Below are 108,244 nucleotides of genomic sequence, written 5' to 3' on the forward strand. Positions count from 1 at the left end.
AGGAAGGCAGAGAGTGAGAGAAAAGAGGGGACCCCCAGAGAATATAAAGAAGGAAAAAGAATATAAGGTGCTGGCAAAGAAACACACAGAAAACTTAACAGACAGGGCTGGGATCTCCAGTTCTATATCACATACATTTTTTTTTTTTTGTTCTTCTTCTTCTGTGTGAAATACTAGTTTATGAGTGAAAAATAAAAGAACCAGAAGAAATGAATAACAAAAGTGCAAAAGGAACTGGCCCTAAAGGGACCCAAACGGGTACAATTAAAAAGTACATATCCCAGGGAAACGGGACCCCGGAAAGGCCCCAGAGCAGAAATGACAAAGGAGAATCAGAATTAAGTATGCAAAGTAGCCCCAAACAATTAATAGATCTGGACAGCAGTAATCAACAAATATCAGAGACAGAAAAAGATCTACAAATCCCAAATAAAAAAGAGATGACAGAAATGTTTAAAGAACTGGAGAGAATAATAAAGCAAGAAATGGTAAATATTCGGAGCGATCTGGGGCAGTTGTTGTTAAGAGTGGAGGAAACGGAGCAGAAAGTTAAAAATCAGACCCAGATCATATCCGAATTAGAAAAGAAGATAATTTATATGGAAAAAATTCAGGAAAAATTGCAGTATAAGGCGGAAATTCAAGAGAATAGAGAAAGAAGGAGAAATATAAGGATAAGAGGGGTACCGGAAAGCCTAAAAGGAGAACTAATGGAAGAGGTGGTTGGCAAATTACTGAACTTTATAACGGGAAACTCTGATATGGAAAGGACTAATATAGAAGGAATCTACAGAAATGGGAAAATCCAGGGGAACCAGGAGAAGGATAGGCCGAGAGACATACTTGTCAAATTTTATGATCTGCAGCAAAGGGAAAGAATTTGGAGGAAAATTAAAGGAAAACCAGTAATAAAATACAGAGAAATGGACATTCAACTATACGCGGACTTGTCATTGGAGACTCTCTGGAGAAGGAGAGCTCTGAGGCCTTTGCTGGAGCAGATGAGAAAACAGAAGGTGCAATATAGATGGGGGATACCGGAGTGTTTAATAGGATGGAAAAACGGAACAACAGCCCATTTGAGGTTCCCGGAGGACTTGAGAAATTTTTGTGATAGACTGGAAATGCAGAGAATTGAAATTAATGAATGGAAAGAAGAACTGGGGGAAATAGATTAAGGAGAGGGGATGGGTGGAGACCGGTGGAGGGGGGGAGGTAGGGCGGGGAGAGGGAGTGGATGGGAGAGAAGTTTTGTTTTTTTGTTTGTTTTTTTTTATTTTATCTCTCTGCCCCTCCTTGTCCCTGATCTGCCTTCTGTTTCCTCCTTCACTCCTCTAGCTTAGCTCCATTTCTTCTCCTTTTTGTTAAGAAGTACAAGTAGAAAGGGGTCAATGGGGAGATCTGGATGGAGGGGAGGCTAGCCATGGGAGGAGTGTAGCCCTAAGGACTAAATCAAAGGTGGATGTTAGTTCCACAAATGATGAATAAGCAAAGTGAAGGCCTAAGGGGAGGCGGGAGGGGGGGGAGAGGGATAGTGGTGAGGTTGGGGGGGAGGGGATGGAGGGGAGGGAGAGGGAAGGGATTGTGGGGAGAGGTGGGGGAGGGGGGGAGGGATAAGGGGAGAGAAAAGGTTAGTGGGATAAATACGCTCTACAGGTATAAGAAAGAGGAAAGTAAGGAGGAAAAGGTGTCAGGAGGAAAAGAGTAAGATGGAAGAAATCCAATATACAACCTACAATGTAAAAGGGCTAAATTGTCCAGGAAAGAGATTTAGGTTATTTAAAGAACTACAACATAGAAAATCCTCAGTGATATTTCTGCAAGAAACACACTTAGAGATAGAGTTGAAGGTTAGATTGAGAACCAGATATTTTCCAACATGGTTTTATGCGGATTCACCAATTAAAAGAGCAAAAGGAGTTGCTATAGGCTTTGCTAAAAATATAAGGTCTGAGGTTGAGGAGAGATTGACAGACCCGGAGGGAAGGTTCCTATTTTTGAGAGGTAAATTACAGGGAATTAAGTGCACAATAGCAAATATATATAGTCCAAATAAGAAGCCAGAGACATTTGTGAGAGAAGTGTTGAAGAGACTGATGGACTTTAAAAAAGGGTGTATGTTAGTGGCGGGTGACTTCAACCTCTGTATAGACCTGAAGATGGATACTACTTCCTGTGTGAGGAGAGAGGAAAGCAAGTCCTTGAGAAGGTTAAAAAAAATGATGCATGAATGTCAACTGGTGGACATCTGGAGAATTAGGAATGTGAAAGAGAGAGATTATACTTTCTTTTCGCAAGTACATGAGACTTATTCTAGACTAGATTACATATTAGTAGAACATCAAATGATAGAATGGGTGGGGGAAGTAAAAATAGGAGAAAGCACCCTGTCGGATCATGCCCCGGTTGAAATGAGGTTAAGATGGGGTAGAGAGGAGAGAGAGGGATATGTGTGGCGGATGAATGAGGCACTCCTCATGGATGAAAAGATTAGTCGAAGAATTGAGAGGGAAATTGAGTGTTTTTTTGAAGAGAATGAGACAGAAGATGTATCGGTAACAACGGTGTGGGAAGCTCATAAAGCTTACATTAGAGGTCTGCTCATTGCAATGGGGGTAAAAAAGAACAAAGAAAGGAAAGAAAAGATAAATAGATTATTAAACAAAATAAATGATCTTGAACAGGTGCATAAAAGGGAAAGATCTAAGGAGATAATGCAGGGGTTAATAAAGAAGAAAGAAGAACTAGAGAATGTAATGGAGGAAGAAAAAAGAAGAGTCTTTAATAAAATAACATGTGAAAGGTATAGATGGGGAGATAGGCCGGGAAAGTATTTAATGAGAACCTTAAGAAAGAAGAAAAATAGAAATTATATTGAGAAAATAAGAAACCCCAAGGGGGAATTTCTACACTCAACCAAGGATATTGACAGAATATTTAAAGAGTATTACAATGAGTTGTATAATATCATACCCCAGGATAAGTTTAGGAAAATGGAAATAGTAAATAGGGGGAAAAGAAAGATATACCTAGAGGAAGCAGGTCTACCGAAATTAAGAGAAATACAATTGAACTCTTTAGAGGAAGAAATAACTTCAGAGGAAATAAAAATAGCTTTAAAAAGCATGGCGGGAGGGAAAAGTCCGGCTCCAGACGGATACACAGTTAAATACTATAAAAAATATATAGAGCTTTTAATACCCAAGATGAAGAGGTATATGAACGCCTTGGGGAATGGGATGGAGATGAGGGGAGAATCGTTACAGGCTAATATAGTATTGATTCAGAAGGAAGATAAAGATCCCTCCCAATGTGCGAGTTATCGACCAATAGCGCTATTGAATGTAGACACTAAAATATTTGCAAAGGTGTTGGCAAATAGACTAAAAGAACTGATGCCGGAGTGGATACATAGAGATCAAGTGGGGTTTGTTCCAGGAAGAGAGGGTAGAGATAACGCTCTGAGATCACTGTTGCTTATACAAGAGGGTAAGAAAGGGAAAACCCCAGTGATACTGATGTCGATAGATGCCGAGAAGGCATTCGACAGAGTAAGTTGGGATTTTATGATGGACACCCTGGAAGCGTTAGGAATGGGAGATAGAATAAGAGGGTGGATTGGAGAGTTATATAGAGGGCCTACCGCCACCATAATGGTAAATGGAGGAAGATCAGAGTATTTTAAGATGTCAAATGGTACAAGACAGGGATGTCCATTGTCTCCACTGTTATATGTGTTATCACTGGAGCCCTTGCTGTCTAGGATTAGGAAGAATATAGACATAAAAGGAATAAAGATAGGAGATAGAGAAAATAAGGTAGCGGCGTATGCGGACGATTTGATGTTCTATGTAGGAAACCCCAGAAGATCACTCCCAAATCTAATGAAAGCATTGAGAGAGTATGGAGAACTGTCGAATCTGAAAATAAACCCGACAAAGACTGAAATTTTAAATATCAACCTTAAAAATGGTGAAAAGGAAAAACTAAAAGAGGAATTCCCTTTCCTTTGGAGAGATAAAGATTTAAAATATTTAGGAATAAAATTATCAGCCTCAACCACGAACTTATATAAAGCCAATTATATAGCACTATTAAATGAGATAAAGGTGGAGCTGAGGAGGGTGGGAAATGGAAATCCATCGTGGATGGCACGCATAAACCTGATAAAGATGATAATTGTCCCTAAAGTATTGTACAAATTTCAAATGATCCCAATTAAACTCCCAGAGACATATTTTAAAGAACTTAGGAAAATGATGATAAAATATATATGGAGAAATAAAAAAAATAGAATAGGTTACGAGATATTGACTAGAAGTAAAGAGAGAGGAGGATTGGGAGTACCAGATTTCAGGAGAAATTATAGAGCGGGGATTATTGCAAGAATTTTTGACTGGATCCATAATCTGGAGAAAAGTTGGGTTAAAATTGAAAAAGCACTGAGTGGAATAAGTTTAAGTAAAAGTATTACCAGCACAATATAGGGATTTAGAGGAGAGCACTAGTAAGTATACTTTGAATGTTTTAAAAGAATGGGATCTACTACACAGACAAAAGGGGTGGGTTTTTAATTCACAATTAATACCACTTAGGAACACAAAATACTTCATCCCGGGTATGGATAGTATAGCAGGGAAATGGATCATAAAACAGGAGGCGCAATTGAGAGATATATTGGTAGGAGAGGAAATTGGGTCATATAAGGATATGGAAGATAGAACGGGAGAAGTTTTTAACAAGATGGATAGATTAAGATATTACCAACTGAAGTACTTTTTTGAGAGTCTCCCAAAGCCCATAAGAACCAGAAAAGATTGGAACCAATTTGAGAGATTATTTGAGTCACGGGGAAATGGTAGACACGGAATGGCAAAAATACACAAGATATTATTGGAGATTGACACTGACACAAAATTAATGCACATTGAGAAATGGGAAAGAGACATAGGAAGAAAAATAGAGGAGGAGGAGAAGAGGAAAATGTTCACATTAATCCATGAAAATATTAGTATGAGGGAAGTAGAAATAAATTATAAGTGTTTGAATAGATGGCACGATACCCCTAATGTAGAGCACAAGATGAATATGGAGATGTCACGGATGTGTTGGAGAGGATGTGGTGAGGTTGGCACGTGGTATCACATGTGGTGGGAGTGTTCAGAAATACAGGTGTTTTGGCGGAGGATAGTTTATTTAATAGGGAAAATTACTAACATCAATATAGGATTGGATCCAGAACTATGCCTCCTCCATATCTCGGAGCTCTCTACGAAAGTATACAAGAGTTCCGGGATATGGCATTACTTGACCGCAGCAAAGAGTCTGATCCCCAGGTTCTGGAAGAAAAGAGAGGTGCCAACTGAGGAGGATTGGATAAGTAGAGTAAATCAGCTATCCGGGACAGAAAGATTGTATTACACGTACGAGGACAACTTGGAGTTGTATAATAAAAAATGGAAAGTCTGGGAAGAATATAAAGTTAAGGTGAAATATAAGAGGAGATAACATTCCTGGAAGTGGAATTAGAATAGGGTTTAGGAATAACAGAAAGACATGGAGTTAATGAGAGAAAAAGGAAAGTGGAGCGTGGGTGGGAGAGAGATGGTGGGGTGGGGTGGGGGGATAGAGGGGACGGGGAGTTTGGGAGGGGGGATGGTAAGAAAAGGAAGTTATATATATGGTTAAATAAAGTATATAAATTACTGTTTTGATAATTATAATAGAAATGTTGAAATGACATGTATAAGACTTGAAAATAAATAAATATTTATTAAAAAAAAAAAAAAAAAGAATCACACCCAGTTCATGCAAACCGCTGCTGGTGTGTATGTTACGTTAACAACACCCCGAAATTGGTTCACAAAATGTGGTGCGATGTGCAGAGTCGGATCAAAGGGGTGTGAATACCTATGTGATCCGATTCTAGTGAGCACCAAAAAAATGGTCTTGCACCTTTTTGGTGCGGATGAGGTGCGATTTGAGACATACAAAATGTACGGCTCAAATTGCACAACAAAGAATTCTCATGTGATTTGCACAGGAATGAGGCGCGTTTCTGATGCGAATCACATGCAATATGCCGCACCACATCAGTGTGATCCCGGGCTTAGGTACAATTCATGTTAAATAGCTCTTGAGGGTTATAAAATCTCCTTCCACATGTCTTGGATCTGTGTTATAAAATGGCTTCTCATTAGCTGGGAATCTGACGTTAGGTCTGTAAACACTAATAGAAAAAAAAAGAATTCCCTCTTGAGAAAATATGCGGCACTGCTGTAAAATATATGTGGCAACACTGAGAAGCATCAACAACCTGGAAAGGAGCTTGGACATTACCCAGTGGGTACTGGAGGGGGCCAGTATAGACGGGGGAGGAGATATGAAGTTACAGGAGCCAGAAGTAGGCAGCTGGGTGACAGTGAAGGAGGGTAGAGGAAGAGCCTTAGAGAGGCCAGACCTGAGTTGGTACATCCCAATAAATATCCCAAGTTATATGAGGTTGGGGATATCAGCTTAGGGGTGGCACGGCTGGAGCGGTCTCCCTCCCCTAGGTGCTAGAGAAATGACTGCACCAGTAAGGAGAAGGGCCAGGATACAGGCAAGCCAAGGCAGATACTGGCGGTAGGGGACCAATTATTATCATTCTTATTATTATTATTATACAGTATTTATATAGCGCCAAAAGCTCAGCGCTGTACATTATAGTGGGGGACAGAATATGAGACAATACATTAACAAGACAATACACGAGGGGTTCGAGGGCCCTGCTAGAAGGACAGATAGGGCAATCTGTCACAAAGACCTTGATCGCCGAACACTATGTTGTTTACCGGGGGGCTTTGGCATATTGCGGATCAGGTGAACAGATTGTTGGGTGGGGATGGGGAGGACCCGGCTGTAATGGTACACATTGGTACAAATAACAAAGTTAGTCATAAAAAATATCCACAAAATATCCTAAAATTTCTTCAGAAATGTAGGCCGAAATGTATTCCGCTACATGTTTTTGGTTAAAAAATCCCAATAAGTGTATATTGATTGCTTTGTGTGAAAGTTATAGCGTCTACAAACTATGGGATAGATAATGGAATTTACACAGCTTTTACTCTCTGACTGCCCATCATATTTCATGAGGTGCTAAAATACCAGGACAGTATAAATACCCCCAAATTACCCCTTTTCGGAAAGTAGACACCCTAAGCTATCTACTGAGAGGCATATTGAGTCCATGGAAGATTTATTTTTTTCCACAAGTTTCGTGAAAATGACATTTTTTTTTTACACAAAGTTGTCATTTAAATTATATATTTCTCGCACAAGCCATGGGTATATGTGGAATTACACCCCAAAATATATTCTGCTACATCTACCGAGTATGGGGGTACCACATGTGTGAGACTTTTTGGGAGCCTAGCCACATACGAAAGCCTGAAATTCAATGACCACTTTGAAAGCCTGAAGATGCATAACTTCCTCATTTCACTTCCTCAATACCTATCACAGTTTCAGGGGCCTGAAATGCCAGGATAGCACCAAATCCCCCCAAATGACCACTTTTTGGAAAGTAGATACCCCAAGGAATTTAAAAAGAGGCATGGTGAGTATTTTGCAGATCTCATTTTTTCTCACAAGGTTTTGAAATATAAAAAAAGAAAAGAAAAAATATGTTTTTGTTTTCTTTCTTCATTTTCCAAAAACTTGTGTAAACAAACGAGATCTGCAAAATACTCACCATGCTTATCAAATTCCTTGGGGTGTCTACTTTCCAAAAAGGGGTCATTTGAGGGGGGGGGGGGGTTTGTGGCTATCCTGGCATTTCAGGGCCTCCGAAACTGTGATCGGTAGTCAGAAAGTGTAATTAGGAAATAAAGCCCTTTAAAAGCCTGAAGGTGCTTATTGGATTTTGGGGTCCTGTACTTGGCTAGACTGCCAAAACGTCTCTCACATGTGGTACCCCCATACACGGGAGAAGAAGCAGAATGTATTTTGGGGAGTAATTCCACATATACCCATGGCATGTGTGAGCAATAAATCATTTAATTGACAATTCTGTGTAAAAAAAAAAAACAATTTTAATTTTCCAAAAACTTGTAAAAAAATAAATTATTCATTTGATTCAACATGCCTCTTAGTAAATAGTTTGGGGTGTCTAATTTTCAAAAAGGGGTCGTTTTGGGGGGTGGGGGCGTTTTATGCCCAGCATTCGGAGTTTATGCCACACATCATTCACTCTTCTAACCACCTGAAGACCAAGCCTTTTCTGACACTTTCTGACACATAAAAAAAATCAGTATTTTTAGTTGGAAATTAATTTAAACTTCCAAACATTATACATTTTTTAAAGCTAACACAATAAAATGGTGGGTGCTGCAATCTTTTATGTCACATAATACTGGCACAGTGATTTTTCAAACGCAATTAAAAAAAACTTTTTTTACTTTTAATGCACAAAAACACAATATATTGGCCAATTATTTGGTAAAATATAAAAGATGATGGTATGCCGAGTAAATAGATACCAAACATGACATGCTTTAAAATAGCGCATGCCCCGTACAATGGCGACAAACTGTTTACGTTTTTAATATCCATAGGCAACGTTTTGAAAACCTTTACAAGCTACCATTTTAGATTTACAGAGATGGTCTAGTGTTATAATTACTGCCCTTGAAATGACGATCACGGCGATACCTCACATGCTTGGTGCAACCGCTTACATACCAGCACAGGGTTAACGCCGGGGGTGGGGGGGGAAGGGTGCTTTTTATTTTTACGTTATTTTTATTTTTTAAATTATTTTTACACTGTCCCTTTCATTTTTTTATTTATCACTTTTAATGCTTTCACAGTGACTGCAAATATCCCCTATAACTTCAATGGGCATTGTCATATGAGTGGTGAAATGCTCGTAGCTTCTGATTTCTTACACTGTAGAGACTGGTCATTGTTGGATGTATATGTTATGTTATTTTTTCTTGTATGCAGCCTGTGGGCTGAATGAAAAAAATAGAATCTGCCAGAAAAAGTGTGTGGTATGCTCACCATTAGAATATAACGCCCTGCATCCACCCACTTCTAATGGTGGGCACACATTAGGTCGCACTTTGCCACAAGCGCCAGTTCCAAGATTGTACAAATGTCTAAATAGTGGCATGTTTGAATAAAAATTGTCCAAGTATAAGTGGTACCCCATATGGAAAAATGATGACACCAAGTCCCAAACTATCCTGCCACTACTCCCCATGTAGTCTGGGCATCCGGGGGGCTCCACATGACTATCTTTTCCCTCATAAATCCGAAACTTATAAGTATAGCCTGTTGTCCTCTCACAGGTCTTCTACATCTTGACCCCATATCTGGCACGCTTGCTGGGGAAAAATTGTTTGAATGCAAGGCGGACAGAAAAATGAATGAGGGACTCATCAACGCAGATGTTTTGCTGGGGAGTATAGATATCTGCAAATTTTTGGTTAAAGTGATTTACGAGGGGCTGAATTTTGTGGAGCCGATCAAATTCAGGGTCACCCCGAGGATGACAGAGTGTATTGTCGTTGAAATGCATAAAACACATTATACTCTCATATCTATGCCTGGCCATGGCAGCAGAGAACACGGCATACAATGAATCGGGTCTGTGGACCAATACAACCACAATTCATTTTTTTAGTAATGCCCATGTTGAGGGTTAGGTCCAAAAAAATTTAAATTCAGAAACTGTAATGGGTTTTCATGCGAATGGTCTGGCAAGGTTGGAATTCGTGTTGGCGGCGATAAATTGTTGTGCATATAAATTACTTTGATCCACAATCAATGCATACAGATATTCTGTGAAAAACAGCTCTATAAAATAAAAGGGAGGAGTTAAATTTGCTGTTTTCACCTGAATTCCGGGTTGGGCAGTGAATGGGGGAACAATGGGAGCTGCAGAATTTGTCGGCTGCCTATCGGGATTGCAAGCACATCCGGAAGGACACTAGGGGCTCTATGGGCCTGTGTGCGAATTCTCGGTGGTTGTGGGACAATACATGTGCTCACCATCTCACCAGCTTGTACTGCACTTATGGGACTCACCACGTCACCAAGTGATACTGCAGTGCTAGTATGTGAAAGACCAGGATGTACTAGGCCGCTGGTACTCGCCAGTTCACCAAAAGGTAGCGTGGCACTAGTACTGGCACTTTGCTGTATCTGAGAGTCATCAAAATTTACCGTCAAGTGCTAGCAGGGATCAGGCATGATTCTGCAAACACTGCGATTTTTTGTGCAATGTATCAAGTGACAGCGACCTACTGACACTGCACTTGCTGGGGGAGAAGGGGGGGTAAGCGTAGAGGCTAAACACAGGTGCTGGCAGGTGACGGGGATGATCCCGCTAATACTTTATTTTTGGGGACACTATACTAATGTGAACGCTGGTATAGTGCTGATCTGATCAAAGATATTGATCCGTTCAGACACTATACTAGTAATGGAGGTTTATTGTGTATGAGCGTGTTCATGGCAATCAAGGGGTTAAATGTGATGACTGGTGTACTGACAGGCAATCTGACACTATCTGGGAGGGGCGTGAAAACCACAGGAGCGCAAATCATGTATATTTATGTGATTTTGCGCATCCATGCCGCTGTGTAGCACCTGTATTGTGCTCTCCTGATCCCAGTACTGTGCCCTCCTGATCAACCCCCCCCGTACTGAGCCCTTCTGCCCCCACCCCCTTCCTGTACTGTGCCCTTTGTGTTGGTTAGTCTTTGATTTGACTGGACTGACTGGATCAGTCACGTGTCGTAGGTGGGTGGTTGTGTGGGTGGGAAGGGAGATGTCCTTCCTGTCAGTTTTACCCAACGGTGGATATTGTGCTGAAGACTGGGCTGGACTGACTGCATCAGTCACGGGTCATAGGTGGGTGGTTGCGTGGGTGGGTAGGGAGATGTTCCTTTAGTCAATTGTACACAATGGTGGATATTGTGCTGAAGACTGCACTGGACTGACTGCATGAGTCACTAGTGGTAGGTGGGTGGTTGCATGGGTCGATAGAGAGATGTCCCTCCAGTCAGTTGTACCCAATGGTGGATATTGTGCTGAAGACTGCACTGGACTGACTGCATCAGTCACTGGTCATAGGTGGATAGGGAGATGTCCCTCCAGCCAGTTGTACCCAATGGTGATATTGTGCTGAAAACTGCACTGGACTGACTGCGTTGGTCACTGGTCGTAGGTGGGTGGTTGCGTGGGTGGGTAGGGAGATGTCCCTCCAGTCAGTTGTACCCAATGGTGGATATTGTGCTGAAGACTGCACTGGACTGACTGCATCAGTCACTGCTCATAGGTGGGTGGTTGTGTGGGTGGGTAGGGAGATGTCCCTCCAGTCAGTTGTACCCAATGGTGGATATTGTGCTGAAGACTGCACTGGACTGACTGCGTCGGTCACTGGTCGTAGGTGGGTGGTTGCGTGGGTGGGTAGGGAGATGTCCCTCCAGTCAGTTGTACCCAATGGTGGATATTGTGCTGAAGACTGCACTGGACTGACTGCATCAGTCATGGGTCGTAGGTGGGTGGTTGCATGGGTAGGTAGGGAGATGTCCCTCCAGTCAGTTGTACCCAATGATGGATATTGATGGTAAACTCTCTTAGTTTGAGCTTCTGCCTTTATGGGACGGCCTTGAGGTATACTTGGGATAATAGAAAAGGAGTCTGATGTCCGCAAGAATGCACTTTTGATGGTAGATTAAGAGGCATTTATTGAGAGTAATGATGAGCCAACGGTTTCATGAGAAAATACTCTCTCTTCTTCAGGGCTGTTGCTGCACTCTATGAAATGGGAGAAATTCCCACGTTAATTATATATTTTCCAGTGACCGCTGTCATTCCAGAGGCTGCCCCTCTGCTTTAATTCTTGAGAACAGGAGTGTAAATTGGGGCAGGCTGGTAGGGGCCCCAGTGCATTACTTTGCCCAGAAGCCAGTGATGCTATTAAGCGGCCCTGGTGCTGTGAAAATGTGAAAACATGCATTCCGCTGATCAGGTGCCATTTATTTCAATGGCACCTGAAAACACGTTTTTCGCAGTGTAAAATGTGCTGCGATTGCGCAAAGAAAATCGCGGGATGCACTAAACTGTTTCCGGAACCTTTTTTGGTCGTCCCGCGATTTTGTTTGTGATTATGCTGCAATTTGAAACACCTAAGTGTGAATGGAGCCTTAATGTTCACATGATTCTTATGTCTCTCCATGGGGCAGATATAGGAATAAATAATAACTAAAGATGATGGGATCTCCAAAAACAGAGCATTTTGTGACCTTCAAAACTTGCCACAATTGTATTTATTTGCTTTCCTTTTTTATTTCAAACTTAAATTTGAGGTAAAACCTAACTTAGTGACATGTAGTTGGCTCTGCACACTGTGTATCATAAACAGGTTTTTTTATATATAAAATCTTTTTTAATACTTTGTTACATCTCAGTGCTGATGATCTCCTGCAGCTTTTTTGCACCTAATTCCTGTCTAGGTGTACAATGACTGCCTGGTATTTCTCAGGGTGGGGGGGGTGGTAATGCAGGAAAGCCATAGGGAGACGGGACAGGGCATTATCTCCCTACAAGTAGCCTAACCAAGAACTTCATGGCAGGATCACCAGGGACCAGTTTACCCTAGGTTCACATTTATTGCGGATTTCAGTGCGTTTTCCAGTTTGCAGAAACGCACTATGGTCCATCTAACATGATTTCTTATGAATGTGGTTCACATTTGTGCATTTTCAGCCAGTGCGTTTTTTGAAAAGGGTCAGAGAACCCCTCGCCTTGTATGGATGAGAACCCTGGGGGCCACCGAATCATAACGCTTACATCATAAAGTCTGGCAATAGAAATGACCGCAACATATAACTGATTTGTCTTTACTACATAATAAATGTATACAGTGTATGAAACAACATCGTATCTTTAATCATTTATTTTTATTTATTATAGGCACTTATATAGCGCCATCAATTTACACAGCACTTTACATATATATTGTACATTCACATCAGTAATATGCTTTTACCGTGAAATCAGCAACAAGCTCAGTCATCACTCATGGCTCAACAATGACGTAAGTAGGACATACCATAAATTATTCCTCGCCATTAACATGAGGGGTGAGGCAAACAACTACCAACCTTTAATACCTTTTTATACCTCTAAACAAGTGAAACAAACAGTCATGGTCCAACTGAAACTCAAATGAGAACACTAAGGACACGGGATGAGGCATAACTAGAACCTTCATGGCCCCGGTGCAAGAAACCATGAAGGGACTCCCTGACCCTTGGCTGGGGCCCTTCCCTCTGAGCCGAGACACTTCTTTCCAAACCCGGGGCCCTTCTCACTGATCCCGGGGCCCTTTACTTCTGTTGCAGGTCCCTTATTTTATGGTTCCGCAACAGGACCCTTTCATATGATCTACAGCGGGCCCCCTTCTTGCTGTCTTGGAGCCCCTCCATGGTAGAAGAACACAAGGGCCTGGTTACAAATGCAACCTTTGTGACCCTTGTAGTTCCGCCACTGGTGTCGATAGTTTTTTATTTCTGGTATTTTATTATTTTTTTTACTCTCTTAGATATCTACTTATTATAGTGTAGCTATATACAGTCAGGTCCATAAATATTGGGACATCGACACAATTCTCACATTTTTGGCTCTATACACCACCACAATGGATTTGAAATGAAATGAACAAGATGTGCTTTAACTGCAGACTGTAATTTGAGGGTATTTACATCCAAATCAGGTGAACGATGTAGGAATTACAACAGTTTCCATATGTGCCTCCCACTTGTTAAGGGACCAAAAGTAATGGGACAATTGGCTTCTCAGCTGTTCCATAGCCAGGTGTGTGTTATTCCTTCATTATCCCAATTACAATGAGCAGAATTGTGTCGATGTCCCAATATTTATGGACCTGACTGTAGTTATTATGGATGTTTAGTACAAAGATACAATATTATAGTTTAAATATATGTCTTCTATATAGCCTCTTAAACATACAGAAGAAATCCTGAACAAGTAACATGCAATAATAATATTGTAAAATAATATAATCTTTAAGGTGACATCTTTATTTAACTTGTCAGGTTTTTTTTTAATTTTGTTAGGAGCCCCATTGGTGAGATATCAGGGGTCTAAACAAACCTCTGATGTTCCACCTTTGAGACAGAGAAAGGAGATTGAGCCTCATCTGCACAGAATGAATGGACAAGAAGAGCTCTTTACAGAACTTTCAGTTCATTCACAAACCGAAGCATAGTAAACAGACTGATTATAACCTATTACAATATTATTAATGATGTCCTACTAAAGAATATTATCCCCGAGAGTATTAGGAATTTTTGAACATTCAGTGGCCACGTCTCCCCACTTTCTATGACCTCCTGAAGGTGCATAAAAACCTAACAAAACCCCCAGGTAGGCCCATCATATCGGGGTGTGGTGGGCTCACAGAAAATGCAAGCACTCTTGTGGACATGCATTTAAGACCACATGTCACCAGTCTACCATCGTATACCAAAGACACTATGGATTTGTTGAAAACAATCGAAGATATGCAAGTCCCTGCTAATACTGTATTAGTGGCCCTAGACGTAGAAGCTTTGTACAGTAGCTTACCACACAGTAAGGACCTGGGTGTGGTCAGTATGTTCTTGCAGGAGAGAAGTAATGATCAGACTAAATTCAATGTTTGTCCTTGAAATGTTTGAATACATACTTAGGAATAACTACTTTACCTTTGATGGTTCCCACTTCTCCAGGTACAAGGCATAGCTATGGGAACATGTTGTGCCCCATCCTACGCCAATCTGTACCTTGCTGTGTAACTATCCAGCTATTAGATTTTACACCTGGGCTTAAAGCAGATCAATAGTCAGAAATCATAAAAATCAAATGCATTGCCTTAGCTATTCCATAAGCTCTAGGGACCCAAAATATTTACAGCCACACAGGGAACCTAGTCACCTTCATGTAATCACCATGAAATGTATCAGGACAGATAATGTTCTAAGAACCTCCTATCATGTTTTTGGATACTCAAAATTTGCTGGGGCCAAAAATTCCATGTTAGAGGGCCCAGTTATATTTTGCGGTGCATCAATTGCACATTAACCTATTGAAAATATTGGGCTGCCAATGCACCCAAAACATGTAAGGAATTGGAAGACACTACCAAGCTTTGCCATGCATGGAGACATTCTGCAACATAGGAGCATTGCCTTAGGCCTCTTTCACATTGGGCAAACGTGGTAACCACACCCCCCCCCCTTCCAAATGTGATCTGGGGTGGATCACTTTTCAGAGGTTTGCAGGCAGTCAGGAGGAGATACAGCCACCTTCTAGCCCATTCAGCCTTGTCCATTTACATAGAAACTCATGTATTTTGCTGCATGAAAATGCAATTTAAGTAGAAATCCAATTCTTTCTTTTGGGGCGGGTTCACATCTACAAGCTGCAGTTTAGTGTGTTTCTAAAAGGGAAACTCTCTGTACCCATTTACACCTATTCATGTGTTACCATGTGTGTTACCATGTGTGTTACCATGTGTGTTGCCATGTGGAAACTCCCGCCATGTTTTTATTAGTGAGCCCTTGTTACATCATTGTTCCCCTCCTTACATCAGTGAGCCCCCCGTAACATCAATGTGCCCCTCCTTACATCAGTGAGCTTCTCATTACATCACTGTACCCCCTCTTATATCAGTGAGCCCCCGTTACATCAGTATGCCCCTCCCTTCACCAGTGAGCCCCCATTACATCACTGTACTCCTCCCTTCGTCAGTGAGCCCTGTTACATCAGTTTGCCCCCCCTTCATCAATGAGCTTCCATTACATCACTGTTCTCCTCCCTTCGTCAGAGAGCCCTCCATTACATCAGTGTGCCCCTCCTTACATCAGTGAAAACCCTGTTACATCAATGGCCCCCTCCCTTCATCATGAGCTCCCTTTACATCAATGTGCCCCTCCCTTCATCAGTGAACCCCCATTACATCAGTGTGCTCCTCTCTTCATCAGTGAGCCCCCATTACATCAGTGTGCCCCTCTCTTCATCAGTGAGCCCCCATTACATCAGTGTGCTCCTCCCTTCACCAGTGAGCCCCCCATTACTTCAGTGTACTCCTCCCTTCACCAGTGAGCCCCCCATTACTTCAGTGTACTCCTCCCTTCATCAGAGAGCCCACCATTACATCAGTGTGCCCCTCCTTACATCAGTGAGAACCCCTTTACCTCAGTGTACCCCTCCCTTCATCAGTGAGCCCCCATTATATCAATGTGTCCCTCCCTTCATCAGTGAGCCCCGTATGCCCACTTAAATCAATGTGCCCCCTTACATTTTAATTAAATTCAAATTACTAACAACAACTTACAGGGCCGTCCACAACTCTGTCCCCAGCTACATCACTAACTTTGTCTCTAAATACCAACCTAATCGTTCTCTTCGATCCTCCTGCTCTTTAGCTCCCTTGTCTCCTCCTCCCATGTGCGCTTTCAGGACTTTTCCCAAGTCTCTCCAATCCTCTAGAACTCCCTATCCCAACCTGTCTAACTATCTCCTGCTCTCTCCACTTTTAGGCAATCCTTGAAAACTCATCTCTTCAGAGAGGCCTATCCTGCACCCCCCCCCCCCCCCCCAACAACTGTACCTTTATTTTCTCCATGAACTTATCCCCCACTATTTTACCCTTTGAATCTCTTGACCCTCCCTCTTAGAATGTAAGCACCAATGAGCAGGGCCCTCTAATTCCTCCTGTATTATATAGTGCTGTAATTGTCCTGTCTGCCCTCATGTTGTGAAGTTCTGTGTTATCTGTTGGCGCCATATAAATCCTGTATAATAATAATACTAATAATAATCAGCAGCAGCAGGGCAGGAGCTGGGAGGTGGAGCAAGTCTGAATGGGGGAAGTTCTGTCCTCCTCTAAAAGCTGGGGGGGGGTAAAAAAGTGATTTCATTGGTTTTTAGAATGATGGTGGTCCCTGGTGGTCCCAGCAATCAGCAACAGTTGTGATTAGGGAGGTTGGGGGGATGGAGTTTTACAGCACTTAGGTTCTGAGCTGGCAATGCAGAAGCTGCCAGCCCCATTCCCCTTAGGGCCCATGTGCCACACACACATTGCAAACATGGAGGATACACCACTGACCCCCTACTCACAATGAGCCATGGATGGCCTAAGTTATTCAGTAGATTGTATTTGAACTATTAAAGACAGATATGTTGATAAGCCACAAAAACACATTTAAACATCTCAAAAATCCTGCAGACGCGGCCAATGTCCAGGCCATTCTGGTAGACAAAGCTGTGACATGTCTGGAGCAGCTTCCCCCATATTTCATTGGGCTCTGACTCTGATGGACTAACTGGCCAATAGATATGTGCAAGAGGCAGGAAGGCATGGAGCTTTGCTAGTCATAAGAGCCCAGAATTCAATCTTATTGGGGCACTTTCAAGGCCAATGCAGGAGAAAAAAACACTATTTTCTTAAACGTTATATTTGTAGACAGTTTTTGATTTAAAGACGAACATTTTCAAACATTCCTTCAGCTCATAGTGTTATCATCAGGCTGGCATGTTAACATATTGCACATCTTCTTTCCTCCTCTCTCTCTTCTCTCTCTCTCTGCTCTCTCTCTCTTCTCTCTCTCTCTCTCTCTCTCTTTGCTCTCTCTCTCTTTGCTCTCTCTCTCTTTGCTCTCTCTCTCTTTGCTCTCTCCCTCTTTGCTCTCTCTCTCTTTCTCTCTCCTGATGAAGTTGGATCTGATGGATGTAGTTGTACATAAATTTCTTCCTTTCTATCCGCTCTTTTCTCGAGTCTCTTGGCTGTTCCAGGCGGAATCTGACGTTCCTCAAGGCGCTGTGTATCACCATCAGGATGTCGGTTGTTTTTCCCAGAGTTTTTATGTTGCTCTCCCGTGTGTAATTCTCAATGGCGATCACTGTCTCCGCCCCCATGAGTCTAAATCGTTTCTCAGTTTCCATGTAATCTCCTGTGGTTTTGAAGGTGAGGACAATGATCGGAAAGATCCCTGAACAAAAGGAACACAGTGAGCATCTCAAAGAAATCTCAGTAACCAAAGGAGTATTTCTAATTAGGCAGGGCAGGGCAGGCCTGTGCCTAGGGGTGGTTGTGTATTACTGGGCCCCCTGTGAAATTGCATGTACATTCGTTATTCGCAAATGGCAGAAAAATGTAATGTTATTAGGCTATTTTCTTTGAAGTTCAAATACTCCTCATCCAAACATCATAGAGAGAATCAGGGAAATACCAGTGCCATTTATAAATGGTGGCCAGTAGACAATGAATGTGTAATGCCCTCCAGGTTATATATGTAGCTTTTGTTAGATAGAGGCTGATTAGCAGCTTGGGGATGAGTCAGCCTGGGGATTGAGGTAGTGAGGTTACCCAGGACAGGCTGGGAGGCTCTGTCAGGTCAGGGTTTCTGGAACCTGAAGAATGGAGGAGGCTCAGATCTGCATACCGAAGGACCTTGGCCAGTCCCTTGGCAGGAGGCTGGGCATGGTGACCAAGGCAACCCTTAAGTATGACAGAGCCTAGGGAGGATGTCAGTGAGTGTCAGGTGGAAGATTGAGTGATGAGATGGAGCCTGGGAGGAGGTCCCAGGAAGGGGACTCACCTATGGACAGGATTCTACAAAAGAGGACCTCCACTGTACCACCATCTCCCAGGGAGGACATCCTGGACAGCAGGGAAGGAGCCAGCCCAGTGTAAGGCCTGAAGGCAACCACCAACCCACCAGGCTGACAGGAAAGAACAGTGTGAGCACTCTTACACCCCAAATCTTTTCCTGAAAATTTTTGCTTGATAAACAGCTGCACAAACATCTTGTGACCATTTTTTCTCCAGGGCATCTGCTTTGAAAATGTATAAAATTCTTGGGGTTCTAAGTATTTTTGTAAGAAAACAAATGTTGAATTTAACATGTTTGAAAAATGTCAAAATTGCCCAGATGGTAGGTGGGTAAATACATTCCCAGCTGCTATACTCCGTGAAGGTACTACCCCCTCCTGACTGCCCCTGCTATGTATGCTGGGCTTTGCTGCAGAGCTAGGACAAGCATTCTTGGTGGGTGTCATCTGGTGGAAGGAAGGGAGACCATTGAACAGCTTTTCTCTGGTCTTGGTTCTGCTGAATGAACACTTAAGTGATGCGTATTACATCACTTCCACTGTCATTTCGCCTGGCTGCTGTGTCTGGGGAAGAAGCTAATGAAGCACAGTCTGTGCTCTATTAGCTTCAGTGCAGGGCAGGGGAGACATCAGAGGTCTAACAAACCCCTGATTTATCAATAACAATAAGTTGTCAATACATCTTTTAGCCCCCTATGTGTTAGCAATAAGGTTAATTGTAAAAAAAAAAAAGTTTAAAAAAGCAAAGTAACATACAAAATATGAAATACCAAAAAAAGGTCCCCCGTCCTGACATACACTGCTCAAAAAAATTAAAGGAACACTTTGAAAACACATAAAATCTCAATGGGGAAAAATCTCCTGCTGGATATCTTTACTGATATGGACGGGGTAATGTGTTAGGAACGTAAGGACGCCCCATCGATTGATGGAAATGAAAATGATTGACCTACAGAGGACTGAATTCAAAGACACCCCAAAAATCAAAGTGAAAAAATTATGCAGCAGGCGAGTCCATTTTGCTGAAATTTCATTGCAGCAACTCAGAATGGTCCTTAGTAATTTGAATGACCCCCATGTGCTTGTATGCATGTCTGACAATGTTGGGGTATCTTATAGAGATGATGAGGCCAGGCATTGCTGTGTACCAGGAGGAACCCAGGACCCACTGCACCAGGAGGAACCCAGGACCCCCTGCATCAGCATAGGGTCTGACAATGGGTCCAAGGATTTCATCCCCATACCTACTAGCAGTCAGGGTGTCATTGTCTAGCCTGTAGAGGACTCTACGTCCCTCCATGGATATGCCTCCCCAGACCATCACTGACCCACCACCAAAACGGTCATGCTGAACCATGTTACAGGCAGCAGAACATTCTCCACGGCTTCTCCAGACCCTTTCACATCTGTCACATGTGCTCAGGGGGAACCTGCTCTCAAAGCACAGCGTGCTAGTGGTGGACCTGCCAATTCTGGGGTTCAATGGCAAATGCCAATCCAGCTCTATGGTACTGAGCAGTGAGCACAGGGCCCACTAGAGGACATCGGGCCCTCAGGCCACCCTCATGAAGTCTGTTTCTGATTGTTTGGTCAGAGACATTCACACCAGTGGCCTGCTGGTGGTCATTTTGAAGGGCTCTGGCAGTGCTCATCCTGTTCCTCCTTGCACAAAGGAGTAGATACCGGTCCTGCTGATGAGTTTAGGACCTTCTAAGGCCCTGTCCAGCTCTCCTAGAGAAACTGCCTATCTCCTGGAATCTCCTCCGTGCTCTTGAGGCTGTGCTGGGGGACACAGCAACCTTCTGGCAATGGCAGGTATTGATGTGCCATCCTGGAGGAGTTGGACTGCCTGTGCAACCTCTGTAGGGTCCAGGTATGGTCTCATGCTACCAGTAGTGACACTGACCCGAGCCAAATGCAAAACTAGTGAAAAACAGTCAGAAACGTTGAGTAAGGAAAAAAGTCAGTGGCCTCCATGTGTAAAACCATTCCTGTTTTGGGAGTCATCTCATTGTTGCCCATCTAGTGCACCTGTTGTTCATTTCATTAACACCAAAGCAGCTGAAACTGATGAACAACCCCCTCTGCTACTTACCTGACCAGATCCATATCCCAGGAGTGTCACTGACTTGATGCTAGACTCTGATTAAAAAGTGTTCCTTTCATTTTTTTGAGCCGTGTACATGCACATAGGAACATAACATGTGTGACAGGGCGTGCCTACATATGAAAACAACTATTGCATTACACATCACTGTGAACAATAGAATGAGAACAATAATTCTGGGGTCATTGTTCATGGTTACCTCTACACTTATATCCCGTACAGCGCCACCTATGGACAATTGTGGGTACTGCAGTTATCAACATTTCACAGCCATGCAGGATTTCAAGGCTTGACATGCTGGTTATATATTTACTCTTCACAACCCCATCCTTTATATTTACCCAACAATCGGGTACTATAATGTGTTTATGTGCACTAAAATTAACTGAAATTTGTTATTTTACTGAAAATGTGCATTTTTAAACATAAAAAATGAAACTACCACCATTTCTTTCTCCAGGGCATCTGCTTTAAGAAAATCCATAATGTTTGAGGAGTTTAATAATCTTCAGGCCTAGATGGAGCTGATAATCATTGAAGATAAATACTGTATATAAATACAAATAAAATAAAGCCAAAAATAATTATAAATAGAAATAAACATTTCCTATGACCATCAGCTCCATCTAGTGACCATAATGTGGTATTTTTCTGATTCACTTTATTATTATAAATGAAAAACATTTGACCTGGAGGGAACAAAGCCTAATAACATTTGTTTTTGCCTCCCCCTATTCACATCAGAAGAATGTACATGCAGTGCCAAGGGATATTTTTTTTTAATATACCCCTCATTGTCAAATTTTATTTGGTGAAAATTTGCTGCGACTCCTTTACTTTGCAGCCTAAGGCGCATATGTCTGTTGCTTCCCCTCTAGAGCGTCACATGCAGTATTTTCTTCCTTTACCACAGCTGTCTGCAGTAATCCCGCCCCTGGTGTCTGACTGACAGGTAACGTGGCCAATCACATGCTGGCCAAAGTGCTGGCAGCAAGGTTAGTAGAATGGATGGCAATTAAAGGGAAAGGGTAATAGAACCGTGTCACCAAAATAAGTATTCACACAGAAAAAAACGTTACCTGTCATTTTTATGCAGTTGTCCAAAAATAATTTCACATCTTGCTGTTCTCCAGCTGATATGTTGTGTCTGGCACTGGAGAGGAGTAGAAGAACACCATGGACATCAATGTAAATGGATAAGAAGACCCTTTCATGCCTATCTACATCACACAATTATTGTATATTTACTTTTAGTGAAATTAAATATTTTGTATGTTTTCTTTTTTAAGTTTTTTTAGTTATTTTTTTGCTTAAGGGACCTATTATATCATGCTCAGTGAAAAGTGAGACACTCCGGGATTATCAACCTTTCATAGAAAGTGGCCTTGTTAGTGCAATCACCGGGACAAGTTAGAGAACCATCGTCTTACAGCGATGAAATAATACTTCCCTGCTACCTGGCTCTCAACCTGGTTCTGGTACCTGCTACCTGATTCTGGTAATACTTCTCAACCTGGTTCTGGTAATACTTCCCTGCTACCTGGTTCTCAAACTATACTAACAAACTGTATGCATTCCCCCCCCGAACCAAAATATTTACTCTCCCACTTCAGCTCTGGAAGATTTTACCCCCTTCATGACCAGTCAATTTTTTTGCAATTCAGCATTGCGCTACTTTAACTAACAATTGCGTGGTCATTGAATGCTGTATCCAAATAGTTTCCACACAGAGATTTTTTTTGGTGGTATTTGATCATCACTGTTTTTTTATTATTATTATTTATATTATATAAACAAAAACATTTTGGAAAAACAATATTTTTTATTTTCTGCTATAAAACATATCCAATAATAATAATAATAATAATAATAATAATAAAAAATATCTTCATAAATATAGGGCAAAATGTATTCTGCCCCATGTCTTTAGTAAAAAAAAAAAACACCAATAAGTGTATATTAATTGGTTTGTGTGAAATTTATAGTGTCCATGAACTATGGAATATACACTGATTTTTACTTATGACGGTGATCAGTGAATTATAGGGGACTGTGATAGTGCAGAGGGCAATCTGACACTAAATGACACTGGGCGGGAACTGACTAACTGCCACTGACATCACCAGTGACACTAATACAGTGATCAGTACTAATACCATACACTGTCACTATACTAATGACACTGGCTGGGAAGGGGATGGAATCTAGGGCAATCAAAGGGTTGACTGTGTGCCTAACATGTGTTAATATGTGTTATTTCTGCTGCTTTTTACAAAATATATTTTTATTTTCTTGTCCCTGCATTGCAGGGAGAAAAAACAGAGATTGATACCTCTGTAAAGAGCCCTGTGTGGTTTGTCAACACAGGACCCTGGGCTGTGATTGGACACAGCCCATGAGCCATTGCTGACAAACTCCCACTGTGTACAACCACAGTGAGAGCAGATGGGTGGGGGTGTCGCTGTGCCTGTATGGGCCGCCCACAAATGGTTAAACCTCCATGGTCACCTCCAGTTCTGAACATATCACCAACAAACATATCATCAGATCAGCCCCTCACCCAGTTCCTGACAACCAAAGTGCTCCAAGGATGGACCGCCCAACACAAGACTCGCTTACCTGTACACAAAGATGGGGACAATGAAGTCTGTGAAATTCGGATCCAATTCTGAATTTTCGACGGCCTCCATCATAGCAATGTAGTTGTTTCTCCATTCAACTTTCTGCCCGATGGGGATGAAGTTTCCTGGAATTGATAAGAGAATGCGTCACGCAGGAAAGTTGGAGATCAAAAATATTTACTCCATTTAAATAGCTCAAATGAAAGTTGCATGTATGGCCAATACGTTTCAGGGGCGGGGCTAAGAGAGAGCTAATGGGGGGGAGGTGTAGATACTTCTCCTAAAAAAAAAGAAATCTGCCTCTTAACCCCTTAATGTCTGAAGGTAAAACAAATCTTAACGTCTGAATGCTGTTTTACAACTTTGACGTGTGTTAGTAACACTGTACATATCATCACAATGACTTATCACTTATATTGTATCCAGATGGATTATAACACTTTTATTTTATTATTGGGCCTTTATTTGGTGGCAATTTTTCAAAGAAAAACTGGAACAAATTAATAATCAAAACCACCAAAACACCTATATTATATTCTACTACTTCTGATGTTTGTGGCGATACCACATATGTATACATTCTCTGATGTTTGTGTCCACAATAGGGCCAAGAAACAACAGTGCGCCTGACAGTGCGCCTTATCCTACTGAAACACACTGACACCCAGAAGAAATATACTGACAGGGAAAAAAACATACTGACTCTAATCTTTAACCTTTCACCAATAATCCCCAACCTGACTTTTCCCCTGACACCCTAACATAGACCAAGCCCTTATCTAGCTATTTTATTATTACTTTTTTTTTAACCCTTTAACACCGACATCACACAAATATGCGTCCTCACAGAACTGTTTTTTTTTCCGTGGAGCAGCATGTTTGTGTACCTGTCTTTGCGCTGGGAGCACAAACACCCCCCTATTTGGTTCTGAGTAAGTGATCAGATCCCACTCAGTTACTAAAATCCGGAATGAGTTCTATTATGAAGTCATGCGGTATTTTAGTAGTGAGACATTCATTCATGTTTCAGCTGACAGCTGAATGGAAAAAGAATTGCCAGCCTTGCCCAGCAATTAAAAAAAAAACCCTGGTTGCCCCCCATATACCAAGCCCTTTGGGTCTGATATGGATTTTGAGGGGAACCCCTACACCAAGATTTTTTAAAAAATGGTGAGGGGGTCCCCCCCAAAATCCATACCAGTCCCTTATCCGAGCATGCAGCCTGGCAGATCAGGAAAGGGGGGGGGGCAAGTGAGCGCCCCCCCCCTGGACCATATCAGGCTACATGCCGTCAACATGGGGGAGTGCTGTGGGACAGGGGGGACTTCCCTCAAAGCACTTTGTCCTCATGTTGATGGGGACAAGGGTCTCATCCCCACAACTGTGGCCGGTGGTTATGGGGGTCTGTGGGTGGGGGCTTATCAGAATCTGCAAGCCCCTTTAACAAGGAGGCCCCCAGATCCAGCCCCCACCATGTGAATGAGTATGGGGTACATGGTACTGCTACTCATTCACAAAACAAAAGTGTAGTGTAAAAAATGGAGACAGTCTTTGACAAGTCCTTTATTAAAAACAAAAATAAAATGATGCCGCCGTCGACCTAAAAAAAATGCTCAGCTCTTGACGCCGGCTCCTCGCTCTCTGACAGCTGCGCTGGGATGACAGTTCCTAAATACTGTAATGATGTCACAAGGGGGCCCCCTTGTAATGTCATCATGCGCTGTGATTGGCCAAAGCATTGTACCTGATCTATGGTCAGGTGCATTGCTTTGACCAATTGCAATGCACTGTTGGGGCGCAGTGCATTGTGGGACACGACGGGCGAATAGCACGCCTAACGTCCTTACCGTTCATGTATTCGCCAAACACACAAACGGCCGATGTTCGAGATGAACTTATATTCAACTCAAACATCAAGCTTAACACTATTGGTTACGGGCGGATAAAACTAGATTTTCCATGTGATTTAGTACTTCAACTTTTGTCAACCATTGGGTCACAGAAGGAGGTTGTGGGTCTCTCCAGCGTACCAAGATACAGGATTTGGTGGCATTAAGGAGGTGTCGTAGAATGCATTTCTTATAGAATTTGATAGGTACAGTCGTAATGTGTAGAAATTAGAAAGCTGGATCCTCTGGGAGGGTATATTCAACAAACTTCAGTGAGATCCTGCGGACTTCCAACCAAAAAGGTTTAAGTTTAGAGCAGGACCTAAATATATGGAGCATGGTCCCCCGATCCTCCTGACATCTCCAGCAGTGATCCATGATGGTTGGGAAATATTTACAAAGCACCACAGGCATGCGGTACCACCTGGTCAAAATTTTTAAGTTGTTTTCCTGAACTTGTGTTCATATAAAAGACTTCAAAGTGAAGCGGATAATACGTTGCAGTTGGTTTGGGGAGAAAGTTCTATTCAACTCTCTCCCCCATTTCTGTAAATGTACAGGTTTGAAACCCGGAGGAGACGAGAGGAGAAAGGCATATATTCAAGAAAGGGTGTGAGGAAGAGGGTCCTCATCATTACAGAACTTTTCAAAAGGAGTCAGTTGCCTATGAAAACAGGTGGATGGAGGGAGAGATTCCAGAAAGTGTTTAAGCTGTGGTGCTCTCCAGAAGTCCAGGCCAAATCACCCCATCGGGAACATCAAGTCTTCCAGAGAGGGCCATGTGGCAGATTGTAGAAAGTGAGGAAGTGCGGAAAGGACCTTCCTGGAGACCTAGAGGGAATGTTGGGTGTCCCAAAATTGGAAAAAGAGGAGAGTAGGTGGATGATAGTTGAGTGTTACTGCAAATTCAGGCACAGACCCTCAACATTATTATCTTTTTTATCCTACCTAAAGACAGTGATAAATAATAATAAAAAAAAACAAAAACGTATGGGCTCTGATACTAACCTAGATGAAGCCCTTATCTAGCTTTTTTATCCTTCTTCTTATTTCTTATATATATATATACAGGTGAAACTCGAAAAATTAGAATCTGGTGCAAAAGTTCATTTATTTTAGTAATGCAACTTAAATGGTGACACTAATATATGAGACTCATTACATGCAAAGTAAGATAGTTCCAGCCGTGATTTGTCATCATTGTGATGATTATGGCTTACAGTTTATGAAAACCCCAAATCCACAATCTCAAAAAATGAGAATATTCCATGCAATCAATAAAACACGGATTGTACATAGAACAATATCGGACCTCTGAAAAGTAGAAGCTGCATATGTACTCAGTACTTGGTTTGGGCCCCTTTTGCAGCAATTACTGCCTCAATGCGGCGTGGCATGGAAGCTATCAGCCAGTAGCACTGCTGAGGTGTTATGGAAGACCAGGATGCTTCAATAGCGGCCTTCAGCTCTTCTGCATTGTTCGGTCTCATGTCTCTCATCTTTCTCTTGGCAATGCCCCATAGATTCTCTATGGGGTTCAGGTCAGGTGAGTTTGCTGGCCAATCAAGCACAGTAATCCCACGGTCTTTGAACCAGGTTTTGGTGCTTTTGGCAGTGTGGGCGGTGCCAAGTCCTGCTGGAAAATGAAGTCAGCATCCCCATAAAGCTCATCTGCGGAAGGAAGCATGAAGTGCTCCAAAATCTCCTGATAGACGACTGCGTTGACCCTGGACTTAATGAAGCACAGTGGACCAACACCAGCAGATGACATGGCTCCCCAAATCAACACAGACTGTGGAAACTTCACATTGGACTTCAAGCATCTTGCAGTGTGTGCCTCTCCATCCTTCCTCCATACTCGGGGTCCTTGTGCCTCTCCATTCTTCCTCCATACTCGGGGTCCTTGTGCCTCTCCATTCTTCCTCCATACTCGGGGTCCTTGTGCCTCTCCATTCTTCCTCCATACTCGGGGTCCTTGGGCCTCTCCATTCTTCCTCCATACTCGGGGTCCTTGGGCCTCTCCATTCTTCCTCCATACTCGGGGTCCTTGGGCCTCTCCATTCTTCCTCCATACTCAGGGTCCTTGGGCCTCTCCATTCTTCCTCCATACTCGGGGACCTTGGGTCTCTCCATTCTTCCTCCATACTCGGGGTCCTTGTGCCTCTCCATTCTTCCTCCATACTCGGGGTCCTTGGGCCTCTCCATTCTTCCTCCATACTCGGGGTCCTTGGGCCTCTCCATTCTTCCTCCATACTCGGGGTCCTTGGGCCTCTCCATTCTTCCTCCATACTTGGGGTCCTTGGTTTCCAAATAAGATGTAAAAGTTGCTCTCATCAGAAAAGAGGACTTTGGACCACTGAGCAACAGACCAGGTCTGTTTTTCTTTAGCCCAGGTAAGACTCTTCTGACGTTTTTTGTTGTTCAGGAGCTGCTTGACAAGAGGAATACGACATTTGAAGCCCATGTCCAGGATACGTCTGTGTGTGGTGGCTCTTGATACACTGACTCCAGCCTCAGTCCACTCCTCATGAAAGTCCCCAACACTTTTGAATGGCCTTTTCCTGACAATCCTCTCCAGGCTGCGGTCATCCCTGTAGCTTGTGCACCTTTTTCTTCCACACTTTTCCCTTCCACATAGCTTTCTATTAATGTGCTTTGATACAGCACTTTAGGAACATCCAGCTTCTTTTGTAATTACCTTTTGAGGCTTTCCCTCCTTATGGAGGGTGTCAGTGATGGTGTCAGGTCAGCAGTCTTTCCCATGATTGTGATTCCTACTGAACCAGACTGAGAGACCATTTAAAGGCTCAGGAACCCTTTGCAGGCGTTATGGCTGAACGAGCTGATTAGAGTGGGACACTTTGAGCCGAGAATATTCCACCTTTTCACAAGATTCTCATTTTCTGAGATTGTGGATTTGGGGTTTTCATGAGCTGTAAGCCATAATCATCACAATGATGACAAATCACGACTTGAACTATCTTGCTTTGCATGTAATGAGTCTCATATATTAGTTTCACCTTTTAAGTTGCAGCACTGAAATAAATGAACTTTTGCACCATATTCTAACATTTTGAGTTTCACCTGTATATATATTTTTTTTAATTTATTATTTATTTTTTTAATCTTTTTTATCCTACATAAAACATATGGGCCCTGACCATTAACCTCTAACAACTAACCTTTACGCTGAAACTAACCTAGAACACGCCCTTATCTAGATATAATATTATTATTATTATTACTTTTTTTTTTTTTTCTTTACATTCCTTTGACACACAGATTTTTTTTTTCTTTCCTCTCTGACACTCACTGTGGCATCCAATGACAGCTCAGTCTCCATGCTGGGAGCTCACTTTTACCACAAACCCCTGTGCACATAGGTGCGGTGCTTCAGAAGAAAGCCCAATTACACAAAGCCATGGATTTGTGTGACTCCAGAGGGAACAAGTTAAACAGGTACGTCCAGAAAAATACATTGGGGTTGCTTTACTAAAGGCAATCATACCTTCCACTCTGCAAATGCAGCAGCTCCAGAGCTTAGTAAATGAGATGAAGATTCCCTTTGCCAAGAATACCCAATCACATGCAGGGAAAAGACAAAAAAATAATTTTTGCTTGCACATGATTGGATGATGGAAGTCAGCAGAGCTTCCCCTCATGTACCAAGCTCTGGAGCAACTGCACTTGCAGAGTGCACAGTCTTTAGTAAATCCCCCCCATAGTTGGGTGAAGAGGGGAGAACTGTTTTCATCTCCAGCAAAAGCTGTTTTACTGGGCAGCCGGGAAGACGCGTGTCTTGGGCGCGGTCCTGGCCGGTGAGTCTTGGATGTGCGCTACTACAAATTACTTTTTGTTGTCACAAGATTGTATTTCTGACATCTGAATGTATATAATTCATGGTCTTTACAAAGGATAAGGGGATGTCAGTCTATGCGGAACACATCATTGGTCCAATAATATAAAACCTATGAACTGATTTGATCTTTTAGAGTTAATCTCACTGCATTGTTTATTGATACATTTCTTAAATTATAGGATAATGAACCAAATTTGCTTTCAGGATGACTCTAGGGATGCAAACTACAGCTGAGATCTGACAGTTGCTGTTCTGTCAGCTGGCTAATGCTTAGGATGCTGCCTCCCAGCTCTGGAGTGCACATAACATGTCTGATACTCATATGCTCCTTCAAACTTATCATAATGGGTTTTTTATGGAGTATGTAGGGCCTAAAGCACTGTGATCTCCAATATGGCCCGATCCCTCTGTTCCAGACTCAGATATCAAGTGTAAGTATACCCTCCTATCCTTTACATCGAGGGTCTTCAAGACCTGGGGGGGGGGGGGGCAGATGCGGCCCTTTACTTGCCTTTATCCAGCCCTTGAAACAATATTTCTCCCACTGACACCAATGATGGAGCACCATTTCTCCCATTGACACTAATGATGGAGCACCATTTCTCCCATTGACACCAATGCTGGAGCACCATTCCTACCACTGACACCAATGATAGGCACCATTTCTCCCACTGACACCAATGATGGAGCACCATTCTTCCCAATGAAACCAATGATAGGGCACCATTTCTCCCACTGACACCAATGATAAGGCAGAACAAAAAGAAAGAACAAAAAAGAACAAAAAAGAAAAAAAAGAAAAAAGAAGCGCACCAACCTTGCGCATTACCTCAGTAACCAAAATTTATTAAATAAAAGAATGGTACTCACAAACAGCGAATAAAAACAGGCATGTCAGTCCTCAAAGGGGCTTTAAAGGCAAGATGCAAATGCGAATCCCATCATGGAGGAAGCCACTCAGTACAGCTGACGCGTTTCGAAGGACAAGCCTTCTTCCTCAGAGCTGACTGGACTGAGAATATGTGTTCCCTTTTATGCCTCCAGACTGAAATAAGGCCCTCCCCAATAGGTTGGGCTGTCCTGGGCAGGGAGGAGGGGCCCGGGTGTCCACAGAATGCAATAAATAATCATCAAGAGTTCATAGAACCATATAGATAATAAACTTCAAAAGTCGGATGAAAATATATCAAATGTATACACATATATGGAATCAATTAATACAAATAAAATCATTCATAAATACAGCTTATAAATGCATAAATAAACAATAAAATAAAGAAATATAAACAAATAAATAAATATAAATAAAATTTCACTAATTCATCCCTTCATTAGAAATATATATATATTTCGCCATAATTATCATCATTGCACTAACGATCAAAAATGCATACAATGAGTATGAGTATAACACCTACACTGATAATAAGAACTATCACTCTAATAATAAGAATCACCATTCTAATAATAAAAATCACCATTTTCAAAAGGGGCCCACTACTAATTATAATCCTAGACCCACTCATCATAAAACGACTCTGTCACATAATAATCATTCTAGGGGTCCAGCTGGGACATCTACAGGGTATCCTATAGGCTCTAATTCCAGAGGGCCCTTGGTGCATAAAAACACATCATTGAGACCCCTGTCTCCTTACAACTATAGGGTTGACCAAAATCTTTCAAGCTCACACCAAGATACCATTGCTACGATTGTTGACATCTCCACTGGCCCCAGTTATTATCCAATTCAAAAAGGACAACTAGATACTGAAGGGCGAGGCAATACACATTCAGACCGTAATCAACTTAATTTTTTAAGGGAGGGGGCTGCGATTCGTCCAACATCCGCAGCCCCATCAGACCAGTTAACTACAATAATCCCAGAAAGGAAAAAGAGGGAAAGTGTACGAGACGAGGAAAGAGAGGAGGAAAGGGACACAAAAAGAGGAAGGAGACAATTATAGAAGCTCCCCTCCCCACTATTAAAATTTATAATTTATCACAATCAACCTTCTCGGATTCTGAACTCGAACTCCTGAAAAAAGGTCTGAATTTTGCCCTTCCCAATCCACCCAATCTGTTTGATCTTTTTATAGATCTGAATAAATTTATTAGAAACCTGACAGTTAAGCGGTTCTTTCTGTTAAAAGAGAACACGCCTAGTGAGAAGGAAAACCATTTACATCTCTCCCCAGATTCCTCCTTAACGGAGATGTCATTGGAAACACCTATGCTAGACATCTTAGAAAATCTATATACAGAGGGTGCATCTATGGACAATACATCCGAGCATCTCAACCTTACTGAAATGGCACTTGGGTCTCAGGGTGAAATCATGCACACCAGCTTCAAACCTAAATCTACTTTTTATCCCCACTGGGTCAAAGGTCATCATTTACCTACTTTTTATGAATCAGTTCTTGCAGAATTCAAGAAAATTTGTAATACTAGTGCATCTACACAGAAACAGTATCTACAACAGGACCCACTTAAAGCCTCCCTCAAAGCCATGAAAGAAAATAAAAATGTAATTATTAGACAAGCTGATAAAGGTGGTGGTCTGGTTATTCAAGACAGAGCCACCTACATCGGCGAGACCTTAAGACTTCTGAATGATCGTCAGACCTATGAGGTCCTCTCCATTGATCCCACTGCCCAGTACCAAGCAAAATTTAAACTATTGCTGGAAATGGCACTGTCAGATGGTGTACTCACTAAAGAGGAATTCCTCTTTTTATACATCAAACATCCTGCCACTCCATTTTTTTATCATATTCCAAAAATTCATAAAAATAAAGATAACCCTCCTGGCAGACCCATTATCTCTGGCATAGGCAGCATGACAAGTAATTTAGGTAGCTATATTGACCACTTCTTAAAAGACATAGTCATGAGTCTTTCATCATTCGTCAGAGACTCCAGCCACATACTGGAGATACTAGCGGGATATAAATGGGAACAGGGTTATAGATGGCTATCCCTAGACGTAGTGTCTCTTTACACATCCATTCAACATGACTTTGGCCTTCAAGCCATTCAACATTTCCTGGCAAAAGATCCATCACTTCATTATACCCAAATCCAATTTTTGTATAATTCCATTCAATTTGCACTGGATCATAATTACTTTTCTTTTTTAGACAAACATTACCGCCAGATTCAGGGTACTGCCATGGGAGCTCGATTTGCTCCCAGCTATGCGAACATATTCATGGGCTTTTGGGAGAATAAGTATATTTGGAGCAATAATCCTTTTAGTGCAAATCTAGTATTGTACGGAAGATACATAGACGATATCATTATTATCTGGGATGGTACCGATCTAGAACTTGATGGTTTTTTAAATCACTGCAGAAACAACCCATACAATATTTCTTTTACTCATGTGGTTGATAAAGATACACTGGTATTTCTGGATCTAGAACTTAGACACGAGAGTAATGGTGTGATTTGCTCAAAAACGCATTTTAAACCGACAGCAGGTAACTCCTATCCACACGCTAAGAGTAACCACCACCCCCAATGGATCCAGAATGTCCCTTTTGGACAGTTTTGCAGGCTGAAACGCACATGCACGCTTAAACAAGACTATATTGAACAGAGCCTTATCCTTAAACAGAAATTTAAAGATAAAGGATATAAGGAAAGTCTTATAGAGACGGACTGCAATAAATATCTAGTGATGTATGACTCCAGTGTCCCTACAGAAACCGATTCTAACTCTAAAAAACCCAGTGTCACTTTTAACAATAAGGAAGCACGTTTTTGTACCAGATTTACCAATAAGTCTTGGCATATCAAACAAATCTATCTAGAAACTGGAACATCCTTAAGAATGACCCCACTCTTGGAAATGCACTTCCTGATAAGCCCACACTCATCTTTAGAAAACCGAGAGACCTTAGGAGTCAAATAGCACCAAGCAGAGTGCGTAAAACCACGATAGTGAACTCGGGCCCATGGTCAATGTTATTCGACCAAAAGGGCACCTATAGATGTGGCATCCCAAACTGTGGCACCTGTGAGATTATATGCCATCGAAAACGAGAGTTCACGAGTACTGATGGAAAAAGGTACCCCATCAAACAATTTATTAATTGCGGTACCTCCTTTGTCATCTATGGCATACTCTGTCCATGTGGCTTAATTTACGTGGGCCGCACTTCACGGTGCCTTAGGATTAGAATCTGTGAGCATAAGAGCAGCATCAAATTAGGGAAAGATAAGTACTCAGTCCCCCGCCATTTCAAAGAGAAGCATTCTTGCAACTATCTTGGTATGAAAGTGTTCGGGATTGAGGCCATCACTAAGGACCTGGATAGTGGGAGGAGACATCAGGAGCTATCCAAAAGGGAGAGCTTCTGGATTTTTACTTTGGGTACCCTGTCCCCTGGAGGACTTAATGATGATCTTGAAATACATACTCTCATCTAGCTTTTTGCTAGTGAGGGATATGTCTGGTGGGCATATATGTGTGTATATATATATTCTGTGTAGATATGTCCATGGGTACGGTCCTACGTCCTGTTGTCGGTACATCCTGTGGCGTAGTGGTTTTTTTTTTTTTATAGATATATTTCACATTTTTACACATTTTTAAATATGAATTAATCAATGATTTGTTACATATCAAGGTGCATGTTTCACATGTATTGTATTGTGTAGAGACATACATATACATACATGTATATATTTTAGAAAAATACTCTCTTTATAGAAGTTCTGATGGTGTAATTTCAGCTATGGGGGTTGACATCTGTACCAACGATCCATTGAGCTTGGAGACACACATACATACACATCCGACCTGTTGGTGTGTATTAAATCGGGCAGCAGTAAGTGGGGGTCGGAGGAACTAGGACCCTGTGGCGATGTGACAGCGCTGCCTATGTGCGCGCACAATGGCTAGTGGATACGAGCCATTGGGTTCGCGCTGCTACTGTCCTAGTGCGCATGCGCGGGTTGGTCCGCGCATGCGCAGTAACTACCATGCCGTATCGGCGTGCGTTTCACAGGCAGATTCCATCTGCAACCACATCATGCAAGCAATATCTCCCTCTGCTGCCAAATAAACAACACACACCACCAATAACAAACACAGGTAATATGAATCTTTTCTGAATATACTGTCTCCTCCCCACCATCTGTAAGAGTTATCCCCTGGTGGATTGCATGTATGCATGTTCACAAAAAACCTTCTCTTTTCATCTAGATTTTTATAGCAATATAGCTTTTTCTTCCAGCTGTCATTTTTAGCAAAATACTTTGGCTATATTGCCCACTTTGTGGGAACAATTTTGAAATCACTGGCCACGAATGGCTCATTCAGTTGTGTGAGTTCCTCTTTTATCCTATACTCATTGTATGCATTTTTGATCGTTAGTGCAATGATGATAATTATGGCGAAATATATATATATTTCTAATGAAGGGATGAATTAGTGAAATTTTATTTATATTTATTTATTTGTTTATATTTCTTTATTTTATTGTTTATTTATGCATTTATAAGCTGTATTTATGAATGATTTTATTTGTATTAATTGATTCCATATATGTGTATACATTTGATATATTTTCATCCGACTTTTGAAGTTTATTATCTATATGGTTCTATGAACTCTTGATGATTATTTATTGCATTCTGTGGACACCCGGGCCCCTCCTCCCTGCCCAGGACAGCCCAACCTATTGGGGAGGGCCTTATTTCAGTCTGGAGGCATAAAAGGGAACACATATTCTCAGTCCAGTCAGCTCTGAGGAAGAAGGCTTGTCCTTCGAAACGCGTCAGCTGTACTGAGTGGCTTCCTCCATGATGGGATTCGCATTTGCATCTTGCCTTTAAAGCCCCTTTGAGGACTGACATGCCTGTTTTTATTCGCTGTTTGTGAGTACCATTCTTTTATTTAATAAATTTTGGTTACTGAGGTAATGCGCAAGGTTGGTGCGCTTCTTTTTTCTTTTTTGTTCTTCCTCACAGTTCTGTTTGGGCTTCCCCAGCCTTGGTGTGGAGCTGCACGACCTTAACTATTTCGGTGGTCCCCTCCTTGCTTTTTTGGAGTCTGATTCCATCTACTTACCACCAGTCTGGGTCCCGGAGCGCAGGAGATATCGCATTTGGACCAATGATAAGGCACCATTCCTCCCACTGACAGCAATGATAGGGCACCGTTCCTCCCCCTGGCAGAAATGGTGGAGCACCATTCCTCCCACTGACACCAATGATGGAGCACCATTCTTCACACTGACACCAATGATAGGGCACCATTTCTCCCACTGACACCAATGATAAGGCACCATTCCTCCCACTGACACCAATGATGGAGCACCATTCCTTCCACTGACAGCAATGATAGGGCACCGTTCCTCCCCCTGACAGAAATGGTGGAGCACCATTACTCCCACTGTCACCAATGATGAAACACGGTTCCTCCCCCTGACACCAATGATGGAGCACCATTTCTCCCACTGATACCAGCAATGGGGCACTATTCCTCTCACTGACACCACTGATAGGGAACCATTTCTCCCACTGACACCAATGATGGAGCACCATTCCTCCTACTGACACCAATAATAGGGCACCATTCCTCCCACTGACACCACTGATAGGGAACCATTTCTCCCACTGACACCAATGATGGAGCACCATTACTCTCCCTGATACCAATGTTGGAGCACCATTTCTCCCACTGATACCAGAAATGGGACACTATTCCTCGCACTGCCACAGCTGTCTGGCTCCCCCTAAAGACATAAAACTGGCCCTTGAAAAGGTCAGGAGACCCGTTGCTTTAAAGCCAAGGAAGCTGTCATCTTAGCCTCCGTTTGACCTGTAGTTGCCCATGTGATCAGTTATGACACCAGACATGTGATGACTTGACTTGAGTTCTGTTCCAACTGGTATTATGCATGGAAAGCCTTGAATGTAACTTTTTTGGGAAACAATTATGTCAGTGGGTTAGGTTCCACGTTCAGGAGGCCATATCTGTAGTGAGCAGAGATATCTTTACTACAACCAAGACTACAGAAGTCATACAAGGGTCTAAGGGCTAAGGGGTGACCAACAACCTGTTACCAAGCTAAGGGGGACCATCTGGATTTATTTTCAGCCACAAGTAATTTGACATTTTATACATTTTGGCTAGCCCGCCAGTCCCATAGCCTTTGGGGCTCCCCGAATGTTACTCACCAAGCTGGGCATACACTTCAGCTCTTTCAAAATCGCTCATTCTGCTGCAGCCTCTGTTGTCTACGATGGTGACCACGTTGGTAAGCTCATATTCATTTCTTACCATGGTCAGTCCGTGGTCGGTTTCTCGGGACTCGGCATATTCCTTGAAGATCTCACCTTTTTCTAGGGCATACTTACAAGAGTTAATAAAGGCAGATTTTCCATGGCCAGTGTAGCCAAACAGCTGTATGAGGACTCGAGTGTAACCCTGACTGTCCAGATCTCCCTCATCCAGGCTGAAGTTCATGATGCTGGCCGTTAGCTTTCTATTGTCCATTTCTGAAGATTCTTCTTAGTATTTTTGTATTTGTTTTTGCTTTTTTCCTCCTATCTTTCTCAGTTTTTGCTATTGTCTGTGTTAGCCGTAGCAGCAACTTTCACTTTCATTTGTGAAAAAGAGGGAGTTGCCGTAAAGATGATATGTTTAGTTTACAGCAAACAACTTTAATAACTAAAAATTGAATGAAATACTCAAAGTATTTCAAAATTTTTTCCTTACAGTTAGTTTACATTGTCTCCATTTGTAACATATTTTAATTTGTCTACATTTCACTTATATGTTTTGTAGGAGTAATGGAGACATTTCCTCTGTAGCTGAGCCCTTCCCCCAACCAGTGAACATTGCAACCTTTGAGTCACCAGAATGTTCTGTGAAGGGGAGACGTTCATTACTTCTGTACTGCCGACATACACAAAACATAATGACTAGAGATAAAGGGATTTCTACAATATATCTGCTCATTTTTTTTCCCCTTTGTTTTGTTTTGTTTCCTATTTTGAAAATAAAGTGATACTAAAGGTAAAATGTTTTTTTTCTATATATAAAATAAATACTGTATATTGAAATATAAATAACATGCATGGTATACTTACGTGCTCTGTGCAGTGGTTTTGCACAGAGCAGCCCTGAATCTCCTCTTCTGGGGTGCCCCTCTGGCTCTCCTGGCCCCCATCCCCTGATGAGTGCCCCCAGAGCAAGTGACTTGCTCTGGGGGCACTGGTGTGTGCTTGCTTCTTAGCCCCACTCCCTCCTCACTGACTGTGATGGAGTCAATGGCTCCCATTGTGTGTCTGAGCCAATGAGGAGAGAGAGCAAATATAGCCTCTGCTTTCATGGACATCATTGGATTGAGATTGGTAAGTATTAGAAAGGGCTGGGGGAAGGGGGGAGGGGTGAGAGCTGCACACAAAAGGTTTTTCTTTACCTTTAGCCTGCAGAACTACTTTAAACAGCTCCGCCTTCAGCTGCAAACGCAGCAAATGAGGATGTTCCCATGTCACAGACATGATACTTTTCAATGCAAAAATTCTACCCGCTGTTAGGCACTACCATCCACCAAATATAATCCGTTCACCTGAATGGGGCCACACCACGATCGCCCCACAACAGCCTGCAATGCATATGGTTGGGATGCGGGTTTTCAGAGGTTAAAGCAGCCATTGAGAAGGTGACAACACGTCATACACAACGTTCATTTTTAAAAATAAAATACTTGTTTTGACCTTTTTTCACCTTTTATTGTATCTCAGTGCTGCTGATCTCCTGTAGGTTCTTTGTGAATACTTCCTTTATATGTAGTGCAGTGATGGCTGCATGGCACTTCTTAGGGCAGGTTTCCTGATGGTTGCAACAGATGAAACACGTCTGTGTAATACATGTTCAAAAGGCTATTTGTACTCTCCATTGGAAGACACAGTGACAACATAGGTAACACAATTGGGAGACAAGGACAGAGGTTGTCACCTTATACCAGGAAGTGGCTGAACAAGGATCTTCATGGCAGGATTATCAAGGATTATGTTAATAATAATATCTAACCCCAAGAAACTTAAATGATGTCAAAATGTTATTTTTTCTATATAATGATTTTTCCTGCTTTCAATTACCATAAATCATGACTAGTGATACTATCAGCAAAGTAAAATGATTTTTTAAAAATAATAATATGTCATGTAATATGTAGAATAACACAATCCTGGTTTTCTCACCATAAAACGCACACATATATATATAAACACTGCTCAACAAAATGAAAGAAAGACTTTTTAATCAGAGTCTAGCATCAAGTCAATGACACTCCTGGGATATTGATCTGGTCAGTTACCTCCGTTCACATCAAGACCGACTTTGAAATCGTGCGACTTTCAGTGAAGTCGCACAATTTCAAAGTTGGGGGACCCACCGATTTCAGGTGCGATTTGCAAGACATCTGATACAGATGTCTATGCAATTCTCACCAAAAGTAGTGCATGTGCTACTTTTGAAATTATATATATGTGACTTTTCTATGAGCAAATACATCAAATCAAAAAATAAATCAAAACTTATAAAAAATTATAAAAATTATATATAAAAAAATTATGTCCAAAATCCCACCGTGTCCAAAAATAAAAATAAAAATAAAATCAAAAAGTCCCAAAAAATAATAATCCTCACAAGTGTAATACAAACACTCAAACTTTTTCTTCTTCTTTCATCACCAAAACCTTCTTAATACCCGCAAATCCTGATATTCATGCACCTCAAAAAAAGAAAAAAACTCGACATAGTGTCATACCTTAAATAATGTAAAACACACGTGCCACTCGCTGTGCAGCATGCAAAATAAAATAAATGTGTATACTCAAACCAAGTGTCAAAACAGATACAAGGGAAATGACAATAAGAGTGAAAACACATTCACATAGGATATGCCATGCAATGTGTGAAAAACCACTCCACAGATAACACTGCCAGTGTATCACACCACACCCTATATATATATATATATGTATAAAAGTGATAACCAAACCACCAGTCTCCAACTCTAATATGGATGGGTAATTACCCTATAGCAGAGACAGCAGGGCAGATTAACCACTCTGGGTTACAATCTCCTCTCATTGATTTCCTCCAACGATTATGATTTTCTCCTCCACTTTCCTCCAGAAAACCAGTCACAATATAAAAGGTATTCTTCTTTATTAAAACTCACATAAATTTCGTGGTAACAGCTCCTCCTCACAAGCAGTATGCACATGGACAGGTTCAGGGAAACATAAACCGCATGTTCCCACTTCCAAGATGGCCGCGATCGCACTTCCGGTCAACGTCGATGCGTATGACGTCACGTGTTCCTGACGCGTTTCGTCACTTCCTTTGACTTTTTCAGAAGGCCCTTCTGAAAAACCACGAAAGTTTACCACGAAATTTATGTGAGTTTTAATAAAGAAGAATACCTTTTATATTGTGACTGGTTTTCTGGAGGAAAGTGGAGGAGAAAATCATAATCGTTGGAGGAAATCAATGAGAGGAGATTGTAACCCAGAGTGGTTAATCTGCCCTGCTGTCTCTGCTATAGGGTAATTACCCATCCATATTAGAGTTGGAGAGTGGTGGTTTGGTTATCACTTTTATACATATATATATATATAGGGTGTGGTGTGATACACTGGCAGTGTTATCTGTGGAGTGGTTTTTCACACATTGCATGGCATATCCTATGTGAATGTGTTTTCACTCTTATTGTCATTTCCCTTGTATGTGTTTTGACACTTGGTTAGAGTATACACATTTATTTTATTTTGCATGCTGCACAGCGAGTGGCACGTGTGTTTTACATTATTTCAGGTATGACACTATGTCGAGTTTTTTTCTTTTTTTGAGGTGCACGAATATCAGGATTTGCGGGTATTAAGAAGGTTTTGGTGATGAAAGAAGAAGAAAAAGTTTGAGTGTTTGTATTACACTTGTGAGGATTATTATTTTTTGGGACTTTTTGATTTTATTTTTATTTTTATTTTTATTTTTGGACACGGTGGGATTTTGGACATAATTTTTATAATTTTTTATAAGTTTTGATTTATTTTTTGATTTGATGTATTTGCTCATAGAAAAGTCACATATATATTGTTTAGCTGGCCTTCAAGGGTGAAGGTAGATCACTTTTCTGGGATATTATAGGTTTAAGTGTTGTGATATATAAGTATAAGTACTTTTGAAATTGGTGCGGCTCCGACCACGGCGGAACCACACCGCTTTGACCACACAATAATAGTCGCAGGGCATGCCAAGTCGTATCTAGTGTCAACCAGAGCTTAAGTAGCAGAGGGGGTTGTTCATCGGTTTCAGCTGCTTTGGTGTTAATGAAATAAAGAACAGGAGCACTAGATGGGCAACAATGAGACAACCCCCAAAACAGGAATGGTTTTACAGGTGGAGGCCACTGACATTTTTCCCTACTCATCTTTTCTGTTTTTCACTAGTTTTGCATTTGGCTAGGGTCAGTGTCACTACTGGTAGTATGAGGCCATACCTGGATCCTACAGAGGTTGTACAGGCAGTCCAACTCCTCCAGGATGGCACATCAATATGTACCATTGCCAGAAGGTTTGCTGTGTCTCCCAGCACAGTCTCAAGAGCATGGAGGAGATTCCAGGAGACAAGAGCATGGAGGAGATTCCAGGAGACAGGCAGTTCCTCTATGAGGGCTGGACAGGGCCGTAGAAGGTTCTTAACCCATCAGCAGGACCGGTATCTCCTCCTTTGTGCAAGGAGGAACAGGATGAGCACTGCCAGAGCCCTACAAAATGACCTCCAGCAGGCCACTGGTGTGAATGTCTCTGACCAAACAATCAGAAACAGACTTCATGAGGGTGGCCTGAGGGCCCGACGTCCTCTAGTGGGCCCTGTGCTCACTGCCCGGCACCATAGAGCTGGATTGGCATTTGCCATTGAACCACAGAATTCAGATATGGTCTTATAATTTCTATTTACATTATAAGTTTCAGCATCGTTATCTTATGATATGGAAGTCATTCATTTTCTGGAGGGGGAAGTGTGGATTTTTTTTGTCTGTCATTTTACAAAAAGTAAATTAAAGCAAAATTGACCATTTTGGTGAATTGCCAGCAGAGTAAACTAAAGGTGTGTGGATTTTTATTTATTTATTTATAGCCCGGGTTCACACTGATGCGGTGAGGAATTCACAGCGCTTTCTGTGCAAATTCCACACCGCATCAGAATCACACCCAGGCGGAGCCTAACTATGGCGGCGGTGGAGAGCTCACGGTAGGAGCTCCCGCCAGGAGCCCTTCCGACCGATCCCCCTTTGACCCACAAAATCCCCCTGAAGGTATGGAGCCCTAGAAGCCAGAGACCTACCTCGGCCTGGCGGGTTTCTTCGGCCGAGTGGCGGCCCGCGGGAGGAAGAGCCGGGTAACGGAGACCAGCAGAGAGGAGAGCGGGGAAGCTGGCTGTGGTTGCCGGGAAACAGGGAGGCGCGGCCGGGACATGTGACCGGCCGCAGTGCATCCCTGGGAGGAGAGGAAGCCGGCCGGCCGGCCGGAAACGGAAAGCCATTGTTGAAGCCCTGTGGGGGTGAACTGAAAAGAACTCCCTTCCAAACAAGGAGGGGGGGGAAAGTCCTGGAGGGTCCCCCTGAGAGCAAGAGAGCCAATCCATCGGAGGAGCTGGAGAAATGGAGAAATCCCATGAGAGGCGGAGGGAGGGTGAGTGACTCCGGCTGTGGCCTCAAAATAAAAAACTGTGATGATATGGGAGAAACTGTGTTAAGTTGAAGGAAGGCAGAGAGTGAGAGAAAAGAGGGGACCCCCAGAGAATATAAAGAAGGAAAAAGAATATAAGGTGCTGGCAAAGAAACACACAGAAAACTTAACAGACAGGGCTGGGATCTCCAGTTCTATATCACATAGATTTTTTTTTTTTTTGTTCTTCTTCTTCTGTGTGAAATACTAGTTTATGAGTGAAAAATAAAAGAACCAGAAGAAATGAATAACAAAAGTGCAAAAGGAACTGGCCCTAAAGGGACCCAAACGGGTACAATTAAAAAGTACATATCCCAGGGAAACTGGACCCCGGAAAGGCCCCAGAGCAGAAATGACAAAGGAGAATCAGAATTAAGTATGCAAAGTAGCCCCAAACAATTAATGGATCTGGACAGCAGTAATCAACAAATATCAGAGACAGAAAAAGATCTACAAATCCCAAATAAAAAAGAGATGACAGAAATGTTTAAAGAACTGGAGAGAATAATAAAGCAAGAAATGGTAAATATTCGGAGCGATCTGGGGCAGTTGTTGTTAAGAGTGGAGGAAACGGAGCAGAAAGTTAAAAATCAGACCCAGATCATATCCGAATTAGAAAAGAAGATAATTTATATGGAAAAAATTCAGGAAAAATTGCAGTATAAGGCGGAAATTCAAGAGAATAGAGAAAGAAGGAGAAATGTAAGGATAAGAGGGGTACCGGAAAGCCTAAAAGGAGAACTAATGGAAGAGGTGGTTGGCAAATTACTGAACTTTATAACGGGAAACTCTGATATGGAAAGGACTAATATAGAAGGAATCTACAGAAATGGGAAAATCCAGGGGAACCAGGAGAAGGATAGGCCGAGAGACATACTTGTCAAATTTTATGATCTGCAGCAAAGGGAAAGAATTTGGAGGAAAATTAAAGGAAAACCAGTAATAAAATACAGAGAAATGGACATTCAACTATACGCGGACTTGTCATCGGAGACTCTCTGGAGAAGGAGAGCTCTGAGGCCTTTGCTGGAGCAGATGAGAAAACAGAAGGTGCAATATAGATGGGGGGTACCGGAGTGTTTAATAGGATGGAAAAACAGAACAACAGCCCATTTGAGGTTCCCGGAGGACTTGAGAAATTTTTGTGATAGACTGGAAATGCAGAGAATTAAAATTAATGAATGGAAAGAAGAACTGGGGGAAATAGATTAAGGAGAGGGGATGGGTGGAGACCGGTGGAGGGGGGGAGGTAGGGCGGGGAGAGGGAGTGGATGGGAGAGAAGTTTTGTTTTTTTGTTTGTTTTTTTTTATTTTATCTCTCTGCCCCTCCTTGTCCCTGATCTGCCTTCTGTTTCCTCCTTCACTCCTCTAGCTTAGCTCCATTTCTTCTCCTTTTTGTTAAGAAGTACAAGTAGAAAGGGGTCAATGGGGAGATCTGGATGGAGGGGAGGCTAGCCATGGGAGGAGTGTAGCCCTAAGGACTAAATCAAAGGTGGATGTTAGTTCCACAAATGATGAATAAGCAAAGTGAAGGCCTAAGGGGAGGCGGGAGGGGGGGGAGAGGGATAGTGGTGAGGTTGGGGGGGAGGGGATGGAGGGGAGGGAGAGGGAAGGGATTGTGGGGAGAGGTGGGGGAGGGGGGGAGGGATAAGGGGAGAGAAAAGGTTAGTGGGATAAATACGCTCTACAGGTATAAGAAAGAGGAAAGTAAGGAGGAAAAGGTGTCAGGAGGAAAAGAGTAAGATGGAAGAAATCCAATATACAACCTACAATGTAAAAGGGCTAAATTGTCCAGGAAAGAGATTTAGGTTATTTAAAGAACTACAACATAGAAAATCCTCAGTGATATTTCTGCAAGAAACACACTTAGAGATAGAGTTGAAGGTTAGATTGAGAACCAGATATTTTCCAACATGGTTTTATGCGGATTCACCAATTAAAAGAGCAAAAGGAGTTGCTATAGGCTTTGCTAAAAATATAAGGTCTGAGGTTGAGGAGAGATTGACAGACCCGGAGGGAAGGTTCCTATTTTTGAGAGGTAAATTACAGGGAATTAAGTGCACAATAGCAAATATATATAGTCCAAATAAGAAGCCAGAGACATTTGTGAGAGAAGTGTTGAAGAGACTGATGGACTTTAAAAAAGGGTGTATGTTAGTGGCGGGTGACTTCAACCTCTGTATAGACCTGAAGATGGATACTACTTCCTGTGTGAGGAGAGAGGAAAGCAAGTCCTTGAGAAGGTTAAAAAAAATGATGCATGAATGTCAACTGGTGGACATCTGGAGAATTAGGAATGTGAAAGAGAGAGATTATACTTTCTTTTCGCAAGTACATGAGACTTATTCTAGACTAGATTACATATTAGTAGAACATCAAATGATAGAATGGGTGGGGGAAGTAAAAATAGGAGAAAGCACCCTGTCGGATCATGCCCCGGTTGAAATGAGGTTAAGATGGGGTAGAGAGGAGAGAGAGGGATATGTGTGGCGGATGAATGAGGCACTCCTCATGGATGAAAAGATTAGTCGAAGAATTGAGAGGGAAATTGAGTGGTTTTTTGAAGAGAATGAGACAGAAGATGTATCGGTAACAACGGTGTGGGAAGCTCATAAAGCTTACATTAGAGGTCTGCTCATTGCAATGGGGGTAAAAAAGAAAAAAGAAAGGAAAGAAAAGATAAATAGATTATTAAACAAAATAAATGATCTTGAACAGGTGCATAAAAGGGAAAGATCTAAGGAGATAATGCAGGGGTTAATAAAGAAGAAAGAAGAACTAGAGAATGTAATGGAGGAAGAAAAAAGAAGAGTCTTTAATAAAATAACATGTGAAAGGTATAGATGGGGAGATAGGCCGGGAAAGTATTTAATGAGAACCTTAAGAAAGAAGAAAAATAGAAATTATATTGAGAAAATAAGAAACCCCAAGGGGGAATTTCTACATTCAACCAAGGATATTGCCAGAATATTTAAAGAGTATTACAATGAGTTGTATAATATCATACCCCAGGATAAGTTTAAGAAAATGGAAATAGTAAATAGGGGGAAAAGAAAGATATACCTAGAGGAAGCAGGTCTACCGAAATTAAGAGAAATACAATTGAACTCTTTAGAGGAAGAAATAACTTCAGAGGAAATAAAAATAGCTTTAAAAAGCATGGCGGGAGGGAAAAGTCCGGGTCCAGACGGATACACGGTTAAATACTATAAAAAATATATAGAGCTTTTAATACCCAAGATGAAGAGGTATATGAACGCCTTGGGGAATGGGATGGAGATGAGGGGAGAATCGTTACAGGCTAATATAGTATTGATTCAGAAGGAAGATAAAGATCCCTCCCAATGTGTGAGTTATCGACCAATAGCGCTATTGAATGTAGACACTAAAATATTTGCAAAGGTGTTGGCAAATAGATTAAAAGAACTGATGCCGGAGTGGATACATAGAGATCAAGTGGGGTTTGTTCCAGGAAGAGAGGGTAGAGATAACGCTCTGAGATCACTGTTGCTTATACAAGAGGGTAAGAAAAGGAAAACCCCAGTGATACTGATGTCGATAGATGCCGAGAAGGCATTCGACAGAGTAAGTTGGGGTTTTATGATGGACACCCTGGAAGCGTTAGGAATGGGAGATAGAATAAGAGGGTGGATTGGAGAGTTATATAGAGGGCCTACCGCCACCATAATGGTAAATGGAGGAAGATCAGAGTATTTTAAGATGTCAAATGGTACAAGACAGGGATGTCCATTGTCTCCACTGTTATATGTGTTATCACTGGAGCCCTTGCTGTCTAGGATTAGGAAGAATATAGACATAAAAGGAATAAAGATAGGAGATAGAGAAAATAAGGTAGCGGCGTATGCGGACAATTTGATGTTCTATGTAGGAAACCCCAGAAGATCACTCCCAAATCTAATGAAAGCATTGAGAGAGTATGGAGAACTGTCGAATCTGAAAATAAACCCGACAAAGACTGAAATTTTAAATATCAACCTTAAAAATGGTGAAAAGGAAAAACTAAAAGAGGAATTCCCTTTCCTTTGGAGAGATAAAGATTTAAAATATTTAGGAATAAAATTATCAGCCTCAACCACGAACTTATATAAAGCCAATTATATAGCACTATTAAATGAGATAAAGGCGGAGCTGAGGAGGGTGGGAAATGGAAATCTATCGTGGATGGCACGCATAAACCTGATAAAGATGATAATTGTCCCTAAAGTATTGTACAAATTTCAAATGATCCCAATTAAACTCCCAGAGACATATTTTAAAGAACTTAGGAAAATGATGATAAAATATATATGGAGAAATAAAAAAAATAGAATAGGTTACGAGATATTGACTAGAAGTAAAGAGAGAGGAGGATTGGGAGTACCAGATTTCAGGAGAAATTATAGAGCGGGGATTATTGCAAGAATTTTTGACTGGATCCATAATCTGGAGAAAAGTTGGGTTAAAATTGAAAAAGCACTGAGTGGAATAAGTTTAAGTAAAAGTATTACCAGCACAATATAGGGATTTAGAGGAGAGCACTAGTAAGTATACTTTGAATGTTTTAAAAGAATGGGATCTACTACACAGACAAAAGGGGTGGGTTTTTAATTCACAATTAATACCACTTAGGAACACAAAATACTTCATCCCGGGTATGGATAGTATAGCAGGGAAATGGATCATAAAACAGGAGGCGCAATTGAGAGATATATTGGTAGGAGAGGAAATTGGGTCATATAAGGATATGGAAGATAGAACGGGAGAAGTTTTTAACAAGATGGATAGATTAAGATATTACCAACTGAAGTACTTTTTTGAGAGTCTCCCAAAGCCCATAAGAACCAGAAAAGATTGGAACCAATTTGAGAGATTATTTGAGTCACGGGGAAATGGTAGACACGGAATGGCAAAAATACACAAGATATTATTGGAGATTGACACTGACACAAAATTAATGCACATTGAGAAATGGGAAAGAGACATAGGAAGAAAAATAGAGGAGGAGGAGAAGAGGAAAATGTTCACATTAATCCATGAAAATATTAGTATGAGGGAAGTAGAAATAAATTATAAGTGTTTGAATAGATGGCACATTACCCCTAATGTAGAGCACAAGATGAATATGGAGATGTCACGGATGTGTTGGAGAGGATGTGGTGAGGTTGGCACGTGGTATCACATGTGGTGGGAGTGTTCAGAAATACAGGTGTTTTGGCGGAGGATAGTTTATTTAATAGGGAAAATTACTAACATCAATATAGGATTGGATCCAGAACTATGCCTCCTCCATATCTCGGAGCTCTCTACGAAAGTATACAAGAGTTCCGGGATATGGCATTACTTGACCGCAGCAAAGAGTCTGATCCCCAGGTTCTGGAAGAAAAGAGAGGTGCCAACTGAGGAGGATTGGATAAGTAGAGTAAATCAGCTATCCGGGACAGAAAGATTGTATTACACGTACGAGGACAACTTGGAGTTGTATAATAAAAAATGGAAAGTCTGGGAAGAATATAAAGTTAAGGTGAAATATAAGAGGAGATAACATTCCTGGAAGTGGAATTAGAATAGGGTTTAGGAATAACAGAAAGACATGGAGTTAATGAGAGAAAAAGGAAAGTGGAGCGTGGGTGGGAGAGAGATGGTGGGGTGGGGTGGGGGGATAGAGGGGACGGGGAGTTTGGGAGGGGGGATGGTAAGAAAAGGAAGTTATATATATGGTTAAATAAAGTATATAAATTACTGTTTTGATAATTATAATAGAAATGTTGAAATGACATGTATAAGACTTGAAAATAAATAAATATTTATTAAAAAAAAAAAAAAAAAGAATCACACCCAGTTCATGCAAACCGCTGCTGGTGTGTATGTTACGTTAACAACACCCCGAAATTGGTTCACAAAATGTGGTGCGATGTGCAGAGTCGGATCAAAGGGGTGTGAATACCTATGTGATCCCATTCTAGTGAGCACCAAAAAAATGGTCTTGCACCTTTTTGGTGCGGATGAGGTGCGATTTGAGACATACAAAATGTACGGCTCAAATTGCACAACAAAGAATTCTCATGTGATTTGCACAGGAATGAGGCGCGTTTCTGATGCGAATCACATGCAATATGCCGCACCACATCAGTGTGATCCCGGGCTTAGGTACAATTCATGTTAAATAGCTCTTGAGGGTTATAAAATCTCCTTCCACATGTCTTGGATCTGTGTTATAAAATGGCTTCTCATTAGCTGGGAATCTGACGTTAGGTCTGTAAACACTAATAGAATAAAAAAGAATTCCCTCTTGAGAAAATATGCGGCACTGCTGTAAAATATATGTGGCAACACTGAGAAGCATCAACAACCTGGAAAGGAGCTTGGACATTACCCAGCGGGTACTGGAGGGGGCCAGTATAGAGGGGGGAGGGGATATGAAGTTACAGGAGCCAGAAGTAGGCAGCTGGGTGACAGTGAAGGAGGGTAGAGGAAGAGCCTTAGAGAGGCCAGACCTGAGTTGGTACATCCCAATAAATATCCCAAGTTATATGAGGTTGGGGATATCAGCTTAGGGGTGGCACGGCTGGAGCGGTCTCCCTCCCCTAGGTGCTAGAGAAATGACTGCACCAGTAAGGAGAAGGGCCAGGATACAGGCAAGCCAAGGCAGATACTGGCGGTAGGGGACCAATTATTATCATTCTTATTATTATTATTATACAGTATTTATATAGCGCCAAAAGCTCAGCGCTGTACATTATAGTGGGGGACAGAATATGAGACAATACATTAACAAGACAATACACGAGGGGTTCGAGGGCCCTGCTAGAAGGACAGATAGGGCAATCTGTCACAAAGACCTTGATCGCCGAACACTATGTTGTTTACCGGGGGGCTTTGGCATATTGCGGATCAGGTGAACAGATTGTTGGGTGGGGATGGGGAGGACCCGGCTGTAATGGTACACATTGGTACAAATAACAAAGTTAGTCATAAAAAATATCCACAAAATATCCTAAAATTTCTTCAGAAATGTAGGCCGAAATGTATTCCGCTACATGTTTTTGGTTAAAAAATCCCAATAAGTGTATATTGATTGCTTTGTGTGAAAGTTATAGCGTCTACAAACTATGGGATAGATAATGGAATTTACACAGCTTTTACTTTCTGACTGCCCATCACATTTCTTGAGGTGCTAAAATACCAGGACAGTACAAACACCCCCAAATGACCCCTTTTCGGAAAGTAGACACTCTAAGCTATCTGCTGAGAGGCATATTGAGTCTATGTAAGATTTATTTTTTTCCACAAGTTTCTGGAAAATGACAAAAGCATTTTTTTTTTTGGTTGTCATTTAAATGATTTATTTCTCGCACAAGCCATGGGTATATGTGGAATTACAGCCCAAAATACATTCTGCTACTTCTACCTAGTATGGGGATGCCATGTGTGTGAGACTTTTGGGAGCCTAGCTACATACAGGAGCCTGAAATCCAATGACCACTTTGAAAGCCCGAAGGTGCGTAACTTCCTCATTTCACTTCCTCAATACCTATCACAGTTTCGAAAGCCCTGACATGCCAGGATAGCACCAAATTTTGGGGAGTAATTCCACATATATCCATGGCTTGTGTGAGCAATAAATCATTTAATTGACAATTCTGTGTGAAAAAAAAAAAAAATTTTAATTTTCCAAAAACTTGTGGTAAAAAAATAAATTATTCATTTGATTCAACATGCCTCTTAGCAAATAGTTTGGGGTGTCTACTTTCCAAAAAGGGGTCGTTTTGGGGGGTGGGGGCGTTTTATGCCCAGCATTCGGAGTTTATGCCACACATCATTCACTCTTCTAACCACCTGAAGACCAAGCCTTTTCTGACACTTTCTGACACATAAAAAAAATCAGTATTTTTAGCTAGGAAATTAATTTAAACTTCCAAACATTATACATTTTTTAAAGCTAACACAATAAAATGGTGGGTGCTGCAATCTTTTATGTCACATAATACTGGCACAGTGATTTTTCAAACGCAATTAAAAAAAACCTTTTTTTACTTTTAATGCACAAAAACACAATATATTGGCCAATTATTTGGTAAAATATAAAAGATGATGGTATGCCGAGTAAATAGATACCAAACATGACATGCTTTAAAATAGCGCATGCCCCGTACAATGGCGACAAACTGTTTACGTTTTTAATATCCATAGGCAACGTTTTGAAAACCTTTACAAGCTACCATTTTAGATTTACAGAGATGGTCTAGTGTTATAATTACTGCCCTTGAAATGACGATCACGGCGATACCTCACATGCTTGGTGCAACCGCTTACATACCAGCACAGGGTTAACGCCGGGGGTGGGGGGGGAAGGGTGCTTTTTATTTTTACGTTATTTTTATTTTTTAAATTATTTTTACACTGTCCCTTTCATTTTTTTATTTATCACTTTTAATGCTTTCACAGTGACTGCAAATATCCCCTATAACTTCAATGGGCATTGTCATATGAGTGGTGAAATGCTCGTAGCTTCTGATTTCTTACACTGTAGAGACTGGTCATTGTTGGATGTATATGTTATGTTATTTTTTCTTGTATGCAGCCTGTGGGCTGAATGAAAAAAATAGAATCTGCCAGAAAAAGTGTGTGGTATGCTCACCATTAGAATATAACGCCCTGCATCCACCCACTTCTAATGGTGGGCACACATTAGGTCGCACTTTGCCACAAGCGCCAGTTCCAAGATTGTACAAATGTCTAAATAGTGGCATGTTTGAATAAAAATTGTCCAAGTATAAGTGGTACCCCATATGGAAAAATGATGACACCAAGTCCCAAACTATCCTGCCACTACTCCCCATGTAGTCTGGGCATCCGGGGGGCTCCACATGACTATCTTTTCCCTCATAAATCCGAAACTTATAAGTATAGCCTGTTGTCCTCTCACAGGTCTTCTACATCTTGACCCCATATCTGGCACGCTTGCTGGGGAAAAATTGTTTGAATGCAAGGCGGACAGAAAAATGAATGAGGGACTCATCAACGCAGATGTTTTGCTGGGGAGTATAGATATCTGCAAATTTTTGGTTAAAGTGATTTACGAGGGGCTGAATTTTGTGGAGCCGATCAAATTCAGGGTCACCCCGAGGATGACAGAGTGTATTGTCGTTGAAATGCATAAAACACATTATACTCTCATATCTATGCCTGGCCATGGCAGCAGAGAACACGGCATACAATGAATCGGGTCTGTGGACCAATACAACCACAATTCATTTTTTTAGTAATGCCCATGTTGAGGGTTAGGTCCAAAAAAATTTAAATTCAGAAACTGTAATGGGTTTTCATGCGAATGGTCTGGCAAGGTTGGAATTCGTGTTGGCGGCGATAAATTGTTGTGCATATAAATTACTTTGATCCACAATCAATGCATACAGATATTCTGTGATAAACAGCTCTATAAAATAAAAGGGAGGAGTTAAATTTGCTGTTTTCACCTGAATTCCGGGTTGGGCAGTGAATGGGGGAACAATGGGAGCTGCAGAATTTGTCGGCTGCCTATCGGGATTGCAAGCACATCCGGAAGGACACTAGGGGCTCTATGGGCCTGTGTGCGAATTCTCGGTGGTTGTGGGACAATACATGTGCTCACCATCTCACCAGCTTGTACTGCACTTATGGGACTCACCACGTCACCAAGTGATACTGCAGTGCTAGTATGTGAAAGACCAGGATGTACTAGGCCGCTGGTACTCGCCAGTTCACCAAAAGGTAGCGTGGCACTAGTACTGGCACTTTGCTGTATCTGAGAGTCATCAAAATTTACCGTCAAGTGCTAGCAGGGATCAGGCATGATTCTGCAAACACTGCGATTTTTTGTGCAATGTATCAAGTGACAGCGACCTACTGACACTGCACTTGCTGGGGGAGAAGGGGGGGTAAGCGTAGAGGCTAAACGCAGGTGCTGGCAGGTGACGGGGATGATCCCGCTAATACTGCATTTTTGGGGACACTATACTAATGTGAACGCTGGTATAGTGCTGATCTGATCAAAGATATTGATCCGTTCAGACACTATACTAGTAATGGAGGTTTATTGTGTATGAGCGTGTTCATGGCAATCAAGGGGTTAAATGTGATGACTGGTGTACTGACAGGCAATCTGACACTATCTGGGAGGGGCGTGAAAACCACAGGAGCGCAAATCATGTATATTTATGTGATTTTGCGCATCCATGCCGCTGTGTAGCACCTGTATTGTGCTCTCCTGATCCCAGTACTGTGCCCTCCTGATCAACCCCCCCCGTACTGAGCCCTTCTGCCCCCACCCCCTTCCTGTACTGTGCCCTTTGTGTTGGTTAGTCTTTGATTTGACTGGACTGACTGGATCAGTCACGTGTCGTAGGTGGGTGGTTGTGTGGGTGGGAAGGGAGATGTCCTTCCTGTCAGTTTTACCCAACGGTGGATATTGTGCTGAAGACTGGGCTGGACTGACTGCATCAGTCACGGGTCATAGGTGGGTGGTTGCGTGGGTGGGTAGGGAGATGTTCCTTTAGTCAATTGTACACAATGGTGGATATTGTGCTGAAGACTGCACTGGACTGACTGCATGAGTCACTAGTGGTAGGTGGGTGGTTGCATGGGTCGATAGAGAGATGTCCCTCCAGTCAGTTGTACCCAATGGTGGATATTGTGCTGAAGACTGCACTGGACTGACTGCATCAGTCACTGGTCATAGGTGGATAGGGAGATGTCCCTCCAGCCAGTTGTACCCAATGGTGATATTGTGCTGAAAACTGCACTGGACTGACTGCGTTGGTCACTGGTCGTAGGTGGGTGGTTGCGTGGGTGGGTAGGGAGATGTCCCTCCAGTCAGTTGTACCCAATGGTGGATATTGTGCTGAAGACTGCACTGGACTGACTGCATCAGTCACTGCTCATAGGTGGGTGGTTGTGTGGGTGGGTAGGGAGATGTCCCTCCAGTCAGTTGTACCCAATGGTGGATATTGTGCTGAAGACTGCACTGGACTGACTGTGTCGGTCACTGGTCGTAGGTGGGTGGTTGCGTGGGTGGGTAGGGAGATGTCTCTCCAGTCAGTTGTAGCCAATGGTGGATATTGTGCTGAAGACTGCACTGGACTGACTGCATCAGTCATGGGTCGTAGGTGGGTGGTTGCATGGGTGGGTAGGGAGATGTCCCTCCAGTCAGTTGTACCCAATGGTGGATATTGTGCTGAAGACTGCACTGGACTGACTGCATCAGTCATGGGTCGTAGGTGGGTGGTTGCATGGGTAGGTAGGGAGATGTCCCTCCAGTCAGTTGTACCCAATGATGGATATTGATGGTAAACTCTCTTAGTTTGGGCTTCTGCCTTTATGGGACGGCCTTGAGGTATACTTGGGATAATAGAAAAGGAGTCTGATGTCCGCAAGAATGCACTTTTGATGGTAGATTAAGAGGCATTTATTGAGAGTAATGATGAGCCAACGGTTTCATGAGAAAATACTCTCTCTTCTTCAGGGCTGTTGCTGCACTCTATGAAATGGGAGAAATTCCCACGTTAATTATATATTTTCCAGTGACCGCTGTCATTCCAGAGGCTGCCCCTCTGCTTTAATTCTTGAGAACAGGAGTGTAAATTGGGGCAGGCTGGTAGGGGCCCCAGTGCATTACTTTGCCCAGAAGCCAGTGATGCTATTAAGCGGCCCTGGTGCTGTGAAAATGTGAAAACATGCATTCCGCTGATCAGGTGCCATTTATTTCAATGGCACCTGAAAACACGTTTTTCGCAGTGTAAAATGTGCTGCGATTGCGCAAAGAAAATCGCGGGATGCACTAAACTGTTTCCGGAACCTTTTTTGGTCGTCCCGCGATTTTGTTTGTGATTATGCTGCAATTTGAAACACCTAAGTGTGAATGGAGCCTTAATGTTCACATAATTCTTATGTCTGTCCATGGGGCAGATATAGGAATAAATAATAACTAAAGATGATGGGATCTCCAAAAACAGAGCATTTTGTGACCTTCAAAATTTGCCACAATTGTATTTATTTGCTTTCCTTTTTTATTTCAAACTTAAATTTGAGGTAAAACCTGACTTAGTGACATGTAGTTGGCTCTGCACACTGTGTATCATAAACAGGTTTTTTTATATATAAAATCTTTTTTAATACTTTGTTACATCTCAGTGCTGCTGATCTCCTGCAGCTTTTTTGCACCTAATTCCTGTCTAGGTGTACAATGACTGCCTGGTATTTCTCAGGGTGGGGGGTGGTAATGCAGGAAAGCCATAGGGAGACGGGACAGGGCATTATCTCCCTACAAGTAGCCTAACCAAGAACTTCATGGCAGGATCACCAGGGACCAATTTACCCTAGGTTCACATTTATTGCGGATTTCAGTGCGTTTTCCAGTTTGCAGAAACGCACTACGGTCCATCTAACATGATTTCTTATGGATGTGGTTCACATTTGTGCATTTTCAGCCAGTGCGTTTTTTGAAAAGGGTCAGAGAACCCCTCGCCTTGTATGGATGAGAACCCTGGGGGCCACCAAATCATAACGCTTACATCATAAAGTCTGGCAATAGAAATGACCACAAAATAAAACTGATTTGTCTTTACTACATAATAAATGTATACAGTGTATGAAACAACATCGTATCTTTAATCATTTATTTTTATTTATTATAGGCACTTATATAGCGCCATCAATTTACACAGCACTTTACATATATATTGTACATTCACATCAGTAATATGATTTTACCATGAAATCAGCAACAAGCTCAGTCATCACTCATGGCTCAACAATGACGTAAGTAGGACATACCATAAATTATTCCTCACCATTAACATGAGGGGTGAGGCAAACAACTACCAACCTTTAATACCTTTTTATACCTCTAAACAAGTGAAACAAACAGTCATGGTCCAACTGAAACTCAAATGAGAACACTAAGGACACGGGATGAGGCATAACTAGAACCTTCATAGCCCCGGTGCAAGAAACCATGAAGAGACTCCCTGACCCTTGGCTGGGGCCCTTCCCTCTGAGCCGAGACACTTCTTTCCAAACCCAGGGCCCTTCTCACTGATCCCGGGGCCCTTTACTTCTGTTGCAGGTCCCTTATTTTATGGTTCCGCAGCAGGACCCTTTCATATGATCTACAGCGGGCCCCCTTCTTGCTGTCTTGGAGCCCCCCCATGGTAGAAGAACGCAAGGGCCTGGTTACAAATGCAACCTTTGTGACCCTTGTAGTTCCGCCACTGGTGTCGATAGTTTTTTATTTCTGGTATTTTATTTTTTTTTTTTACTCTCTTAGATATATACTTATTATAGTGTAGCTATATACAGTCAGGTTCATAAATATTGGGACATCGACACAATTCTCACATTTTTGGCTCTATACACCACCATAATGGATTTGAAATGAAATGAATAAGATGTGCTTTAACTGCAGACTGTAATTTGAGGGTATTTACATCCAAATCAGGTGAACGGTGTAGGAATTACAACAGTTTCCATATGTGCCTCCCACTTGTTAAGGGACCAAAAGTAATGGGACAGTTGGCTTCTCAGCTGTTCCATAGCCAGGTGTGTGTTATTCCTTCATTATCCCAATTACAATGAGCAGAATTGTGTCGATGTCCCAATATTTATGGACCTGACTGTAGTTATTATGGATGTTTAGTACAAAGATACAATATTATAGTTTAAATATATGTCTTCTATATAGCCTCTTAAACATACAGAAGAAATCCTGAACAAGTAACATGCAATAATAATATTGTAAAATAATATAATCTTTAAGGTGACATCTTTATTTAACTTGTCAGGTTTTTTTACAATTTTGTCAGGAGCCCCATTGGTGAGATATCAGGGGTCTAAACAAACCTCTGATGTTCCACCTTTGAGACAGAGAAAGGAGATTGAGCCTCATCTGCACAGAATGAATGGACAAGAAGAGCTCTGTACAGAACTTTCAGTTCATTCACAAACCGAAGCATAGTAAACAGACTGATTATAACCTATTACAATATTATTAATGCTGACCTACTGAAGAATATTATCCCCGAGAGTATTAGGAATTTTTGACCATTCAGTGGCCACGTCTCCCCACTTTCTATGACCTCCTGAAGGTGCATAAAAACATAACAAAACCCCCAGGTAGGCCCATCATATCGGGGTGTGGTGGGCTCACAGAAAATGCAAGCACTCTTGTGGACATGCATTTAAGACCACATGTCACCAGTCTACCATCGTATACCAAAGACACTATGGATTTGCTGCAAATAATCAAAGATATGCAAGTCCCGGCTAATACTTTATTAGTGGCCCTAGACGTAGAAGCTTTGTACAGTAGCTTACCACACAGTAAGGACCTGGGTGTGGTCAGTATGTTCTTGCAGGAGAGAAGTAATGATCAGACTAAATTCAATGTTTGTTCTTGAAATGTTTGAATACATACTTAGGAATAACTACTTTACCTTTGATGGTTCCCACTTCTCCAGGTACAAGGCGTAGCTATGGGAACGTGTTGTGCCCCATCCTACACCAATCTGTACCTTGCTGTGTAACTATCCAGCTATTAGATTTTACACCTGGGCTTAAAGCAGATCAATAGTCAGAAATCATAAAAATCAAATGCATTGCCTTAGCTATTCCATAAGCTCTAGGGACCCAAAAAATTTACAGCTACACAGGTAACCTAGTCACCTTCATGTAATCACCATGAAATGTATCAGGACAGATAATGTTCTAAGATCCTCCAGTCATGTTTTTGGATAATCAAAATTTGCTGGGGCCAAAAATTCCATGTTAGAGGGCCCAGTTATATTTTGCGGTGCATCAATTGCACATTAACCTATTGAAAATATTGGGCTGCCAATGTACCCAAAACATGTAAGGAATTGGAAGACACTACCAAGCTTTGCCATGCAAGGAGACATCCTGCAACACAGGCACATTGCCTTAGGCCTCTTTCACATTGGGCAAACATGGTAGCCACCCCCCCCCCCTTCCAAATGTGATCTGGGGTGGATCACGTTTCAGAGGTTTGCAGGCAGTCAGGAGGAGATACAGCCACCTTCTAGCCCATTCAGCCTTGTCCATTTTCATACATAGAAACTCATATATATTTGCTGCATGAAAATGCAATTTATGTAGAAATCCAATTCTTTCTTTTGGGGCGGGTTCACATCTACAAGCTGCAGTTTAGTGTGTTTCTAAAAGGGAAACTCTCTGTACCCATTTGCACCTATTTGTGTGTTACCATGTGTGTTACCATGTGTGTTGTCATGTGAAAACTCCCGCCATGTTTTTATTAGTGAGCCCTTGTTACATCATTGTTCTCCTCCTTACATCAGTGAGCCCCCCGTAACATCATTGTTCCCCTCCTTACAGCAGTGAGCTTCTCGTTACATCAGTGTACCCCCTCTTATATCAGTGAGCCCCCGTTACATCAGTATGGCCCTCCCTTCACCAGTGAGCCCCCAATACATCACTGTACTCCTCCCTTCGTCAGTGAGCCCCCGTTACATCAGTTTGCCCCCCTTCATCAATGAGCTTCCATTACATCAATATGCCCCTCCCTTCATCAGTGAGCCCCCATTACATCAATGTGCCCCTCCCTTCACCAGTGAGCCCCCATTACATCACTGTACTCCTCCCTTCATCAGTGAGCCACCGTTACATCAGGGAGAACCCTGTTACATCAATGGCCCCCTCCCTTCATCATGAGCTCCCTTTACATCAATGGCCCCCTCCCTTCATCAGTGAGCCCCCATTACATCACTGTACTCCTCTCTTCACCAGTGAGCCCCCATTACATCAGTGTGCTCCTCTCTTCATCAGTGAGCCCCCATTACGTGTGCCCCTCCCTTCACCAGTGAGCCCCCATTACATCAGTGTGCTCCTCCCTTCACCAGTGAGCCCCCATTACATCACTGTATTCCTCTCTTCACCAGTGAGCCCCCATTACATCAGTGTGCTCCTCTCTTCATCAGTGAGCCCCCATTACATCAGTGTGCCCCTCCCTTCACCAGTGAGCCCCCATTACATCAGTGTGCTCCTCCCTTCACCAGTGAGCCCCCATTACATCACTGTACTCCTCTCTTCATCAGTGAGCCCCCATTACATCAGTGTGCCCCTCCCTTCACCAGTGAGCCCCCATTACATCAGTGTGCTCCTCCCTTCACCAGTGAGCCCCCATTACATCAGTGTGCTCCTCCCTTCACCAGTGAGCCCCCATTACATCACTGTACTCCTCTCTTCATCAGTGAGTCCCCATTACATCAGTGTGCCCCTCCCTTCACCAGTGAGCCCCCATTACATCAGTGTGCTCCTCCCTTCACCAGTGAGCCCCCTATTACTTCAGTGTACTCCTCCCTTCATCAGAGAGCCCTCCGTTACATCAGTGTGCCCCTCCTTACATCAGTGAGAACCCCTTTACCTCAGTGTACCTCTCCCTTCATCAGTGAGCCCCCATTATATCAATGTGTCCCTCCCTTCATCACTGAGCTCCTGTTACATCAGTGTGCCCCTCCTTTCATCAGAATGCCCCCCTGTTACATCAGTGTGCCCACTTCAATAAATGTGCCCTCTTACATTTCAATTAAATTCAAATTACTAACAACAACTTACAGGGCCGTCCACAACTCTGTCCCCAGCTACATCACTAACTTTGTCTCTAAATAACAACCTAATCGTTCTCTTCGATCCTCCTGCTCTCTAGCTCCCTTGTCTCCTCCTCCCATGCTCTCCCCCAGGACTTCTCCCAAGCTTCTCCCATCCTCTAGAACTCCCTATCCCAACCTGTCTGACTATCTCCTACTCTGTCCACTTTTAGGCAATCCTTGAAAACTCATCTCTTCAGAGAGGCCTATCCTGCCACACCCCCCCCCCCCCCCCAACAACTGTCCCTTTATTTTCTCCATCAACTTATCCCCACTGTTTTACCTTTTGAATCTCTTGACCCTCCCTCTTAGAATGTAAGCACCAATGAGCAGGGCCCTCTAATTCCTCCTGTATTATATAGTGCTGTAATTGTCCTGTCTGCCCTCATGTTGTGAAGTTCTGTGTTATCTGTTGGCGCCATATAAATCCTGTATAATAATAATACTAATAATAATCAGCAGCAGGGCAGGAGCTGGGAGGTGGAGCAAGTCTGAATGGGGGAAGTTCTGTCCTCCTCTAAAAACTGAGGGGGAGGGGGGGAGGAAAGTGATGTCATTGGTTGTTAGGATGCTGGTGGTCCCTGATGGTCCCAGCAATCAGCAACATTTGTGGTTAGGGAGGTTGGTGGGGGGGAGGGGGAGTTTTACAGCACTTAGGTTCTGAGCTGGCAATGCAGAAGCTGCCAGCCCCATTCCCCTTAGGGCCCATGTGCCACACACACATTGCAAACATGGAGGATACACCACTGACCCCTACTCACAATGAGCCATGGATGGCCTAAGTCATTCAGTAGATTGTATTTTAACAATTAAAGACAGATATGTTGATAAGCCACAAAAACAAATTTAAACATCTCAAAAATCCTGCAGACGTGGCCAATGTCCAGGTCATTCTGGTAGACAAAGATGTGACATGTCTGGAGCAGCTTCCCCCATATTTCATTGGGCTCTGACTCTGATGGACTAACTGGCCAATAGATATGTGCAAGAGGCAGGAAGGCATGGAGCTTTGCTAGTCAGAACAGCCTGGAATTCAATCTTATTGGGGCACTTTCAAGGCAGATGCAGGTGATTAAACTCTATTTCCCTAAACTTTATATCTGTAGACAGTTTTTGATTTAAAGATGAACATTTTCAAACGTTCCTTCAGCTCATAGTGTTATCATAAGGCTGGCATGTTACAATATTGCACATAAACTTTTCTTCTCTCGCTCTCTCTCTCTTTGCTCTCTCTCTCTTTCTCTCTCCTGATGACGGCTGATCTCATTGATGTAGTTGTCGATAAATCTCTTCCTCTCTATCCGCTCTCTTCTCGGGTTTCTTGGCTGTTCCAGGCGGAATCTGACGTTCTTCAAGGCGCTGTGTATCACCATCAGGATGTCGGTGGTTCTTCCCAGAGTTTTTATGTGCTTCTTCAGTGTGTAATTCTCAATGGCGATCACTGTCTCCGCCCCCATGAGTCTAAATCGTTTCTCAGTTTCCATGTAATCTCCTGTGGTTTTGAAGGTGAGGACAATGATCGGAACAATCCCTGAAAAAAAGAAACGCAGTGAGCATCTCAAAGAAATCGCAGTAACCAAAGGAACATTTTTAATTAGGCAGAGCAGGCCTGTGCCTAGGGGTGGTTGTGTATTACTGGGCCCCCTGTGAAATTGCATGTACATTCATTATTTGCAAATTTCGGAAAAATGTAATGTTATTAGGCTATTTTCTTTGAAGTTCATATACTCCTCATCCAAACATCATAGAGTGAGTCAAGAAAATACCAGTGCCATTTATAAATGGTGGCCAGTAGACAATGAATGTGTAATTCCCTCCAGGTTATATATGTAGTTTTTGTTAGATAGAGAGCCAGCCCAGTGTAAGGCCTGAAGGCAACCACCAACCCACCAGGCTGACAGGAAAGAACAGTGTGAGCACTCTTACACCCCGTATCTTTTCCTGAAAATTTGTGCTTGATAAACAGCTGCACAAACATCGTGTGACCATTTTTTCTCCAGGGCCCCTGCTTTGAAAATATATAAAATTCTTGGGGTTCTAAGTATTTTTGTAAGAAAAAAAATGTTGAATTAACATGTTTGAAAAATGTCAAAATTGCCCAGATGGTAAGTGGGTAAACACATTCGCAGCTGCTATACTCCATGAAGGTACTGCCCCCCCCCCCCCCCGACTGCCCCTGCTATGTATCCTGGGCTTTGCTGTCCCATCTGCAGAGCTGGGACAAGCATTCTTGGTGGGTGTCATCTGGTGGAAGGAAGGGAGACCATTGAACAGCTTTTCTCTGGTCTTGGTTCTGCTGAATGAACACTTAAGTGATGCGTATTACATCATTTCCGGGTTCCACTGTCATTTCACCTGGCTGCTGTGTCTGGGGAAGAAGCTAATGAAGCACGGTCTGTGCTCTATTAGCTTCAGCGCATGGCAGGGGAGACATCAGGGGTCTAACAGATCTGTGATTTATCAATACCGATAATTTGTCAATACATCTTTTAGCAGCCTATGTGTTGGCAATAAAGTTAATTGTAAAAAAAAAAAAAGTTTAAAAAAGTGAAGTAAGATACAAAATAAGAAATACCAAAAAAAAGGTACCCGTCCTGACATACACTGCTCAAAAAAATTAAAGGAACACTTTGAAAACACATAAAATCTCAATGACGACAAATCTCCTGCTGGATCTCTATACTGACATGGACGGGGTAATGTATTAGGAACATAAGGATGCCCCATTGATTGATGGAAATTAAAATGATCGACCTACAGAGGACTGAATTCAAAGACACCCCGAAAATCAAAGTGAAAAAATGATGCAGCAGGCGAGTCCATTTTGCTGAAATTTAATTGCAGCAACTCAGAATGGTCCTCAGTAGTTTGTATGTCCCCCACGTGTATGTATGCATGCCTGACAACGTTGGGGCATGCTCCTAATGAGATCATGAGGCCAGGCATTGCTGTGCACCAGGAGGAACCCAGGACCCACCTCACCAGAATAGGGTCTGACAATGGGTCCAAGGATTTCATCCCTGTACCTAATGGCAGTCAGGGTGCCATTGTCTAGCCTGTAGAGGTCTGTGCGTCCCTCCATGGATATGCCTCCCCAGACCATTTCTGACCCACCACCAAAATGGTCATGCTGAACGATGTTACAGGCAGCAGAAGTTTCTCCACGGCTTCTCCAGACCCTTTCACGTCTATCACATGTGCTCAGGGTGAACCTGCTCTCATCTGTGAAAAGCACAGGGTGCCAGTGGTGGACCAGTCAATTCTGGTGTTCAATGGCAAATGCTAATCAAGCTCTATGGTGCCGGGCAGTGAGTACAGGACCCACTAGAGGACATCGGGCCCTCAGGCCACCCTAATGAAGTCTGTTTCTGATTATTTGGTCAGAGACATTCACACCAGTGGCCTGCTGGAGGTCATTTTGTAGGGCTCTGGCAGGGCTCATCCTGTTCCTCCTTGCACAAAGGAGGAGATACCAGTCCTGCTGATGGGTTAAGGACCCTCTACGGCCCGGTCCTGCTCTCCTAGAGGAACTGCCTGTCTCCTGGAATCTCCTCCATGCTCTTGTCTCCTGGAATCTCCTCCATGCTCTTGTCTCCTGGAATCTCCTCCATGCTCTAGAGGCTGTGCTGGGAGATACAGCAACCCTTCTGGCAATGGCACGTATTGATGCGCCATCCTGGAGGTGTTGGACTGCCTGTGCAACCCCTGTAGGGTCCAGGTATGGCCTCATGCTACCAGTAGTGACACTGACCCTAGCCAAATGCAAAACTAGTGAAAAACAGTCAGAAAAGATGAGTAGGGAAAACATGTCAGTGGCCTCCACCTGTAAAAACCATTCCTGTTTTGGGGGTCGTCTCATTGTTGCCCATCTAGTGCACCTCTTGTTCATTTCATTAATACCAAAGCAGCTGAAACTGATGAACAACCGCCTCTGCTACTTACCTGACCAGATCAATATCCCAGGAGTTTCAGTGACTTGATGCTAGACTCTGATTAAAAAGTTTTCCTTTCATTTTTTTTGAGCAGTGTACATGTACATAGGAACATAACACATGTGACAGGGCGTGCCTACATATGAAAACGACTATTGCATTACACATTACACATCACTGTGAACAATAGAATGAGAACAATAATTCCGGGGTCATTGTTCATGGTTACCTCTACACTTACATCCCGTACAGCGCCACCTATGGACAATTGTGGGTACTGCATTTATCAACATTTCACAGGCATGCAGGATTTCAAGGCTTGACATGCTGGTTATATATTTACTCTTCACAACCCCATCCTTTATATTTAACCAAAAATCGGGTACTATAATGTGTTTATGTGCACTAAAATTAACTGAAATTTGTTATTTTACTGAAAATGTGCATTTGATAAACATATGTGCTATCGTGTGAAAAAAAATGAAGCTACCACCATTTCTTTCTCCAGGGCATCTGCTTTAAGAAAATTTATAATGTTTGAGGAGTTCAATAATCTTCAGGCCTAGATGGAGCTGATAATCATTGAAGATAAATACTGGTGATGACATGCTGGTTATATATTTATCTTCACAACCCCATCCTTTATATTTTTTTTTTTTTAGTTCAAATATTTTTATTGAAACCGGTTTTACAGGACAGGATATGATATCGCATAACAGTACGGTTCACGAAAAATAGCAAGGTATAAATTCAGTAAATTCCCTACCTAGTGTGAACCATGATTGGGTAAGGTGTTGCATATAAAGAGAGTAAAAAATAGGAGAGGGAAAAGGAAAGGAGAAGGGGGGAGGGGGAGTGTATAGGGAAAGGGGAGGACTAAGCACCAGTCAATTCCAAGAGTTCATATATATTGTGGTTATTTGAGTGTCAATTTACAGTACAGTTGGGGTTTTGTAGCCATCGAGACCATTGGTATTCAAATTTCTGATAAGAGGATTTGTAAAGTGCTGATCTCTTTTCCATCTCGCATTGAGAATTTAGGTCCGTAATGAGATCTGAGAGAGAGGGGGTGTTAGACGATTTCCATAGTTTGGTGATATTGATTTTGGCGGCTGCTAGTGTGTGTATGATGATGGTGTGAGAATCTATAGGGTATTTTCCGATCCCTATGTGTAGGAGTGCTAAAGCTGGGTTTGGCGTTATTGGTGATGAAGTGATTGAAGAAAGCATTTGAAACACTTTGTTCCAATAGGATTTGAGAGATTTACATGTCCACATTATATGTAAAAGTGAACCCAATTCTCCACATTATCTCCAACAATCAGGGGAATGTTGAGGATAGTACAAAGATAGTTTGGTTGGCGTTAAGTACCATTGGTGTAGAATGTTTATGTATGTTTCCCAGTGCGAGCTGCATCTGGAAGCTTTATGGGTGATTGTAAAGGTTCTTTCCCAGGTGCGGAGTTGTATTGGTAGTGAGAGATTAGTATCCCAGTTGGATAGAGAGGTGGTTCTTAACATGAACTAGGCATTAGTGATGAGTGTATAGAAGGTTGAGATCCCTTTCTTAGGGTAATGTGGTTTTTGTAGGAAATCGAGTGTAGCAGTTGGCGTTGCTAATGTATGTGGGATGTTCAGTTGTTGTAAGGAATACGCTATTTGTGTGTAGGTGTAGCACTCATTGTTGGGGAGGTGAAATTTCTCTTGGAGGGTTGAGAAGGAATCTAGTTTGTCTTTAGTGTAGATGTCCCGGATATGTAAGATGCCTTGATTTTCCCATTGTATTAGATTTAGGGAAGGAATAATGAAATGTAGAGTTGCAATTGGGGTAGGGATTAATTTGGTGTCTGCGTGGTTAAGTGCTAGAAGATCATACCGGGCTTGGAGGGCATCTTGTATGCAAGGATGCTTAAGTATGATTCGGTGTTGATAGTGTTTAGGGAGGAATAAAATGCTATCGGGCGTATGGATGTGATGGGGGAGTGTTTCCATGATAGTCCACGTTTTTTCTTTAGTTGGATGCCACCAGTAATAGATCTGGTCCAACAGCGAAGCAATGTAATATGATTTTAAGTGAGGGAGGCCTGTTCCTCCTCTGTGTGTTGGGCATATTAGAAGGTTTGTAGAGCATCTAGGCCTTTTTGAGTTCCATAAGAATTTGGCGAAAACTGCTTGTAATTTGGAGAAGAATATATTGGGGACTGGGATAGGAAGCGTGCAAAATATATATAAGATCTTGGGTAATATGCACATTTTTAGAGTCGCTACTCTTCCTAATGTCCAAAGATTTGATGTGCGAAGAGTCTTGATTTCTTGCGGAATGGATTCGAGTAGTGTTTTATGATTAGAAGCATATAGTTGGTCAGTGGTGGTAGTGAGTTTGATCCCTAGGTAAGGTATACTATTGTGCTCCCATGAGAAGGGGAAATGTTTGGTTAGTAGTTTTTGTGTCTTCTTTGAAGTGTAAAGATTTAATATAGAAGACTTGGGCTCGTTTAGTTTATAATATGAGACTTGTGAGTAGTTGTGTAGGTGTGTCCGAATCGTTTGGAGGGATTTGTAGGGGTTGGTAATCATCAGAATGAAGTCGTCTGCAAATAGGCTAATTTTGTGTTCTTTTTTGAGGTGGGTGATACCCGTAAATGTTGGGTCGTCCCTAAGTTTGGCTGCTAGGGGTTCAATAAGTAGAGTAAAAATTTTGGGAGACAGTGGACAGCCTTGTCTAGTACTGTTGGAGATATGGAAGGATTGAGAGAGGGTACCGTTAGTTAGTACTCTAGCTGAGGGGTTGGAGTAAAGGGATAGAATCGCCGATAATATCCAGTTCGTAATACCAAATTTTTGGAGTGTAAGTTTCATGAATAGCCAATGTATGCAGTCGAATGCTTTTTCAGCATCTAGGGATAGTAGTAAGGAAGGTTGTCTAAAGTTTTCAAGGTTATGTAATAGTGATATAATTCGCCTGGATGCATCTGGGGCTTGTCGACCAGGGATGAATCCCACTTGGTCTGGGTGGATTAATGTAGGGAGGAGAGGGAGTAATCTTTGGGCGATTATTTTAGCGTACAGTTTGATGTTCGTGTTCAATAATGAGATTGGTCTGTAATTTTGGACCATTCGGGGGTTTTTACCAGGTTTGGGGATGGTTATTATTATAGACTGTAGCATGTCTTTGGGGAATTGTCCTGAGGAGGCTGTTTGGTTGAAGAGGACAGATAGATGTGGTGCTAGATTAGGGGCAAATGTTTTGTAGTATTTGTTTGTAAATCCATCATTTCCCGGGGACTTGTTAAGCAGTAAAGATTTTATTGTCTTTTCTATTTCAGTAGGAGATATCGGTGTAGAGATAGATTCAAGCTGTGAAAGAGTAAGTTGGGGGAGATTAACAGTTGCCAGGAAGTTGAAGATGGATATGGTCGTTGGTTGTGTTGTGTCTGGGTCATCTTTAATATTGTATAGAGATTGATAATAGCTCGTAAAAGCGTTAGCTATGTCTTGTGGGTTTGTGAGCGAGGTGCGAGTGGTAGGGTGTTGGATTAGGTTGATCTTAGATTTGAGTCTCCGTTGCCTAATTATTTTTATGAGGAGTGAGTTGGCTTTGTTACCTAAGGAATAGAATTGTGATTTGGTCTTTTGAAGGTTAAGGTCGTATTTGTAGAGAAGTAGTAATCGGAGTTTGTTTCTGTCTGTTGTTAGGGATTTAGTAATAAAAGCATTTGGGTTCTTTTTATTAATCTCCTTGTATGTTTTTATGGAATTTAGGAGTTGATCAATTTGTTGGTAGGATTGCAGGGTGTTGATTATCATCCAAGATAATGTTGATTGGTGCATGGCCCGACCAGGTTATGGTGCCGATTTTTGATGATAGTACATGTTGTAGCGTCCATTTATCCGTGATAAAAAAAGTCGATCCTGGAATAGGACAGTTGAGAAGGGGAGAAGTAGGTGTAATCTTTCTCGTCGCTGTGGTGACATCTCCAGATATCATAAAAGTCATTGAGAAAACGATTGAAACTTTGTCTATGGGATCTCTTGTTGGAAGACGAGTCTAGAAGAGGGTTGCCGATTACATTAAAGTCCCCACCAATGAGAAGTCTGCCTTGTTTGTGGGCAGAGATAGTGGCTTAGAGATTGTGGAAGAATCGCAGCTGATTTTTGTTGGGACCATAAACATTCACTAGTGTGTAGAGTACGTCATTTATGTGGCATATTAGAATATGGTAACGGCCTTGCGGGTCAGCTATATCAGATATATAATGGAACTGAATAGAGTCCTTTATAGCTGTGAGGACACCGTTTTTCTTCTTGGGGTTGGTGGCTGTAAAGACGTGTGGGAATCGGTGTAATTGCCATTTAGGGGTCTTAGTTGTGGTGAAATGCGTTTCTTGTAGGAAAAGAATGTCCTCTTGAAACGTTCGGGTTTCTTTTTGTAACATAGATCTCTTGAAGGGTAAGTTTAAGCTGCGAACATTAAGTGATGTAATATTAATCATGGCGTATGTCTTTAGGTTGGTTAATGAAGGGGTCGAGATGTTGTTTGGAGTGAGCGTGCGTGCAAAGTTGAAATTGTGGAGGAGGTCTTGGCTCGAACGGTGAGTCGGAAAGAGTTTTCCATGACGTTTTGTAGAGTTCTGGTAAAGAAGTGATGCCGTTGTTCGACTGGTGAGGTCAGTAAAGGAGGGAGGGAGGTAGGAAGAAGGGGATAAAAATAACTTGCAGAAAACGCAAGCAACTTGAGAAACACGAGGCGCTACTGCAAACTGACCGTAAACAAGGTCATGCCTAACATTTTTAGATAACAGAAACATTTCTTCTGTAGTAATATGGCCGATCGCCAGAGAATAGTAAAGTGAGGTTAATTTCCCGAGGTGAAGCGTTGGAAGTATATATAGAGGGAGTAGTAGAGCAGAGTCACTCTGCTTCCATTTCCTGGGTATTAGTAGAGCTGGAGTGTGGAGTATCTGCAGGTAGTATATTCCACGCTTTTAGCAGCTCCAGGCCCGCTTCAAGGTTTTTGATTGTGAACATTTTACCGTGTTACCGTGTTGCCTAACGGTGATTTTGGTTGGGAATCCCCATTGATAGCTTATGCCATGGTTGTGTAAAGCTTTAGTGATAGTAATAAATTTCCTGCGATTTAGGAGCGTGGCTTTTGAAAGGTCAGCAAACAGCCGAATATTTGCATGCGATGAGGGGAGTGAGGGCAGATTTCTAGCTGCCGTCATGATTTTTTCTTTGATGTGGTAGAAGTGTATCCGTGTCAGGACATCTCTTGGGACTGACGCTGAGAGAAATGGTGGTTTGGGTAGTCGGTGAGCCCTGTCTATGGCTATTTCCAGGTCTGAGAGAGATGGGATGAGGTATTTTATATCTTGTTGTATATAGGATAGTAGTACTTCGTTAGAAACGGTTTCAGGTATACCTCTGAATTTGATGTTATTGCGTTGTGATCTATCTTCTAGATCCGCTAGTTTCAGATTAATTTGTTCGACATCTGATGTGTGGCCAGTATGAGCGTCAATCAGCGCCAATCGTTATGCGCTGTGATAACCTCCTCCATTCTGGATTCAATATGGTGTATTCTGCGCTCTTGCTTTCTGACTGTTGACGTAATCTCAGCTAGTGATGACTTCATATCGCTATGAAGGGATTGTCGCAGCGACAGTAGCATGTTGTTCATACATAGCTCTGTTATAGGTTGGTCTGATGCTGGGAATGCCTCTATCACTGGCATCTCTGTATTAAATTGAGGGGATGGCTGATTGAGGGTCTGACAGTCAGCTGTGGGGTCCATATTCAAGCGGGTTTGGACTTAGCCGGGCTGCGTGTTGTGGGGGATAGAGGGGGAGAAGAGTCCCCAGGGTATAGGGCGTATTGCAGCCTGGCATCTATGGGCTGATCTGTGTGTATTCCCTTCTGTCTGCTGCATTCCCCTGTGCTGCCGCCGGCGCCATCTTGGGAATCGGCGGTGGCAGGGGAGAAGAAATGGGTGAGTTTCTCTGGTGGCCCAGGGGTTTTTCTGCGGCGTGGCATGTCTGGTGAGGTCTGTTCACCTCTTACCTCCCTCCTTGTGGTCTCTGTGTCCCTCGGTTTGGGTGTGAGGCGTGCTATATCTGGCGGGCGGACGGAGCGGTGCTTATCACACGTCCATCCAGGAGCCGGCCGCGCATGCGCCCCCCCCCATCCTTTATATTTAACCAAAAATTGGGTAGTATAATGTGTTTATGTGCACTAAAATTAACTGAAATTTGTTATTTTACTGAAAATGTGCATTTGATAAACATATGTGCTATCGTGTGGAAAATCTATAATGTTTGAGGAGTTCAATAATCTGCAGGCCTAGATGGAGCTGATAATCATTGAATATAAATACAAATAAAATAAAGACATAAATAATTACAAATAAATATTTCCAATGACCATCAGCTCCATCTAGTGACCATAATGTGCTATTTTTCTGATTCACTTTATTATTATGAACGAAAAACATTTGACCTGGAGGGAACATAGCCTAATAACATTTGTTTTTGCCCCCCCCCCCCCCCCCACCACAATTCACACCAGAAAAATGTATATGCAGTTTCAAGGGACGAATGGCTTTGCCATTTTTAAATTTTTTTAATATTATATTTGCTGAAAATTTGCTGCAACTCCTTTACTTTGCAGCCTAAGGCGCATATGTCTGTTGCTTCCCCTCTAGAGCGTCACATGCAATATTTTCTTCCTTTACCACAGCTGTCTGCAGTAATCCCGCCCCTGGTGTCTGACTGACAGGTAACGTGGCCAATCACATGCTGGCCAAAGTGCTGGCAGCAAGGTTAGTAGAATGGATGGCAATTAAAGGGAAAGGTCACCAAAATAAGTATTCACACAGAAAAGTTACCTGTCATTTGTATGCAGTTTTCCAAAAAATGTTTCACGTCTTGCTGTTCTCCAGCTGATAGTTTATGTTTGGCACTGGAGAGGAGTAGAAGAACACCATGGACATCAATGTAAATGGATAAGAAGACCCTTTCATGCCTATCTACATCACACAATTATTTTATATTTACTTTTAATGAAATTAAATATTTTGTATGGGTTTTTTAAGTTTTTTATTTATTTTTTGCTTAAGGGACCTATTATATCATGCACGCTGAAAAGTGAGACACTCCGGAATTATCCACCTTTGATAGGAAGTGGCCTTGTTAGTGCAATCACCGGGACAAATTGGAGAACCATCGTCTTACAGCGATGAAATAATACTTCCCTGCTACCTGCTTCTCAGACTATACTAACAAACTGTATGCTGTCATGTTTGTATTGTATTGTTAAAAAAAAAAAATAGTAATACTGCCCCCCCCCCCCCCCCTTTCCTGAATCAAGAGATTTTCTCTTCCACTTCAGCTCTGGAAGATTTTACCCCCTTCATGACCAGGCCATTTTTATTTTTGCAATGCAGCACAGTGCTACTTTAACTGACAATTGCACTGTCTTTGAACGTTGTATCCAAATGAAATTTATATAATTTTGTTTCCACACAAACAGAGCTTTCTTTTGGTGGTATTTGATCGCCACTGTATTTTTTTTATTATTATTTATATTATATAAACAAACATTTTGGAAAAACAATATTTTTTCTTTTCTGTTATAAAACATATCCAACAATAATAATAAAAAAAATCTTCATAAATTTAGGGCAAAATGTATTCTGCTACATGTCTTTGGTAAAAAAAACACTGAGAAGTGTATATTAATTGGTTTGTGTGAAAGTTATAGTGCCTACAAACTATGGGATTTTTTTTATACTAGTTATAATGGTGATCAGTGAATTATAGTGGGACTGTGATAGTGCAGAGGGCAATCTGACACTAAATGACGCTGGGTGGGAACTGACTAACTGCCACTGACATCACCAGTGACACCAATACAGTGATCAGTACTAATACCATACACTGTCATTATACTAATGACACTGGCTGGAAAGGGGATGGAATCTATGGCGATCAAAGGGTTAACTGTGTGCCTAACAAGTGTTAATATGTGTCATGTCTGCTGCTTTTTACAAAATATATTTTTATTTTCTTATCCCTGCTTTGCAGGGAGAAGAAACAGGGAGATTGATACCTCTGTAAAGAGCCCTGTGTGGTTTGTCAACACAGGGCCCTGGGCTGTGATTGGTCACAGCCATCAGCAGGTCCTGGTCATGAACCATTGCTGAGAAACTCCCACTGTGTACAATCACAGCATGAGCAGGCAGGTGGGGGTGTCGCTGTGCCTGTATGGGTCGCCCACAAATGGTTAAACCCCCATGGTCACTTCCAGTTCTGAACATATCACCAACAAACATATCATCAGATCAGCCCCTCACCCAGTTCCTGGCAACCAAAGTGCTCCAAGGATGCATCTCCCAACACAAGACTCGCTTACCCGTACACAAAGATGGGGACAATGAAGTCTGTGAAATTCGGATCCAATTCTGAATTTTCGACGGCCTCCTTCACATCCCTGTAGTTGTCTTTCCATTCAACACTCTGCCCGATGGGGATGAAGTTTCCTGGAATTGATAAGAGAATGCGTCACGCAGGAAAGTTGGAGAGCAAAAATATTTATTCCATTTAAATAGCTCAAATGAAAGTTGCATGTACGGCCAATGCGTTTCAGGGGCGGGGCTAAGAGGGAGCTAATTGGTTGGGGGCAGATACTTCTAAAAAAATAAATCTGCCTATTAACCCCTTAATGTCTGAAGGTAAAACAAATCTTAACGTCTGAATGCTGTTTTACAACTTTGACGTGTGTTAGTAACACTGTACATATCATCACAATGACTTATCACTTATATTGTATCCAGATGGATTATAACACTTTTCTTTTATTATTGCGCCTTTATTTGGTGGCAATTTTTTTTCAAAGGAAAACTGGAACAAATTAATAATCCACCACCACAACACCTATATTATATTCTACTACTTCTGATGTTTGTGGCGATACCACATATGTATACATTCATTGATGTTTGTGTCCACAATAGGGCCAAGAAACAACAGTGCGCCTGACAGTGCGCCTCATCCTACCGAAACACACTGACACCCAGGAGAAGAACTTGTTTTTAATCCTACTGAAAACATACTGACTCTGATCTTTAACCTTTCACCTTTAATCCCCACCCTGACTCTTCCCCTGACACCCCAACATAGATCAAGCCCTTATCTAGCTATTTTATTATTTTATTTTTTTTAACCCCTTAACACCGACATCACACAAATATGCGGCCTCACAGAACTGGGCTTTTTTCCATGGAGCCGCATATTTACGTACCTGTCTTTGTAAGTGTAAGTGGTCATTTACTAAAATCCGGAACGAGTTCTATTATGAAGTCATGCGGTATTTTAGTAGTGAGACATTCATTCATGTTTCAGCTGACAGCTGAATGGAAAAAGAATTGCATTGCCGGCATTGCCCAGCAATAAAAAAAAAACCCGGTTACCCCCCTTCTTTGGGTCTGATATGGATTTTGAGGGGAACACCTACACCAAGATTATTTTTACAAATGGCGCGGGGGTCCTTCCCAAAATCCATACTAGACCCTTATCCGAGCATGCAGCCTGGCAGATCAGGAAAAGGAGGGAGCAAGTGAGCACCCCCCTTTCTGAACCAAATCAGGCTACATGCCCTCAACATGGGGGGTGCTTTGGAACAGGGGGGACTCCCCCCAAAGCACCTTATCCAAGGGCATCTTCCCCACAACCATGGCCGGTGGTTGTGGGGGTCTGTGGGAGGTGGCTTATCGGAATCTGGAAGCCCCCTTTAAAAAGGTGACCCCCAGATCCACCCCCCCATGTGAATGAGTATGGTTTACATGGTACTACTCATTCACAAAACAAAAGTGTAGTGTAAAAAATGGAGACAGTCTTTGACAAGTCCTTTATTAAAAACAAAAATAAAAAAAGTCCCCCAAAGTAGATCCAACATCAATCATGATGCCCCCGTCGACCTGAAAAAACAAACGCTCCGCTCTTGACTCCGGCTCCTGGCTGTCTGACAGCTGTGCTGGGATGACAGTTCCTAAATACTGTAATGATGTCACAAGGGGGCCCCCTTGTGACGTCATCATGTATGGTCAGGTGCATTGCTTTAGCCAATTGTAATGCACTGTCAGGGCCCAATGCATTGTGGGATGCGGCAGGGGAATAGCCCGCCTAACGCCCTTACCGTTTGTGATTTCGCCAAACACATAACTGGCCGATGTTCGAGTTGAACTTATGTTTTGACTCAAACATCAAGCTCAGCACTAGAGATGAGCGAATTATTCAAAAATTCGATATGACTGATTCGGCGAATTCGTGGAAAAAATTTGATTTGAGTCGAATATATTCGCTGCGAATTTAACTTATAAAAGGATGTTTCTAGGCTTCAGAGAGCCTTTATATTAGTGCAGAACACTGTACCTTTAATTTAAATGCCCTTGGAGTCTGCTGGGGAAGAGAAATAATACTGTCAGTCAGTATGACATGCAGATGAGTGCCGTCGATCTTAGAATCACCGCACACTTCACTCATTTGGGCAGTCACGGGGCCAAAACCAGAGTGTGGAGCCACAGTGTGGCGGTGGAGGCAGCAGCAATGGGAGGCCATACAGCACCCTATGACAAAATGGAACCCACCAGCAGTGTGAGGAGACCTGAAAGTGGCACATGGCAGAGTGTGGCGATGGAGACAGCAACAATGGGAGGCCGTACAGGGACCCATGACACACTGTGGACCTGGCAGCAGCATGAGGAGGCGGTACAGGGGCCCATGACAGATTACGGGCCTGGCAGCAGCATGAGGAGTCGGTACGGGGGCCCATGGCAGATTACGGGCCTGGCAGCAGCAATGGGAGGCCGTACAGGGACCCATGACACACTCTGGACCTGGCAGCAGCATGAGGAGGCGGTACAGGGGCCCATGACAGATTACGGGCCTGGCAGCAGCATGAGGAGTCGGTACGGGGGCCCATGGCAGATTACGGGCCTGGCAGCAGCAATGGGAGGCCGTACAGGGACCCATGACACACTCTGGACCTGGCAGCAGCATGAGGAGGCGGTACAGGGGTCCATGGCAGATTACGGGCCTGGCAGCAGCAATGGGAGGCCGTACAGGGACCCATGACACACTCTGGACCTGGCAGCAGCATGAGGAGGCGGTACAGGGGCCCATGGCAGATTACGGGCCTGGCAGCAGCATGAGGAGTCGGTACGGGGGCCCATGACACACTCTGGACCTGGCAGCAGCATGAGGAGGCGGTACAGGGGCCCATGGCAGATTACGGTCCTGGCAGCAGCAATGGGAGGCCATACAGCACCCTATGACAAAATGGAACCCAGCAGCAGTGTGAGGAGACCTGAAAGTGGCACATGGCAGAGTGTGGCGATGGAGACAGCAGCAATGGGAGGCCGTACAGGGACCCATGACACACTCTGGACCTGGCAGCAGCATGAGGAGGCGGTACAGGGGCCCATGGCAGATTAGGGGCCTGGCAGCAGCAATGGGAGGCCCGTAATCTGCCAGCACCCTATCACAAAATGGAACCCAGCAGCAGTGTGAGGAGACCTGAAAGTGGCACATGGCAGAGTGTGGCGATGGAGACAGCAGCAATGGGAGGCGGTACAGGGACCCATGACACACTGTGGACCTGGCAGCAGCATGAGGAGGCGGTACAGGGGCCCATGGCAGATTAGGGGCCTGGCCGCAGCAATGGGAGGCCCGTAATCTGCCAGCACCCTATGACAAAATGGAACCCAGCAGCAGTGTGAGGAGACCTGAAAGTGGCACATGGCAGAGTGTGGCGATGGAGACAGCAGCAATGGGAGGCCGTACAGGGACCCATGACACACTGTGGACCTGGCAGCAGCATGAGGAGGCGGTACAGGGGCCCATGGCAGATTAGGGGCCTGGCCGCAGCAATGGGAGGCCCGTAATCTGCCAGCACCCTATGACAAAATGGAACCCAGCAGCAGTGTGAGGAGACCTGAAAGTGGCACATGTTTGGGGCATGATTCATGGCGGATTTAGTCAGTTGTGTCAGGAACTGGTGGATTGAAATCCAGACTAATCCACGCCTGATTCATTTTCACAAACGTGAGTCTCTCCACACTTTGGGTGGACAGTCGTGTCCTCCGCGGAGTTACAATACCTCCTGCCGCACTAAACACGCGCTCCGATGCCACGCTACTGGCCGGGCATGACAGCCTTTCAAGGGCAAATTCAGCTAGTTGGGGCCAAAGGTCAAGTTTCGTTGCCCAGTAGTCAAGGGGATTGTCTACCTCGGTTGGCAGGGTGCTGTCCAAGTAGGCCCAAGCCTGTTGTTTGAGGTCCTGCTCCAGGTCCACCTGATGCTGCTGCTGCTGCGGCTGGTTAGTAGTTTCCTCACTGCGCTGGTGAAGAAAGCTACTCATCATCGACTGCAGACTGAGGCAGCCGCTGCTGGTGGAGCTGCCACTGCTCCTACCACCCCACCCCTCCCCTGCTGCCACGGCAGCGGAACGCGAGCGCACAGGGCCCACAGTGTCTGAGGATGGACGTTGGCGCAGAAAGGCAGAGACCAACTGACTACATAGGTGGTTTTTATAGTACGTTATTTTGGCCTCCCTCTCAGCAGGTGTGAAAAAGGCCACCATTTTTGAACGGTAGCGAGGGTCCAACAAGGTGGACAGCCAAAAGTCATCCCTCTGTCTGATGGTTATTATTCGGCTGTCGCTACGCAAGCAACCGAGCATGCTATGGGCCATTTGTGCCAAGGAATGCGAGGGACTCCCTGCCTCCATCTCCACAGCATACTGCCACGGTGCGTCTGGGTCCTCTGTCTCCTCCTCCTCGTCTACCAGATGCTCCTGCTCCTCCACTCCTGTCCGCTGAGTGGAAAAACCACCCATTTCACTCAATATTTCCTGAGCACCAATGTCCTCCTCTACCTCCTCCTCTTCTTCCTGTCCTGCCCCCACAGGGGTCATGTGGCGTTGAGATCTGTGCGCCACGTCTACCGCACCCTGACCAGCCATTGTTAACAGCATTTGTTCCAGGACGTGCAACAGAGGAATGACGTCATTCATCCCATAGTCCTGCCGACTCACGAATAGCGTGGCCTCCTCAAAGGGCCTGAGCAAGCGGCAGGTGTCACGCATGAGCTGCCAATGGCTGACATCTAAGTTACACAGGGGAGTACCTTTATCCGCTTGTAACATCAGGAAATCGGTGATGGCCTTTCGCTGTTCGTAAAGGTGGTCTAACATATGTAGGGTTGAATTCCACCTTGTTGCAACGTCACAGCATGAGGAGTCGGTACGGGGGGCCATGGCAGATTACGGGCCTGGCAGCAGCAATGGGAGGCCCGTAATCTGCCAGCACCCTATGACAAAATGGAACCCACCAGCAGTGTGAGGAGACCTGAAAGTGGCACATGGCAGAGTGTGGCGATGGAGACAGCAGCAATGGGAGGCGGTACAGGGACCCATGACACACTGTGGACCTGGCAGCAGCGTGAGGAGGCGGTACAGGGGCCCATGGCAGATTAGGGGCCTGGCAGCAGCAATGGGAGGCCCGTAATCTGCCAGCACCCTATGACAAAATGGAACCCAGCAGCAGTGTGAGGAGACCTGAAAGTGGCTCATGGCAGAGTGTGGCGATGGAGACAGCAGCAATGGGAGGCCGTACAGGGACCCATGACACACTGTGGACCTGGCAGCAGCATGAGGAGGCGGTACAGGGGCCCATGGCAGATTAGGGGCCTGGCCGCAGCAGTGGGAGGCCCGTAATCTGCCAGCATCCTATGACAAAATGGAACCCAGCAGCAGTGTGAGGAGACCTGAAAGTGGCACATGGCAGAGTGTGGCGATGGAGACAGCAGCAATGGGAGGCGGTACAGGGACCCATGACACACTCTGGACCTGGCAGCAGCATGAGGAGGCGGTACGGGGGCCCATGGCAGATTAGGGGCCTGGCAGCAGCAATGGGAGGCCCGTAATCTGCCAGCACCCTATGACAAAATGGAACCCACCAGCAGTGTGAGGAGACCTGAAAGTGGCACATGGCAGAGTGTGGCGATGGAGATAGCAGCAATGGGAGGCCGTACAGGGACCCATGAGACACTGTGGACCTGGCAGCAGCATGAGGAGGCGGTACAGGGGCCCATGGCAGATTAGGGGCCTGGTCGCAGCAATGGGAGGCCCGTAATCTGCCAGCACCCTATCACAAAATGGAACCCAGCAGCAGTGTGAGGAGACCTGAAAGTGGCACATGGCAGAGTGTGGCGATGGAGACAGCAGCAATGGGAGGCTGTACAGGGACTCATGACACACTCTGGACCTGGCAGCAGCATGAGGAGGCAGTACAGGGGCCCATGGCAGATTAGGGGCCTGGCCGCAGCAATGGGAGGCCCGTAATCTGCCAGCACCCTATGACAAAATGGAACCCACCAGCAGTGTGAGGAGACCTGAAAGTGGCACATGGCAGAGTGTGGCGATGGAGACAGCAGCAATGGGAGGCCGTACAGGGACCCATGACACACTGTGGACCTGGCAGCAGCATGAGGAGGCGGTACAGGGGCCCATGGCAGATTAGGGGCCTGGCAGCAGCAATGGGAGGCCCGTAATCTGCCAGCACCCTATCACAAAATGGAACCCAGCAGCAGTGTGAGGAGACCTGAAAGTGGCACATGGCAGAGTGTGGCGATGGAGACAGCAGCAATAGGAGGCGGTACAGGGACCCATGACACACTGTGGACCTGGCAGCAGCGTGAGGAGGCGGTACAGTGGCCCATGGCAGATTAGGGGCCTGGCAGCAGCAATGGGAGGACCGTAATCTGCCAGCACCCTATCACAAAATGGAACCCAGCAGCAGTGTGAGGAGACCTGAAAGTGGCACATGGCAGAGTGTGGCGATGGAGACAGCAGCAATGGGAGGCCGTACAGGGACCCATGACACACTGTGGACCTGGCAGCAGCGTGAGGAGGCGGTACAGGGGCCCATGGCAGATTAGGGGCCTGGCCGCAGCAATGGGAGGCCCGTAATCTGCCAGCACCCTATCACAAAATGGAACCCAGCAGCAGTGTGAGGAGACCTGAAAGTGGCACATGGCAGAGTGTGGCGATGGAGACAGCAGCAATGGGAGGCGGTACAGGGACCCATGAGACACTGTGGACCTGGCAGCAGCGTGAGGAGGCGGTACAGGGGCCCATGGCAGATTAGGGGCCTGGCCGCAGCAATGGGAGGCCCGTAATCTGCCAGCACCCTATGACAAAATGGAACCCAGCAGCAGTGTGAGGAGACCTGAAAATGACACATGGCAGAGTGTGGCGATGGAGACAGCAGCAATGGGAGGCCGTACAGGGACCCATGAGACACTGTGGACCTGGCAGCAGCATGAGGAGGCGGTACAGGGGCCCATGGCAGATTAGGGGCCTGGCCGCAGCAATGGGAGGCCCGTAATCTGCCAGCACCCTATCACAAAATGGAACCCAGCAGCAGTGTGAGGAGACCTGAAAGTGGCACATGGCAGAGTGTGGCGATGGAGACAGCAGCAATGGGAGGCCGTACAGGGACCCATGACACAATCTGGACCTGGCAGCAGCATGAGGAGGCGGTACAGGGGCCCATGGCAGATTAGGGGCCTGGCCGCAGCAATGGGAGGCCCGAAATCTGCCAGCACCCTATGACAAAATGGAACCCACCAGCAGTGTGAGGAGACCTGAAAGTGGCACATGGCAGAGTGTGGCGATGGAGACAGCAGCAATGGGAGGCCGTACAGGGACCCATGACACACTGTGGACCTGGCAGCAGCATGAGGAGGCGGTACAGGGGCCCATGGCAGATTAGGGGCCTGGCCGCAGCAATGGGAGGCCCGTAATCTGCCAGCACCCTATGACAAAATGGAACCCAGCAGCAGTGTGAGGAGACCTGAAAGTGGCACATGGCAGAGTGTGGCGATGGAGACAGCAGCAATGGGAGGCCGTACAGGGACCCATGAGACACTGTGGACCTGGCAGCAGCATGAGGAGGCGGTACAGGGGCCCATGGCAGATTAGGGGCCTGGCCGCAGCAATGAGAGGCCCGTAATCTGCCAGCACCCTATCACAAAATGGAACCCAGCAGCAGTGTGAGGAGACCTGAAAGTGGCACATGGCAGAGTGTGGTGATGGAGACAGCAGCAATGGGAGGCCGTACAGGGACCCATGACACACTCTGGACCTGGCAGCAGCATGAGGAGGCGGTACAGGGGCCCATGGCAGATTAGGGGCCTGGCCGCAGCAGTGGGAGGCCCGTAATCTGCCAGCACCCTATGACAAAATGGAACCCAGCAGCAGTGTGAGGAGACCTGAAAGTGGCACATGGAAGAGTGTGGCGATGGAGACAGCAGCAATGGGAGGCCGTACAGGGACCCATGACACACTGTGGACCTGGCAGCAGCATGAGGAGGCGGTACAGGGGCCCATGGCAGAGTAGGGGCCTGGCCGCAGCAATGGGAGGCCTGTAATCTGCCAGCACCCTATCACAAAATGGAACCCAGCAGCAGTGTGAGGAGACCTGAAAGTGGCACATGGCAGAGTGTGGCGATGGAGACAGCAGCAATGGGAGGCGGTACAGGGACCCATGACACACTGTGGACCTGGCATCAGCGTGAGGAGGCGGTACAGGGGCCCATGGCAGATTAGGGGCCTGGCAGCAGCAATGGGAGGCCCGTAATCTGCCAGCACCCTATGACAAAATGGAACCCAGCAGCAGCAGTGTGAGGAGACCTGAAAGTGGCACATGGCAGAGTGTGGCGATGGAGACAGCAGCAATGGGAGGCCGTACAGGGACCCATGACACACTCTGGACCTGGCAGCAGCATGAGGAGGCGGTACAGGGGCCCATGGCAGATTAGGGGCCTGGCCGCAGGAATGGGAGGCCCGTAATCTGCCAGCACCCTTTCACAAAATGGAACCCAGCAGCAGTGTGAGGAGACCTGAAAGTGGCACATGGCAGAGTGTGGCGATGGAGACAGCAGCAATGGGAGGCCGTACAGGGACCCCTGAGACACTGTGGACCTGGCAGCAGCATGAGGAGGCGGTACAGGGGCCCATGGCAGATTACGGGCCTGGCAGCAGCAATGGGAGGCACGTAATTTGCCAGCACCCTATGACAAAATGGAACCCAGCAGCAGTGTGAGGAGACCTGAAAGTGGCACATGGCAGAGTGTGGCGATGGAGACAGCAGCAATGGGAGGCGGTACAGGGACCCATGAGACACTGTGGACCTGGCAGCAGCATGAGGAGGCGGTACAGGGGCCCATGGCAGATTAGGGGCCTGGCAGCAGCAATGGGAGGCCCGTAATCTGCCAGCATCCTATGACAAAATGGAACCCAGCAGCAGTGTGAGGAGACCTGAAAGTGGCACATGGCAGAGTGTGGCGATGGAGACAGCAGCAATGGGAGGCTGTACAGGGACCCATGAGACACTGTGGACCTGGCAGCAGCATGAGGAGGCGGTACAGGGGCCCATGGCAGATTAGGGGCCTGGTCGCAGCAATGGGAGGCCCGTAATCTGCCAGCACCCTATCACAAAATGGAACCCAGCAGCAGTGTGAGGAGACCTGAAAGTGGCACATGGCAGAGTGTGGCGATGGAGACAGCAGCAATGGGAGGCTGTACAGGGACCCATGACACAGTCTGGACCTGGCAGCAGCATGAGGAGGCAGTACAGGGGCCCATGGCAGATTAGGGGCCTGGCCGCAGCAATGGGAGGCCCGTAATCTGCCAGCACCCTATGACACAATCTGGACCTGGCAGCAGCATGAGGAGGCGGTACAGGGGCCCATGGCAGATTAGGGGCCTGGCCGCAGCAATGGGAGGCCCGAAATCTGCCAGCACCCTATGACAAAATGGAACCCACCAGCAGTGTGAGGAGACCTGAAAGTGGCACATGGCAGAGTACAGGGGCCCATGGCAGATTAGGGGCCTGGCCGCAGCAATGGGAGGCCCGTAATCTGCCAGCACCCTATGACAAAATGGAACCCACCAGCAGTGTGAGGAGACCTGAAAGTGGCACATGGCAGAGTGTGGCGATGGAGACAGCAGCAATGGGAGGCCGTACAGGGACCCATGACACACTGTGGACCTGGCAGCAGCATGAGGAGGCGGTACAGGGGCCCATGGCAGATTAGGGGCCTGGCCGCAGCAATGGGAGGCCCGTAATCTGCCAGCACCCAATGACAAAATGGAACCCAGCAGCAGTGTGAGGAGACCTGAAAGTGGCACATGGCAGAGTGTGGCGATGGAGACAGCAGCAATGGGAGGCGGTACAGGGACCCATGAGACACTGTGGACCTGGCAGCAGCATGAGGAGGTGGTACAGGGGCCCATGGCAGATTAGGGGCCTGGCCGCAGCAATGGGAGGCCCGTAATCTGCCAGCATTAGGGGCCTGCTATGACTAAATGGAACCCACCAGCAGTGTGAGGAGACCTGAAAGTGGCACATGGCAGAGTGTGGCGATGGAGACAGCAGCAATGGGAGGCCGTACAGGGACCCATGACACACTCTGGACCTGGCAGCAGCGTGAGGAGTCGGTACAGGGGCCCATGGCAGATTAGGGGCCTGGCCGCAGCAATGGGAGGCCCGTAATCTGCCAGCACCCTATGACAAAATGGAACCCAGCAGCAGTGTGAGGAGACCTGAAAGTGGCACATGGCAGAGTGTGGCGATGGAGACAGCAGCAATGGGAGGCCGTACAGGGACCCATGAGACACTGTGGACCTGGCAGCAGCATGAGGAGGCGGTACAGGGGCCCATGGCAGATTAGGGGCCTGGCCGCAGCAGTGGGAGGCCCGTAATCTGCCAGCACCCTATGACAAAATGGAACCCAGCAGCAGTGTGAGGAGACCTGAAAGTGGCACATGGAAGAGTGTGGCGATGGAGACAGCAGCAATGGGAGGCCGTACAGGGACCCATGACACACTGTGGACCTGGCAGCAGCATGAGGAGGCGGTACAGGGGCCCATGGCAGAGTAGGGGCCTGGCCGCAGCAATGGGAGGCCTGTAATCTGCCAGCACCCTATCACAAAATGGAACCCAGCAGCAGTGTGAGGAGACCTGAAAGTGGCACATGGCAGAGTGTGGCGATGGAGACAGCAGCAATGGGAGGCGGTACAGGGACCCATGACACACTGTGGACCTGGCATCAGCGTGAGGAGGCGGTACAGGGGCCCATGGCAGATTAGGGGCCTGGCAGCAGCAATGGGAGGCCCGTAATCTGCCAGCACCCTATGACAAAATGGAACCCAGCAGCAGTGTGAGGAGACCTGAAAGTGGCACATGGCAGAGTGTGGCGATGGAGACAGCAGCAATGGGAGGCCGTACAGGGACCCATGACACACTCTGGACCTGGCAGCAGCATGAGGAGGCGGTACAGGGGCCCATGGCAGATTAGGGGCCTGGCCGCAGGAATGGGAGGCCCGTAATCTGCCAGCACCCTTTCACAAAATGGAACCCAGCAGCAGTGTGAGGAGACCTAAAAGTGGCACATGGCAGAGTGTGGCGATGGAGACAGCAGCAATGGGAGGCCGTACAGGGACCCATGAGACACTGTGGACCTGGCAGCAGCATGAGGAGGCGGTACAGGGGCCCATGGCAGATTACGGGCCTGGCAGCAGCAATGGGAGGCACGTAATCTGCCAGCACCCTATGACAAAATGGAACCCAGCAGCAGTGTGAGGAGACCTGAAAGTGGCACATGGCAGAGTGTGGCGATGGAGACAGCAGCAATGGGAGGCGGTACAGGGACAAATGAGACACTGTGGACCTGGCAGCAGCATGAGGAGGCGGTACAGGGGCCCATGGCAGATTAGGGGCCTGGCAGCAGCAATGGGAGGCCCGTAATCTGCCAGCATCCTATGACAAAATGGAACCCAGCAGCAGTGTGAGGAGACCTGAAAGTGGCACATGGCAGAGTGTGGCGATGGAGACAGCAGCAATGGGAGGCCGTACAGGGACCCATGAGACACTGTGGACCTGGCAGCAGCATGAGGAGGCGGTACAGGGGCCCATGGCAGATTACGGGCCTGGCAGCAGCAATGGGAGGCCCGTAATCTGCCAGCACCCTATGACAAAATGGAACCCAGCAGCAGTGTGAGGAGACCTGAAAGTGGCACATGGCAGAGTGTGGCGATGGAGACAGCAGCAATGGGAGGCCGTACAGGGACCCATGACACACTGTGGACCTGGCAGCAGCATGAGGAGGCGGTACAGGGGCCCATGGCAGATTAGGGGCCTGGCAGCAGCAATGGGAGGCCCGTAATCTGCCAGCACCCTATGACAAAATGGAACCCAGCAGCAGTGTGAGGAGACCTGAAAGTGGCACATGGCAGAGTGTGGCCATGGAGACAGCAGCAATAGGAGGCGGTACAGGGACCCATGACACACTGTGGACCTGGCAGCAGCGTGAGGAGGCGGTACAGTGGCCCATGGCAGATTAGGGGCATGGCAGCAGCAATGGGAGGCCCGTAATCTGCCAGCACCCTATGACAAAATGGAACCCAGCAGCAGTGTGAGGAGACCTGAAAGTGACACATGGCAGAGTGTGGCGATGGAGACAGCAGCAATGGGAGGCCGTACAGGGACCCATGAGACACTGTGGACCTGGCAGCAGCATGAGGAGGCGGTACAGGGGCCCATGGCAGATTAGGGGCCTGGCAGCAGCAATGGGAGGCCCGTAATCTGCCAGCACCCTATCACAAAATGGAACCCAGCAGCAGTGTGAGGAGACCTGAAAGTGGCACATGGCAGAGTGTGGCGATGGAGACAGCAGCAATGGGAGGCCGTACAGGGTCCCATGACACACTGTGGACCTGGCAGCAGCGTGAGGAGGCGGTACAGGGGCCCATGGCAGATTAGGGGCCTGGCAGCAGCAATGGGAGGCCCGTAATCTGCCAGCACCCTATGACAAAATGGAACCCAGCAGCAGTGTGAGGAGACCTGAAAGTGGCACATGGCAGAGTGTGGCGATGGAGACAGCAGCAATGGGAGGCGGTACAGGGACCCATGAGACACTGTGGACCTGGCAGCAGCGTGAGGAGGCGGTACAGGGGCCCATGGCAGATTAGGGGCCTGGCCGCAGCAATGGGAGGCCCGTAATCTGCCAGCATCCTATGACAAAATGGAACCCAGCAGCAGTGTGAGGAGACCTGAAAATGACACATGGCAGAGTGTGGCGATGGAGACAGCAGCAATGGGAGGCCGTACAGGGACCCATGAGACACTGTGGACCTGGCAGCAGCATGAGGAGGCGGTACAGGGGCCCATGGCAGATTAGGGGCCTGGCCGCAGCAATGGGAGGCCCGTAATCTGCCAGCACCCTATCACAAAATGGAACCCAGCAGCAGTGTGAGGAGACCTGAAAGTGGCACATGGCAGAGTGTGGCGATGGAGACAGCAGCAATGGGAGGCCGTACAGGGACCCATGACACAATCTGGACCTGGCAGCAGCATGAGGAGGCGGTACAGGGGCCCATGGCAGATTAGGGGCCTGGCCGCAGCAATGGGAGGCCCGAAATCTGCCAGCACCCTATGACAAAATGGAACCCACCAGCAGTGTGAGGAGACCTGAAAGTGGCACATGGCAGAGTGTGGCGATGGAGACAGCAGCAATGGGAGGCCGTACAGGGACCCATGACACACTGTGGACCTGGCAGCAGCATGAGGAGGCGGTACAGGGGCCCATGGCAGATTAGGGGCCTGGCCGCAGCAATGGGAGGCCCGTAATCTGCCAGCACCCTATGACAAAATGGAACCCAGCAGCAGTGTGAGGAGACCTGAAAGTGGCACATGGCAGAGTGTGGCGATGGAGACAGCAGCAATGGGAGGCGGTACAGGGACCCATGAGACACTGTGGACCTGGCAGCAGCATGAGGAGGTGGTACAGGGGCCCATGGCAGATTAGGGGCCTGGCCGCAGCAATGGGAGGCCCGTAATCTGCCAGCACCCTATGACTAAATGGAACCCACCAGCAGTGTGAGGAGACCTGAAAGTGGCACATGGCAGAGTGTGGCGATGGAGACAGCAGCAATGGGAGGCCGTACAGGGACCCATGACACACTGTGGACCTGGCAGCAGCGTGAGGAGGCGGTACAGGGGCCCATGGCAGATTAGGGGCCTGGCCGCAGCAATGGGATGCCCGTAATCTGCCAGCACCCTATGACAAAATGGAACCCAGCAGCAGTGTGAGGAGACCTGAAAGTGGCACATGGCAGAGTGTGGTGATGGAGACAGCAGCAATGGGAGGCCGTACAGGGACCCATGACACACTCTGGACCTGGCAGCAGCATGAGGAGGCGGTACAGGGGCCCATGGCAGATTAGGGGCCTGGCCGCAGCAGTGGGAAGCCCGTAATCTGCCAGCACCCTATGACAAAATGGAACCCAGCAGCAGTGTGAGGAGACCTGAAAGTGGCACATGGAAGAGTGTGGCGATGGAGACAGCAGCAATGGGAGGCCGTACAGGGACCCATGACACACTGTGGACCTGGCAGCAGCATGAGGAGGCGGTACAGGGGCCCATGGCAGAGTAGGGGCCTGGCCGCAGCAATGGGAGGCCCGTAATCTGCCAGCACCCTATCACAAAATGGAACCCAGCAGCAGTGTGAGGAGACCTGAAAGTGGCACATGGCAGAGTGTGGCGATGGAGACAGCAGCAATGGGAGGCGGTACAGGGACCCATGACACACTGTGGACCTGGCATCAGCGTGAGGAGGCGGTACAGGGGCCCATGGCAGATTAGGGGCCTGGCAGCAGCAATGGGAGGCCCGTAATCTGCCAGCACCCTATGACAAAATGGAACCCAGCAGCAGTGTGAGGAGACCTGAAAGTGGCACATGGCAGAGTGTGGCGATGGAGACAGCAGCAATGGGAGGCCGTACAGGGACCCATGACACACTCTGGACCTGGCAGCAGCATGAGGAGGCGGTACAGGGGCCCATGGCAGATTAGGGGCCTGGCCGCAGGAATGGGAGGCCCGTAATCTGCCAGCACCCTTTCACAAAATGGAACCCAGCAGCAGTGTGAGGAGACCTGAAAGTGGCACATGGCAGAGTGTGGCGATGGAGACAGCAGCAATGGGACGCCGTACAGGGACCCATGAGACACTGTGGACCTGGCAGCAGCATGAGGAGGCGGTACAGGGGCCCATGGCAGATTACGGGCCTGGCAGCAGCAATGGGAGGCCCGTAATCTGCCAGCATCCTATGACAAAATGGAACCCAGCAGCAGTGTGAGGAGACCTGAAAGTGGCACATGGCAGAGTGTGGCGATGGAGACAGCAGCAATGGGAGGCCGTACAGGGACCCATGACACACTGTGGACCTGGCAGCAGCATGAGGAGGCGGTACAGGGGCCCATGGCAGATTACGGGCCTGGCAGCAGCAATGGGAGGCCCGTAATCTGCCAGCACCCTATGACAAAATGGAACCCACCAGCAGTGTGAGGAGACCTGAAAGTGGCACATGGCAGAGTGTGGCGATGGAGACAGCAGCAATGGGAGGCCGTACAGGGACCCATGACACACTCTGGACCTGGCAGCAGCATGAGAAGGCGGTACAGGGGCCCATGGCAGATTAGGGGCCTGGCAGCAGCAATGGGAGGCCCGTAATCTGCCAGCATCCTATGACAAAATGGAACCCAGCAGCAGTGTGAGGAGACCTGAAAGTGGCACATGGCAGAGTGTGGCGATGGAGACAGCAGCAATGGGAGGCCGTACAGGGACCCATGACACACTCTGGACCTGGCAGCAGCATGAGGAGGCGGCACAGGGGCCCATGGCAGATTACGGGCCTGGCAGCAGCAATGGGAGGCACGTAATCTGCCAGCACCCTATGACAAAATGGAACCCAGCAGCAGTGTGAGGAGACCTGAAAGTGGCACATGACAGAGTGTGGCGATGGAGACAGCAGCAATGGGAGGCCGTAAAGGGACCCATGACACACTCTGGACCTGGCAGCAGCATGAGGAGGCGGTACAGGGGCCCATGGCAGATTAGGGGCCTGGCCGCAGCAATGGGAGGCCCGTAATCTGCCAGCATCCTATGACAAAATGGAACCCAGCAGTAGTGTGAGGAGACCTGAAAGTGGCACATGGCAGAGTGTGGCGATGGAGACAGCAGCAATGGGAGGCGGTACAGGGACCCATGACACACTCTGGACCTGGCAGCAGCATGAGGAGGCGGTACGGGGGCCCATGGCAGATTACGGGCCTGGCAGCAGCAATGGGAGGCCCGTAATCTGCCAGCACCCTATGACAAAATGGAACACAGCAGCAGTGTGAGGAGACCTGAAAGTGGCACATGTTTGGGGCATGATTCATGGCGGATTTAGTTAGTTGTGTCAGGAACTGGTGGTTTGAAATCCAGACTAATCCACGCCTGATTCATTTTCACAAACGTGAGTCTCTCCACACTTTGGGTGGACAGTCGTGTCCTCCGCGGAGTTACAATACCTCCTGCCGCACTAAACACGCGCTCCGATGCCACGCTACTGGCCGGGCATGACAGCCTTTCAAGGGCAAATTCAGCTAGTTGGGGCCAAAGGTCAAGTTTCGTTGCCCAGTAGTCAAGGGGATTGTCTACCTCGGTTGGCAGGGTGCTGTCCAAGTAGGCCCAAGCCTGTTGTTTGAGTTCCTGCTCCAGGTCCACCTGATGCTGCTGCTGCTGCGGCTGGTTAGTAGTTTCCTCACTGCGCTGGTGAAGAAAGCTACTCATCATTGACTGCAGACTGAGGCAGCCGCTGCTGGTGGAGCTGCCACTGCTCCTACCACCCCACCCCTCCCCTGCTGCCATGGCAGCGGAACGCGAGCGCACAGGGCCCACAGTGTCTGAGGATGGACGTTGGCGCAGAAAGGCAGAGACCAACTGACTACATAGGTGGTTTTTATAGTACGTTATTTTGGCCTCCCTCTCAGCAGGTGTGAAAAAGGCCACCATTTTTGAACGGTAGCGAGGGTCCAACAAGGTGGACAGCCAAAAGTCATCCCTCTGTCTGATGGTTATTATTCGGCTGTCGCTACGCAAGCAACCGAGCATGCTATAGGCCATTTGTGCCAAGGAATGCTAGGGACTCCCTGCCTCCATCTCCACAGCATACTGCCATGGTGCGTCTGGGTCCTCTGTCTCCTCCTCCTCCTCCTCTACCAGATGCTCCTGCTCCTCCACTCCTGTCCGCTGAGTGGAAAAACCACCCATTTCACTCAATAATTCCTGAGCACCAATGTCCTCCTCTACCTCCTCCTCTTCTTCCTGTCCTGCCCCCACAGGGGTCATGTGGCGTTGAGATCTGTGCGCCACGTCTACCGCACCCTGACCAGCCATTGTTAACAGCATTTGTTCCAGGACGTGCAACAGAGGAATGACGTCGTTCATCCCATAGTCCTGCCGACTCACGAATAGCGTGGCCTCCTCAAAGGGCCTGAGCAAGCGGCAGGTGTCACGCATGAGCTGCCAATGGCTGACATCGAAGTTACACAGGGGAGTACCTTTATCCGCTTGTAACATCAGGAAATCGGTGATGGCCTTTCGCTGTTCGTAAAGGCGGTCTAACATGTGTAGGGTTGAATTCCACCTTGTTGCAACGTCGCAGATCAGGCGATGCTGTGGAATTCCGTTCTGCCGCTGCAGCTCAAGGAGGGTGTGCTTTGCGGTGTAGGAATGGCTGAAATGCATGCAAAGTTTACGTGACATTTTAAGGATGTCTTGCAGTGGGATGGTGGATTTTAGGAACAACCAGATTGAACACGTGAGCCATGCATGGCGCATGGCACAACCTTCCTTGACGCAGAGCAGACACCATGTTCTTTCCGTTGTCGGTCAACATGGTTCCGATTTTCAGTTTGCGCGGAGACAGCCATCTGTCGATTTCTCTGTTCATTACACTCAGAAGTTCCTCCCCTGTGTGACTACGTTCGCCAAGGCATACCAGGTGCAGCACAGCGTGACACCGTTGCGCCCTGCACATGTGATATGCCGGTCGGGTAATGGGACTTGGCACGGGGGTGGCGGCTGAGGACACGGCGGAAGAAGAGGTGGTAGAGGCGGACATCATTGCTGGACCAAGGACGTGCAAACGTGGAGGCAAAAGCGTCGTGACCTGTCCAAGTTGCTGGTGCGGCTGTGCCGGCACCACGTTCACCCAGTGGGCCGTAAATGACATGTACTGTCCCTGACCGTAGTTACAGCTCCACACGTCGGCGCTGCCGTGCACTTTGGCAGAGACCGACATGCTCAAAGACTGGCCCACCATCTCTTCTACATGTGAATGCAGGGCTGGCACTGCCTTTTTGGCGAAGAAATGCCGGCTTGGCACTCTCCACCGCGGCGCGGCACAAGCCATCATTTCTCGGAAAGGTGCTGAGTCCACCACTTGGAAAGGGAGGGACTGCAGCACCAGCAACTTGGACAGGAGGACGTTCAGCTTTTGCACCATCGGGTGCGTGCTCGCAAACTGTTGTCTCTTGGAAACGGATTCCAAGAAAGACTGCTGACGGAATCCGTGAAGAGGAGTAGCAGGAGAAGGAGCATCTGAACGAGCGGAAGATGCCAACGAGCGACAACTCCCCTCAGCAGAGGTGTTGGAGCCTTGACTGGCTGATAGAGGGCGATTGACGTCGGGTGACGGAGCAAGTAACGGAGCGGGTGATGGAGCGGGGGCTGGGGCAGGCAGAACCGCCGTATCTTTATCACGGTTTTCCCAGGCCACCAAATGGCGACGCTGCATATGCTGACGCAACGCTGTAGTCCCAACATGGGCCCCCTGGCCACGCTTGACTTTCTGGCCACATAGTCGACATACGGCTACGTTTACTTCCTCGGGCGGCTTGACGAAAAATTGCCACACCGCCGAGTAGGAAACTTTGCCCCCGCTACTCCTCACTGGCTGACTGCTACTTCCTCCGTGCACACCGGCACCACTACTGGCCGTGGTGGTAGGCTGCAGTGGAGCTGGTGCTCTACTCCGTGGCCGTTTGCCTCCACTGACACTGCTGCGACCCTGCTGCCTCCTGGGCAACCCACCGACTGTTTTGCTCGCTGCCAAGCTGGCACCCTCTTCTCCTGATGATGCGGAAGCAATAGCCTGATGACGACGAGGCTGCCAAGTGCGATCAGCCTCATCATCATCAATTAGGGTCTCCGCCTCACTACCTCCCCCTCGGCTGCGTGTGGGTCAGGAGACAGACCTGTCTCTAGACCGGCTACCGAGCCACTCTCCTCGCCAGTACTTCTTCGCCTGGCTGCTGAAGAGGCGGATGTCTCCCCCCGTTCCTGACCGCCCTCTGTTAGCTCTTCCTCACTGTACAGTGGGGCTGAGCCCACAGCATGCGATACTTCGCTTGGTGAGGGAACAGCAAAGGACAGGGGCAGGTAGAGGACACGTGATTTCAGTGGGCTTGCTCCCGGGCCATGCCAACTAACGGTTGTGTCTGACGTACACACCGACCGTTGGCTGTAGGTGTCAGAGGTGACCTGGGAAGAGGAAGACGACCGAGCCAACCAATCGATGACGGCAGGGTTGTCGGTGGAGACACGACCGCTGGATGACACCGGGAGCACTGGCCTCTGGCTGCGACTAGTGCTGCCTCGACCCCTTCCTCTGCTGCCACGTCTGCTCGGTCTTAAAACATTGCCTCCTCTGCCACTCCTCTGCGTGTTGTCTGACATACTCTTTAATTCAACGATTCTGTGTCCCTGAGTAACAATTCTGTGTCCCTCAGTAACAATTCTGTGTCTGTCCCTGAGTAACAATTCTGTGTCCCTCAGTAACAATTCTGTGTCTGTCCCTGAGTAACAATTCTGTGTCCCTCAGTAACAATTCTGTGTCCCTGAGTAACAATTCTGTGTCCCTCAGTAACAATTCTGTGTCCCCGAGTAACAATTCTGTGTCCCTGAGTAACAATTCTGTGTCCCTCAGTAACAATTCTGTGTCCCTGAGTAACAATTCTGTGTCCCTCAGTAACAATTCTGTGTCCCTCAGTAACAATTCTGTGTCTGTCCCTGAGTAACAATTCTGTGTCCCTGAGTAACAATTCTGTGTCCCTGAGTAACAATTCTGTGTCCCTGAGTAACAATTCTGTGTCCCTCAGTAACAATTCTGTGTCCCTCAGTAACAATTGTGTCCCTCAGTAACAATTCTGTGTCCCTCAGTAACAATTCTGTGTCTGTCCCTGAGTAACAATTCTGTATCTGTCCCTGAGTAACAATTCTGTGTCCCTCAGTAACAATTCTGTGTCCCTAAGTAACAATTCTGTGTCCCTCAGTAACAATTCTGTGTCTGTCCCTGAGTAACAATTCTGTGTCCCTCAGTAACAATTCTGTGTCCCTCAGTAACAATTCTGTGACTGTCCCTGAGTAACAATTCTGTGTCCCTGAGTAACAATTCTGTGTCCCTCAGTAACAATTCTGTGTCCCTCAGTAACAATTCTGTGTCTGTCCCTGAGTAACAATTCTGTGTCTGTCCCTGAGTAACAATTCTGTGTCTGTCCCTGAGTATCAATTCTGTGTCTGTCCCAGAGTAACAATTCTGTGTCCCTCAGTAACAATTCTGTGTCCCTCAGTAACAATTCTGTGTCCCTCAGTAACAATTCTGTGTCCCTCAGTAACAATTCTGTGTCTGTCCCTGAGTAACAATTCTGTGTCTGTCCCTGAGTAACAATTCTGTGTCTGTCCCTGAGTAAAAATTCTGTGTCTGTCCCTGAGTAACAATTCTGTGTCTGTCCCTGAGTAACAATTCTGTGTCCCTGAGTAACAATTCTGTGTCCCTGTCAAGGTCCTACCTTTTCCCAGAGGTTATGTTACTCCATGTGCTAGCATCCATCTTGGATTTCTGCTGAGCATGATGGGAATCTTTTATGCCTTCAGGTCTCTGAGGTCCATCCCCCAGAGGGGTGTGGCTGAGTACATATAAGCCTGGGATCTGCACATGCTCTTTGCACTTGTGGCTTGTGTCTTTGTCTTGCTACAGCTCTGTGTATACGCTCGTGACTCTTCTGGTATTCTGACTCGGCTTGTGACTAAGACCATTCTCTGCGTTTCCCTTTGATCTGACCTTCCGTTGCTGAACCCGGCCCGTGACCTGTGATTCTCTGTCTACTGTTCTGTACTGTTTTGTCCCGTTGTTATTGACCCGGCTTGTCTGACTACGCTATTGTCATTCTCACCAACTACACGCCATTGGCGGCGGCCATTACCGCAGCTGGGGTGTCTCGGGGGCCGCGACCTGGTCCCTGGTTGCGTCAAGTCCATCCCCACCATCAGGGGCCCTGGTGAAGGGCAGCCTGGGACTTAGACTCCGCGCCCTGAGGGACTTCAGTCTGTTGGTGGTGGTTGTCGTCAGCCAGTGCGTTACCCTGCCACTAGGCCTACCTGTCCGTTCCACAGCCCTGCCCTGACAGTCCCTCAGTAACAATTCTGTGTCCCTCAGTAACAATTCTGTGTCTGTCCCTGAGTAACAATTCTGTGTCTGTCCCTGAGTAACAATTCTGTGTCTGTCCCTGAGTAACAATTCTGTGTCTGTCCCTGAGTAACAATTCTGTGTCCCTCAGTAACAATTCTGTGTCTGTCCCTCAGTAACAATTCTGTGTCTGTCCCTGAGTAACAATTCTGTGTCTGTCCCTGAGTAACAATTCTGTGTCTGTCCCTGAGTAACAATTCTGTGTCCCTAAGTAACGGTTCTGTGTCCCTAAGTAACGGTTCTGTGTCCCTAAGTAACGATTGTGTGTCCCTAAGTAACGGTTCTGTGTCCCTATGTAACGGTTCTATGGCCCTAAGTAACGGTTCTGTGTCCCTAAGTAACGGTTCTGTGTCCCTAAGTAACGGTTCTGTGTCCCTAAGTAACGATTCTGTGGCCCTAAATGACGGTTCTGTGTCCCTAAGTAACGGTTCTGTGTCCCTAAGTAACGGTTCTGTGTCCCTAAGTAACGATTTTGTTACACAGACAGGTCTGCCTCTCTTGAATGACTGGAGGCTAATGGAGAATTCTAAAATGGCCGCAATTTATAGCTCGACCATTACACAGTGCTGGCTGGCTGGCTGCTGATTGGCTAATGCGATCACATGTCATGAATGAATGCATTATGGGTCAGCGCGCCTTGTCTGCGCGCCTTCCCAGAGATCCCCGCTCCGTCGCCACACATGTCGCCGCCATTTTAGGAAAAATTTTGATTCGCGCATCCGAAGTCTGCTAATTTTCGGATTCGGCGCAAATCAAAATTTTCCTAATATTCTAAACGAATTCCACTTCGCCAAGTTCGATTCGCTCATCTCTACTCAGCACTATTGGTTACTGTCACGGATTCACCCGCATGCCACGCCCACAGTGACTAGCTAACCGAGGTGTGCATGTGCGGCCCTGACTTGGGTTGAGGGAATAAACGGGACTTAACTTTGAATATATAAAACCATATATAAGACCAGCCGTGATGTACTTTCACAGCCCGCACTACCTCTTGGCCACCACCGGGTGGAGACTCCACTCCAATCCAGATGGCTGACCACACACTGGCAGATACAAATCTGATATACAATCTGGTGCACTGATTGGAGTTGATGAGCAGCTTAGCAATCACACACCCTTCTAGGATTCCTCCAGCTATCCTACAGCTAGAACCCCGGTGTTAATAACTCTTCCACTGTCCCCACACCCCCACACAAGACACACCACAAAAGGTAGCCTGCCACCACCCAACAGTTTATCTGCAGAACGGTCTGTTGGGACACCCCACACACACAGATCTCCGTCTGGCAGATCTGCTACCTTTACAATCTGCACGCAATCTGCCCATACGCAGTGCAATTGCATACAGATTGGCAATGAGCTTGACCGAGCGTTTAAAGGCACTAAAATACAATACAATCTAATCTCTCCGGAGATATGAGCCCGTGCTTAAGTACACTGAAGTCACTTATTAATTTTAAGATTTAATATCCCGAAAGTGGGCAGTGCATAAAATATGTATAAAGTATAAAAAGTTACAGAAATATAAAAAATACAAAAAGACACACAAATGACTATTCACTATAAAATAAAAGGGGATAAAAGACAGAAATAAAACTTTTACCAAGATCTATCCTGCGACTGGAGTCAGAGAGTCAGCAATCCGTCAGTCAGATAGAACCGGCTCCATACGAATTACACTGTCCATATCTCCAGTCCTCAATTTATGGGAAAATGGATGTGGGCTGGACATGAGTCCTGGGCCAATTGCCTCTGGGATTTGTTCTTGTACCCGCCCACAGGATGTTCTGGGTGCTGACCTGCCCAAAGTCAATCGGACCAATACCGGCTTAAATCAACAAGTCGGGAAATTAATTTCCGACACTAGCGCATCAATTCCGATCGCGACAGTACCAATCACTGTACAGCTGTCGCACTCCAGAGCCACATAACCATTTCTTGCATTTTCCTGGCATTCTACCTAATCCACAAATATAGTTTTTATATGCCGATGCAGCCCACAGAGTGCCACATCAGAAGGAAGTATTTTCATCTCTCTGCAACTAATATTTTAGCTTGTATGAGGGATTAAACATACTTCTTTGATGTATGTATATACTTTAAAGCTCTGGTCTCCTGCTGTCATGAAGCCAACCTGTCTCCAACCATTTCTTCTTTTACTTCAGGAAGGTGGCAAAGTCTGATTATAGACAAATCTTATTGGCACTTAGGTGTCACATTCAGAGGAAGCTAGATCACTTCAGATGCTAATTAGTGACCATCTGTCTCTGAATACCTCTGACTGAATATTTCTTTAATGACAAGGCATGCAACTACATTTATGTTTACATATTGCTACAGGTCACATCTTATCTACTCAAATCTGTACATTTAATGTCACAGTTACGGCAGATAAAACTAGTTTTTCTATGTCGTTTAGTACTTCAACTTTTGTCAACCATTGGGTGACAGAAGGAGGTTGTGGGTCTCTCCAGCGTACCGAGATACAGGATTTGGTGGCATTAAGGAGGTGTCGTAGAATGGATTTCTTATAGGTTTTGATAGGTACAGTCGTAACGTGTAGAAAATAGAAAGCTGGATCCTCTGGGAGGGTATATTCAACAAACTTCAGTGAGATCCTGCGGACGTCCAACCAAAAAGATTTAAGTTTAGAGCAGGACCTAAATATATGGAGCATGGTCCCCCGATCCTCCTGACATCTCCAGCAACAATGCATGATGGTTGGGAAATATTTACAAAGCACCACAGGCATGTGGTACCACCTGGTCAAAATTTTGAAGTTGTTTTCCTGAACTTGTGTTCATATAGAAGACTTCAAAGTGAAGCGGATAATACGTTGCAGTTGGTTTGGGGAGAAAGTTTTATTCAACTCTCTCCCCCATTTCTGTAAATGTACAGGTTTGAAACCCGGAGGAGACGAGAGGAGAAGGGCATATATCTGAGAAAGGGTGTGAGGAAGAGGGTCTTCATCATTACAGAACTTTTCAAAAGGAGTCAGTTGCCGACAAAAACAGGTGGATGGAGGGAGAGATTCCAGAAAGTGTTTAAGCTGTAGTGTTCTCCAGAGGTCCAAGCCGAATCGCTCCGTTGGCAACATCAAGTTTTCCAGAGAGGGCCATGTGGCAGATTGTAGAAAGTGAGGAGCTTGGAAGACTTTAGTCTTCAACAGAGTGTGGAAAGGACTTTCCTGGAGACCTGGAGGGAATGTTGGGCGTCCCAAAATTGGAAAAAGAGGAGAGTAGGTGGATGATAGTTGAGTGTTGCTGCAAATTCGGGCACAGACCCTCAACATTATTATCTTTTTATCCCCCTGCCCCTCCTCCTCCCCCATATATATATATATATATATATATATATATATATATACACAGATGTGTTCAAAATAATAGCAGTGTGTTGAAAAAAGTGAATAAAGCTGAAAATCCTTCTAATAGCTTTTATTTCCATCCACACAAATGCATTGGGAACACAACACATTCTATTCCAAATCACACCATGAAGAAAAATACATCAAATTTGTGTTGTTCCTCTAAAAAAACTGAAGAAAAGTGAATATTAGACGGTTCAGAAAAATAGCAAACTCAAACATTCACTATATAAACTGAAAAATGTTTGAAGATTTTGCTTTCCTTTGAATGACTTGATGAATATTTGGTTGTAGTCGCACTGTTTCTGAGAACTGCTGTACATCTGTGTCGCATGGAGTCACCCAACTTCTGGCCCCTGTGATCAGGTATTCCAGCCCAGGATGATTGGACCACATTCCACAGTTCTTCTCTATTTCTTGGTTTTGCCTCAGAAATTGCATTTTTGATGTCACCCCACAAGTTTTCTATTGGATGAAGATCCGGGGATTGGGCTGGCCACTCCATAACGTCCATCTTGTTGGTCTGGAACCAAGATGTTGCACGTTTACTGGTGTGTTTGGGGTCGTTGTCTTGTTGGAACACCCATTTCAAGGGCATTTCCTCTTCAGCATAAGGCAGCATGACCTCTTCAAGTATTCTGATGTCTTCAAACTGATCCATGATCCCTGGTATGCGATAAATAGGCCCAACACCGTAGTATGAGAAACATCCCCATATCATGATGCTTGCACCACCATGCTTCACTGTCTTCGCAGTGTACTGTGGCTTGAATTCAGTGTTTGGGGGTCGTCTGACAAACTGTCTCCGCCCACTAGACCCAAAAAGAACAATCTTAATTTCATCAGTCCACAAAATGTTGGCCATTTCTCTTTAGGCCAGTCAATGTGCTCTTTGGCAGATTGTAACCTCTTCAGCACATGTCTTTTTCCCAACAGTGGGACTTTGCGTGGACTTCTTGCAGATAGCTTGGCTTCACATAGGCGTCTTCTAATTGTAACAGTCCTCACAGGGAACGTCACACCTTCTTTCATCTTCCTGGAGCTGATTGTTGGCTGAGTCCGCCCCATTTTGGCTATTCTTCTATCCATACGAATAGTAGTTTTTCGCTTTCTCCCACGTCTTTCAGGTTTTGGTTGCCATTTTAAAGCATTTGCGATCATTTTAGCTGAGCAGCCGATCATTTTCTGCACTTCTTTATATGTTTTTCCCTCTCCAATCAACTTTTTAATCAAGGTACGCTGTTCTTCTGAACAATGTCTGGAACGACCCATTTTCCTCAGAATTTCAGAGAGAAATGCACTGTAACCAGCATGTACAACATTTGCTGCCTTCCTTCCTTAAATAAGGGCAATAATTGCAACATATTGGTTCCAGACCAACAAGATGGATGGTATGAAGTGGCCAGCCCAATCCCCGGATCTTAATTCAATAGAAAACTTGTGGGGTGACATCAAAAATGCAGTTTCTGGGGCAAAACCAAGAAATAGAGAAGAACTGTGGAATGTGGTCCAATCATCCTGGGCTGGAATACCTGATCACAGGGGCCAGAACTTGGGTGACTCCATGCAACACAGATGTACAGCAGTTCTCAGAAACAGTGCGACTACAACCAAATATTCATGAAGTCATTCAAAGGAAAGCAAAATCTTCAAACATTTCTCAGTTTATATAGTGAATGTTTGAGTTTGTAAAGAAGAATACAAACACTGCGATTTTTTTGAACCGTCTAATATTCACTTTTCTTAAATTTTTTAGAGGAAGAACACAAATTTGATCTATTTTTCTTCATGTTTTCATTTGGAATAGAATGTGTCGTGTTCTCAATGCATTTGTGTGTATGGAAATAAAAGCTATTAGAAGGATTTTGAGCTTTATTCACTTTTTTCAACACACTGCTATTATTTTGAACACAACTGTATACACAGGGTGGGGAAATACAACCAGTGACAGGAAACACATCAGCAGGCCGTCCCATCAGGGGAAAGGGCTGCTGGAAACACTCCCCACCAAACCAAGACACACAATAGAACAATGGGATACACCACCTGGCAGTAGACAATACAGGAACACATACATCCCATAATAGTTTGCTGGCCAGCAAGACACACAATAGAACAATGGAACAACCACATGACAGTAAACAATGAACAACCCCCACACCCCACCCATACATGTCTACACAATATCAGGACAGATCACCCTGTACCCCTAACAGGCACAGGGTGCCTTACACATAAGAGAGATTTGGGAAGCTGAGACAGGTATCTACCCACCTCTCCAAAGGGGGCTGTGTTCCATCGGCCCCCCACCCAAAGTCACTCCCGTCACATATCTCCCCTTTCGGCAGGAGACTAACGCAGGAGTAAATCCCAGACGGATGTACTCCGAAGTTACTCTGTACTTTTAGTCCCCCAATGCCAGCATCCACACAGTAACCGAAACAAATTGTCCCACACCAAGCATTACTCACCCAGCCAATCTCTGCCTCTCTCGTGGAACATACCCACCGCTGGGGAGAAGTACGGACTGGTTCCTCTCCCTGAAGTCCTCTCAGCCGCTGGAGAGATGACAGGGTGGCTGGGCCGGCTCCATCAGGCGGTGGGGGATCTGGGGAGCTGAGACGGGGTCTCCCCACCTCTCCAAAGGAGGCTGTGTTCCATCGGCCCCCCACCCAAAGTCACTCCCGTCACAACATCATTTTTCCAGTAATATAAAACCTAACTATTTTGATCTTTTAGGGTTAATTTTACTGCATTGTTTATTGATACATTTCTTAAATTATAGGGTAATGAACCGAATTTGCTTTCAGGATGACTCTAGGGATGCAACCTACAGCTGAGATCTGACAGTTGCTGTTCTGTCAGCTGGCTAATTCTCAGGATTCTGCCTCCCAGCTCTGGAGTGCACATAACATGTCTGATACTCATATGCTCCTTCAAACTAATCAGTAATTGTTCCTTTAGGGAGTTCGTAGCGCCCAAAGCACTGTGTTCTCCAATATGGCCCGATCCCTCTGTTCCAGACTCAGATATCAAGTGGAAGTAAACCCTCCTATCCTTTACATCGAGGATCTCAAGAAATTCCCGGGGGGGCAGATGCGGCCCTTTACTCACCTTTATCCGGCCCTTGAGCCAATATTTCTCCCACTGACACCAATGATGGAGCACCATTCCTCCCATTGACACTAATGATGGAGCACCATTCCTCCCATTGACACCAATGATAGGGCACCATTTCTCCCACTGACACCAATGATGGAGCACCATTCCTCCCACTGACACCAATGATGGAGCACTATTCCTCCCCCTAACATCAATGATGCAGCACTGTTCCTCACCCTGACACTAATGATAGGGCACCATTTCTCCCATTGATACCAGCAATGGGGCACTATTCCTCCCACTGACACCAATGATAGGGCACCATTCCTCCCACTGACACCACTGATAGGGCACCATTTCTCCCACTGACACCAATGATGGAGCACCATTTTTTCCACTGACACCAATGATGGAGCACCATTCCTCTCACTGGCAGCAATGATAAAGCTCCATTCCTCCTACTGACACCAATGATGGGGCATTATTCCTCCTACTGACACCACTGATAGGGAACTATTTCTCCCACTGACACCAATGATGGAGCACCATTACTCTCCCTGACACCAATGTTGGAGCGCCATTTCTCCCACTGATACCAGAAATGGGGCACTATTCTTCCCGCTGACACAACTGTCTGGCTAACCCCTAAAGACATAAAACTGGCCCTTGAAAAGGTCAGGAGACCCGTTGCTTTAAAGCCAAGGAAGCTGTCATCTTAGCCTCTGTTTGACCTGTAGTTGCCATGGTGTTGCCCATGTGATCAGTTATGACACCAGGCATGTGATGACTTGACTCGAGTTCTGTTCCAACTGGTATTATGTATGGCAAGCCTTGAATGTAACTTTTTTGGGAAAAAATTATGTCAGTGGGTTAGGTTCCACGTTCAGGAGGCCATATCTGTAGTGAGGAGAGATATCTTTACTACAACCAAGACTACAGAAGTCATACAAGGGCCTAAAGGCTAAGGAGTGACCAACAACCTGTTACCAAGCTAAGGGACACCATCTGGATTTATTTTCGGCCACAAGTAATTAGACATGTTATACATTTTAGCTAGCCTGCCAGTCCCATAGCCTTTTGGGCTCCCCGAATGTTACTCACCAAGCTGGGCATACACTTCAGCTCTTTCAAAATCGTTCATTTTGTTGCAGCCTCTGTTGTCTACGATGGTGACCACGTTGGTAAGCTCATATTCATTTCTTACCATGGTCAGTCCCTGGTCGGTTTCTCGGGTCTCGGCGTATTCCTTGAAGATCTCACCGTTTTCTAGGACATACTTACAAGAGTTAATGAAGGCAGATTTTCCATGTCCTAAGTAGCCAAACAGCTGTAGGAGGACTCGAGTGTAACCCTGACTGCCCAGATCTCCGTCATCCAGGCTGAAGTTCATGATGTTGGCCATTAGCTCTTTAATGTCCATTTCTGAAGATTCTGCTTAGTATTTTTGTATTTGTTTTTGCTTTTTTCCTCCTATCTCTCTCAGTTTTTTGCTATTGTCTGTGTTAGCTGTTCGCCGTAGCAGAAACTTTCACTTTCATTTGTGAAAAAGAGGGAGTTGCCGTAAAGATGATATCTTTACTTTACAGCAAACAACTTTAATAACTAAAAATTGAATTAAATACTCAAAGTATTTCAAACATTTTTTCCTTACAGTTAGTTTACATTGCCTCCATTTGTAACATATTTTAATTTGTCTACATTTCACTTACATGTTTTGTAAGACATTTCCTCTGTAGCTGAGCCCTGCCCCCAACCAGTGAACATTGCAACCTTTGAGTCACCAGAATGTTCCATGAAGGGGAGACTAAACGTTCATTACTTCTGTACTGCCAACATACACAAAACATAATGATTAGAGATAAAGGGATTTCTACAATAAATCTGCCCATTTTTTTCCTTTTTGTTTTGTTTCCAATTTTGAACTTAAAGTGATACTAAAGGTAAAAGTTTTTTTTCTATATATAAAATAAATACTGTATATTGAAATATAAATAACATGCATGGTATACTTACGTGCTCTGTGCAGTGGTTTTGCACAGAGCAACCCTGAATCTCCTCTTCTGGGGTGCCCCACTGGCTCTCTTGGCCCCCATCCCCTGATGACTGCCCCCATAGCAAGTGACTTGCACTGAGGGCACTGGTGTGTACTTGCTTCTGAGCCCCACTCTCTCCTAACTGGCTGTGATGGAGCCAATGGCTCCCACTGTGTGTCTGAGCCAATGAGGAGAGAGAGCAAAAAGAGTCTCTGGTCTTGTGCACATCATTGGATTGAGATTGGTAAGTATTAGAAGGGGCTGGGGGAAGGGGGGGAGGAGGGGTGAGAGCTGCACACAAAAGGTTTTTCTTTACCTTTAGCCTGCAGAACTACTTTAAACAGCTCCGCCTTCAGCTGCAAAGGCAGCAAATGAGGATGTTCCCATGTCACAGACATGATACTTTTCAATGCAAAAATTCTACCCGCTGTTAGGATCAACAGGCACTACCATCCACCAAACATAATCCGTTCACCTGAATGGGGCCACACCACGATCGCCCCACAACAGCCTGCAATGCATATGGTTGGGATGCGGGTTTTCAGAGGTTAAGGCAGTCATTGAGAAGGTGACAACACATCATACACAATGTTCATTTTTAAAAATAAAATACTTGTTTTGACCTTTTTTCACCCTTTATTGTATCTCAGTGCTGCTGATCTCCTGCAGGTTCTTTGTGGATACTTCCTTTATATGTAGTGCAGTGATGGCTGCATGGCACTTCTTGGGGCAGGTTTCCTGATGGTTGCAACAGATGAACCACGTCTGTGTAATACATGTTCAAAAGGCTATTTGTACTCTCCATTGGAAGACACAGTGACAACATAGGTAACCCAATTGGGAGACAAAGACAGAGGTTGTCACCTTATACCAGGAAGTGGCTGAACATGGACCTTCATGGCAGGATTATCAAGGATTATATTAATAATAATATCTAACCCCAAGAAACTTAAATGATGTCAAAACGTTATTTTTTCTATATAATGATTTTTCCTGCTTTCAATTACCATAAATCATGACTATTGATACTATCAGCAAAGTAAAATGATTTTTTAAACATAAAAATATGTCATGTAATATGTAGAATGACACAATCCTGGCTTTCTCAGAGTCCCATAAAACGCACACACATATATATATAAACACTGCTCAACAAAATAAAAGAAAGACTTTGTAATCAGAGTCTAGCATCAAGTCAATGACACTCCTGGGATATAGATCTGGTCAGTTACCCTCCGTTCACATCAAGACCGACTTTGAAATCGTGCGACTTTCAGTGAAGTCGCACAATTTCAAAGTTGGGGGACCCACCGATTTCAGGTGCGATTTGCAAGACATCTGATACAGATGTCTATGCAATTCTCACCAAACGTAGTGCATGTACTACTTCTGAAATCAGTGCGGATCCGACCGCGGTGGAACCACACCGATATGACCGCTCCAATTGCAGACAATATTAGTCGCAGGGCATACAAATCGCAGGCCAAGTCGTATCCAGTGTCAACCAGGGCTTAAGTAGCAGACGGGGTGTTAATCAGTTTCACCTGCTTTGGTGTTAATGAAATGACCAACAGATGCACTAAATGGGCAACAATCAGACAATCCCCAAAACAGGAATGGTTTTACAGGTGGGGGGCCACTGACATTTTTTCCCTGCTCATCTTTTCTGACTGTTTTTCACTAGTTTTGCATTTGGCCGGGGTCAGTGTCACTACTGGTAGCATGAGGAGATACCTGGACCCTACAGAGGTTGTACAGGCAGTCCAACTCCTCCAGGATGGCACATCAATACGTGCCATTGCCAGAAGGTTTGCTGTGTCTCCCAGCAAAGTCTCAAGAGCATGGAGGAGATTCCAGGAGACAGGCAGTTCCTCTAGGAGAGCTGGACAGGGCTGTAGAAGGTCCTTAACCCATCAGCAGGACCGGTATCTGCTTCTTTGTGCAAGGAGGAACAGGATGAGCCCTGCCAGAGCCCTACAAAATAACTTCCAGCAGGCCACTGGTGTGAATGTCTCTGACGAAACAATCAGAAACAGACTTCATGAGGGTGGCCTGAGGGCCACTGGTGGGCCCTGTGCTCACTGCCTGGCACCATAGAGCTGGATTGGCATTTGCCATTGAACACCAGAATTGGCAGGTCCACCACTGGCACCCTGTGCTTTTCACAGATGAGAGCAGGATCACCCTGAGCACATGTGACAGACATGAAAGGGTCTGGAGAAGCTGTGGAGAACGTTCTGCTGCCTGTAACATTGTTCAGTATGACTGTTTTGGTGGTGGGTCAGTGATGGTCTGGGGAGGCATATCCATGGAGGGATGCACAGACCTCTACAGGCTAGACAATGGGGCCCTGACTGCCATTAGGTATCGGGATGAAATCCTTGGATCCATTGTAAGACCCTACGCTGGTGCAGTGGGTCCTGGGTTCCTCCTGGTGCAGTGGGTCCTGGGTTTCTCCTGGTGCAGTGGGTCCTGGGTTCCTCCTGGTGCAGTGGGTCCTGGGTTCCTCCTGGTGCAGTGGGTCCTGGGTTCCTCCTGGTGCAGTGGGTCTTGGGTTCCTCCTGGTGCAGTGGGTCCTGGGTTCCTCCTGGTGCAGTGGGTCCTGGGTTCCTCCTGGTGCACAATGCCCGGCCTCATGTGGCGAGAGTATGCAGGCAGTTCCTGAAAATTGAAGGAATTGATACCATTGAATGGCCCCCACGCTTGCCTGACCTAAATCCAATAGAACCCCTCTGGGATATCATATTTGGGTCCATCCGAAGTCCTTAGATTGTCCAGGAGCTCAGTGATGCTCTGGTCCAGATCTGGGAGGAAATCCCACAGGCCACCATCTGTGGTCTCATTAGGAGCCTCCCCCGACATTGTCAGGCATGCATATAAGCACATGGGGGCCACACAAACTACTAAGGACCATTCTGAGTTGCCGCAATGACATTTCAGCAAAATGGACTCACCTGCTGCATCATTTTTTCACTTTGATTTTTGGGGTGTCTTTGAATTCAGTCCTCTGTAGGTCGATCATTTTCATTTCCATCAAATGATGAGGCGTCCTTACGTTCCTCACACATCACCCCATCCATGTCAGTATAGAGATCCAGCAGGAGATTTTTCTCTATTGAGATCTGATGTGATTTCAAAGTCTTCCTTTCATTTTTTTGAGCAGTGTACACATATATATATATATACAGTGAAGGAAATGCGTATTTGCTCCCCGGCTGATTTTGAATGTTTGCCCCTCACAAAGAAATAATCAGTCTAAAAATTGAATGTTCGGTGTATTATAACACTGAGAGACAGAATAGCAACAACAAATTCAGCAGAAATGCATATCTAACAAATGATGACTGATCTGCATGTTCATGAGGGAAATAGGGATTTGATCCCCTATCATTCAGCAGGATTTCTGTCTCCCAGTTGTCTTTCATACAGGTAACAAGCTGAGATTAGAAACAGTCTCTTAAAGGGAGTGCTGCTAATCTCATTGTGTTACCTGTATAACAGACACCTGTCCACAGGAGCAATCAAACCATCAGATTCCAAACTCTCCACCATGGCAAAGACCAAAGAGCTGTCCAAGGATGTCAGGGACAAGATTGTAGACCTACACAAGGCTGGACTGGGCTACCAAACTATGGCCAAGCAGCTTGGTGAGAAGGTGACAACAGTTGGTGCAATCATTCACAAATGGAAGAAACACAAAACAAGTGTCAGTCTCCCTAGGTCTGGTTCACCATGCAAGATCTCACCTCGTGGAGTGTCAATGATCATGAGAACAGTGAGGAATCATCCCAGAACTACACGTGAGGATCTTGTCAATGGTCTCCAGGCAGCTGGGACCACAGTCACCAAGAAAACAATTGGTAACACACTACGCCGACAAGGACTGAAATCCTGCAGTGCCCGCAAGGTCCCTCTGCTCAAGAAAGCACATGTCCAGACCCGTCTGAAGTTTGCCACTGAACATCTGAATAATGCAGAGGACTGGTTGAAAGTGTTGTGCTCTTTAGCATGAACTCAACTCGCCGTGTTTGGAGAAGGAGAAAATGTCAGGGCAGGAACGATGGAATGGGCAGGCAGGCCTATGGTACGATCACGCAGCGACTGACGATAGCCGCTACCCACAAACCAGAGTCCCTCAGGGCGCGGAGTCTAAGCCCCAGGCTACCCTTCACCAGGGCCCCTGATGGTGGGGATGGACTTGACGCAGCCTGAGACCAGGTCGCGGCCCCCGAGTAACCCCAGCTGCGGTAACGACTACCACCAATGGCGTACAGCTGGTGGGAGCTAGATGGAAACACGTGTAGCGTAGTCAGACAGGCCGGGTCAATAACAACGGAGCAGACAGTACTAGACGGTAGGCAAAGAATACTCAGGTCACGGGCCGGGTTCAGCAACGGGAGATCAGGTAAAGGGTTAAAGCAGCGAATAGTCTTGTCCAAACCAAGTCGGTTACCAGGAGAGCAACGAGAACAGAACAAGAGCTTGCGACAAGGAAACATACAGGACACGAATGCAGAGAGCAATTGCAAACAACAAGCTTAAATGTGATCAGCCACACCCTTCCGAGGAGGAGCCACAGAAGCCTGAAGGCATAAAGGTTCCCACCATGCTTTGCAGAAACCTAAGATGGATGCCAGCACATGAAGATGCACAAGCTCTGAGGAAAGGTAGGACCTTGACAGAAATGCTGCCTATGACCCCAAGAACACCATCCCAACTGTCAACATGGTGGTGGAAACATTCTGCTTTGGGGGTGTTTTTCTGCTAAGGGGACAGGAGAACTGCACCGCATCAAAGGGACAATGGATGGGGCAATCTACCATCAAATCTTGGGTGAGAACCTTTTTCCCTCAGCCAGGGCATTGAAAATGGGTTGTGGATGGATGTTCCAGCATGACAATGACCCAAAACACACGGCCAAGGCAACAAGGGAGTGGCTCAAGAAGAAGCACATTAAGGTCCTGGAGTGCCTAGCCAGTCTCCAAACCTTCATCCAATTAAAAATTTGTGGAGGAGCTGAAAGTTCAAATTGCCAAACATCAGCCACCAAACCTTAATGACTTGGAGAGGATCTGCCAAGAGGAATGGGCTAAAATCCCTCCTGAGGTGTGTGCAAACCTGGTGGCCAACTCCAGGAAAGGTCAGAGTCCATTCTTATCGTGGGTTGTTGCTCCACTCATCTGCTGTGTGGGGAGGAGGAACTCTGCTTACTGAGCTGGCAGCAGTGTCAGTGCCTATGAATGCCAAGGACTGGTGGAATCTGTGACACAATGACAGAGAGCTATGCAAGAGGAAGATTGGAGGGGCAGGCCTGGGACTATTCAGACTGGATTTATGTGTATAGTTACAGAAACGCATCCAGGGCAGTTTTACCTACAGAATATTTTGCTGCTTATGACGGCATTAACCCTGTCTGTAAACATTGCCTGTCTCCCTACCAGCAATTGTAAAAGGCAGCCAGGATCTACCTTCCAGGGTGGCAATGTGCAACTCTGCCTTGACATGAAGACTGGGAAACAAACTCCCTCCTCTCCTACTTTTTGTGCTGTACACAGATCAGGAAACAGACTGATCAAAGCAGACGACCACCTCCCTCCAAATATGTTGTTTGCAGGTAGACTTACTGTGGGGGGGCTGGACTTTGGAGAGACAGAAAAAGCCTGTACACGTGTTAGTGTGATCTGCTGGGCTAATGTTACCTAGTTACCTAGGCTAGATCTGGCTCTGGTGTACAGGGATGAGTAGGGCAGAGGACATGTCAGCAGGACAAAGGGCAGAGGTCAGCAGTATGGAGGACAGGGGTCAGCAAGACAGAAGACCAGGATCAGCAGTATGGAGGACAAGGGTCAGCAGGGTAGAGGACAAGGGTCAGCAGGATAGAGGGCAGGGGTCAGCAGGATAGAGGGCAGGGGTCAGCAAGATGGAAGACCAGGATCAGCAGGACAAAAGACAGAAGTCAGCAGGATAGAGGACAGGGGTCAGCAAGATGGAAGACCAGGATCAGAAGGACAAAGGACCGAGGTCAGCAGTATGGAGGACAGGGATCAGCAAGATGGAAGACCAGGATCAGTAGGACAAAGGACAGAGGTCAGCAGGATATAGAACAGGGGTCAGCAAGATGAAAGACCAGGATCAGCAGGACTAAGGACAGCGGTCAACAGCATGGAGGACAGGGGTCAGCAAGACAGAAGACCAGGATCAGCAGTATGGAGGACAAGGGTCAGCAGGGCAGAGGACAAGGGTCTGCAGGATAGAGGGCAGGGGTCAGCAAGATGGAAGACCAGGATCAGCAGGACAAAAGACAGAAGTCAGCAGGATAGAGGACAGGGGTCAGCAAGATGGAAGACCAGGATCAGAAGGACAAAGGACAGAGGTCAGCAGTATGGAGGACAAGGGTCAGCAGGATAGAGGACATGGGTCAGCAGGATAGAGGACAGGGGTCAGCAGGATAGAGGACAGGGGTCAGCAGGATAGAGGACAGGGATCAGCAAGATGGAAGACCAGGATCAGTAGGACAAAGGACAGAGGTCAGCAGGATATAGAACAGGGGTCAGCAAGACGGAAGACCAGGATCAGTAGAACAAAGGACAGAGGTCAGCAGGATAGATAACGGGTCAGCAAGATGGAAGACCATGATCAGCAGGACAAAGGACAAGGGTTAGCAGGATAGAGGACAAGGGTTAGCAGGATAGAGGACAAGGGTCAGCAGGATAAAGGACAGGGGTCAGCAGGATAGAGGACAGGGGTCAGCAGGATGAAAGACCAGGATCAGCAGGACTAAGGACAGAGGTCAGCAGGATAGAGGACAGGGGTCAGCAGGATGAAAGACCAGGATCAGCAGGACTAAGGACAGAGGTCAGCAGCATGGAGGACAGGGGTCAGCAAGACAGAAGACCAGGATCAGTAGGACAAAGGACAACCAGTCCTGCGCCATCTGTTATCTCACCCCCAGTAAAAGAATGACATCCCACGAGCACATAGCAGGGCCCCATATGTGCCCTTCAATGCTAATCTTCCTGTACCTCAGGATCAGACTTCCTCAGGATCAGAATATCCATAATACGAGTCTGTTTCTGGTAACCATGGGAAGCGGACCGCTAGGGAGGGAGCCAGAGCACTGACCCCCTCACTACCAGAGGGCCTGTCACCTAACCAGGTACCAAGCCTACTTGTTCTTCCCTTAGGTTACCCATGGCAACTACCTCCTCTTCCTTGTCTTGTCGAGTTAACCTTTTATATAGTGGTGTTATCCGTATCCCATAGTGCTTTACACACCCAGGTTCTTTGACATAGGCCAGAACCCAACATGCTCCCCTTTTTTAATAACTTCAGACCAGGCTCATAGCAGTTGAAACAACATTACTGTAAACTTAGCATAACAGTTGCAACACAGTAAAATGTCCTTTCCCTGATTAAACCTATACATGGCTGCCCCAGCATACCTGCACAGGAAGAATCCTTAAAAGCAAAGTCCATAGTGACGATTTCCATATGCTGGTGTCCCGATGAATCAGCATCTTCTTCTCATGGCTCTCTTGACTTTGACCTTATCCCCTTTTTCTACTCTCTGGGTCCAGTTCCCTGTCCCTTTTTATAAAGATACAGGACCAGTGGGTCAACCCTAAAAATGCCTGCAAAAAATAGACCTGGAATGGCGGCAAAGGGTATTAACCCCCTCCCCCTGGCTCAGGCAGTCATGCTAATCAGCTCACTGTAGGCAACCTGCTTATATGGTTATTGGCTACAGATCATTTACCTGAGGCTTGT

At 45.5% G+C, this 108,244-nt stretch overlaps 2 protein-coding genes across 2 annotated transcripts; both read right to left on the minus strand.

The window, feature by feature from the left end:
• Positions 1-17,199: 17,199 nt before the first annotated feature.
• LOC149451966 (uncharacterized) lies at positions 17,200-36,762 on the minus strand. The gene is made up of 4 exons (XM_089689919.1): positions 36,346-36,762; positions 23,402-23,528; positions 21,862-21,935; positions 17,200-18,053 (listed from the first exon to the last, which is right to left on the minus strand). Exons 1-4 carry the CDS (start codon positions 36,662-36,664, stop codon positions 17,587-17,589), a joined length of 987 nt encoding a protein of 328 aa, XP_089546045.1. The 5' UTR covers positions 36,665-36,762; the 3' UTR covers positions 17,200-17,586.
• Positions 36,763-54,552: 17,790 nt separating this feature from the next.
• LOC149451967 (uncharacterized) lies at positions 54,553-99,969 on the minus strand. The gene is made up of 4 exons (XM_089689920.1): positions 99,546-99,969; positions 70,910-71,036; positions 69,384-69,457; positions 54,553-60,099 (listed from the first exon to the last, which is right to left on the minus strand). The coding sequence occupies exons 1-4, from the start codon at positions 99,862-99,864 to the stop codon at positions 59,747-59,749; spliced, it is 873 nt and encodes a 290-aa protein (XP_089546046.1). The 5' UTR covers positions 99,865-99,969; the 3' UTR covers positions 54,553-59,746.
• Positions 99,970-108,244: the final 8,275 nt, after the last annotated feature.

The sequence above is a fragment of the Staurois parvus genome, unplaced genomic scaffold (genome assembly GCF_062004578.1).
Source record: "Staurois parvus isolate SC_StPar_1 unplaced genomic scaffold, SC_StPar_1.0 ptg000503l, whole genome shotgun sequence".
NCBI classification, from domain to species: domain Eukaryota; kingdom Metazoa; phylum Chordata; class Amphibia; order Anura; family Ranidae; genus Staurois; species Staurois parvus.

What these genes read in the sequence shown, in the direction of transcription:
- LOC149451966 (XM_089689919.1), bottom strand. Translation starts at nt 36,664, where the DNA reads ATGGACAATAGAAAGCTAACGGCCAGCATCATGAACTTCAGCCTGGAT. An exon ending in GTCCCCATCTTTGTGTACAG is followed by an intron (nt 21,936 to 23,401) that starts GTAAGCGAGTCT and finishes ACTCCTCTCCAG; the next exon opens with TGCCAGACACAACATATCAG. An exon ending in CAACTGCATAAAAATGACAG is followed by an intron (nt 18,054 to 21,861) that starts GTAACGTTTTTT and finishes CCTTTTGTTCAG; the next exon opens with GGATCTTTCCGATCATTGTC.
- LOC149451967 (XM_089689920.1), bottom strand. Translation starts at nt 99,864, where the DNA reads ATGGACATTAAAGAGCTAATGGCCAACATCATGAACTTCAGCCTGGAT. An exon ending in GTCCCCATCTTTGTGTACGG is followed by an intron (nt 69,458 to 70,909) that starts GTAAGCGAGTCT and finishes ACTCCTCTCCAG; the next exon opens with TGCCAAACATAAACTATCAG. An exon ending in AAACTGCATACAAATGACAG is followed by an intron (nt 60,100 to 69,383) that starts GTAACTTTTCTG and finishes TCTTTTTTTCAG; the next exon opens with GGATTGTTCCGATCATTGTC.